The 142505-nt window shown below is 35.8% G+C and overlaps 8 protein-coding genes across 8 annotated transcripts; 4 read left to right on the top strand and 4 right to left on the bottom strand.

The window, feature by feature from the left end:
* Positions 1 to 14946: 14946 nt before the first annotated feature.
* On the top strand, positions 14947 to 26051 carry LOC112044619 (uncharacterized). Its single transcript, XM_024080506.2, has 3 exons — positions 14947 to 15089; positions 23719 to 23911; positions 25195 to 26051. The coding sequence occupies exons 1-3, from the start codon at positions 15087 to 15089 to the stop codon at positions 25389 to 25391; spliced, it is 393 nt and encodes a 130-aa protein (XP_023936274.2). The 5' UTR covers positions 14947 to 15086; the 3' UTR covers positions 25392 to 26051.
* A 7250-nt stretch (positions 26052 to 33301) lies between these two features.
* Positions 33302 to 42043, bottom strand: LOC112044616 (uncharacterized). The gene is made up of 11 exons (XM_024080504.2): positions 41553 to 42043; positions 40383 to 41479; positions 39434 to 39614; positions 36687 to 37297; positions 36213 to 36372; positions 36000 to 36141; positions 35497 to 35605; positions 35107 to 35186; positions 34905 to 35024; positions 34454 to 34571; positions 33302 to 34320 (listed from the first exon to the last, which is right to left on the bottom strand). Exons 2-11 carry the CDS (start codon positions 41363 to 41365, stop codon positions 34128 to 34130), a joined length of 2697 nt encoding a protein of 898 aa, XP_023936272.2. The 5' UTR covers positions 41366 to 41479; positions 41553 to 42043; the 3' UTR covers positions 33302 to 34127.
* A 112-nt stretch (positions 42044 to 42155) lies between these two features.
* LOC112044618 (5-methylcytosine rRNA methyltransferase nsun-4) lies at positions 42156 to 52016 on the top strand. Its single transcript, XM_024080505.2, has 10 exons — positions 42156 to 42341; positions 42431 to 42617; positions 43789 to 44035; positions 44987 to 45165; positions 46191 to 46319; positions 47283 to 47466; positions 48264 to 48384; positions 49347 to 49471; positions 50276 to 50413; positions 51778 to 52016. The coding sequence occupies exons 1-10, from the start codon at positions 42255 to 42257 to the stop codon at positions 51923 to 51925; spliced, it is 1545 nt and encodes a 514-aa protein (XP_023936273.2). The 5' UTR covers positions 42156 to 42254; the 3' UTR covers positions 51926 to 52016.
* A 3244-nt stretch (positions 52017 to 55260) lies between these two features.
* Positions 55261 to 76321, bottom strand: LOC112044615 (sialin). Its single transcript, XM_052887603.1, has 12 exons — positions 76314 to 76321; positions 75269 to 75324; positions 66890 to 67101; positions 61188 to 61278; positions 60699 to 60847; positions 59873 to 60020; positions 58928 to 59094; positions 58053 to 58202; positions 57140 to 57272; positions 56479 to 56634; positions 56238 to 56323; positions 55261 to 55413 (listed from the first exon to the last, which is right to left on the bottom strand). The coding sequence occupies exons 1-12, from the start codon at positions 76319 to 76321 to the stop codon at positions 55261 to 55263; spliced, it is 1509 nt and encodes a 502-aa protein (XP_052743563.1).
* A 294-nt stretch (positions 76322 to 76615) lies between these two features.
* Positions 76616 to 95202, top strand: LOC112044609 (solute carrier family 25 member 16). Its single transcript, XM_024080493.2, has 6 exons — positions 76616 to 77137; positions 79215 to 79441; positions 87703 to 87891; positions 89033 to 89189; positions 89822 to 89963; positions 91358 to 95202. The coding sequence occupies exons 1-6, from the start codon at positions 77074 to 77076 to the stop codon at positions 91533 to 91535; spliced, it is 957 nt and encodes a 318-aa protein (XP_023936261.1). The 5' UTR covers positions 76616 to 77073; the 3' UTR covers positions 91536 to 95202.
* A 4041-nt stretch (positions 95203 to 99243) lies between these two features.
* On the bottom strand, positions 99244 to 132553 carry LOC112044614 (serine/threonine-protein phosphatase 2A catalytic subunit beta isoform). The gene is made up of 7 exons (XM_024080499.2): positions 132400 to 132553; positions 114896 to 115105; positions 107882 to 108186; positions 105935 to 106120; positions 105030 to 105083; positions 104657 to 104736; positions 99244 to 103884 (listed from the first exon to the last, which is right to left on the bottom strand). Exons 1-6 carry the CDS (start codon positions 132499 to 132501, stop codon positions 104664 to 104666), a joined length of 930 nt encoding a protein of 309 aa, XP_023936267.1. The 5' UTR covers positions 132502 to 132553; the 3' UTR covers positions 99244 to 103884; positions 104657 to 104663.
* A 1876-nt stretch (positions 132554 to 134429) lies between these two features.
* LOC112044613 (guanine nucleotide-binding protein subunit beta-like protein) lies at positions 134430 to 137308 on the top strand. Its single transcript, XM_024080498.2, has 5 exons — positions 134430 to 134632; positions 134907 to 135115; positions 135799 to 136005; positions 136274 to 136525; positions 137039 to 137308. The coding sequence occupies exons 1-5, from the start codon at positions 134524 to 134526 to the stop codon at positions 137222 to 137224; spliced, it is 963 nt and encodes a 320-aa protein (XP_023936266.1). The 5' UTR covers positions 134430 to 134523; the 3' UTR covers positions 137225 to 137308.
* On the bottom strand, positions 137293 to 139748 carry LOC112044612 (diphosphomevalonate decarboxylase). The gene has a single exon (XM_024080497.2). It carries the CDS (start codon positions 139606 to 139608, stop codon positions 138451 to 138453), a length of 1158 nt encoding a protein of 385 aa, XP_023936265.2. The 5' UTR covers positions 139609 to 139748; the 3' UTR covers positions 137293 to 138450.
* Between the last annotated feature and the right edge of the window lie 2757 nt (positions 139749 to 142505).

Raw genomic sequence — 142505 nt, 5'->3', positions numbered from 1 at the left:
CGGAACGAGGAAATCCGTAGGAGAACGAAAATAATTGATGTAGTCCAAAGGATTAGCAAACTGAAGTGGCAGTGGGCGGGCCATATCTGTCGTAGAACAGATGGCCGCTGGGGCAGACGTGTTCTGGAGTGGAGACCGCGTACCAGCAAGCGCAGTGTAGGACGCCCTCCAGCTAGATGGTCCGACGACATCAAGAAGGTAGTGGGAAGTGGCTGGATGAGGAAGGCGGAGGATCGTGTGTGGTGGCGCGCTCTCGGAAAGGCCTATGTCCAGCAGTGGACGAATACAGGCTGTTGATGAAGTTATAATATAATCAAAAAGTGTCACCTAAGGGTCTAGTGGCATTTTTATACTGTGACGATCGCGTTAACGTAAACGCGAATTTCTGAGTAATTGAAACAGCGCCATCTAATGGCACTACTGCACAACTGTTTCATATCATTCCATATAAATATGCGTTTACGTTAACGTTAAGAGTATGAAAATATTGAAAATTCAAACTAGGCACACTGAGCAAAAAGTATCAATTAAAACATATTTTTTTATAATTAGATTTGAAAAATTCATTTTGTAAACATAACCTCTTTTCCTGTCAACAAGGTGACAGTACCTCATAACAGTGAGATTTCAATATTAAGACTTAAACAATTCTGTCTTTTTTCATCATGTAGATATTAGTTTAGTCAGCTAGTGTATTTTTAGCTTCACATCGGATTTAGTATGCTAGTATATTTCTAGCTTCTTTGAAGGGATCGGATAGCTTGCAGTGGTCTCAGTTGGAAAGTACCGGTGCACGTATTATTACGTGCGAGCACTGTGACGGATCGGGCTCTCGTGAGGTTACGACATACTCTCACCGTTTCCGTCGATACCACCTGCGCAAAGCTGACCGCCCACGGTATGTGATCAGAGACGAGGCGTGGTGTCAAGAGACATCGCTCAAGACCTCGTCAGACGGCTCCCCAAATAACTTGTTGAAGAATTTTTTTTTTATACAACACTCAGTTGCTTTAATGCATGACATAAGTGATATCGTTAGATTTGAATTGATAGCCCAAGTGTTTTTAGATAGGTTAAGTTAAAAAAAACAACAAGACGAGTGTGATACGCTCTATAGTCGCGGTGAAAAAAAAATATTTTTCGAATATTGCGATATGAGTATCAAATTCAAGGGCTCAAGAGGATTTCAAAATGGTATAGGTATCATGGCCATATTTAAAAAACCTACTATTAGAAAAACGTTATTTATAAATAGCTATTCAAAATACGCACGCGAGGTGGATGACTACGAGTAGGTGCGAGCAGGTAAGGCAGTCGGGTTTTTTATTTTTTTAATTATAGACTTGTTCTCCATCTTCTTTCCCCACCCCTGAACGCCCAACTTGTCAAAATACGTTTTCAATTCAATTCTTATATTTTCATCGTGGACTTAAAATTCGTGAAGACCGACAGAACTCGAAATAAGACATTATGAAGAATAAAAATCACGTGTGTTTTTAATTAAATTTGGCGTTGATCTTGGTGGATTGATATTTTTATATTTAGACTTGGACAAGCTTGATTTAAAAGCTGATGTTATCCTCGTGAATCCATTGCGAAATACACCTCGTATTATTCTGTATTGCATTAAATTTTTGTTTTGAATTACCACTAACTAGCACTATGTTTGTGTAGATTATCGGGACATTTCGAAAACGCTTTTCAAACTCTCACCGTGTCTTCGCTATTTCAAATAGCCAGTTTGGAACTGTTCTGCGATCGTTCGCAATATTATTTACTGTGGAAAGCCACCTTGGAAATTATACCCATGGTGTTACAGCCGGCATCACGTTTATATAGAAATTTGAACAGTAATGATGATGTTTAGGGTTTTTAACGAACTTCAAATATGGTCCTACCTTTAATAGTAAGTACGGTAACCGATTATGGAGTTTGGACTGTGAAAGCTTTGAAAATAGCAGGTTTCAAGGGTCCGGAGCCTCATCAGTCTAAGTATTGAGCGTATTCCTTTTAAATTTTCTTTGGCTTAAGCAATGTGAGAAATCTTGTCTCCATTCACCGGTCTTAGCTTCGCGGCAACCTTTCGGAAAATACCGATAACGATTTTTTATAGAGGGCTTTTTAGAGTTATTAAAGCTAAGAGACTGGCGACGGAAGGAATGATTCCTCATGATATCCCGGAGAAAATATAAAAAGAAAATACGTTTTATAGTTGGACAAGAGAGGATCTGGACTATTCTGGGCCCTTGAATCGTACTACCTTCCAAAGCTACAGTTAAAACTCCATAATCAGCTGCCTTACTTACATATGGTAGGACCATAGACTGACAAACTTGTAGCCTCCCTAAAATGAGGTACATATGTCTGGCAATCCCAGGATCTCGGTTCATAACATAAACACGTAGATAGGTACATTTTAAAATGTATAAAACCGACCACAGGACTGCTAGGCATCGTAGAGATCTGCGCTGCTACGTCTAAGCCATTTAGTTCCTCTTTCCTGCTTCCACTGCAAAGACGTGCTCATGCAGCATCCGTTTTCCAACCACCTACAATATAAGCATCTTCAAGTTAAGGGTGAATACTGAATAGGCATCTTCTAGGCTCGTTCTACCATAGGCTGCATCATCGCCACGTGATTGCAATTTGCAGCTAAGCATTTGCTTAGGTATTTAATAAAAATATGTGTACTTATAGTGATTATTTGGCAAACATCGCGTAAAACGCACTGAAAAATTGTGTTCAGTTATGGAAACTGGTTAAAAAGAAAATGTGCAGTGCAGATTTTGTAAGGCGCGGTATAATTTAATCCTCCCCTTGACCAATTTGAATTGAATGCGATTCTCAGACGATATCTTGGTCAATGGTGTTACAAAAATGCATTGTCTTAATGCGGAGCGCTTTACGCGGCTCTAAGCATTGCCTAATCTTGATAATGGTTATTTCACAACGTGATTACGGAATTTCAAGTTAAGATCTAGCCATCAAAACAAATTAGGGAGGTAGATACGTACATTTAGTCTTTCCATAGTTCTATTTAAGTTGTCTATATGACCAGCTATGCCTCCGATTTCGGTGGGTATGGGTTCGAATCCGGGGCATGCACCTCCAACTTTTCAGTTGTGTGCATTTTAAGATAATTAAATATCACGTCTCTCAAACGGTCAAGGAATAACATCGTGAGAAAATCTGCATACCAGAGATTTTCTTAGTGTGAAGTTTCGTCGTCGTCGTCGTCGTCATCAACCCATATTCGGCTCACTGCTGAGCACGAGTCTCTTCTCAGAATGAGAGGGGTAAGGCCAATAGTCCACCACGCTGGCCCAATGCGGATTGGCAGACTTCACACACGCAGAGAATTAAGAAAATTCTCTGGTATGCAGGTTTCCTCACGATGTTTTCCTTCACCGATTGAGACACGTGATATTTAATTTCTTAAAATTAGTAGATTTCACAGAATTGAGAAAATTGTGTTATGCAGGTTTCTTTCTATCACGGCTTCTTACTTGATGATGTAGCAATTGACAAATTACCGAGGTAAGTATAGTTAAGTACTATAGTTTGTTTCTTGTATGACCACTTTTTTGTTGCCAACGCAATTCCTGGTAGGTACCTACTTACCTGTGCTAAACTTGTTGACTGACATTTATGATAACACTCGTAATAAAACCCAAACCCGGAAAAAGACAATTCTTGACATTCAACTCGGAAAGCTAATTGAAACAAGTAATTTATTACAAACATATGTGCCTCGCAGTTTTACCCGTGTAGTGTTGTCAGGTGTCCGGATAAAGCCGGACATAGATTTCTTTTCCGTGTCCGGCCAAAATAAACGGTGTCCGGCTTTTCCGGCTTTTGTTAGGCTCTAAATTTAACGAACAAGCTAACGAGTGTAAAAAATACGGTAATAATCATGAACGCTTGATTTTACATAAAATGAAAGTTTTTGTACCTAAACCTATTAATACTGATGTACACAAAATCAAAACAGGTATACGGTGACCTCAGACCAATTATTGTATAAGACATGCCTCGCTAGACGTTACTTTTCTGTCAAAGTATAATATGATCAACGATCTAACGCGATTATAAAAACTGTCTCTATAGAATCGATATTTTATAGTTGTAATCCTGTCGATTAAAGTATAAATATATTGTTTTGTAGTTGCATGGTGTAAAACACGGGCAAAAACTTCTAGTTTAGTGTAAGATATATACCAAATCTAAGCTTGTTTTCCTCAGCAAATGAGAACTTTGTTCGTGAATTTGGGTGCGATACTGGTCCTTCTAAATTGGTCTGAGAGGGAGGAACTAACTTCGCTGCGTTCGGTCAAAGATGCTGTCTCTGTTATAGCTGGCTACATTATTTTTATAACTGCCTCGTAGGTCCAGTTTAGCTCTTTGTGGTTTCGGATCATAAAAAAAAAAATTAAATTAAAAAAAAATAAAATTCAGTAGCCGAAATTATGTTTATGCTTATTACCTATAGTTTTTTTTGTATTAGCAATTGTCATTTAACTAAAAAAATAAAATAACTTAATCAGGTATTTTTTCTTTAAAAATCAAGCAAGGTCTTTAGTATTTTTTTTGTATAAACCAGTTATAGTCTGGAGCTGTAAGTTGTGTCACGTAAAAAGAGCGTTCACTCGACCTCTATTTCGTCAGTAAAAGAATCAAAATGTTCAATTACCATTTAAAATTAAACACTACTATTAAATTTCAATTTTTTTATTAAAACTGCACAAATTATTAATATTAGATATATTAAGATTTGTTTTCCCGGTGACATTGAAGAATCTATGTACGTATAAAGAACTTTAATATCAATGCGCTGAAATGATCTATGATCTATGAGGGTACTCTACAGCTACTTACAGTCTAAATTATAAATAGTATTAACTCGTTCCTCTTTGGGTTTAATGTGAAATCCGCTTAATAAAACAATAAACTTTTTCCTATGTGCCAACTCATGCACATTCCAATTTGGTGCATTGTCCAATACGAGAATCGACAGTGGCGCTCTTTTTAGGTGGCACCAAATATATTTAAAGAGAAATCTACTTATGTCAATGTCGTCCGTCAAGTGTTTAATTGAAATTTAAAATTAATTATTTATTTTTCATCAAAGTTAGGTATGGCCTCTTATTTATTGATCTTTCAAAGACATTATCCGTTGGTGATAAGGGGTTAGACCACAGAAACATGTTTGTAAAATACTGTATCAGCAAATAAATTATTTATTTCGATTGATTGATATAAGCTCCCTATTATCATCATCAGATGATATGCCTTTGCCCTTCATTGTCGCTGGGAAATACATTTTACCGTCGGAGACTGCTCAGACTTTACTATAACAACTAAGTACTCGTAGGTCACGGTTACACCCTCCCGTATGGGCTAGTAAGTCGAGGTCCGAGTCTCATATGAGACGCCATTAGAGAGTCGTTCCGTCCTCTATCTTTATTTCAGCGTTCAAGTCTCATCAGGCGATGCTTCTGCGCTCTCCCAAACCTTCCGGTGATGCCGTAGTGGTCCCACATGGAGCCATCGGCACTTACTAAACACGAAAAAAAAAGTACTCGTATATTCCAGGTATGTGAGACCTGCCCGAGTAGCAGCCGGAACTAATATTATAAAGAGGAAAACTTTGTTTGTATGTTTGTTTGTTTGTAACGAATAGGCTCAAAAACTACTGGACCGATTTAAAAATTCTTTCACCATTCGAAAGCTACATTATCCACAAGTAACATAGGCTAAATTTTATTTAGGAAAAAAATTGGGTTCCGTAGGATATTTGGATTTTTTGGACACAAGGTGTAAAAAATCAACCAGAAAAGTTACTTATTTTGCGTACGCTGCCTAAACTATAAAAGATAGAACCATAAAATGTTCTAATTAATTGTAGGTCTTATAAACATCTACAAAAAAGTCCACGACACACTATACCTATCTATGTCGAGTGAGGCACAACAACCATTTTTTTATTTAAAAATTTTGATTAGTTGGGGTAGGGTAGGGTAGGGGTAGGGTAGGAGTAGGGTAGGGGTAGGATAGGGGTAATTGAAAGTTTACATCGAGTTTCACGCGGACGAAGTCGCGGGTGTCCGCTAGTATCCAATAATTCGGGTAGACACCAGTGGCATTTCATAATTGCAATGCACTGCCTACCTATTTGGGTACTCATTAAAAATCTGTATTGGAGAAGGACTTTTCTTTCCATCGCCCTACAACTAGTCGGAAAATACTGAGTCAGGATGTGGTTAGGAGTAGTAAGCAAAAGTCCAGCAGTTGCAGAATTTAAAAGCCGGACATTCCAGCCACTTTGACCTGACATTTGGGTAAGGCCGGACAGTCTACATTATTGAGGATTTTGTGTACACCAGTACGACAATGTTTATTATGTTATATCAAGCATTACTCGTTCGCTCACTTGCAAAGTGTAAAGCCTAACAAATGCCGGACAAGCCGGACACCATTTATTTTGGCTGGACACGGTCAAGCCTAACTGTGTCCGGCTTTATCCGGACACCTGGAGCCTATAAGCGGGTGCGTATCGAACCTTTCGGTGATGAGTCCGGCTCCTTGAGCGTTAAGCTATTGACACTGATTTTTCTGTACTTTCCTCTGGTGCGGTACGAGGTTTTTTGACCTCATACTAAAACTTTGTGTAGTGTTACGAGGTCCATCGACCTCGTTACTCTCGAAGTAACTAGATTTACGAGGTCAATTGACCTCGTACCGCAGCGAACGTGTTAAGGCTTTTCATTGGTGGGTGATGATGAAATAAGTTGTAGGAGTAATGAGATATACAAACACACACTTCACACACTTGTAAGATTTTCAACCGCCGCCTACGTCGGGCAATCTGTCACGAGGTTTTGTGTGGGAGCAGTGAACGGACTTTGTGACGGATAACTTAATTATATTTTTATATAAATGTCATTCTCACGCAATGTAATTATGATTGAGTATAGGGTTGCCAGGCCATAAAATGTAAAGGCCGGACTTCGCACTATATAAGGCCGGACATTTTGCCCTAAAAGCCGGACATGTTTTTTTATTGCCAAACTTATTGTTTTTACAGCTGGGCTGTGGAAAAAAGTATTTATACATGATGAAAAGATGTTTATTGAAAGATGGACATCATATTTATAATAAAAAAACTCGTTTACGAATTTGAAATGTTTATTAAGTTAGTTAGAATCGCCACTCTGACAAAAAGCCTGACAAAAGCCGGACAGGCCGGACATGTACATATTTGGCCGGACGCGACCGCAAAAAGCCAAACATGTCCGGCTAAAGCCGGACACCTGGCAAGCCTAATTGGGTATGATAATATGACGTCATAGTACATTATAATATAAATGCGGTAAGTTGAAAATTACAGCCAAGACGATATTGTAAGCTCAAGCCTTGGCGAGAGCTATAGTAAGGAAGCAGATTGGATAATGTTCACTATTTTTAGTGTTAGCTTTCTGTATTCTCCGTTGAAAACAAAAAAAAACTCGTGAAAGAACTATTTCGATACGTTAATAATTCCCGAGATATAGAATTTTAAAGTGAGCGCGCGTGATCAGCTCGCGTTTAACACCGTGACGTCATCTAACAACATTTGGTCGCCCGCTAGAGGCAATTTCGTACTTCTGCCTTACCTACTGACGAAGTAATGGTTAGAATTGAAAAAATCTTTTTGTGTTGAAAAGCTCGCTTAACGAGGAAGGCTATAAGCTACATAAATCACGCTACGACCAATAAGAGCAAAGCACTGATCAAAAATGTAGCCAAAACGGGGAAAATAATGTTCGGTCGTCGGCTAGTCTTCTTCTATACTAATATTATAAAGGGGAAAACTTTGTTTGTATGTTTGTTTGTTTGTAATGAATAGGCTCAAAAACTACTGGACCAATTTTAAAAATTCTTTCACCATTCGAAAGCTATATTATCCACAAGTAACATAGGCTAAATTTTATTTTGGAAAAAAATGGGGTTCCGTAAGATATTTGGGTTTTTCGGACACAAGGTGTAAAAAATCAACCAGAAAAGTAGGTTAGGGGTAGAGTAGGGGTATGGTAGGGGTAGGGTAGGGGTAGGATAGGGGTAGTTGAAAGTTTACATCGAGTTTCATGCGGACGAAGTCGCGGGCGTCGGCTAGTAATATACCTATAAATGCGAAAGGTCATTCTCACGAAATCTCGAAAACCTCTCGATGTACAAAGATGAAATTTGGCAGGGAGGTAGTCCGTAGCTAGTAAGTATCTGCTAATAATGAATTTTGCGATAGGGCCGGATTAAAGAGGTCTAGAGGCTCAGTCTCACAAGTTTGTATGAAAGTCCTTGATTTTTTATACTATAGTTCGCACGCCGAATGATGATCCGTAAGATGTTTCAACTGACGGTTGTATTATTGATGCGAAACTATTTCATAACAGTCACAACATATTATATGCCATCCTTTTCCTTTTTACTACACGTAATATAAGTAAGAGCAAGATAGAGACGTCTCTACAAAGAAAAAAAGACTAAAATAAATAACAATTTCGGAAGTCGACTCCAGGAGTCGAGCCCACAGATGCGCGACATTTGCAACTCGACTCCAGTCGAGCCCACAGATGAGTGGTTGAAGTGATATGTCATAAGACGTTTTATAACACATTTGCTAAGAAACACACTTTGAACACTTTCTCAAAATAAATTTGAATCTTTGCCTGTTTTCCTCATGGACTTACTTTAATTTTCCTTATATTTTGATGCCCTTGTCATTTTTGCACAGATACCAAAGTGCGCTCACCAGCGTTTGTTTTTTTTTTAGACAAATGCACCAAAAACAGCCAGTATTACCAATAAAGTCTTAGATATATAAATTAGGTGTCAAAGAATAAAGTATTAATATTTTTCTGATTCTGTTAATTATAAATGATTTTCAAATTCATTTATTGTCAAAATTATTAAAATGAAAGAATTAAATGTTTATTTATTATATTTTTTTCTCACAAAGTTAATATTATTCATAAAATGTTGAGCACTTTTCTGACATAAAAACTTTTTGCTAAGGTTTAAAAAGTACCGGATTTAGACGGACAATAAAGGTTTTATATTACATTACGGCACATGTGCATTTTACTTTACATTACGGCACATTACGATATTGAAATTGGTGAAATAAGCGATAGGTACTTTACGAGCAAATGTGTTATAAAAGATAATTATTTATACTGATAAATGGTGTCTGTATTTCTGTTTTTACCCGATAAACAGATGTTGATACATTTTAGTAGGTAGGTACGTACGTACAAAAGTGGAAAAGTTACTTTCGTACTATTTTATTTCAAGAAAATTTTAGTAAAATTAAGTCAACCCTTAAGAGCGCGCAACGCGTCGGTAAAATTCGAAGCGCGAACGAGACGCCGAATTATGACTTTCACGTGAGTGAAAAGCACGGAGCGATTGATAACCACCAAATTACTGTATATTGCACACTCTTAATTGGGAAGTTCATGGTACGGGACACAATCGTGCATCGGACAGAAGGTATGTTAAGCCGTGTCGGTCAACGTTTGTTACGAGTGTTATCGCCGCGTTGCAACGACTTGCGGTACGGACGGCTTCAGTGTGCTCGTGGCGTTCGAGCTGTCCACATCTCTTGTTGTGTAATTCTTTATGGGTTACTTGGGATAGGCGGGGAGAGTGACTTGAGTGGAAAAGGGGAGTGTTAGATATCTGTCGCCTTTAGCCCTATACACATCGTTCAAAAGTGCGTGACTTCACTCAAGGTCATTCTCTGCCATTCTAGGGTCTTATTTTGGTTATAGTTTGATTTGTTTATTAAGTTGTCCTGACAAATGTTGTGAATCATCACCTTTGTTCGACATTAGTTTCCTTATTTTTGTAATAACTTCTGAGTCTGCTAAAACGAGTAACATCTGATAGTGTTCGTTGAAGAATTTCATATTGTCAACCTTTTAAAGGAGCCCTGATAGCCCAGTGGATATGACCTCTGGCTCCGATTCCGGATGGCGTAGGTTCGAATTCGGTCTGGGACATGCATCGCCAACTTTTCGATTAGGTATGTGCATTTTAAGAAATTAAATATCACGTGTCTCAAACGGTGAAGGAAAAAGTTCGTGAAGAAACCTATACCAGACAATTTTCTTAATTTTCTACGTGTTTGAAGTCTGTCAATTTGCATTGGGCCTGCGTGGTGGACTATTGGCCTAACCCCTCTCATTCTGAGAGGAGACTCGTGCTCAGCAGTGAGCCCAAAATGGGTTGCTAATGATGATGACGATGATGATGGTAGATTTGATGTCTTGCTTTCATCCATTCATTAGTAATGATGACGAAAAACATTTTCAGAGTTAATACGGAGCAAATAAACATACGTCACACAAATATAGACATCTTAATACCACACCGTAATTGGTAAAAAAGCCTTACCATATCAACAAAAAATGCTAATAAAAAAGATATAAGAACTTGAACAAAAAGTTCGAAATGTCAATTGTCGGTAATAAATGACGCCCAATATGGCATGGTTTATTGAATACGAGGAAGTTGTGGGACATTTATCCAGTAACAGTTCTTATTTCTCAGTCAGTCAAGGTTAATCTGAGAGTAAATAAAAAAAATATAAGGAATTTAAGGCCGAGTGACATATAAAACCTTTTTAAGCAATACGCTAACATATTTTATGAAGTTATAAATACTGTAAGGACTATAAGGTTAAGTTAAATGCAATCCTACTATCCTACTAATATTATAAACGCGAATGTTTGTATGGATGTTTGGAAGTTTGTTACTCTTTAACGCCGCTACTACTGAAGCGATTTGGCTGAAATTTGGAATGGAAATAGATTTTACTCTGGATTAACACATAGCCCGAAAAAATCCATGGTTTCCGGAGATTTGCGAAAACTGATGATTTTGATGATATGAATGTTTGTTACTCTTTCACGCCTCGACTACTGAACTGAATTAGCTGAAATTTGGTATTAAGATATATTATAGCCTGGATTAACACATAGACTACTTTTTATCCCGGAAAAATCCATGGATCCCGAGGGATTTCTGAAAAACTAAAGACGAAGTCGCGGGTGTCCCCTAGTGTTTTGTATAATTAGGATATTTAATCGAGGTAGTTAATACTTTCCTTTTCTTCTAAATTTCTAAACGGCCTTTTTTCTTCTTTCTTGACGGCCTACGTGGCGCAATAGGTATTCAAGACGGAGGTCCTGGATGCCCGGTTGGCCGATTGAGGTTTTCTTAATTGGTCTATGTCTGGCTGGTGGGAGACTTCGGTCGTGGCTAGTTACCACCCTACCGGATAAGACGTACCGCCAAGCGATTTAGTTCCGACACGATGTCATGTAGAAACCGAAAGGTTTGTGGATTTTCATCCTCCTCCACAAGCCGCTCCATCTTAGATTGCATCATTACTTACCATCAGGTGAGATTGTAGTCAAGGGCTAACTTGTACAGAATAAAAAACATCCGAAGGATTGGATTAAATTCTCGTCAGAGTATTGTCATTACAGCGTTTACAATGTAATTGGAAGGGAAAGGGATACCTATCGATCATCTTCAAAACATGGTTAAGTTGGTTGATGTACTTTTTAACCTCCTACGTAAAAAAGGGGGTAATTTCTGTATTCACATGTCATTTTGTGTGCATTTTAAGAAATTAAATATCACGTGTCTCAAACGGTGAAGGAAAAACATCGTGATGAAACATGCAAAGCATAGGTACCTGAGAATTTTCTTAATTATCTGCGTGTGTGAAGTCTGCCAATCCGCATTGGGCCAGTGTGGTGGATTATTGGCCTAACCCCTCGAATTATGAGAGGAGACTTCAGCTCAGCAGTGAGTCAAATATGGGTTGATAATGATGACTTTGTTTTATAATATTTACGTATTATATGAGATACAATAATCTTTCACGTATAATCTCACCAAAAACTCTCTAAGGGAAGGGAAGGTTAATGCAAGTCGCAAAAAAAGTTGACTTTAAAGTGAAATGAAGTGAAAACATTAGATAACAATCGCTAAGTTGCTACTTAATGCAATATTATTTTACGTAATTACTTCAAATTGATTAAATCTTTTGAAATTAAAGTTTCGTTACGTTCACTGTAAATAATTGTTGGCGTGAAATCTTTTTTTTAATTCGCAGCTGATTAGGTTAATGTTGACTTACATAAGGTTTTATAGCGTTTTTAAGTTTTTAAGTGTCTATCCCACCTACTTACTAAGTTTTAATGAAAGTTGATATCTGTTTAAACCACTTTCATGGTTTTTTGTTTCAGTTTTATTTCATCTAAGTAGTAGCGACCCTTCGCGGCTTTACTGGTCCGAGTCCTAGTGGGCGTTTTCAATGTTTTCATACTGTGACGATCGCGTAAACGTAAACGCGAATGTATTTGGAATTGAAACAGTTGTACGTGTACCACCAGATTGCGCTGTTTCAATTCCTTAGAATTTCGCGTTTACGTTACGCGACCGTCACAGAATGAAAATTGCCACTAGGCACTCTGAGAAGCAGACTAGCAGAGTAAGTAATATAGGGCTATACTTTTGTGTAAACTATTTCGTAGGTCTTGGCCACACATATAGACATAATGTACACAATAAAATAATGTTACACCAACTTTTTCGATCTCTACTTTCGTATCGAATTTACCTAAAACACACAGGCCCTCTGAGGGTCCAGTGGCAGTTTGATTCTGTGACGATCACGTTAACATAAACGCGAATTTCTAAGGAATTGAAACAGCGCCATCTAGTGCCACTACGGCACAACTGTTTCAATTCCATCTATATTCGCGATTACGTTAACGCGATAGTAACAGTATGAAAACATTGAAAATTCCCACCTAGGCACACAGTTATGTAGGTACAATTTCGAGAAAGAAGTGAACCGGCGAATCCAACTCGGCTGGGCAGCGTTTGGGAATCTCCGCGACATCTTTACGTCTAAAATTCCTCAGTGACTAAAGACGAAAGTCTTCGAACTGTGCGTAATGCCAGTGACTTACGGATCCGAGATTTGATCGCTAACTATGGACCTTATTAAAAGGCTTAAAATCATTTAGTGGGCGATGGAGCGAGTGATTGGAGTTTATCTGCGTGATCGAATCAGGAATGAGGAGATCCGCAGACGAACCAAAGTCACTGATATAGTTCAGTGAGCCGCGAAGCTGAAGTGGCAATGCCCAGGAAGAACCGATGTTCGGGGTCCTCAGGTGCTAGAAGGGCGATCCCGCACCGGAAATCGCAGTGTTGGTCGACCCCCCACTAGGAGGACCGAGGACATCAAGCGGGTTGCAGGGAGCCGCTGGATGCTGGCGGCTCGAGACCGTTGTGTTTGGAAGACAGTGCAAGAGGCCTATGTCCAGCAGTGGACTGGGAGCAGTCCATCGGCTGATAATGATGATGATGAAGACTATGTACTATAGAGCCCCATGGACTTGTTATAATCCCAGTTGTTATTTATCCCTTTAGGGCCATGCAAGGTACCTAGCTCATAATAGATTTTTATTTTGCCTAGCCACCGTTCCGGGGACATTATTATCGAAAACCTTGAACGTAAATGACCTCGTATCTGTTAATTATATCTACACCGGTCATGTACACAGTTACCTACCTACCTACATAATTAACTTTGGAATTGCTTGCTTTATCATTTATTCTTACATGATAATAGGTTCAGATACAAATACGTATAATTATCTATTGCATGCAAACACAAGTAGCTTCCATACCGCTTCCATACCATTCTTACTGCAGCTACTACTGTACTAAGCAGCTGAAACAATTTTGATTGAATGTTGTGGCTTCAGTTCACGAGGTTTTGGGTCCGGGGTCGAAATATGACAAGTGAAACTTTTCTACTTTCTAGGCTTGGCTTGATCCAGTAGTGTGCCATTATAGGCTGATATCTATACTAACATTATAAACCTGAAGAGTTTGTTTGTCTGGTTGAACGCGCTAATCTCAGGAACTACTAATCCGATTTGAAAATTTTTTTCAGTGTTAGATAGCCCATTTATCGAGGAAGGCTATAGGCTATATATTATCCCCGTATTCCTACAGGAACGGAAACCACACGGTTAAAACCGCGCGGCGTCAGTTAGTTAATAATAAAATTCCCCGCACCAGAAACCGCAGTCGAACCCCTACTTAAATGGACTGACGACAGACAGGGTTATAGGAGCTTCTGGACGCTGGCGCTTCGTAACGGTGGTGTTTGAAAATCTATACAACAAGCATGGGTATGATATGCATGATGACGTCCATCGGATGATGGCGACAATAAGGCTTTAGACAGATCAACTGGGCCAGGTTTGTCATTAAAATCTAAAAATCTTCACACTAATATTATAAAGACGAAAGTTTGTGTGCAAGTGTGTATGTTTGTTCCTCCTTTACGCTGCAGCTACAAAGTGATTTAGTTAAAATTTGGAGTGGAAATGGATCTTACTCTGGATTAACACATGGGCACTTTACATCCTGGAAAAACCAAGGTTTCCGCGGGATTTTTAAAAAACTGAATCTACGCGGACAAAGCGATTAATGCGAATATGTAATGAAATAGTATCAAAATACTTAGATCTTGCTCACGAGATTACCGCCATGTGGAATGTTGAGTCAACTATATTAGTTGTATATTGTTGTGGTTGTTTCAGTAAATCTTATAGCGAAAAGCTTCGACCAACACCTTAAGAAACTTTCGCTCAACTGTCCCTCAGCAGAAGGGTTTATTTTTTTTATAATTTTTAATAGTGTTTTGTGTTCTATTTTATTTAAATAAATAGGTAATGACATATGCATGTGTGCGAACTCCCATACAGTTAAACATCAGGATTATTGAACACGATCGGTGCTTAACAAAACCTTTCTAGTAATGTAACCCCCCTCTACCCGGACTGTAGCGCCAGGGGTTGCCTTTGTGTACCTTTAAAGGCGTAAAAAAGTAGATCACGTTCGACCGGGCCGGTAGAAAGTGAAACTTTGGAAGGTTGCTATAAAAATTGTTGCGCCCGCGCACCACAGATCAGTGCGACCGCGGCAGTGGTGGTGGTGCCACGGATATCATGGTCAGTTTTTTTTTTATAGTTCTGTGATTATTTTTTTAAAACTATCGTGAGTGTTCAGTAACACTGAAATAGAAAAACGGCTATCACGTGATAGTATGTATTATGTTCCGAATTTATACGGAGTCCTTAATCATGAGTTTGTTCACGCAAAAGTTGAAAATTAAAGTTTAGCCTTTTTCTATTTCATACAGTAATAATTGGATTATTAATTAAGATTTCGTAAGTTACATTGTATGGATCATGTTTTAATATTCTGATTAAGACCACAATGACAATGTTACTTACTAATATTATATAGGAAAGTGAGTTTGCTTGTTTGTTGTTTCCGGCTTTGAACCAATTTTGATGAAATTTCGCTTGAATAGACAGATTGCGTCCACGAATAAAATCACATACAATGATTATACAGTGTAAGAGTATAATTTAATTTATTTATTGTAACTTAGTTAAATCAAACAGCACATCAACGTAGACACTTGAAGGAGAATTCCCACCTAAATCGGCTTAATAGATTTTGAAAAAAAAATCTCAAATAAAAACATGGTAGGTATGTTAAACGCGATAGTTGTGATTTCGCTATTATAAACTCGTCAATGTAATATTCGCCTACTATTTTAAAACAATGAAGTTGCCATGGAAATGAGCGATGTCACATCGATGTAACTTTACAGAATGCAGGGGCTGGTCTTAAGTCAACTGTTACTTTAAAAAGAACATATATACGAGACGAATATAAAACCTATTTAGTAAGTAAAAAAAAAAGAAAACGAAAGTAACTTAAAAACTGTTTCAAGCATGAAATTATACTCAGTATGTGCATCTGTTCAAAGTTTTCGCACATAGGTACCTAGTATTCGCAAAATAATTGAAAAAAAAACGAAAGTACTCATAAAAAGCAATTTTGCATGTGTAAATAATAATTAAAACTAAACGTTTGCATAAATTTGAATATATTTTAACGCATGAAAAGCGAGCGTCTAAGTTCAATTAGGTGTTGCCATCTAAATTAACGGATATACAGAGCGTGAACGAATTAATTCACAAGGGCAATGTGTTTTCTTTCACAACAGAAATTAAGTGTAGTAATGTAAATAATATGTGCAAAAAGGAACATTGAACCAATTTGCTAATAATGGCGTACTTACGCAAAGTTACGTTACAAACTTATCAGGCTTAACATTAAGTAGGTTTTAAATAAACGTATTTTAATTTTCAGCAGTATTATAACATACAATCATCAAATTGTAACAAGATTTTACGGTTTTAACTGACTTCAAAAAAGGATGTTCTCTTTTCAGATGTATATGTTTTGTATTACCCTTAATTAAGACAATTTAGTTTTATTTACATATGATTTTGTTGGTGGTCCAAATAAATAAATAAATGTAGTGTGATTGCATGATTTTTTTAGATAGCGTTACATAAAAAAAATAGATTGTTGTGTTATTTGTAATTATTGATTAAGCGCTTGAAATTCGTTCATTCATCAATTTTACTTTGTAGAGAAATGTACATTTTTGTATAGATACTTATCTACCTACCTGATTTTGTTACTATGTAACTTAGTTTTAATGGAATTTTTAACATAGATTCTACTACTAAAGAAACTATTTCCAATAAAAAACCTATTTGAGATGTCAAATCTCACATTCCACTATGCATGCATTTTTTGTTTATGATATTTTTATATCCAATATATAGTATATAAATATACTATTTTTGTTGCACAATCCCGCATTTTATTACATTAATTCCTTTATCCAAAGGTAGTCTGGTAGATGTTGCTATAAGCAATAAGACCGCCTTTGCACATACTTGTTTTCTATGTTATTGTTTTTGTTTTGTGCAATAAAGTATAAATAAAAAAAAAATCAACTGACAACCTCTATTTTACAAAACATAGTCTGAGAGCTTACGTAATTTTACCAAAATTAATTTAATTTTGGTAAAATTAAAATTAAATTTACACAGATAATTACTGATCCTATAAATCTGACGAAAACCAGATCTCCCTTGCAATTGAGCCTTTCCCAAATAGCCTTGGAACATAATGGCACAGAATAAACAAGATAATGGTCAATGAGAAATTCCATAATGCAAAGTAAATTGCCTTCAAACCAAACTATAGTTCTCAGTAAGTGGGCGGGTATGATCGATTTTCTACGACAATGACATTTCAATTGTGAAACCATAGCTTACAATTTCCGCTAGAGTTGGCTTTGTTCGCGAATTTATAGGTATTTTGTTCAGTAATTTTGGTTCTATAAAGTGAAAGCTTGTATTGAATCTTTGCTGCTATTACGCCGATAAGTTTATTTCTCCGAATGAAATAGTTGTTGGAAAACAAAAAATTAATTAATTAAATAATTAGTGTGGAGGATACTGTAGATCAGTACCTGAGGATAGGACTAAGTAGATAATTCAGTAGGTTCAGTCCCAAATGAAAAAGACAATAAATGTAATAGCTTGAGGGTAATATTTTTATATAAACAAGCAAAACAAATAACAACAGTTAGAGTTAGGCTACTGAAAGTAGAGACAAAAATCGCCATAAAACACATTACTTTTTATATAAAAAAATTAAATTGTTAGTATCAAACTAAGTTCGTTAAACCTCTGACTTTTTTTTTAAATTGCCGACTAATCCTATATCCACCCTCGTTGACTATAAAAGAATCACTTACTTATTCATATGTAAGTACCTATACGTCTCAATTGGCGTGCGCTTCATAGATGCAAAAATGCACTGCCTACCCTAAGGATTTAATACAACCCTATGTTGGACCACAGAGTATATGTATAGTTGGAAAAGGAATACTTATAGTGCATACCCTAGTTAAAATTATGCATGCCACTGGTCTTAATCATTATCATACGGAAGTTCGTGTAATGTGTAAGTGTGTATGTTTGTTGTTGTTTACTATGTCAGGCTGAACCGATTTCGATGGAATTTAGAACGAAGATAGTTTATACTGTGGATATACATATACATATGGCTACTTTTTAAAATATCCATAGTTCTCGAGGGATTTGTTCATACTAATATTATAATGAAGAGTTTGTTTGTTTGATTGAACGCGTTAATCTCAGGAACTACTGGTCCGATTTGAAAAATTCTTTCAGTGTTAGATAGCCCATTTACCGAGGAAGGCTATAGGGTATAATTTGTCCCCGTATTCCAACGTAAATAAGTAATTACTATGCTGAGCAGAACTTTAATAAAAACCGAAGAAACTGTCACTTTTAAAAACCCTTTATTTAAACAAACAATACAACAACTGGACACGTAACAAGTACAAATGTAAAACAACATTTAGTAGTGTAGTCACGTTTTATACGGTACATTAACTAAATGTAGCAAGTGAGAGTGATTTTGTAAGAGACCTTGATTTTGTTACTGACTTTTAAACGTTTCATTGTACGAGTACTTACTACCATGAATGTTATGAGGGGTCCACACTGCCATACCAGTCATCATTATCGACCAATACGAACGGCGCAATAAAGGGCCAATCATGAAGCTTCCTTTTTTAAAAAAATAATTGCAGCTTTTCTAATGCAGGTTGGCAGGCTTCGATTGACCGCGTTCGGTGTCCCATCCCTACTCTAGATAGCTTCCTAACTCCAAGCTTTTATTGAGAATTTTTTAGATCAATGAAAAGCTCAACAATAAATAGTCCAAGAACTCGAACCGAAGATTTCATGATCCGAAAACACATATTCTATAGCCCTACTGGATGTGTACTGTTTACCAACAAACAAATTAAAAATGAGGGTATTAATCGCTAGTCATTTCACACCTAATATTAATTATTGTGACTAACTTCTTAAATTAATAAAAATAAATTTGATTAATAAAGCTTTGAACATTTAGAAATAGTTTGAATAACTTTTTATACACAAATACATAATTTAAAATAAATAAGTTATGAAATGACATGCGTTTTCTACCTTCACTTCAATATGTTGGTTGGTAAACAGTACACATTTAGTTATTGCTTTAGTATAGTCTAAGTGGACACACAAAAGTCGTGACCCACATTGTGTGTGACCACCCTTATTCCCAGTTGGGCACCCACTACCGTCAAAGCCTTTCACTTACGCGGAACCTTTTGAAGGTTAACCGGATTGGGCGGCCCGAGGCGGTTCATGCTTGATAAATCTTTGGAATACAAAATGGTAATTGCACTCGATACAATAATGTCAGCTACCACGTCAGAACTACGTACTTTTGCTTTCTTTGTTTATGAATTGGACGAAACTTAAACGAATACTGTAAGCAGTGACTCCGTAAATCATTACGAACATGTATTGCATACATGAAGAAGGACTGTTTCATTATAAAAGTACGTTTAATGCCTATCCTAGTTAAAAACTTATGCACGTCACTGATATGTATTGAAGCAAATATTACTCAGCAGCAGGAATTGTAGAAAAAATATTTCCAGGTTTTTTTTATTTACTTATTATTTTTATATATTATTTTTAAATACGTCCATTATTCTTTTCGATCGAACAGATCTTGATCACGTGACCTGTTGTTGGCAAATGTCATTCCCATACATTTTTCTAGTTTTCAAAGCGTTTGCGATCGTAGAAAGAAAATCGATGTGGCTACTACTAGGGGCAACTAGCCCCTAGTTCGCCATAACGTCCGCTAAATCATTCTAATCCTTCAAGAAGCCCATAGCTAGCGACCAAATCTCGGATCTGTAGGTTAGCAGCGAAGTCTCTGAAATTTCTTGACATTCCTTGCCCACGCCTTCCATTTAATTACCTAACAGTAAGTAGGTACAGCAGTAAGCACTTTAATAAGTGACACGAGATTAAAACTGTATCGGGTTTGCCGTTTCGAGTTACGTTCAATGCATTTTACTTTCTAAAGCAATGAGCTCAAGTAACGCAACGTCCGATCCGATTTCAAAAACAGCTGTTTGTTTTAGGGCTGTCAAGCTGGGAGTTGGGACAACTTTCTACTACAGCTATGTAAATTATTTTTGTGCAGCACATTATTGAGAAATTTACATTCTGTGCTTATGCTGTGGTATGTAGAGTCCAAGAAGGAAAATGTGACATTCACTGAAAAAAGGCGTGAAATTATATCTTCTGTTTTTCATAGACATTACAAATACTTATTTACTCATGGGTAAAAAATAAACGATACAATTAATTGCGTAGCTTGCTGGAATATCTTCTAAATAGTTTAATAAGCGAGTAGCATTCTAAATCTTACAGACAGACAACAGCAACGAGGTATAACATGCGTTTAAATAAATACACCTGTTTAATATTTGAAACCTTGCCTTCTATATAAATTTTTATTAAACAAGTACTAGATGTGCTCCCAATGTAGTAGGTATATAGTGCCTGCCTATCCCTTGAATACACACACACATACACACATATTACACATATTATAAATAGGAATATTGCAGCAAAAGGGCTAATTTTCCAGACTATTATCTAAGTGTGTACCAAGTTATATCGAGAGCTGTTGAGCCTTTGTATAATAACTAGTTGGTACATTGAATTTGAATTTGGTGAATTTTGATTCAACGACATTTGACAGCCCTAACTTGCGAACAAAACGTTGGAGCCAAACGTGGGATAGGAATAATTACGTAACAAGTTTCGCTTTTTCGTGTCTACCCGATAATTCGGGTATAGAATAATGACAATGCTATGTCGTAATGCGTTTAGCATACAATGGTTTGTTTACTTAGCTTTTTTTCGAAGTCCTTATGTGATTTCCCACCTGTACAACTGTGGTCTTATAAACAACACATTTCAAGGCTCATTAGTTTGTTATGTGAACAAATTACGAGTCGCACATAATAGTAGTTATATTTCTATTTCTAATTATTTTTGAGATATATTTGAATACTAACTGACGCCGCGCGGTTTCACCCGCGTGGTTCCCGTTCCCGGAATACGGGGATAATATATAGCCTATAGCCTTCCTCGATAAATGGGCTATATAACACTGAAAGAATTTTTGAAATCGGACCAGGATCCTGAGATTAGCGCGTTCAATCAAACAAACAAACAAACTTTTCAGCTTTATAATATTAGTATAGATACAAATTCGAAAAGGGTACATGTCTGAAAATTTAAAATGTCCAGGAATTAAAAAAACTTATTATTTTCCAAACCAGTGAATAATTTCTAAAAGTAACCATGTTAATTAGTCTTTTAAATTTTAAAATTCATCTAAATATGTTATTAGATATTTTATATTTGTGAGATGTATGTATAGAATATCCGACATGTGCCCTTTTCAAAATTGCATATTCAATTAAAATTACGTATTACTTGTATCGAATTAGTAGAACTTATTAAAAAATTCGGTAATTATAAAGTAATAAAAAATAATTTCTTAAAGCGATAACGCTCTTTTTTTTAATAATATAGTCTAATCGGAAATCCCGTGTCAGAAATGGAATTGAAAATAGTAAATAAATAGGTAAAGCCGTTAGAAAGCTAAACCCCTAACCGTAAAACTAATAGGAGATTTTTTGCGAAAACATTGTAAAGCTATCCTCTCTTTTAAAAGCAATTCAGAGTTACTCTTTTGCATTAATTGTAGATAGATATAATTTCCATAATCAATAGTATCAATTGAGAATATTTTCTTCTATATTTTATCAACTTTCACCTCCAATGTTGTGCTATAGAACTTGTAAGTACACCTACGAGTAATAATTCGACATGCTTGCCCTGAATAAACAGTGTTATGCAAGCATGATTTAGGCATTTATCTCTTTTAATCACTTTGACCCGTACACCATAACTTGTGCTTATGAGTGCCAAACATTGGGTAATAGTATCTCATAGTTATTTATTCTATAATAAAGACGTGCCGTTTTTTTAGATCGACTTGGTGGGGGCACTGCCGTGCTCCCGGATTTTATGATAAGGTACATTATATCTCGCGGTTTTGTATGTAAATTATTTTTTTGCTAAACCTTAACACATTTACAGTCCAGCTTGTATTTATTTAATCAAAAAAAAAATTCAAAATTGATTTATTTCTAGTAGTCTCAGTTTACAAACACTTTTGATACGTCAGTTGACTATTTGAAAAGATTCTACCACCGGTTCAGAAGGCATGTTTTCCTGAGAAGAAACCGGCAAGAAAATCAACAGTTGCTTTTTAAAAAAATAATAATAACTAACAGACGCCTTGAGGTATCACTCGCGTGGCTATCGTTCCCTTAGGAATACGGGAATAAAATAAAGCCTATAACACTCACAAATAACGAGGCTTTCGAGCAGGGGCGTAGCTACCGCCGTAACAATGGTACGGGGCCCCCGGACTATGTTCCGGGGCCCCTAACGAGCAAAAGCAAAAAATTGAAAAATGTAACACACAATCTCACTTAATTCGTTGCTTAAGCGTGCGCCCAAAAGTTGGAAACATCCTTAATAAGATGAATTATTGTCATAATTTTCTTCTAAATCTTTACCCTTCATTAATTGGACCCCCCAACTAATTTTGATACGGGGCCTCAAGGCACGCCACGCCATTGCTTTCTAGTAGTAATCCTCTTTATAACATTACTAGCAGACGCCGCGCGGTTTCGCCCGCGAAGGTTCCCGTCCCCGTAGGAATAGGACGCCGCGCGCTTTGAGGTTTCACCCGCGTGGTTCTAATTCCTATAGGAATACGGGGGTAGGTAAAATATATCGGTTTAATAGTCGCAGAGCCTATTCAGTGCAAACAAACAATCAAATCTTTCCTCTATTTAATATTAAGTATAGATTATTACACTCGTAGTAATGTTTCACCAACAAGCCGTAACAGCAACGGGCCGTGACCAGTCTTACGAGTAGGCGCTTACCTTACCACATCTCTGTACTGTAATAAATACTGTACCACTGACACACTACGATCAATCTAAGCTCCGTGCCTCGTACGTGATCGTTCAGTCACGCGGTAGCGATTACGAATTACAATATATTGAATAAAAGCCTGAATAGCCCAGTAGATATGATCTCTGCCACCGATTCCGGAGGGTGTGGGTTGGAATGCACCTCCAACTTTCCAATTGTGTGAATTTTAAGAAATTACATATCACGCGTCTCAAACGGTGAAGGAAAAACATCGTGAGGATACCTGCATACCAGAGAATTTTCTTAATTCTCTGCGTGTGTGATGTCTGCCAATCCGCAATGGGCTAGTGTGGTGGACTATTGGCCTAACCCCTCTCATTCTGAGAGGAGACTTGAGTTCATCATCATTATCAACCCATGTTGATAATTATGATGAATGATGAAAGGGTCCGGACTCATCACGGTGGTGGTATAAACTCTATCCCTAATGTTGTACCCACTGCTAACACTCAGCACTCTTTTCTCGACGAATTGGAGGGAAAAGGTAATATTGGTCATATTCAAAAGGTAGAAATAACGTGGATTTCCAGTAATAAAAAATCAATTCAGCAGGTCCAAGGATTACCCCCTACAATACCACAAACTTTACCTTTTGTATATTAGTATTGATATACCTTTGCCATCCAAAGGGGTAACAGCACCAGCGTATTGGGTACCTTGCTTAAATATGAATGAATGACAAATTCCCATAATTTTAGAATTTAATCCCATAATTACCCATTCGTTTTCTTTACAGCACACCATACTCTTCGCGGCATCAATCGCGATGGTTTACGCCATGCCATCCTACATAGCGGTGCCGGCGGACCAAATAGCCTTCGTTGACCTCACAGAAGTTAGAGCTAGAAGAGTCCCCAGACAGAGCCTACCGGAAGGCCTATACCAGGATAACTACCATCCGATAGCGTTGCAGAATTATAAACAAGGCAGTAAGTACACAAAAGCAATTAAAAATATATCGCCACCATTTTCTTGGAAAAGCCCATAATTATTCGTATTTTATTACTTTTATGCCTTTAAAATCAGCCCGATGTCCGTTTAACATAGAAGTAACTGATTATCTACAAATATATTGATTTTAATTACGATCATGGGGGCGTCAAATCTCAGTTTAGACTTCAAACAAAAATAATTCTAAACTCTCTTTACGTCGAGGTTCGAAGCTCATCCAAGGTGGATGAGCTTGAGTTGAGTTCTTCTTATTCTTGAGATCAACTCTGTACAGGTACAGGTTTTTAATTCAAAGAACCTGTTGCCTGCTGTTGTCTTCAAAGAACCTAATAAATATATATAGAAAAAAGTGACACATGAAATAATATAAAATTGAATTCATGTCCAAAGAGCATGGGCGTTTAAATGTCAACGAAAGCGCAACGAACGTCGAGGGCTATCAATCATTATACACTTTCACCAAAGGATTAGCTTTCTAAAATAGAGTAACTTGTTTCATATTCACAATAGACACCGTAAGCACGAATATATACATTTGCAATTCTTACTTTCGTCTATTGTTCCATCTTTGATATTAGAACGATTACATGATCAAATACGTAAATCATTCCCCCTTGAATTTTAACTAGGGTTATGCAAAACGGGTCTCTTCGATGCAATGTTTCTAAGATGGTAAATCACTTTCAGTTTCTTGGATACACGTAATAATTATAGATTGCACCTTGCTGCAACCTGATCGTCTTCCGCAAGTCCTCGAGTAAATTATGCACGAACGTTTAAACTATCTAAATTATATGGTAGAATTAGATTTTAATCTTGTAGCGTTGTAACAATTCTTAAACCAGTTTTAAGATCTTATTAATGGTCAATCAATTTATAAGGATAATTACATAACTACTGTAATCGTTAATTAAAATACGTGATTTGGGAATAGCTTTTCAGTTATACTTTGTAAAAGTAACATTTGTGTTATGAAAATGGATTGAACTTCTCCTTTTCCTTATTTTATGGAACTAAAAGCTTCATAGTAATTTAGAAGATATCTAAAAACAAAACCGAATTTTAGATACATTTTTTAACTAGCAAGAGCTTGCTGAAGATCAGTCTGAAAAAAATAATACTAATATATATTTTCAACAGTCATGATAGAAAATAACCGGTTCTATTACTTTTATTACAACTGTACTTACCCTGTTTAACCAACAGCTCTGAGTTCCATGTCAAATTGCTTTAATTTTAATTAGCGGCTCTTTTGTTTCAGCTGTAGCCCTCTTGCCACCTCCCGCGCCAAAAGCTAGATTGCAAGCTAAACCACAAGATGATGAGACGAGTCCAGCAGCTGCAGTAGCTCAAATTGCGGAAAGACCACCAGACTTTGGAGAATATGTAGATTTCGGAGCACATACAGGAGATAACGGTGCTTTTGGGTGGTATGCAGATTACCCTGTTAGAAAATAGAGATCGTAGAATAGATAGAGATAGTAAAGTATTAAAAAGATAGTGTCTTCAAAGTATTATTTGTTATGAACACGGACACTTTGTAGAAATTTTAGAAAAAATGCTATATTTTAGATTTTTTAAATATTATTCTTGCCGATTTATTTTCATTCGGCATATTAGAACTCGTTTTACCAAAGACAGCTGATATAGAAATAATATTTAAAGCCGAATTGCCGCACATTTGTTTTAGACGGTCAATTCCGCTTTACGAGTTTATTGTTGTAATACTTATTATATTAATGAAGTTCCTTATTAAGTTAACAAAGAACACTGTGATATACGACACCAAGGTAGTTCAAACACCAAAAACATGTCTTCCGATTTTACTTAGATACTTTTGTCTTAATAATATGTTTTACCTTCTGGATTTATATACTTATTTATGTAACTACTTTTTAAAATTAGTCTGTGCTCACTAGCATCTATGTCTCTTACAATGCATTTCTTTCTATACCTATTTATAACTGCTTACTGTCTATCGCTTTGGCTTAATACTACCTTTTTACTATTCTTCTTTTTTCTCTTCTTGCCCTTTTGTGTCTATCCTTAACAATTACTTGAAAAATTTCATAAAATCAAAGTGTCTCTATAAAATAACTTCTGCTAAATTTCTAGTTAAATACTTACGTAATTATTCAAAAACTGCTGCCTATCTTTCTATATTTCACTTATTTTATTGGAAATAAAATCTTATATACTTAATCAACTTACAAAAACGATTTTTTTATCTTTCATTCTAAATATTTTTATTAATTTCATTGATATCTAAGTGTTTTAACAACTTCTATGCCAACACTTTCATTTTCTAAAACCTAAGCTTTTAATGTTATTAATATTTATTTAATGTATCTTTACATAAATGATTATAAAATTAAGATATTAATTCATGTTGCCTATTTTTCTTTCTTATTCTTGACTATAACTTTATTTCTCTATCTTATATTTATACTGTCAGTAACAGTTCTTTCTTCTTCAGTACCTTCATTTATCTTTGTTTTAAGTCATCTGAATCTCTTTTTCTACATTCATTACTTACGTTACTTTTTTAATATTACATATTTTGAATACTTAGTGTCTACTTTTTGATCATTAATTCCTGTTAATGTAATAACCTTCGTTTTCCTCCTCTACTCAGTCTTTTCCTTAAATCTTTTGCTTAAAAATTCTTTTCTTTTTTATTTTTTCTCTAAAAGTACCATTTTCATTTTTTTTATTTTTTTCTTTGCAACACTCACTAATTTTCCATTCGCTACTCTACACTCTTTTCACTATTTCCACTTTATTTTCTGTTCTTTAATATACTTTTCATGTATAACTTTTTCTTAGCTCCTTTAGCATCTTACTATAATAATTAGAAAACCGTACATATTTCACCAATATTCGTATTTCTTATTATCAAATAAAAATACAGACTATTTCTTTCCTTCGGCTATATTTTATCTATAAATTATAATCTACATTTTTTCATCATACTTATATAATCTTTTCTCTACTTAGTTAACATTTTCAGGCCACTTTATCTTCACCGCTATTCTCATTTTCAATGACTTCTCATCAACAAATTTAATACATCAATTTTTTCTTAGTACAAACTATACTATACTATAGACTATTTAATTTTGTTTTTCATTATTAAACTCTTCATTCACCTTCACTTTTTCATACTCACACACATTATACACTTTTCATATTATATTGTTTTCTACATGTACAAAATTTGTATTTCATTACCTACTCTTATTTCACACCTAATGTATTTTATTACCTTATACTACTCTCACTTTCTCTCTGCATATTGATATTCAATCAATATCCCTTATCCTCATGATAATTTTTCATACACTTTTTCTTTATCGTCATCTACATAAACATCTTCTAAAGCATCTTTTTACCTATTCTTATTTCATATAATATGTATTTCATCGTTGTCATCGCTTTCATTAGTTTTCTTCTACGTTGTATTTTTTAATTGCTCACAATTCTTTCACCTTGCACACTAACTTTCTTAAAAAAATTTCTTTGCATTTAACTATACACAGGTTCAATCTTTTCATGAGCTTCTACTACTATACACCAATTCTTTATCATTCACTATATTTCACTATTTATACTTTCAAACTTTTCATGAGATACTCTTCTTCATACATAATAAATATCCCTTATCCTTGTGATTATTTTTCATACTCTTTCATACTCTTCTTGTATATCGTAATCTACATCAACAAATGCTTTTCTTTGCCTGCTCTTATTTCAAATCTCATGTAATTTATCGTGACTTCTTTCTTTAGTTTTCATCTAAATCTATATAATAAGAGCAATTTAAGAAAATATTTCTTAGATTGCACTAATTTAACAAAAATACAATTTTTCCATTTACACTAATTATCTTGCAAAATATCTTTCTACAAATATCTCGCATTTCTCTATATAAAGTTTCAAATTCTTCATAAACTGCTCTTGTGATCATTTTTCATACTCTTCTTCTATATCGTAATCTACAAATGCATTTCTTTACCTACTCTTATTTCAAATCTTATGTATTTCATAGTCGTCACAGCTTCCCTTAATTTTCATATATATATATCTTCGTCTACGTTATAATTCTTCAATTTCTCTAATTTAATAAAAGAAAAATTCTTCCACTTACACTTATCATCTTACAAAATATCTTTACATTAATATCTTGCATTTCACTATACAAAGTTTCAAACTTTTCATGAGCTTTTATTACACATACACCAATTCTTAATCAGTATCTTTTATCCTTGTGAACATTTTTCATACTCTTCTTCTATATCGTAATCAAATGCATTTCTTTACCTACTATTAGTACAAATTATTAGTTTAAATCAATATCTATGTTGTATTCTTCAATTGCTCTAATTTATTAAAACTAAAATTCTTCCACTTACACTATTACCTTATTTTAATGAATGAACTAAGCGCAAAATATATTTCCATAAATATGTTTGCATTAAGATCTTGCAGTACACTATATAAAATTTCAAACATTTCATGAGATATACACTACACTCCTTCCATTCCTTATACACTAATACATAATCAATATCCCTTATCCTTGTGATAATTTTTCATACTCTTTCATACTCTTCTTGTATATCGTAATCTACATCAACATATGCTTTTCTTTATCTGCTCTTATTTCAAATCTCATGTAATTCATCGTGACTTCTTTCATTACTTTTCATCTATATCTACGTTGTATACTCAAACTGCTCTAATTTAACAAAAGAACAATTTTTCCATTTACACTAATTATCTTGCAAAATACCTTTCTACAAATATCTTACATTTCGCTATATAAAGTTTCAAATTCATTATAAACTACTACTACTACGTACACCAGTACTTAATCAATATATTTTTTCCTTGCGATCATTTTTCATACTCTTTTATGCTATTATTCTATATTGTTATCCACATCTACCAATTCATTTCTTTACTTAAACTCAATTCAGTCAGTAAATTTCATTTTCTTCGCTTTTATTCTTATATATTATTCTTATTTCTACAATTATATACTTCATTTTCATATACCTACTGAATACACCTCTTAACCTACACTTCTCGTTTTCACTCTTTTTGTACTATCACCAACACTTTTCTTTTTTCTTCATCTTTATATTTGCAGTCTCTTTAATTTCGATACTATATATTTTACAATTTTTGCTTTCTTCTTATTTCCATTTCCATCTATTTTTTTTCTTCTTATTAAAGTTTATTGTTTTTCTTAAATAACTATTTTTTAATCTTGAGATTTTTCTGTCTGTGTATAGATGTCATAAGCTGATGTATGTTATGTATGTATATTAAATATACATACATAACATACATCAGCTTATGACTTTCTCTTACATAATATTTAAACTGAAATAATGTTATATCACAATATCTTCATTGTTCACCATGTATTTTATCGAGTAGATGGAAAAATGATGTGCAGTAAGCACATCATTTTTCCATCTACTCTACACTTCTCTAATTTTTATTTCGCAAACTTTTCTTTCTAAACTATTTTCTTTTTATCTTTTTTAATCGGTATAGGCTACATAGTAAATTTTCTTATTTGTTTCTTATTTGTCAACTTTGACTTCCTAACTTTGGCCTGATGATTTAATATTTATTTTCAAACAAATATTTAATATTCATATTTTTAAAAGTCAAATTTAAAAGTCAGTCTTTTACAATCTTTTTAATTTATTATCTACGAGAATGTATAAGCTCTTCACTTTTTGAACATTTCACCCTATCTTATTAGCTATCACTTTATTACACGTGCTTTAATTAATTTTCCTATTCTTTCTGCTTCATGCAACATATATTTCCTTCTTCTTTATTATTATATATTTTTTCTTAAGCTATCTATCGATTATACTACTTTATTTGCTTTTTCTTTTCATATTCTTCTAATCTATCACCTGCTTTTCCTTTACCTTTTTTATTTACAATTTCGTATCTTTATCATTATTTTTAAATGAACTACCTGGTGATCTTTAGAACAAGTTAGGACAACGCACAAATGTTGTTAATGTTATTAAATAAATGTTGTTTTCTTAATTTCGTGATTTTATTACTTACCTTACTAAAACCTCGGTTACACTGACGCTGGATGATAATGATGTTCTACAATCAACACATCGATAATACTATAGCTCTATGCAATACTACACATCACTTGTTTATACAAACTGGAGCTGAGTTCAATGATGTTGTACGAGTCGATGATTATTATGTGGTGTTTAGAGATTTAACTGATGTGACAACGTAGAATAACATTTTGAGCTAAATTATTAGCTTACTCCGCCCTCAGTACTCAGATAATAACTGGCCGTTTCACAGAATACATACAAGTAACCGTATACATACAAGTATGTACAAGTAAACGTGTCAAGAAAAGGTAGCAGAATTTTGCTATATGTGAGATTGAGGTGAGATTAATTCAGGTGAGATTGTAGTCAAGGGCTAACTTGTAAAGAATAATATAATAAAAAAATGTAGTATTCGTGAACTACCCACATTGCATATAGAGCACATCAAGCACGCAAGTGAGGACTCAGTCGTGTGGCATACACAGACGTAGACGGACGTTTACTTAGCGCCAGTGTAACAGGATAACATAGGTATCTGACATACGAACTAAATACACTTATTAAGTTTTACTGTTTATTATCATACAGTTAACATATATTCTTACGAGTATATAATTATATTTAAAATAGATTTCTTTTTACTTTTCATAACAGATTTCACGATTGCGTAGTGAAGTATGATCTATAGAATGTAATATATAAGTGTTTATGTTTATTTATACGCAATGCAAGAAATTATACATAATGTAGGTAATTTTAATGGATACTTTTTATACAATATCAATTTACAGAGTTAAAGAAGAAATACAGTTAGCCAATTATTTGGCACCTTAATTTGAACACAGAACTATTTTTAATACTTGTCAACCATCGACGCCTATTTTCACATTCTTTTTTTAAAATTTTGTATTAACAGATTTTTTTTTACCTAAATACTTATAATTAACATTTATTATTTAAACATATTTCTTTGTAATACACCATTTTTTTTAAATTTCCTACGCATTTTAATTATTACAGATAAATAAAAAATGGCTGACAAAATCTGTTTTTAAGTACCTAGTTATTGACTTAATTTTGTCGTAAATATTTTTTGACTAGTTTTGGGGTTTATGCGAATGACTTTGTTTTAAAAACAAATAGCACTAGAAATTAAATAACAATTATTCACAATAAAATAACAATTGAAATCTGCGTCAGAACAAATTATATATTAAAAATATATTGAAGTTTTTAAATTGATACCTTATGCACATTATGCAAAATGTTCTCACTCATTAAATAAAGTCACAACATTTTTATGATATATTCGAGTAATGGATTTAAAAATATTTAGATTTTTAGATTGATTAATCAATCTAAAAATTTTACAAAACCATAAATGTCACAGTAAGACAAGATTAAGACATTAGGCATCTAAGCTTGACTTATTTATAAAAAAATATTATTGAATGGAAATGAAATTATTGTATGGACACTTAGCGAATAAAAAAGATGGTCAAGATAGTGAATGTTTAGATTACATTTCGAATTAATATAATCGTGAAGTAAACAGTACAGATTTAATTTATAAACCCACTAAAAAATAAATTTTATTCACAGTTCTCGATTACTCGTATCAGACATATTTTTCAAAATTTACTTATTATTTATATTGAAACCATTGGTATTATATACGCTTTTGATAAAACCATATTACAAACATGCGATATTAATCTACTATAAGACACATATCTATCGATTTACTAATATATATGCAATGCCCACAATTCCCTAGTTCATTTTCGTATTTTCAATTCCATGAATCCATTTCCTAAGGTATTTGTTTCATTATTACACTTATTTCTTAATAGTAATTTTTCATAACTTGATTATCGGAATTCAAAAAAGTCATGATTTCACTATTATTTATTCACATTGTAATTAGGATATATTTTTTCCATCGGTGATTTTCTAAATATGCAAAATATTGTAGCAAAACAATGCACGTACACGGTGTAGGTATGGGTGTAACTAATTTCTATCCGTATTTTAAAATGTACAATACATCATCAGAAAATACACTTTGCTAAACAGCTAATTCATGTGTAGTGCTAAATGATATGAAAATTTGAAAGTTACTTATTCAAAAGCTACAGATAAAAAGTGTTTCTAAAAAGATTCATAATCTCCAAAGATATAAAACGGTAAAAATATCATATTACGTTCACAATTGAATGTAAACTCACATAACATGTTACTGTTTATTAATAATTTTTTTATTTATAGGAAACAGAAATAATGATGAAGATTTCCATTATAAATAGGTATGAGGAACTTCGTAAGTTTTCAAAGGTTTCGTAGATTAAAAAAAATATAAACTACGCCTCTCGATAGATAATGAAAAGCTATTAAAGATTGATCAGAATGTCCACAGTTTATAAATTTAAACCAAAAGAGCACCACAATCATTTAGAAAGCTAAGAGGTGTAAATCTATTAACACGTCTATGATAACATTTATACAAATACATAATAACATACATATTTACAAACAAGACCTCAATATCTGGACTAGACAAAAATGTCAATACCTAGACCATCAGCTAGACTTGACAAAACTACACAATTATTAGATACTTATTTCCCTTTAAGCCCTTTATATTTTAAATTAATATGAAGGAAAAGGGGAACAAATAAAATGAAGGAAGATTTGAAAAAATCAGAATTTGAATAAATATTCAATAAAATTCAAACATAATAAGCCAAATGGCCCTGTTTAACTAAATTCTGTTTAAACACTGTTCATAAGTGTTGAAAAATTCCTCTTCTATTAATTTATTCGGAGAACAGTATTGAAAGTATATATTATGTATTTCAAAATAGCTTCGAAAATTGTATTTAAATCCTGATAGTGTGTTATAAATCTCTTAAAATAAAATTAAACTCTTAAAATATTTTAAATTCAAATCTACCCTCATTATACAATAATAAATTTTCAGGCGTAAGTTTTACACGCATGCCATGCGCATAACTAGCCTACACAAGTATGTTTGTAACATTAAACTTGCAAAAGTAACATTATCAAAACATTTCTCTCTACTAAAACTAAAAAAAGAGACGTGCTAAGCGCGTCTAGCCAAATTCCAAACAACGATTCGTATTACAAAACATGTAGTATAAGCATTCTTTATGAAAATCACATTTTACTTAAATCATGAAATATATGTGTTATTATAGTCCTAGATTATTTATCGGCTTTCTATCTGCCTAAACACAAAAACTTATATTATTCAAAGTTATAAAAATCCTACAAGAAGAACAGTTTTTTTTGTTCACTTATCAAGAAGATCGGTAAAAAAGGTTTTGTCATTCATAGCGCGAATTCTACTTGACACGCTCACAAAAATACATGCTATAACAGCTTGATTGTTTTATCAAAAATAAACTGTAACTCCAATTTAGGAGAATTTCTTATGGAAAATCTACTTCCATATAAGATTTATTTCCCTTACAAAAAAAAATAGTATAAAGACCCTATTTACATCATCCGATTCAATATCTTAACGATGTTGTATATTATAATCAAATCATTTTCAATATACTATCTCTGTAATAAATAACAATAGAAGAAACTTTAAATAAATCAGTTAGTACGAATATAGAAGTTATAATTACTATTTTTTATCCAAATGTTTACAATTTTAAATTCATATTCCTACTCGCATATAATGCTTGATGTACGCTTTTTTTACATATTTCAATATCGGATCGGATACTGTAAAACAGTTTAAAATTTAATAAATCTTACAAGGGATTACAGTTCTTCATCAATTCCATCGTTTCCGGAAATATTTTTTTCAAAAACGTCAATATTCGTATTCCTACGCGCAGTCACCATACACTTCAATTGGTTCATATTAGGCCACTAATTATAAAACATCCTTTTATATATATTTTTACTAGAAACACTGATATTAATCATTATTAACGTATTCACATACGTCAATTACGCAAAAAACATTGAATACACAAGATTGTCACACAAGTGTTTGTCATTAAAAAAAGGTCCTTCGAGCCGGATTAATGGCAAAATCATTTTATTGTTAATTTGCCCACGCCATCACAACTTTAGAAAACGGCACGAATAATGCAGTATGTTGCTGTGGTGTAAGGAAGTACCTCCTTCCTTGATAAGTGCCGTCATTTCGAGGGATACCCGGGTATTGGGATATAGAAAATTCCGCTCCAATCACAACGCCGCTTTTAGCAGCAGTACCACCAGCGAGGCCAACGTATCTGAAAATAACATTTGGTATGGAAATACTTAAGGTATCTTAAAAGTAAAGTCTTCTGCATAAAGTCTAGACAGTCCTTAATATAGTAAAATATTAGCATTAACTGTTTTAGACTTAGTAGATTATGTACCAACCTGACTCTACCAACAGCAAGTCGTCCTTGTGGTGTGATAATTTTGACCGCATGCCCCAGTCGTAGTTGTCTAGCTTCAGCGGGAATATAAGGATGTCCAGTTCTATCGCTACTGCCTTCTGTAAAAAATATAGCACGTACATTAAAAATCAATTCATCGAAGCCATTCGATCGAATTCATAGTATCGAAAGTATAATTACAATATTTTGGTTTTTATACATCGGAGCTTGTATGGACCTCTTATGTGTATGTGTAAAATTAGATAATCCCACAGTCAGTTTAAATGATTTTAATATATCCAAATATTTTTAATTATATATTCACATTCATATTGAATTTTTTAAACATGGACTTATAGCAACAGCATATTCATTTATTGATGTATGACGTTTAGGTATTCATATATTATTTCATATTTCAGGTGAAGATGTCACAATACCCATTAACGTACCCTGAAATTCAGATGTCTGTAGATTGTCAATCGACCGTCGCAGGAACGCTTCGGTCTCTTGCAGTAACTCATCTGTATCGTCTCTTCGTACATCTGGCAAGGATCCCCGCCATGGCATTCCTGAAAAGAATATACCCATGACAATTATGACGAAATTTTATACCATTTTATTTATTAAAGTGAACAAACTATGAATGTTTACCTTTACGGGAAGGTGCATTTGTTTGTTGCATCCAATCATTACTCCGGTCTACGCTTAAACACGGCGAACGATATCGATACCTAGAGAACGTTGAAATAATATATTAATTTACAAAGAAATACTGAAATAAGAAAGTAATCTGCGAGCTTGGTAATGAATTATTTCTAAGAGTTTAGCTAAAATTATAATGATACAACTGGTAAAACACATAAATGGTCGATGACATGCAAACGCTATACGAATCAATCTTGCGATGAGCTTAATGGCCCCCACGCTGCGAAATATCAAAGCATTATGGAATCACTACGGATTTAAGAGCTTGTAGTAAGTGTGTGATGATGATGATGGTGATGATTATGATAATGATGATATTAAGTATTGCAAACTAACCGCGACAATGGTGATCGTGGTGTTTCGGGCAGTGGTGCGGGAGTAGTGCGACGTATCGTCCACAGCGGTTCGGCTGAACGGGACAGTTCCGGCACCATCGATGTGAAACCTGTGAATCATTGTCCCATTGACCATATTCTTGATATTCTTTTTACAATAATATTACTTAATAGAATAATGTGTTTTAAAGTGTTATGTGTACTGTGTAGCCCAGATGTTGACGCATATGTATGTAGGTGCGGGTGGCAAACGTTAAGGATTTAAACCCAGCAGAATATCGCTAAGATGAATACTTTGAGGGTCAACTGTTCCACACTGGAAATGCTGCAATTCCCTGTAATCTTACTAAGAATCGCTAAGTAGGTTCAATTGAGGATCAAACTGTTATAAGCTGTGGATCCTTATTGATGCGTTAAGGAAATCTTGACAGGTATACATTCATTATATTGATTTGTCTGATGACATGCTCATACTAGCAGTTCCAGAGCTTTATATTATCATACCGATATCACTGAGAAGAACCCTTCGAGCCTCATCAGTCCGTCGTTGCAAAGGCGCTGGTCGTGCGTCGGGCACCGTCAGACGTCGTGTAACTGCTGTGCGTTGAGGTAATGTTGGCACTACTGAAGGCGTTGTTGATGCCACCTAAACAAATAACCTGATTACTGAAGAATAGGCACCGAAAAGCTGCGAAATTTTACGTGAATCTCCATTACCTTATATGCGAGATATCCATCCGATGTCCATCGAGGAGGCAAGGCAGATACGTCAGTTTGAGCGGCACTTTCCCTACGCGGCCCGTAGCCTTGGTAAATTACAGGCCTTGGCCGACAAGTAGACTTGCTAGTTGTACGAGGGACTCCACGGGATAGAGGCCTGAAACGATAACAATAGCTATAACCACTGTTAATCTGGCAAGCATGGAACCAAAATATTTCGGATGTTTAGAAAAAGTTGATCTAAAAGTTGCAAGTTGTCAATAAAAAAATATAAAACAATTTAATTTTAGAAAATGAGAATGCCAATCTAATTTGCACATAGATGAAATACATTAAAAGATATTCTAAAAACAAGAATAGTAAGGCAAATTATTCACAACTTCACTATGTAGCTTAATTATGCTAAGTCATAGCATACTGTAAGTTGATGAACCTCCAAATTACTTTTGATTTTGGATATACTCCACTTACCTGTATGCAAAAGGATTTGGACACGTATTTCGTCTAACATTCAAGTTACTAGCAAGATCGTCCTCAGAGATCCCACATTTCGATATATCAGTCTCAGCAAATACAGAAAATCTGTGTCCCATCCTCGTTTTGTGAAAACTGTCTACACTTTCCTCTCTGTGCAATACATCTAAACTGGAGCCAAGCTCGAAACTGGAGGACTTGGTATTGTCGAAACTAAGTCCTCTATAATTGTATTCTCCAGTAAGACTATCAACACTGTCTAATCGTCTTGTACTAGTGTTAGGGCTTCTTCGGTATAGCATATTATCAGATCTATTATCACAACTCTTAAGGATGCCCCGACTAGGTAAATCAAGACTTCCCTTTTCAGTAAATCCAACGTGCCTAATATCTTTATCATTCGGTAGCGAAACTCTTTTTATTTTGAGCGACGATTCAGATATTTTAGGAGTATTCTCTTGGTCCTCTTTTTTGGATTCAACGAATTGCCCTCCCGACTGGAAATCGGGGTCCAAGGTGTGAAATTTTATCAAAACGGGAGTCGAATGAGTAGTGGATGCGGAGGCTGGTGCCCATTGATCTGTTTCTCGTATAGAAACCAGATCTTCCTGTAAAATAAAATTCATAAAACAACAGTAACCTTTATCCAAACTTATTGGTATATTGAAATCGGTTACCGAGATATTTATAGACATACGTATTATAATGTTTAGTTACTCGTCATATTCAAATATCTGAAAATATGAATGTACGCAAGCAAATCACAATATTCGCAACAGGATTAAATTACCAGCATATTGTTATAATATACTGTGATAACAATAGAACTAGCCACGGCCGAAGCCTCCCACCAGCCAAAAGCGTAAGTGTTTGCAGTTGTCATTATAATCTCACTCATATAATTATGTATTAAACGCTTGCTTCCATTTAATCCATGTCTGAGTTAGAACAAATTATATAAAGTCGACATTGCGTTTAGATTTTAGTATTATCATAATTGAAACAATTCATGAATATAATAATTTATAAATTAATTTATAAAATATAATAATTTATTTATTTTGCTATTATCTGCGAAAAGCCAACGAACCCACGCGACAACGTCACCCAGGTCCGACAAAATACTCTACCTTCGTTTCACCCCGAAACCGAAGCATCCACAGGAGATGTTGACTCTACAACGTGCAATTGCTAAGTCTATCCAATATTGAAACAATTCAGACATTCTAACTTGCTAATTTACGACTTCAATAAATGAGGGTAGATGTATAGGTAATCGCATACAGAACTGATGCGCCGTTGGCACGCTATCAACTTGAAAGGAATCTATTACCCACATTACATTACATCGTGTTTGTGAATTGCCATTTCCTACTATAATTTGTCTACGTACCCTCAACTTCGTGAAATCCATTTCCGTAAACAATCCTGGTTGTTAAGACACTTCGTTTATTTAAATCGAAGAAATCTTTGAACTCTTGTTTTTTTAGCATGGTTATAGGATATTTTTTGTAAAAAAGAAATAGTTTTATTCATCAAAGATTAATGTGTTTTATTATATTCTGTCGTCGTACAACTTTCTACAAAAACAAAGTTAAATCATCTTTGGCAATGCCAAGAGGTTAACTAAATAAAATCCTTCGGCGATAGGATGGAGCCGACCTTTGGGCACATTAAGTTTCGGGAACCGTGTGATTTGTGAAGTTTTGCAAATTGGATATTTACTTCGTCGCCTTATGATTGCCCCCGGGATGTGATACGAACAATATGAATATGATTTACGGATAGCGTAAATCTATATTTTTATGAATGTTCTCATATTTTTGTTTTTTAGCAAAAACATGTACATCAATGACATGGGAGCATTTTAACTCAATCTACATAATAATATATAGACAAATATAGAGGCTAATGAAAACGACTAAAGTCTTCATATTATATCCCTTTTAACACTGGAATTCAGAGAATCGTGATTTGAACGAGAAATTATAAGTTTGTCACTTATCTTAAAACGGAAGAGTAAAGTGTTACCTTAAGGAAAACACGAACAGCAAATGGAAAACTACAATAAAACAGTGCAAAAAACTTCTTCTTTATTCATTCTCCTGTAGTTCTGGACTGTTTTTAGCTTACCTTACTATGAAGTTGTATGCTATTTTTATTTCTTTTTTTTTTTTTTTATGTAGTATAGGCTTACGCTTGACCACAATCAAGCCTGATGGAAAGCAATGATGAGGTCTAAGATGAAGCGCGCTTGCCTACAAGACTTCTTTATTTTTTAAAGTTCTTGACAAAGTTAGAGCAGAATAATATTTAACATTATTACAAGTGTTGAAGGCCACCTTTCCTAACATAAATATATAACATTATTTCTTACATTTACATTACTATAAAAATTCATTTACTGAATATAAGCATATGTCTAACAACCACGAGAATAGATTTTTTTTTAAATTAATTTACAAGTTGTTGACGTAAGGTTGCAACTTGTTATATATTTTTATACACATAGCATAGCTATTTTTGTGGAAATGCCGTATTGGGCTTGTAGTTTAATATTAATCTATCCTTATTTCTTTCTTGGTCTTTGATTTACCTCACCTGCTTTGAAGAAGAGCTTGCTTACGAAAGCAATCCAAAAAAGCTGATTAGAGTTGGGGAAACACGAGTTTCCCCAACTCTAATAAGCTTTTTGGGATTGTAAAGGAAATTGGGAGATGTAGCTTTTATTTACAACAACCTACCTGCAGATTGCTCATATCCTTGGACTCATCCGTTGTGAATATGAGTTCTATATCGTCGACTTCCTCCGACTCATTGCCGCTCGCATTTTCCTGTTCATGTTTCTCATCAGAGGCCGCGTTATGTTCTAATGGAGTTGTTCCGCCTTCGGAAAATACTGAGTTGTCACCGTCGGAAAGTGACCTAAAATTTTCAATTTAGCTGTAGCCATGGATATATAAATTACAGCATCGATATGATTGAAATAGGAATTGGCAGTCGCATTTCGCTCCCTCATCAAATTTAGAAGAGAAGTAGGATGATGCCATACAATTGCGATGTACTTGCAAACAATTTTGGATAAAAGATGATCGCAAGTTTTGGGGAAACACTTTTTTCTTTAATTTTTTAAGGGATGTATGCCAACTTGTTGGTTTTTAAGCAAATGCTGACGTGAAAAATCATAAATTATAGTCCCAAATATGTACATGGACGAAAATTCTAAAAGTGATTTTTTCACAGACAAAAAGTAGTAATTGCTATAGATAGTGGCGTAGCTACCCAGGGGCTAGGCGGATTGAGTGCCCCGGGACTCTCAAGTACAGGAGGCCCTCGAATCCTTACCAGAAAATCTGAATCGAACTGAACTTTCGAAAATTTCTCTTAAGTATTTTCAAAATAAATATGACAGGATGCTTTAATCATGGCAACTCAGTTGAGAGAAATTCGAAAGTTATACGATAAGACAATTTAAAGAGAACACGAATGAAAAAAATTACATTTTTCTTCAGAAAATAAAAAACAAAATACTAGGTTGTCTACCTTAAAACCGCGAAAGCTATTAGTTAGGCAGGCAATTGCGGTAAAAGCTCTTGGAAGAATTGAAATTGTGGCCTGTCTATCACAGAATGGTTGTAGGTAAGAAACAATTAAAAAACAAACTTAAAATGAAATTTATTATCTCCAACTTACCGAAGGCTTAAATTGTCTACGTCCAAATTAATTGTATCTTTTCGATGTGTTCCCTCAGAAGTTTCTTTCACCACCAGATTCTCTTCCGATGTTATACGCACTTGCACGTCGAATTTATCCGCTTTGGATTTTACCTCGGCTTCATTGGGTACCGCCATTTTGATATTATCACTAGATGCCGTTTTTATATTAATAGTATCTCCTTTAGAATTTTTTATATTTTCAAAATGTTCTCTGTGTTCTTCAAACTGAAAACTAGCTTTCGATTCGCCAGATTTCTCAAGAAATATATCTTTCTTTTCTTCTAGAGTTGTGTCGCTCTCAGAAGTCGTACTTGATATTATACTTCCTTCCTTTAGAGTCCTAACTTTTATTTTTACATCAAATTTCGAAAGTAATTCTAATTTAGTTTTAAAATTGTGAATATTTACATCGGGATCTTTAGGAATGGAAAGTTCACTAATTGGTTCCGGTTCGTCAAACTCTTGAACGGGACTACTTGTTGCATTCGGGAAATTCAAATTTTCCGATACAATTGATTCTGACTTGGATTCTTCGAGGATTTCTTCTAATCTCTCAGCTGTTTTACTGGGTTCCTCTAGATGGGATGGTACATCATCAGACGCAGTCTCCTTTTCGGTAGAAGCAGTTTTAATTACAACTTCACTATCACAATACTCATCTGTATAAATTGTTTTAGGTGTGTAAGAAACCTCGAAGTTTATATCCTGATGAGGGTAGCGATCAACGCCTGAATCTATTATTTTACGACGCAATATGTGATTCTCTAGGGAAAGTTTTTCTATAATATCAGTGTACTCTATGCAGCGTGAATGTTCCTGATACTTTTCCTTTAGTTCCTTCAGTTCGTTCTTGGAAATTTCCAGAGCAGTTCTCAGAGAAACTACTGTTTGGTGCAGTGTCCTCACTGTGTCCAAGTGCACAGTCCCAGGCGGGACCGTCTCCAGCTTACCGTTATCCATTCCACATTGTTTCCTTCATTCCATCCAACATTCAACATCCCATACATGACTGTTGCTATTTCAGGCACACTCTAAATCACAATCACATTCTTCGTTGAAGGAAAAAAAGCAATCCTATAAATGAGAATTCTAAATTCAAATATCTATTGACACAAAGAGAAAAAAATATTTAGAATATATCATTTACCGATGGGTGGATCCATTGTAGCCGCGGGCACTCCTATTCGATTCACCGTGCATTTTCAGATCACTATCGAATTACGAGCGAGACGACGTACAGTCACGGCGCGGGAGGGATGTGATCGATACAGCGGCGGCCCGGAGGTACCTGATTAAGCTTTTAAGGCCCTCAAAACTTTGCCGGGTCGAAGCTAAACTAGCACGATTAACACTGATAAACACGTCGGCACGTAAAGAAGTAATTAAGGCGGAATATTATCGCGATCGTTTTTGCAAGGCTGCGGGAGCTACAAATTTTATCGTGACCTCCGTGTACCTGAGAACCTCCGAATTTGCCGGGGCTCCTTGTCCTTACAAACAAATCAATACCCGAGGGTTTGGTGTTCGCGGGGGTGCTGAAGAGTAGATACGGACGATATAGCTATCCTTGTCATGGCTGTCCAACTGCTCCCTAAACTAATAAATTTTTATTTGTATCTATAGTACATTTTGAGTAAAGATTTTCATATTTAAAGCTACAATTCATCTTTATACTTATGAAACTTAAAGCTTACTTAATTACATAATTAGCATACAATTCAGTTACTGAACCAAAAGTAAAATGTCAACTGTCAATATAGACAGACGTCAGTCGTCAAATACGAAAAGTCAAAACTCAAAATAACCTAAAAATTTAAATAAATTTTTAAATTCAACATAAATAATAACAATGATAACAATTTCGAATATCTGGAGAGGTACGCCAATAAATGCTTATTTAGTTTTACAAACAAGATTTAAATCCAAAACGCATTGGGTAAGTTGAAAATTGAATACTTACAATTGTGTTTACTTCTACCTATTAATATTATAATATAACTTTTTAACATGGATTATCATCTCTAGGCGAAATTAAAAAAGAAGTCTGGCCCAAAGTACAAAGCGTTAAGCCATTTCGATGAGTTCTACGGCTCCGTTTTCGGTAAACAATGGGAGCCGTTGCGAGAGGCTCTATTGCGTAGGTCCAAGTACGTAGCAGTGGTTAACAACTACGGCGACACGGAACAGACCATGGATTATCTTTCTAACAGAGGTAATATATAATTATTATTACATTCACTCACAAAAAGACTCTTGTGTTGAGAATATCTTAGCAATCTATGGATCCACGGTGCGGGTGCCGGTTCCAACGCGTGGCAGAGAGAAAAAAAAACTCCGAGCGAAATCCAGGACTTGTGACTAATGGATGTAGGGTTAAGGCATTCCTTGACAATTGATTAACACTCCCCTTCCCCGCTTGTGTTGTTCTTCCTGCCTAGCCAAATTTGGTAAGATCCTAATAGAGCAGCATGGGATACCTGTTCTAGTATATAGTATATAGAATATAGTATATTGCTGCAGTTCTAGAGGCCAAGGTTTTTAAGCAAGTTATAGATATATTTTGCTGGCAGAAATGTTTGTCTGCAATATTTGTAATAAAAAAAATTGTATGAGACACCCTTACCGTTAGATTCACGCAACATTGCCCTGCACGTTTTTTTTAAAGTATATGTCTTAACGAATAAATAATAGCATATGCATTGTTCATAGAACAATTCACACTATGTTAATAGTGCTAAAAAATTTACACAGTAATTATGTTTAGATGTATATTTAATAAAACTTGCAGGACAGTGCTGTGTGAACCTAGCCTGACTTTTAAAGAACAGATTTCTATACAAAGATTCCCTACCCTGCTTTGTCTCCTACAACTTAAAAGTAGACTTATGTCAGTTTTTATTTATGAGGTGAGGTTAACCATGAGAGAATGACCATTTTAAGGTGAGTTGTTGAGCAAACTTTTTATTAAAATGAAAATTCTATGGGTAATGGATATTCATACAGACCAAGTCTGAGGTGACTGCTTTATTATAATTACAAGGCAGACAGCGGGGACTGGGAAAGAAAGGAAGAGCTAAGATTGTTATTATTTTATTTATTGATTTTGCTGTAAATAGGAACTAACAATAAAACAACAATTTTTTTGTATTTCACAATATCTCTTGATCTTGACCATATCCTACTTTCTACTTATCCTACTAATATTATAAATGCAAAAGTTTGTATGGATGTTTGTATAGAAGTTTTTTCCTCTTCACACTGCAACTAATGACCAAATACTGGCTGTAATTTAAAACAATTCCTGGATTAACACATGAAATTTTTAACCCAAAAAAAACCATGGTTTTTGGGAGATTTGTGAATTCATTTCATTGTTATTTCAGGGGCTCACTGTCTCAAAAATCTAATGTCAATACAGAAAGAGTTTCACGATAAATATAACCCACAACCAAATGAAACACCACCAGAACAAAGTACAGAGATAAACAATTTTGATAGTTACATAGCCAAATTGCAAAGTGAGGAAATTTCCAATATTTACCGACAAGGAGAAAATGTACCTGAGAAGTTAGAGTTAAGTGATGATAGAGTTTTAGGAAGTACTCCAAAAAATGAAGACAAACAAGACCGGTAAGTAAACAAAATTTTCATTCAGATTATTGTTTTTATCATATTTTTACTTAATTCTTTGATTATGAGTATAAGACAGATCTAAAAGGAGGTTCTTAAATCCACAAGGGACCACTAAAGAAATGAAAAATGTAGGTACTCATTGCAGGATTAGTCTGATAGCTCAGTTACACTCGTGCCTCGTTCATTGTCTCATACCTCGACGTGTTGAACGCTAGTGGCGAGACAATCTATGAGCGCGCTGTTTACACAGCCTCATACTTTGGTGCTCGGGCAAGAGTTTTGTCACTTATATTATGTCCAATGACAAAAATAAAACTTGTGAGTACCTAAGTCACTTTTCTGTCCCATAATGTGTTAACAAATAAAATAATATAAATGTGGAAAAAAAAATAAAAATAAATATTATAATCCCTTCTCCACAACCATACTGAAGGTTGAAGGTTGCCTTTTTTATAGTCACATTATTTATTATGATAATGAATTATGCAAATGGCCCATCAATAGGCCTAGGATTTTAAAAGACATTGTCAACCAATATTGGCAGAGGTGAAAATACTGCTCTCTTTTTCATCTCAACATTGAATTAATCTTTCTTTCAAGATACAGTTTTACAAGCTCTTGCATCATATTAAAAGTGTTTATTTGATTTATTTGTTCATCATCCTTATCAACCTATTTTTGGCTCACTGTTGAGCATGTGTCTCCTCTCAGAATGAGAGGGGTTAAGCCAATAGACCAACACGCTGGCCCAATGCGGATTGGCAGACTTCACACACATAGAGAATTAAAAAAAGTTCTCTGGTATGCAGGTTTCCTCACAATGTTCTTCCTTCGCCATTTGAGGTACGTCATGTTACGAAATTACGCCCTCCAAATCAAAGGCAGAGGCGAATCCACTGGGATTTGGTTTATTGATGTTTTAAAAAATAATTTTAAACATATTCACAGCAAATCAGCTCCCACTCTTAATCAAGCATTAGAAGAAGCTGAGTTGGATCATTCTAGAATAATTGAACCATCAATGGGCTTATCCACTGAGGCTCTGTATCAATATGTGCCTGCAACTAAATTGAAGGGATTAGATGAATGGGTGCCAGAATCACTGCACTACTCCTTTATGACTAACAGTATGTATCTTATTATATATTATGGCACATAATTAATTATATAAGGATAGAAAGGGTAGAGTAAGCTATCCTTAAAAGATAGATATATCATCCATGTAGAGCATAAAGTCACCAAGTCCCAAAAATGTCATTTTGAGTTATTATTTTTTTCTCTAAACATCTGTCTAACCATTGTTTTTGTAGCTGCCATAGTTTTTGTTTTATGAAATGTGCAAAGTAACTATGTCTATCCTTTGGAACCCAGTGCGTAATCGGAGAATTAACTAAAGTTAGTTAATTATTATACACTTAACGAAAATTTAGATAACTCAATGCAACAGACGAAAGTGAAAAATATTATTTAATAGGTCATACAGTTAAAACCTGCAAATTTCGTAAATATATCAGTCAGTTCAAAACTACCTAAACCAGTGGCTGTTTACTTTAAAAAGAGTGAAAATCACTCATTTTGGTCAACAATTAAATCAGTGATTTTATAGAGAAAAATCATTAGTAAATATATTTTTTCTTTTCTTTGTTATTAAACGATTTTCGTTTTATATTGCTAGTAAAAACGAACTCTGATAAAGTATCTTTAAATTAAGGTTATGTACACAAAGATATTTAAAAAAAAGTTATGAATATTTATATTTACAAAAACTTTAAATGTTAAACAGTGTTTTTCGAGTTATTGACTTTTTGGTCTATGGAGCTTTGGTTGTTATGCCATTGCAGACTTTTTTCACCAAGCAGGTTATTGTTCTAGAAACGATTAAACAGTGTCTTTGATGAGTGCTTATAAGTGGGTTGATTAATTTTATTTATAATACTTACATACTACTACAACCATATATACTGTTATATTACAACCAATTTACATAAAACATTGACAAGTTTTAAGTACCCTTCTTCCTTACTATCTATTAGTGAAAATTGCATGAAAATTGGTCCAGTAGTATTCAAGTTTATCATGAATAGACAGACTGATAAAAACTATGTTTTATTATATTATAGATAATAACAGTTATTATTATTTACTTTTATAGGAGACAAAGACTTTCCATTAGTGATAGAGCCAGAGACACAGTTCACTTACCCGGAGCATCTGAAGGTGATGACGTATGAGATGAACAGTGAATATGACAGGTTTCCTGAGCCCAAGAGATGTAGCACAGGTGAAGTTACTTGCCCTGATCCGTCCTGTTAATATCATCATAGAAAACTTTCGTCTGTATAATATTAGTGTAATAGGGAGGATGTTTCATAATTTATTATTTAAGGACAAGTTAACCTTTAAGTATGGACGTCAATTTTTCTTCACTACTGTGGACATGCATAAATGAAGACACTTTTTTTTTGAGAAAATTGATTTATGATCGCTTTAAGGCTTTAACTGATTGAATATTAAAGTTATGTATATCCCATAACTATATAATGAAATAACGTGCTAATAAAATCTTTTACTTCAAAAATTATAGAAATTTTTAAAATCAATAATGATGATACTTTTCAGTCTAAATCTAATTTTTTAAGTATTGAAAACCTATCGGACGTAGGACGTAGGACGGAGGTCCTGGATTCGATACCCGATTGGGCCGATTGAGGTTTTCCTTATTAATCCAGGTCTGGCTGGTGGGAGGCTTCGGCCGTAGCTTGTTACGATATTGTGTAATCTGAAAGGAGTGTCATTTTTATTCTACCCTAACAAGTTAGCCCGCTTCCAACCAAGATTCCATCATCAGGTGAAACTGTGGTCAAGGGCTTAACTTGTAAAGAAATAAAAGCACGATGTTATTTTTCACTTTTTCGTTTTGTGATTTTGAAGTCGGTTTAATTTTTTTGTTAAAATACTTTTATTTCTGTTTTTAGTCCTAGCATAGTAAACGATAGCGCTACAGTACGGGAAATTTCGTTATTTTCGTTTTAACACAAAATTACTAAACCAATTTTCATGAAAATTAAATAGGACTAATTTGGATGTAAACTCTTTTAAACAAAAAAAGAATTTTCAAAATCGGTTAAGAAATGAACGCAATTATGAGGTAACAAACATTAAAAAAACATACGCGTCGAAGAACCTCCTCCTTTTTTTTGAAGTCGGTTAATGAAAACTTATTCATCAACCTATTGTATTATAGGAGTGTTCGACTACTACCCGATGGACTGCGGCAGTGTAGTATCGGTGCTGGCGCTATGCCTGGCGCCCGGCGACCGCGTGCTGGACCTGTGCGCGGCGCCGGGGGGCAAAGCCCTAGTCGCGCTGCAGACGCTGCTGCCCGACGTGCTCGTCTGCAACGACGCCTCCATCTCCAGATCCAACAGGTGACTCTACCAGCATGGAGCATACGGCCTTCGCGGGCCAGCAGTGGCGTGCACTTCATACAAGCATAAAAGCACTGCATACCCTAACAAATATTTTGTTTATACTTATCCAATGCATATTTTCCCGGTCTGGTTAAATTGTCTTGCTAGTGCATACCCTGATAAATAAACTTATGCACGCCGCTGCGGGCCAGTGGTATTGACCCGTGACGCGGTGGATTTATATGACGGAGGTTCTGGGTTCGATCCCCGTTTGGGCTGTTTTCTTTAAAAAATATTTGCCGTATCTTTTATAATATGACCACTATTCCCATTCAATTCCAACTAGTCGGGAAAGACTGCTAGGAGTGGTCTCTTATAATATGACCAATATTCCCATTCCCCTTCAACTAGTTAATGCTGTAATAAAGAATTTTTCTTTCTTTCTTTCTTTCTAGTTGGGAAAGACTGTGCTAGGAATGGGTACGACAATAGACCAACGGGGCGGGGATCGAACCACCACCCCTCGGTGATGAGTCCAACCGCTCTTACCGTTGAGCTATTGAGGCTAATTGGTTCTGATCTGGCTGGTGGGAGGCTACGGCCGTGGCTAGCTACCGCCGTACCGGGAAAGACGCACCACCAAGCGATTTAGTGTTCCGGTACAATGTCGTGTAGAAACCGAAAGGGTTATGGATTTTCATCCTGCTCCTAACAAGTTAGCACGCTTCCATCATAGATTGCATCATCACTTACCATCAGATGAGTAGTCAAAGGCTAACTTGAAAATAATAAAAAAAAATGTTTATTCGCATTAGGATAGAAAGGATATTCCGCGACTACTTGATGGACTACGAGACAGGCAACAAGTGGCAAGAGCGAGTGATGATCACGCGGCGTGATGGCAGGGTCTTCACCGACGACCACGGGTTTGATAAGGTACCGTCTACTAGCTAAATCATTGGTTTCCAAAGTGGTCCAAGTGGAATCCCAAGGGTCCATGGGAGACTCAAAAGGGGTCTACGTAGGCGTGACTAAAAATGGAGGTCACGGTTCGAAACTTTATCTAGTTTCAGATTTACTGGGGCTTTTTCTAAATAAAACAAGTAATAATGATGTTAAATTATTAAAAGTTAAGTAAAAAAGATAATTCTGTTGTTTGTACCTAAGGCACAATGGAGGTTTCCATAGTTAGATATTTATAATTTTTTTCGAATTTTGGGAAATGGTAATGTAACACAACCAGCTAGTTGCCAGTAGCCATCCTACTCGATGTATAATGTTTACCAACAAACAAATTAAAAATAATGGTATAAATCGCTAGTTGTTTCACACCTTATAATAATTATCTATAATATAAAAATGAATCGCAAAATGCGTTGGTAAGCACTTAATATTGGTGGATATGTTTAGGGCAACCAAAAACTAACTTCAGTAATATTCAACCAGCACGTCAGATTTAGATTAAGGTTGGTAAACTTACATACCTTAATCTAAATATATCTAGATAGCTAAAAAATGTTTATTTCGAAAATCTGACGATTTGAGCGTAACATAATGGAATGGGAGGCTTCCAAAGTTACAAAATAACCCCAATAACCAAAGTTATAAATAAACCTTTATATTTCTGTAAATTTTTTACTTATTTTGAGTGAAATAATATTAGAATAATCGCTCATGTTTTCTGACAATTTTAGTAAGCCAAAGTAATAATAATTGTCTTTAAAGTTTGTTTTTGTTTCCCACCTCTGTAAGCGAATAAAGTATATAACCATTTATTATTTCTATCATTTATTCTACCAAATCTAATTAATTCCCATCACGCTTTAGTAACTGCAAATTTAGCATCCCGATTAAGGCTCCCCTACTACAGGGATGATAATGAGACGTTAATGTTTCAGGTGTTGGTAGACGTTCCATGCACGACAGACAGACATTCAGTGATGGAAGACGAGAACAACATCTTCCGAGCTGACCGGGTCAAGGAAAGGTTGAGGATACCTGAACTACAGTCACAGTTACTGCTGTGAGTACAGTCTCAGACTAATTACATAAGGACTAGTATCACTCCCGAATTCACAAACAAAATTATGTGTAATTTTTCGAGGAAAACGAGCTTAGATATCTTCTATACTAAGTTAGAAGTTTTTGACCGTTTTTTACAGCATTTAACTACCCAAAAAGGTATTTTTACTATGCTCTTTAACCGATTACAACTATGAAACTATTCACTATTGTATCATACTTTGACAAGAAAGTAACGTCTAGCGAGGCAGATCCTTATGTAATTAGTCTGAGAAGTATAGTGTTGATGATCCTCTGTTTATTTGTTGTAGAAATGATAAAAAGTAGAAAATCTTTCTGTTTAAATTTGTTTGTTCTTTAGGCGTAATTACATTTAATTACTTTTAATTGGTTGATATGATGATAATGATTGACGATGATGATTTTTTTTTTATTTTTTACAAGATAGCCCTTGACTACAATCTCACCTGATGGTAAGTGATGATGTAGTCTAAGATGGAAGCGGGCTAACTTGTTAGGAGGAGGATGAAAATCCACACTCCTTTCGGTTTCTACACGGCATCGTACCGGAACGCTAAATCACTTGGCGGTACGTCATTTTTACCGGTAGGGTGGTAACTAGCCACGGCCAAAGCCTCCCACCAGCCAGACCTGGACCAATTAAGAAAATCTCAATCGGCCCAGCCGGGGATCGTACCCAGGACCTCCGTCTTGTAAATCCACCGCGTATACCACTGCGCCACGGAGGCCGTTGATGATGCTGATGATGATGATGATGATGATGATGATGATGATTGTTTTGTAGAAACGCCCTCCGAGTGGTGAGAGTCGGCGGGGCCGTAGTGTACTCCACGTGTTCGCTGAGCCCCGCACAGAACGACGGCGCAGTACACGCCGCGCTAAGGGCGGCCTTCCAGAGTCACGGGATAGTGGCTGTTGTCAGGTGCCGTCAACCTTTCATATTCACAATAATAAATGTGCACGTGTCGCTAGCCTCGCGCAGGGCGGCCTTCCAGTACCATGGGGTAGTGGCTGCCGTCAGGTGCTGCCAACCTTTCATCATCACACTAATAATATTAGCTATGCACGTGTAACTAGCCCCGCGCAGAGCGGCCTTTCAGAGTCACGGGCTGCTGTCAGGTGCGGCCAACCTTTTATCATCACAGATATGCACGTGTCGCTAACTTCGCGTAGGGCGACCTTCCAGTACCACGGGATAGTGGTCGCCGACAGGTGCCGCCAACCTTTCATATTCACACTTATAACGAATGAGCTTTTACAAACATCCTCGCATACTTCAACCATCTATACTATGACTTTTCTCAATACTTTCATTGCTTCGCATCACATGCCTGTACTAAGATAACAACTTCATCAACTCATCAACTTTTCAGTCATTGACACCACTTTCAGACTTCATACACCTTTTTACCATCCATAAAATACAACAGCTGTCTTGTTAAAGGGATGGTTAATTTATTTATATATAAAAAAATCTTGGTAATTCTAATTTAATAATGAAATCATTACTTTATCAGAAAAAGTTTTCTACAACGTTTTACGACATTTTTTATTTATGTTCAAATAAAAGATATTATTTTATTTTTAATACAATAAATAATGTATGTTGATTTTTTGAGACACGTGATAGCCTAGTGGATATGACCTCTGCCTCCGATTCCGTAGGTTCGAATCCGGTCCGGGACATGCACCTCCAACTTTTTAGTTGTGTGCATTCTAAGAAATTAAATATCACGTGTCTCAAACGGTGAAGGAAAAACATCGTGAGGAAACCTGCATACCTGAAATTATACCTTATATTACCTTTATTTAATTCTCTGCGTGTGTGAAGTCTGGGCCAGCGTAGTGGACTATTGGCCTAACCCCTCACATTCTAAGATACTTTGACGGCCCCCGTGGCGCAGTGGTATGCGCGGTGGATTTACAAAACGGAGGTCCTGGGTTCGATCCTCGGCTGGGCAGATTGAGATTTTCTTAATTTGTCCAGGTCTGGCTGGTGGGAGGCTTCGGCCATGGCTAGTTACCACCCTACCGGCAAAGACGTACCGCCAAGCGATTTAGCGTTCCGGTACGATGCCGTGTAGAAAACGAAAGGGGTGTGGATTTTCATCCTCCTCCTAACAAGTTAGCCCGCTTCCATCTTAGACTGCATCATCACTTACCATCAGGTGAGATTGTGGTCAAGGGCTAACTTGTAAAGAATAAAAAAAAAAGACTCGTGCTCAGCAGTGAGCCGAATATGGCCTAGTTTTACAGTATAAATTAAAATAAAATATCTTGTTCCAGGGATATGTCAGGGCCGTTCCACGCACTAAGCAGCACACTGAAGTTAGGAGCAGGGCTCGTCAAACCGAAGTACGGGCAGCTGATATTGCCTGACATAGCTGCCAATTATGGGCCCGCCTACGTCGCCAGACTTGTTAGAATTAAGTGAATTCTAATTAACATTAAAATAAGGTAATTCTTTAAAAATAAGAATGTGTAAATAATAATTAAGTTGTGTAAAATAAACATTTTTTTTCAAATTCAAGTTAGCTTTATTGAATACCTTAAAATTCATTTTTAAAATCATCATTATCAACCTATATTCGGCTCATTGCTCAAGTCTCCTCTCCGTTTTTTAAAGTATAGAATTTGAATTGTTCATAAATATTTTTATAAATTGTAGTAAATAAAAATAATATAAAATGTCCAATCGACGAAAGAGCGAGCGATACTTTCGTTTTCGCAGCTATTGGTCAACAATGTATTTTTCTTTTTATTAAAGTCGGATTTACATTTGTCTGACGTGTCGTGTTGTGACGCATCAGAACAGAATCGGCTTATACATTTTGTACGCGACACATTAGAAGCCATCACGACATGTCACAACACATAAGTGTCAACGTTACCATACAAAATGTATGATATATATATATATAAATAAAAAAATAATTATAGAAATCTGTTTTTTTTTTAATAATCTTTTTCTTACTTCGGATTTCAATAAAACAACCATCCATCACTTAAAGCCATTTATTTATAAAATGAAAAAAATCATACGTAAATACATTTACATATTTTATTTTGTATTATAATTACTTTGAGTATTGAAAAAATACAAATATAATTACAACACCCAAAAAACTTTTTATACAAAAATAGTAAATGCATAATAAATATTCGCAAATAAAGCAGCTATAAAATGCTTATTTAAAATTTGCATTATGAAATGTAAATATTAAAATAGGATATACATAGCCCATGTTCTGTCAGGCATTGACGATCAAGTAAACTCACATGCCTGCAGCGCTAAGGCTTGACGTCCGATACAACTGATCGTGTGTTGGTCGCGATCGACATGGTGTCACGCAGCACGCTTAGCGCTGCAGGCATATGAGTTTATTTGATCGTCAGTGGCTATCATTAGAGATTCTGGCTCATAAAGCTTTATTAGTAAAAAAATACTTAATTTAATATTTATTCGTCTATATCTAAATTATTTTATACATTGAGTGTCTATCAATTAACGGATAATGCCATTTTTGTCTTTTTTATAAACGAACTAGCTGACGTCACGCGGTTTCACCCGCGTGGTTCCCGTTCCCGTAGGAATACAGGGATAATATATAGCCTATAGCCTTCTTCGATAAATGGGCTATCTAACACTAAAAAAAATTTTCAAATCGGACCAGTAGTTCCAGAGATTAGCGCGTTCAATCAAACAAACAAACAAACAAACAAACTCTTCAGCTTTATTATATTAGTATAGATATTTGCTATATCTTATTTTTAAATTGACTTTGACGGCCTCCGTGGCGCAGTGGTATGCGCGGTGGATTAATAAGACGGAGGTCTTGGATTCGATTGAGCCCGGCTGAACCGATTGAGGTTTTCTTAATTAGTCCAGGCCTGTTGGTGGAAGGCTTCGGCCGTGGCTAGTTACCACTCTACCGACAAAGACGTATCGCCAAGCAATTTAGCGTTCCGGTGCGATGTCGTATAGAAACCGAAAGGGGTGTGGATGTTCATCCTCCTCCTAACAAGTTTGCCCGTTTCCATCTTAGATTGCATCATCACTTACCATCAGGTGACATTGTAGTCAAGGGCCTAACTTGTAAAGAATAAAAAGAAAGATTCTTATTCCCGTCCAACTAGTCGAAAAAGACTTATGTTATCTGTCAAAAATGCAATCTCTAAGCGGCCGGACTTTACCAATGCTCCTTCAGTTTTATATGCGCACCTGTCAAACGCTTGTCTGTAGACTTTATTACATCGAAAGTCAAACTGTCTTCCGAAAGTAGAAATACTATTGGAGAATATTTCATTGTGACGTCACGACTTCCGCTTGGACACACTACACACAAGCTAGATACTAGTACTATAATGACTTTGTGTCTTATGTAACATTGCCTAAAATCTGGCCGCTCAGAGATTGCGTTTCTCACAGGTGGTGCGAATGGGACAAGCATATTCAATTACAATTGGGTCGGTTTTTTGCCTCTCTCTCACTCTCATGTTGCATCGCCAATTCGATCACGACCTGTCAGAAACGCAATCTCTGAGCGACCGGACTTTACATAATATATTACCTTAATAACGAAATACATATTATATAAAATATATACGTAATATAAAAAAATATGTATAATCATGTACATATATACTCATGTATATACATTTCAAAAATATTATTTTAATGTATATCTAGGTACACATAATATAAAAGCCGGATTAAGTACATGAATAAAAGGTAATTATTAATAATTATAAGTTATTACTACAATAAGTAACTATTATAAGTACTTCGAATAATATTTGTTTTATTTTTTTCGTTTTATATTATTTTGTAAACTTAAAAATATTGTATATATTTTAGTTTTATTTTCAACAGTAAAATATATTGATAAGATAAACAGTTTAAAAGCCATTTTTTTGAAAACTCATTTGCTGGTTCTTAATATGATCTGACTTCCAAACAGATGGCAGAATCTACAGACAGACTTATTTTTCAAAATGCTTATAAAATAAATAAAAGAATTCGATTTTGCAACTATACTATTAGGAAAAAATATCACTTACGATAAGTGGTGTCACAAAACATAATTCCATGGCAATATATTTAGACAACGACTAATAGCAAAGATTTTATACTAGAAACATGTTATTAGCGCGTCTGAAACTGAGGCCGACAAAAGTGGCTAATTGTCTTAATTTTATTTAGTCGCATTGTAAAGAACGAAAGTTATTTTTAAACAAGTGATACCTTAATATTGTCTAAAGTAAAAACTATATACACATGAATATATAAGTAAACACAAAATTATGCATGTGTGCACTCATGGTGAAACTAAATTCGGATCATTTTTGCAGTGATTTTATTTATTTATTTATTTACATGAAATATGGCAAGAGAAACATTACAGTTTCCCAATTCGTTTCCCGAGCAATCATAAATAGTATCTAACTACAACAATAGATATTATATTACAAAATTACTATTAAACAGACAAAATAAATTAAAAATAATCAATTAAAATTAAAACAATTCAAATAAATTGAAATTAAAAAATTAAAATTAACCAATTCAATAGCAATTAAATTAAAATTAAAACAATTCAAATAAATTGAAATTAAAAATTCAAATAAATTAAAATTTAGAAAAAATAAAATAAATTAAAAATTAAACAATTCACATAAGTTATTAATAATAATTAAACAATTACAATAAACAAAAAAAAAAAAAAATTGTAGGCACTAAACATAACTAATTGTAGAACTAATAGATAGTTATAGTTTTTCCTCGGGCTGGTCTTCCTTTGTCTGCTGGACCTGGTTCCAGGGTTGTTGCTCCCCGGAGCCGAACAACGTGTACACCACTATCTCGATTAGATACAACCCTATCGTGACGAAGAATATCACCCGCCACGCTGAAATTGTTTGCTGAAATTGCAAAATGAAGGAATTATTAGTTTCTATATAAAGTTAAAAGTTTTGTGTTTTTGTATGTAACGGATAAACTCAAACTATTGGACCGATTTGAAAAATTCGTTCACTAGTAGAAAGCTACATTATCAGGGAGTAACATAGACTATATTTTATCTCAGTTTTCTTACGGAAGTAGGAGCCAATTCAGTTTTACTAGTATTACAAGAAAAGTCTCCTTCCAGTTGCTATTTTCTTTACCACGGGTCCATGCACCTTCTACAGCCCTACTCGATGTGTACTGTTTACCAACAATCAAATTAAAAATAAGGATATAAATCGCTAGTCATTTCACACCTAATAATAATTTTATTTAACTTGTTCTTATATTAATGAAAATAAATAATATTTTTTACCGATTAATAAGCTTCTAAGTAATAAATATAGTTGTTATTTTGAATAACATTTTATAAACAAACGAAAAATATTTTAAAATAAATCAGTAATGAAATGACATGCGTTTTCTACCTTTATTTGTATGTTGGTAAACAGTGCACATCAAGTAGGGCTGTATAAGTAGGCTGTATACGTTCAACGATAGACTGCATTGACACTTACCATAAGGCGCTTCTTGCAAGCCTTTATACCTAACAATGTCCGGCTCGAAGGACCAAATTATTATTATCATATTTTCACTGAATTTGTACGTTTTCAATAAAGCAAAGTATCTATGCTAACTAGTTACTTGGAAATATATTATGGGGAAGCAGAAACGGTTTTATGACGTGATAGTTAAAGATTATAAGTAGTCCATATTAAGTTGTTGTTACTTTAGTACTTACGTTGCCATGGGTCAAAACGCCTACGAAAATTGGTACTACGATGCCTGGTATCGTGGCCACCGTGTTAGTCATCGCCATAAGGGTACCTGTTGAGAATAACATTATTTTTAAAAACGAAGAAAGATTCGAAGGAAATGTTAAAACATAAAGAAAAGCCGCCATCTCTCAATGACAGAGACAGACTGCTCGCTTTCTCCCACTACCGGTGTATATACAAACACTACAGTATAGAATAACATACCTGCGAAGTTGGGTGCGATGTCGATATGGTTGGACAGGAAGCCGCAGAACATGCCGCCGATGGCAGTGACGCCGATGGCGGTGAAGGCCACCGCCGCGCCGCGGTTACAGCCCACGTAGCAAAGCACCAACAGACACGTCGCCGGCACCACTGACGCTGAACAATGTAAAGCCTCTATTACACTACTTGCTTCGAAGTCCCGAAGTTAGCTGGGAAGTGTAACGAGGCGTTTCGTGTTTAACGTCTGATGTGAGTGGTGGTGGGAGAGAGGCGTAAATTAATTGATTATGAAACACGGCTAAAACTCACGTGATATTAGGTCGGAGTATGCCCGACTAGTTTCGAACCCATACGGGGCCCTTAGTCATGAGCTGGTTCTTGCATAGCGGCACGATCCAAACTCACGATAGTTTAAATTCTAAAAGAGGCGTAAATGTTGCAGTCCGCTGCCCTCTTAGTTTACTCGTAAGATGAAAAAGAATTAACATTAGCCTGTTCTATGTTTGCCTTATCAGCCGTTAGACGTCCACTGCTGGACATAGGCCTCTTGCATAGACCTCCATGCACAACAGTCTCGAGCCGCCAGCATCCAGCGTCTATACCTATACACTATTGTTTGATAAGATGAACACAAGTGCTTGAATGAATGTCTCATACTTACCAAACAGAGTGCCGATTTTTCTGGCTGTAGTTGTGGTTATGTAAGACTTCCCGCGAAGCCAATCCAAAGTTTTGCTGAGACCTAGACTGAAGAACCACAGCGAGAGGAACGGAAGCGCCGTTGCCACTGCATTCTGATTATAAACAACAACAAATGTATAATAATCAGACTGCGAAATATAGAGGATTTTAGGTAATACAAAGAGAAGAATTAATTATGAACAACACTCCATACTTCATAATTTATTCTTCTCTTTTGTTGGTATGATAGAAAACTTTTAATTATAAACAAAAGGCAAACAAATAGTAATCAGACTTCTAGAAAAGGATTGTGGACTTAGGCAATACAAAGAAGAGATGTAAATGGAATATGATAGCTAAATGGTGGATGATATTTGCTACGATTTAAGTCAATTTATTACATAAACAAACATTAGTTAGTACCTACAGCAAAAGCTCGATATTCGCAGGCGATACGTTCTGCTGTGCCGCGAATACTTAAATCGTGAATATGGAATGAAATTTTCTATGGGACAAAATTAAAAAGAATAGTTGAAGTTCTTGATTAAATACTGTCTTCAGACAATGGTTTGAACAATTTTGTGATTTACGTAATTTTCGGCAATCAGATCAGGTAGAAGTCTTTAGCCGCGAACATAGGAATTGGGTCACAATTTTTTAATCCGCGAATAGTGAAAACGCAAATAAATGAAGCGCAAATAATTAGCTTTTACTGTAGTACCAGACGATGACTGAGAATCCTCACCGAACCGACTACCGAAGACCACCACTCTCAGAATTCTGAGAGTGGTGGTGAAAAGTTTTAAGTTGTGATTGTGGACCGAGCAAAATGACCTCTTGAAAGTTTCTAATGAAATTCTCTCTATTCTCGTGACCTGATGAAAGTTTCTTACCTCGGCCATGTTGAACTTCAGCACTTGCTTCATGTAGAAGGGCAGCTCGATGAGCAGCATGTACCAGCCCCAGTTGGAACATGCGTGCGCTACCAGGATGGCCAGGAAAGGACCAGACGTCAGCACTGACTTCCACGGTACAGGTAATTTCTGTAAGGACAAGCAACTAGAATGAATAAAGTATAGAAGCCAGTAAAAGTGCCATTTCTAGCAAGCTTCTGTTTTTTGGGGTTGAAAATCAATATGTGTTTATACATACCTAATAATGCACCTAATAGCTCATATCTAAGAATTTTCATAATTCTCTACGAGTGTGAAGTCTGCCAATCCGCATTGGGCCAGCGTGGTGGACTAGCCTAAGCCCTCTCATTCTGGGAGGAGACTCGTGGCCAGTAGTGAGCCGTGGCCGAATATGGGTTGTTAATGATCAGATATAGATTGAAATAAATTGTAAATCCTGTAGGCTCAGTAAAAAGTTTACATACGAGTACTAATGTACCTACCTACTTGTAGGTAATACTTAATGTGTTTTGTGATTTGTAGTGGATGTCCCGATAATTTGGTAATGATGATGGTATGACATCTAATTTAAAGATAAGATTAGCCTCTTTTCCCTAAATTCGAGCAGGGGCTTGACCAATTCCGTAGCGATTCCATAATGTTTCAAAATTTCGTACCCTGATGGCCATTAAGCATATCGCAGGATTGTTTCGTATACCGATTTTGGACGTCATTGACTATTTCAATTACTCAAGTCGTACCACTCACTGAAGCAACATTACTAACGCCCTTAAATAAGATGTAAAGATATCAAGATGGTTTTGCAAAAGGTTGTGGTAAGCCCCAGAAGACAGTTTAGTTAAATATGCTGGTACCTTATGATCATGATCATCGGCTTTCCCTCCTAGTGAGGTGACGATCAGGTCGCGTTCCTCCTTGCTAATGAGTGCCTGCTGCTGTGGCGAGTCCTGCACCAGCAGCACCCACAGCACGCACCATATGCACGACAGACCGCCCATCACGTAGAACACGCTCTCCCAACCTGAAAATGTTACGCCCTTATTTCTGGTCGCTGGGAAATGCATTTACGCCTCCATTTACGCTTCCAGTAGAACTTGGGTACACAACATGGCGTATCTCGAGACGAGAGAAACGCAAATCAACCTAGAAGCAGCCAGGATAACCACCTAAATCAGTGATTTATGGTATCTTGGCTTGAACTATCTGCGTTCTATAGTTGGGACGTTAAAAGGGCAGCGCTGGAGTAGTAGGGCGGTAGGTAGCATTTGCTACAGGCCCACACTTAAGGGGGACTCCGCGCCCGATAAAAAAACAGTGCGTGAATAGGGTTCCAAAAGAAGTTAAACTAATATGTTGTTTGGAATCAGAAATCAGTTTGTAGTTTTAAAGTTGTTACGTAAATAAATACAAAAATAGTACCTTATACGATCAGACCTGCTCACCTGTTTAATCAGGCACTACAAGAGATCGCAGAAGCTTGCATTCTGATAAAAACTATTGAGTCATAGAATTTGTTTTTAAAATGCGACCACCACCTTAAGCAGTTTAAGTTCTCAGGAATATATGAAACCCTGATGGAGTCACCGACATCACATCACTAACTTTCTGTAATTCAGGGCTTTTTCATATAACAAAGCCAAACTTGATAGTTCATAGACCGATAAAAGACAAGACACAATCCGACGCTGTAAAGTCTTGCCACTACACAAACAAGACATTTAAATAATATTCCCAGAAGTTTGGAATCTTAATGCCCATCAGTTCCTTTGAGCTCTTGTCTTTAGGTTCATGGCACTTACCAAGGTTAGCAGTAAGCACTCCAGCCATAAGCATCGAGATGACTGTGCCCAGGGAAGTCCCGGCGTAAACTAGCGCCGCCATCACACTCCGCTCGGCTGGTGGCGCCCATTTGGACAGCAGCACGTGCATTGCAGGGAACGTTACGCCCTAGAGTAAAATTCAAAGTCAGACGGGATGTTGCTCTTTACCAGATAGAAAACCTTAGGTTTGCGAGTGGCAGAAAGGGGCTTGGTAGTTTCGGAAATTTTTCCAACTTTCCTTGCAACCTGGGGTAGGTACTGTCCGCCCCAAGTCGCAAGATAAGTCTGCTAAAAGTGCCAGTCATGATGCTTGTTCGTGCTCAACGAGCATCGATCGGCATTGATACGTTCTTGGGAGATTCTGGAGCCTTCCAAATATGTGCTGTGCTTAGTACGGAGACTGTTTTAGTGGGTAGATGGCAAATCATCATTATCAGCCATCCTAGTCAGGGTCAGGCCCTCTTCTAATAGCAGAAGGTATAAGCTCTCAGCTCCCAAGGCGATTTTTTTTGAGGGAAGTAGGGCAGGTTTGAAACGTGGACGATTATTATCAAATGTTAATAGTAATGAATACCTAAGTAGGACCGTAGGCTTAACGCGCTTCCCGGCCTGTCACCATCTTCCCAACACCAGACTGAGAGTTTTATTTAAAACTCTAAAAATAGAAAAGCACAAAAGTCCGATACAGGACTTGCACCCAGGACTTAGTCATCGAAAGCCTTTTGCGGCGAGGAGGCCGACCATGACCATGGAACATAACTCTGAAAAATCCTCTAGAAAAAATAGGTGTTCAGTTGATACTCACCCCTCCAATTCCCTCTCCGATCCTCATGACCACCACAGCCGCGTGGTGCGCCTGCGCCATCACCGGCGTCAACAGCGTGCACACCACGTTGATGGACACACTGAAGAACATCACCCATTTGGCTGAGAACAACTCGGCTATACGCGCACCTAGAACATTTAATTATTTTTATTATTTTATTATAATTATTTTTTGGAATTAAAGACATAGTCACGCTAAACTCTACAGTTATATATCTTCTTGAAAATAATTATTAATCAAGTCTTAAACTCTTCCAGTGCGCTTTCATTTGAGACCCACTCGAGTATATTTGCAGACATTCGGTTATTCTTCCCCACTTTCACAACTTTTAAACGGCTCTACCGATTTTCTTCTAATATATTTATAAGAACACTCACCCACAGTCCTGCACCTTTCACCTGCACCTTTCATACAAAAAAGCTTGGGAGCTAACATTGTTGGTTGGATTTAACATTGATATTATCTTACCGGGAATCTGCGAGACGAAATATCCCCAAAAATAACAGCTGAGTATAATTCCCTGGATTTCGGTGGACCACGTAAATGGTCCATCTGCTTCCTGCAACAGACATTCATGATTCAATGTTATTACTTTAAGATATACCTACTCGTGCTATTTATCTAATTGGAAAAAAAACATTATTTTCGGTAATGTCCAATTTAAAAACAATCATAACAATTTATGAGTTAAAGATACGGTAATACGGTACGGTAAGAAATAGTAAGACCTTTTTCCAATCCAAATATCCTAAATGTAATGAAGAAATATAATTCAGTGCAAAAATGCCTTTTTCATTGTTCATTTGTTTAAACAATAATGTCAAAAGATATCAAGTGTACGAGTGTCATTCATAGCCTCCATATGTAAGCCTAACATACGATCGAACCACGTACTTACCTAGTGTAGAGAAATAGACTTACTCAGCATTTAACTACCTACTATCGTAAATAGGGATTGTGTTGATGAAACAGAAATGGGTGATCTATAAATAAACAAATCAACAAATCGGGTTATCCACGCCACGTGGATAACCCGAACAGAAAGTGACTACAGACTTGTTATTCTCAAATTTATATTTCTGTTCGTCGTTGGGTTCACCGTTGAAACATGGTGTGGCATGGATTCAATAAACATTCATGTGTGAACAATTTATTTCTATTTATGACTTTGCCTAATAGGTAAAGACACAAATAGAAATATTGTTACGATCTACAAAACAATATGTACCTATGTATGTCCTTTTTTAACGTTATGGGAAACTTTATTTGATGCACGATTAAGTAATTTTACACATTGATTTAAATGTATTTAGGTAACTTTATAACTATCGTATAGGTTTCGAAAGTTTGTTCAAGAAAGTTGCGGTTTTCACTTGAAAGTCATAAAGGTGAGTTTTAGGTTCTCAAACAACCAACCATATTGAAACTTCCCTCGCTGTATGAGCTCTCCATGAAAGTCTCAGGAGAGGCGTTTATGAAATTGTCATCTCTTCACTGTCAAGCCTTCAGACTCTCTTTCTCTCTTCAGTGACAGTGACAGTCCTTTATGACTGAGGATCGTGACCACCTCGGCGAGTCATTTTTCTCTAGACTATGCTCCCCCATCAAGTACGGTTTCTGGGCATTTGGATTGGCACTATAAAAGGTACGAGCACCTGTTTGCTTGAGAAGATCCGATCGGTCGCGAGTCCATACGGCGAACGGAGCAGTCGCTCCAGGCGCCAAATCCTAGAGAGCGCCGAAATGATAATCCTACTCAATCCGTAGACGGTACTGCGACTGATTTTCAATTGGTCACCCCAGAGTATGGTCGAGATCTTCGCGTTCCATTCTTACTTTACACTCATAATTTGGTATAGATATCTACATAATATAAGGAACAAACAGGAGAGGCGCCACAATTGGATCTCGCTCCGTTTTGAAATTTACTTCGGGCCGGCGCTGGGTTGGAGATCTACATCGTGGCCGTTTTGGCACAATTTCGACTTGGGGCTCTCTTTTGGCACAATTTCTGCGCTCGCCCAAACATCCTAACGGAAGTGTCCCTTAAATAAGATGCCTTACAGCGAATACATAAAAGCTGTATCAGCGTTGAAATTAGCAGTATCAACGAGTATGTATGGATTTTGACTTATAGAATAACACTTAGACCAACGCCACCAATGTTGTAATTGAAAATGGTTACAAAGGAATCAAACATCATCAATGAACATAACTTTCAAATTCATTGGCCAGCATGGGTCAAATTAAGGTTAACGTCACGCCATTATTCATATTTAGGTTATCCTAAATTCCACGACAATTTTCTTTACGTCTACGAACTAGGTAGCGACCTATAGCTTAGCAACTTCGTACGTAACACTCCCGATGGTCCGCGCGGGGGGCGTGTAGCGATGAATGAAAACCCCACGACCTCACTTCCCCGCACGCATTTCTCACTCGCGCAGTCTTTCCCCCTGTCGCCCGCATGTCATGCGAGTGTCATCAACTAACTTACCTGACTATAATACGATACGATAAGCTATTTTTTTTTTCAAATTGTGTAATTGCCGAAGACTCCAGGGTGGCCATTATCAGCCAATAAGAACGCATTTTAACGGCCAACATTCCTTGTTCGAGAGGCAATATGGAGTTTAGACCCACCATCCTATTCCTATGAACGAATCTACAGGCCTATGGTTTTAACTGATTAATTCTTGTAATAAAGAAAATCTTAATATTTCATAGCCCGAACCCAAAACATTGTGATCTGAAGCCAAAGCAGTTATTGACTATTGGAAAATTTTAATTATTTATTATCTGGGATTACTCAAAGTACTGGTAGATTATTATTAAAAGTATCATAATACGGTATCTTTTACGAGTATCATAATATTATCATCTATACTTCTAAACTAATATTATAAAGCTGAAGAGTTTGTTTGTTTGAACTGAACGCGCTAATTGAACGCGCTAATCTCAGGAACTACTGGTCCGATTACAAAAAATCTTTCAATGTTAGATAGCCCATTTATCGAGGAAGGCTATAGGCTATATATTATTCCCGTATTCCTACGGGAACGAGAACCACGCGAGTGAAACCGCGCGGCGCCAGCTAGTAATTTATAGATTCAAGCATAGAATTATCAACAAAACAAAACACAATACAAATTGAGATTTGGAATCGATCCAAAATTCCATCAAAATCTTTACATAAACAGCACTAAACACATCAGAAGTTTATTTCAGAGACAACTGTAAAATTGTAGTGGGATTGGGAAAGCTCGTAGTAGTTAGGAATGTAGGTACGTAGGTAAGTACTACAAATAGGTCAGTAATCAGTATTAACCACAAAACATAAATCACTTAGCCCTCATACGCACGAGAGTTTATTTAACCGACGTTAAAAAACGTCCTTAATTTTTAGAGTTACAGTTTTTAAAATTTGTTTATCTATAGGTATATAAAAATGAATTGCTGTTCGTTAGTCTCGCTAAAACTCGAGAACGGCTTAACGGATTTATCTTATCTTGGTCTTGAAATGTTCGTGGAGGTATAGGAAAGGTTTAAAAGGTGAGAAAAAATCAAATAATTTCCGGGAAAACCCTAAAAACTGCCCTTTTCTATTTCCCATACAAACGTTTAAGAGTCATGCGGTAGGGGTAGGGTAGGGGTACGGTAGGTGTAGGGTAGGGGTACGGTAGGGGTAGGGTAGGGGTAAGGTAGGGGTAGGGTAGGGGTAGGGTAGAGTAGGGGTAGGGTAGGGGTAGGGTAGGGTGGGGTAGTGTAGGGGTACAGGTATAGAAGGATAGAGTAGGGATAGAGAATAAATGCACTTATGTCAAAACGAAGCTTGACCGGGTTCGCTAGAAAATCATAAAAAACAATACAATTTCAAAGTGGTGAAATAGGGCTTGAAAGTTTACATTGAATGCCACGCGGACGGAGTCGCGGGTGTCCGCTAGTCTTAATATATAAATGCAAAAGGTCAAAAACGAATATCTCGAAAACATCACGATATCTGGAAAACGGCTTGACGTACAAAGATGAAATTGGGCAGGGAGGTAGTTCGTAGATAGTAGACGTCCACTAAAGAAAGGAAATTGCGAGAGGGTTGGTTTAAGGAGGTCTAAGGGCGGACGAAATCGCAGGCGTGCGCTACTAATGGTAAAACGTACATGCTCGATTTTATTTGAACCATCGAGTTAGGTCTAACTGGATGGTTAGATAATTTTTATGAATAGTAGGTACCAGCACAATTAATAAAATAGCTACTAGGTAACTAGATAAACAAAAAATAATATATTTCCCCACAAGGTCTATAAACCTTGGGTTATTTGGGCTCCGTAGTCAACAAGGAACCCTTAGGTTAATGGTTGATAGCTACTCCATCAACCTATTTCAACGGAATACTACAATGGCAGGCCTCACTGTGGGTTGGCGTGATAAGGATTTATCAAAACATTTTCCCAAAAGAGGCAATTATGTAGATAAACTGATTTGTTTGCATTGTTTAAGCGCGCAACTAAATCCACGTATCTCAAATCTTTATATAGCGAATTGGGACGATCGTTATTCGTTGAAATATACGTTTATTTGTATTACTAAAAGCGGGAGACAAATGGGGTTTACGATTATTTATTAAAAGCACATTCGCATTCCTGCTATAAATACATACTTGCCTATATTTTTAGCCGAAGATGGGAGCTTTTATTTTAGTATGTAGGTACATTATTCAGTCCTTTCTTGTTAGAGTACAATGTATATAGCCTACCCCAGAAATATTCCTACTTTATACAAAATAAGAGTCAAAGTCACTCAGCGGGCGATGGAGCTATACTTGGAGTTTCTCTGCATGATTGAATTAGATGGACTGATGAGTTTCTCTGCATGATTGAATCAGATGGAATGAGGAGATCCGCGGACAAACCAAAGTCACTGACATAGCTCAGCGAGTTGCGAAGCTGAAGTGGCAATGGGCAGGCCACATAGTTCGAAGAGCCGATGGACGTTGGGGTCCCAAGGTGCTGGAATGGCGATCCGAAACCCGCACCGGAACGCGCAGTGTTAGTCGACCACCCCCCTAGGTGGATATCAAGCGGGTTGCAGGGAGCTGCTGGATGCTGGCGGCTCGAGATCGATGTGCTTGGAGGTCCATGCAAGAGGCCTATGTCCAGCAGTGGTCGTCCATCGGCTGATAAGGTAAGGTAAGGTATAGAAATAAGGGTTCCCAACTGTCTCGAGTATACAGTAAGAGCCTATGTGGCGTCAGATCATAGGATGGGCTAAGAAATATTGCATATTTCTTTCTTCCTAAAAATTCTTGGTAAAATACACGGTTTTTTTTAAAGTTAAGTATAAATAAATATTTGGACAATACACACATCCTCACTATCTAGCCCTAAAGCAAGCATTGACTGTGTTATGGGAACCAATTTCATTATAAACATTTTTATACTACACATAAATAGTCAATGGCGAAGGTTGGAATTTGACGAAGGAAAGCCGTCCCTAAGAAAAGGAACTATATCGCATATCGCATGATAAAAACTGCGGTTCCTCATACATCCATACATATTTAATACAATAATGAATATGTAACATACATGGATTTTTCAAAGGTAACCCGACGGGAATCGGCCTCTATAGACTCTTCGCCGCTAATAAATAGGCACTTCTATACTGAAACACACCCATTTATACGTGATACGTATTCACACCCATATACTGGAAAATGTCCGTTTATCGCACAAATATTTTCAAGTCGTGAGAAATGAACCTACGGCCTTTAAGACAGAATGCAAGATTACTACCCACTGTGCCACGCGGCGCCGTGCCTCGGAAAGCACACTAAGCTGTCGCGTCGGTTCCTGTCATAATTAATACTCGTAACATCTGTAATCGTTACAGAATCAAATCCTTTCACCCTAAGCTGCCAACCCGCATTGAAGAAGCATGGTGGGTCTAAGCTACTTAAACATAGGTAACAGTGGCGAAGGGTGGAATTTTGACGAAACTAAGTCGTCCCGAACAAAAAGGAAATTTATGCCGCTTGATACAAAAACCGGTTTCTCATACATCCATACTTAACGATACATTTCAACAATGAATGGATTTTTATAAGGTATCCCGGTGGGAATCGGCTTTTATGGACTCACCGCTGATAGGTAATACTGACGATCATGGCATACCTTAGCATGCGCGGAGCTTGTAACGGGCTCGCAGTCGACTTCAGCAAGCGTATTGTTATGGCTGCCATGGTCTGGTTTCCCCTCGTTCATCTTGATGGCGGTATGGTTCAGCATGCCCACCATGGCGACGGAGAGATTCACCTTCAACCCATACACTATCGCCATGCCGATGGAACCCAGCACCGCGAGAATGTAACGGGCGGATATGAACCCTGAAAAAAAATCATCATTGAGACCTCGTGTATCATGAACTTTAGGTAGGTATACCTTTGTACAGGTTTACTTTGACCTCGTAATTCGTACTTATTAATCCAATTTAAATTTAGCGCAGCTTTTGTACAAAAGTTCTTTTAACTTTCCATACAAACTTACAAAGACTGTTTAACTTTCAACGCCTGTTTCACCCCCTTTGGATTTATATTTTGCAATAAAAAACATCCTATAGCCTTCTTCTTGGTATTAAATCGTGCCAAGTTTCATTTGACTTTATTCAGTAGTTTCAGCGTGATGCCCGGTCAACATAAAATACCTCGTCGTCGTCGTCATCAACCCATATTCGGCTCACTGCTGAGCTCGAGTCTCCTCTCAGAATGAGAGGGGTTAGGCCAATAGTCTACCACGCTGGCCCAATGCGGATTGGCAGACTTCACACACGCAGAGAATTAAGATAATTCTCTGGTATGCAGGTTTCCTCACGATGTTTTCCTTCACCGATTGAGACACGTGATATTTAATTTCTTAAAATGCACACAACTGAAAAGTTGGAGGTGCATGCCCCGGACCGGATTCGAACCCACACCCTCCGGAATCGGAGGCAGAGGTCATATCCACTAGGCTATCACAGCTCTATAAAATACCTACGGACAGACAAACTTCAGACAGATGTCTAAAAATGTAATGTAATGTAAAAATGTATGTATCGATTATTAATGCCCTCCAACTAAAATTTTAGAAATATCTTCAATGTATGTACAATTTGACCTGTTGCAGTTTCATTATATTAAGTTTAAATAGATTTCTCAGCCTGAGAATATTTCCCAGAACTCGAACCAAGGACTTCGTGATTTAAAGCCACATATCCTAACCACTGGAGCAACGAGGTAAATAGGTACTTACTTACGTATCATTTATCCTGGTGGCTTTATACAACGTGTCCCAAAATTCAACGATAAGCGGGCGCCAAAAGATTGACCTGCTCATGAGCACTTAAGGAAAAATAATAAAAAAAATATACCTAAATTTTTTTTTTAGTTACAAAATAAATTTTAAAATTCTTTGAAAATTTACACCTTGTATGATATTTTGAACTACCGCAGCTACAATTTCTTAAATATGCTTAAGATTTTTTTTGTATCGGAACCTAAGTAGTACTACTATTCACCACAACTCTTAAAAACACCACAATGCCCGCAGTTTTTACACAAAAAAATATCAAAATATTTTTTTTCCCTCAAATTTTTAAAGATTTTTACTTTCAGTCTACTTTGACTCATGGTCTTGCAAAAAAAAGTATGAACACCGCTATGGCAAGTTATTTTCAAAGTTGACGCAACTAATCAAGATTTCAAAATAGTATAATACCCTAGGATAACTAGTCGCAAAAAAAAAATATGCGTACCATTTGTAAACAAGAACTAAATTTCTAAAATGTTTTTGCTCCTAGAAATCACTTTTACTTTATGCACAAAATGATGTGAGTCATACGTTGCAATTTCCTAGAATTTTAATGGAACGAACGATAACATTTAAAAATAAGAGAGAGAGAGAGAGAGAAAGATAGCGATAAGTATACGTTAGAGAGGGATAGACAGATGTTCTTTGTTGAATGACAATGATGCAGGTAAAGAAAATCCTGTTCCCAGCAAGTCAGTACGCTCTGCTCCTTTGTTTACTGCGCAACTTTCCGTATTCAATTGACGTGGCTCTCGTACTAACGACTTTTGGCTTTGCATTTTGGACTGGACTTAAGTGATCTGCAAACTGAACTGACCTGGCATTATTTTGGACTGTGCCTGTGTTTTGTGAATTGGACTTTTGGTGTATTTTGGACTGTTTAGCGTTATCATGCCGCAACCATACACGCCGATGGAATACGCTAACATGCATCTCATTTATGGAGAATGTCGGTGCAATGCTAACGCTGCTAGCAGATTGTATCGAGAAAGGTACCCAAACGCTCAAAGATATCCAGATTATCGGGTATTTATGAATGTGCATCAAGCGTTTTCGGAGGGTCGTTTGCCGTCAGCTAGAAGAAACGCTGGAAGACCTAGATCGGAATGCGATGAAGAAGTTCTCAATGAAATAAACATTGATTCAACTACCTCAGTGCGTGCCATAGAAGCAGCTACGGGAATCCCAAAAAGTTCAGCACATCGAATACTAAAACGTCATCGGCTACACCCATATCATTACAGACGTGTACAAACGTTACTATCACGGGACTATCCACTGCGGATCGCATTTTGCCGAGTGATGCTTCAAAAGCATCGGGAAGATCCTCAGTTCTTGGATAAAGTACTATGGTCGGATGAAACAACCTGCAAGAAAGATGGCTATTTAAATCTTCACAACCTACACAGCTGGAGCAATGAGAATCCGCACCTGATGAGAGAAGACAAATCCCAATATCAATTTAAGGTCAACTTATGGACGGGCATTTTAAATGGAAAAGTGATTGGGCCTTTTGAATTACAAGGAAACTTAGATGGGGACAGTTATTTGAACTTTTTACAAAATGATTTGCAAGAATTACTAGAAGACGTCCCCCTAAGCGACCTTCAAAATATGTGGTATCAAAATGATGGTTGCCCAGCTCACTACGCTCGTCCTGTGAGACAATACCTAGACCACGAGTATCCGGGGCGTTGGATCGGGCGACTTGGTCCTATCCTATGGCCACCCCGATCACCCGACCTAAACCCCCTGGATTTCTTTTATTGGGGTTGTCTCAAAGACAGGATCTACGCAAAACCGATTACGACATTGGACGAGCTTCGGCAAAAAATCACTCAGGCTGCGGCACATATCAATGCTAGAAGATATGCGCGAAAAATAAAACGGTCGTTTTTAAGGCGATGTCGTGCCTGTATTAATGCCGGTGGAAAACAATTCGAACATTTACTTTAATGTTGTGTAATTAAAATAACAAACACATTTTTGGAACATAGTAAAATTTATTACTAACAACAAGAACAATTAAGAAATTTGGTTCTTGTTTACAAATGGTACGCATATTTTTTTTTGTGACTAGTTATCCTAGGGTATTATACTATTTTGAAATCTTGATTAGTTGCGTCAACTTTGAAAATAACTTGCCATAGCGGTGTTCATACTTTTTTTTGCAAGACCATGAGTCAAAGTAGACTGAAAGTAAAAATCTTTAAAAATTTGAGGGAAAAAAAATATTTTGATTTTTTTTTGTGTAAAAACTGCGGGCATTGTGGTGTTTTTAAGAGTTGTGGTGAATTGTAGTACTACTTAGGTTCCGATACAAAAAAAATCTTAAGCATATTTAAGAAATTGTAGCTGCGGTAGTTCAAAATATCATACAAGGTGTAAATTTTCAAAGAATTTTAAAATTTATTTTGTAACTAAAAAAAAAATTTAGGTATATTTTTTTTATTATTTTTCCTTAAGTGCTCATGAGCAGGTCAATCTTTTGGCGCCCGCTTATCGTTGAATTTTGGGACACGTTGTATATAGGTATTGCACATGTGTTTCAAATAACATCATGTGTATTTCATAAGGAATAATAAAAATTTTAATAAAAAAAATACAACCGACTTCAAAACCTAAAAACGTACCCACTAAACTAAAAAGTGAAAAATAACATATGTTCTACCTGCTGATCAGTATGAAGGCGGTGCTTAGCCGGTGATGTATTAATTCAAGCCATGTGAGAATATCTTATAGATTTAGATTTTGCAGACAGTGTTGTTTCATGTGGTCATGTCAGAAATGGCTTAAATTAAGACAACACCGGCTAAGCACCGCCTTCATACTGATCAGCAGGTAGAACATATGTTATTTTTCACTTTTTAGTTTAGTGGGTACGTTTTTAGGTTTTGAAGTCGGTTGTATTTTTTTTATTAAAATTTTTATTATTTTTCTATTTTTAGTGTAAAATTTCATCTCAAACGAATACATCAGACCCCTAATGACAGTCAAAACCCATCTTGGTACAAAATTCTCAGCAATACAAATTAATCAAGCCCAAGCACAAGGTAGCTACCGCAAACCGTTAAGGGGTTCCCTTAATTGACCTTGGTCTTCATCATCAGACCCCTAATAACAGACACAACTCATCTACGTAGAAAGTTCTCAGCAATACGAATTAATCAAGGCCAAACACAAGGTAGTTACTGTAAACTGTTAAGGAGTTCCCTTAATTGTCCTTGGTCTTCATCACCAAACCCCTAAATGACAGTCACAACCTATCTATGTGGAAAGCTCTCATTAATACAAATTAATCAAGCCCAAACACAAGGTAACTGCTGTAAATCGCTGAGGAGTTCCCTCGTCTGTTTTATGGCTTCATCATCAGATCAATTTTTAACCTTCATGAAATTGTAGTGCTTAAAAGTACTAAATGGAAAAGTATACGAACACACTAGGCACTCATATAATTTTCGAAAGTTCCCCTCAATTTCTCCAGGATCCCATCATCAGATCTTGACATGATGGCAATGGGACCAATTGGGGACTATACCGTTTCAAACAAAAAAAGAATTTTTAAAATCGGTCCAGGCGTCTTTGAGTAATCGGTGTACATACATAAAAAAAAAAAAAAAAAAAAAAAAAAATACAGACCGAATTGAGAACCTCCTCCTTTTTGAAGTCGGTTAAAAAGCGTTGTAAACGATTCAGAAACTGGATATACTCTACACCTAGGTATAGTATTGGTATATCTAAGCCTATATTTAAGGTAATAGTAGACATGGCATAGTCTTATACCTCATAGCATCTGAGATGATCAATAAACAACCAATCTAAAATTGCTATTGCTATCAATCATCATCATCATATCAGTCGATGGACGTCCACTGCAGGACATAGGCCTTTTGTAGGGACTTCCAAACATCACGATACTGAGCCACCTGCATCCAGCGAATCCCTGCGACTTGCTTGATGTCGTCAGTCCATCTGGTGGGGGGTCGGCCAACACTGCGCTTACTAGTGCGGGGTCGCCATTCCAGCACTTTGGGACCCCAACGTCCATCGATTCTTCGAACTATGTGCCCCGCCCATTGCCACTTCAGCTTCGCAACTCGTTGAGCTATGTCTGTGACTTTGGTTCTTCTGCGGATCTCCTCATTTCTGATTCGATCACGCAGAGATACTCCTAACATAGCTCGATCCATCGCCCGCTGTGTGACTCTGAGCCTTCTTATGAGGCATTATATCAAAGAATAAAACAACAGAATTTTTAACAGCTGAAAATTCAATTTTTACTCTTATTCTACCTTCTTGTTTACTGTAATTAAATACTGTTTAAACATCTATAGCTTTTCTTGATTTTTTAAAAAATATATTCCTTAAAGAATATAGAATATCAAAAAGAAGAAAGTTCTGTTTTCAGCTGTGTCTATATCTTTTTTTTAATCCTTCAAAATATAATCATAAAAACCGTGTTACGAGCAGTTACTAAAAGTCCAACAGACGGGTATCGATCCCACGACCTCTCGTTGTAAGTCCGGCCCCTTAATCAGGGATCTATTAAAGCTTTTATATTACTGGTTTTATTTGCTTACTTCGTCGTTATCAAACCATATTCGGCTCACTGCTGAGCTCGGGTCTCCTCTCAGAATGAGAGGGGTTAGGCCAATAGTCCACCACGCTGGCCCAATGCGGATTGGCGGACTTCACACACGCAGAGAATTAAGAAAATTCTCTAGTGTGCAGGTTTCCTCACGATGTTTTCTTTCACCGTTTGAGACACGTGATATATAATTTCTTAAAATGCACACAACTGAAAAGTTGGAGGTGCATGCCCCGGACCGGATTCGAACCCACACCCTCCGGAGGCAGAGGTTATATCCACTGGGCTATCACTGATCTTATTTGCTTACTTGGCAGTAAATAATTACTTGGACAGTAAAGGTCGTTCCATCAATAACAATTGACCGACGAAACGCAAACAGCGGCTCGGTGCAAACAAAGTAAACAAATATTAATTGTAGGTGTACTTACTTTGTTTGTTCCATTGTTTTGACTGCATAGCAATAGCATTCTATGTTATCTTTTTTTTTTTTTTAAGAATATTTGCCATATCTTTTAAATATGTAAGTAGTAAGTATTGCTAGTATTAGTATATTAGCAATACTTACTACTTCATCCACGTAAAATTTAGTTTTTTACAAACCTCGAAAACCGTGGAATTTTTCGGGATGAAAAGCCCATGTGTTAATCCAGAGTAAAATCTATTTCCATTCCAAATTTCAGCCCGTTGCGACGTTAAAGAGTAACAAACATACATACAAACTTAAGCGTTTATAATATTAGTAGGATTCCCATTTCCCTCCAACTAGTCGGGGAAAAACTGTATTAGGGGGGGCACGACAATAGTCCAGCGGGACGGGGGTCGAACTACCACCCCTCGATGATGAGTCCGACCGCTTTACCGATGAGCTATTGGGGCTCTTTAATATCTAAACTAATATTACAATTTACAAAGATGTAAACTTTGTGATGTTGTAGGCCTGTAGGCGATTTTAATATAATCGTCAATTGACCCGAACTTGGCATCGAACCCAGGACCTCTCTATTGAAAACCACACTATTACCAACAGCACTAGAGAGGTCAAATTATCAATACACATAAATAAAATTTAAGTGTCTTGTCTATCTGTCTGTTTGTCCGGGCTAATCTATGGAACGGCTTGACCGATTTTAACAGGTCTTTTACTGGATTATAGAAGGATATTAAGCAACATAATAGAATAGACTTTTATCCCGGAAAAATACTGAAAAACTGAATTTTACCTACTATTAGTACCTGCTATAGCTTGGCAAGTTCGTTGATGACACTCCCATGACATGCGGGCGACGGGGGGGGAAGGACTGCGCGGGTGTGAGGTCGAGCGCGCGGGGCAGGGGGAAGGACTGCGCGGGTATGAAATCGTGCACGCGGGGCATCGCTACCCCCCTCTCGGCCCGCGCGGCCCATTGGGAGTGTTACGAACGAATTTGCCAAGCTATAGCTGTGCTACTAGTATACAATAATTACTTTTTTTTTATATTCTTTACAAGTTAGTCCTTGACTACAATCTCACCTGATGGTAAGTGATGATGCAGTCTAAGATAGAAACGGGCTTACTTGTTAGGAGAAGGATGAAAATCCACACTCCTTTCGGGACATCATACCGGAACGCTTGGTGGTAAGACTTTGCCGGTAGGGTGGTAACTAGCCCCGGCGGAAGCCTTCCACCAGCCAGACCTAGACCAATTAAGAAAATCTCAATCGGCCCAGCCGGGGATCGAACCCAGGACCTCCTTCTTATAAATCCACCGCGCATACCACTGCGCCACGGAGGCCGTCACTTAATTAATGTCTTGTTTTGCCACTGCACCCTGTCCCATAGCGTTCCATAATGACCTACGGGATATAGACGTGTGTGCTCTATGATATGGAATGTATGGACAAATAGATAGCAGACCGGTTTACGATGTCATTCAACTCTTGTACGTCACTAATTCTTGGAATCACACAATTAACATTGTATGACACATCTATATCTATATTACATATTTTTTGAAAATATAATATAGCCTATAGCACTCGGGAATAGTGTAGCTTCCCAAAAGTGAAAGAATTTTTCAAATCGGGCCAGTAGTTTCAATGCAAACAAACAAACAATCAAATCTTTCCTCTTAGTATTAGTAGGTATAGACTTGCAATTAGTCTGGCTTTACTTAGCTAGCAAGCCGTGAACTTTATAGATGCAAAAATGCTCTACCTACCTGAGAATCTGTTACGAAGGTTTTGTTCGCATATGTGCTTACCATAGTTACAAACGTTGTGCAAGCCACTTGCCTCAATGTCACTGTATCAAATTATAATATTGTTCAAAAATACTTAAGTACTGAAAATCTATTTATTTAACCGTTCGGAGCTACGATAATCAAAATCAAATACTTAATAACATACAAAAAAAAATATTTTAATACATATTATTATTATATTATTACCATTAGAGTTACTAGAAAGGAAAATGTTAAGCGTGTTTAATAAAATATTACAAATATGATCACAAGAACACCTGAAGATATGAATATTACATAAATTAAAATTGTAAACGTTCTTCACGTTAACACAAAGACAATAGGCGGTATTTTTTATTGATATCCTGACACGAATAAGAAAAAAAAGACACTTACGCCCTAAAATATTTCCTTTCGCCGGCACATCCATTTTCACTAACAACAGTACAAAACTGTAATAAACCAATTACTTGTTACATTTATTTTACCGTATTAGTTCAAAAGTTCGCGTCTAATCCTGAACGTAAATTTTTATATTCGAAATTCAAACTTTTGGTGAACGGCGACGGACACTGGTAAAGAGTTCTTCCAGACAAGACGCACGCAATATTATGAAATCATTTTACCGCCTGCATGCAACGTGCTTCCAAGCATGCACCCGAAAATATGTGTACGAACGAACTCGTCGCCCGTTTGAGCTTTCGCGCTCTTTCAAGGTGACCTTCAGGACTTATCAGGATCAATGAAATTGGGCGGTGGAAACACCTGTTTCTACAGTCATGAAAATTCAAAAAAATACAGGTTGATTTCGATGTAGATTTGTTTATAAATTCTACACGGCAAACGTATATATCGTAAACAAATTATAGGTATTTATTATAATAATAACCCTGTGACCTTTCCCTATTTCTTTCAGTTTTTATAGTATAGGAAAATTTGGCGCGTACGTGTAGTTTAGTGTTGTCAGAATCCTGAAAATATTTATTCAATCCTACCACCAAAGGCTACCCAAAGATGGCGCTACATGTACACATTCATTGTAAACATTATTTTTATGTTTAAACTATTTTCATCAATTTTATTTTTAAATAAATCATTAATTAATTAAATTACTTTAAGTTTTATTGTATAAATTTTTAATATTCTATCCGACTTTGATTTTAACCTGTAATTAAAATTTGTTGTCATTTGTCAATTATTGTCTATGTCAGTCATTGAAGTTTGTCAAATGTCAATTGTCATTGTCAATTTGTCAGTTTCAGAACTGTCAGCAGGGTTCCCAACTTAGGGGTTTTCCCCCCAGATTTAGGGGGCAAAAAGGTGAAATGGGATTTTTTTAGGGGTCTGAAATTTTTAGGGGTATTTTCAGGGATTTTTTGACTCTTTAATATTTTTAAATTGATGATAATTTTAATATTTCTTTCTTGGCCTAGCGACTTACAATGACATATAGTACGTTATTCTACAACCACTGAGGTAATTGGAGGCAATTTTCATCGAATAAAAAAAATTGGTAAATTTATTCATGATCATGTATGATTTCAAAAAATCTGAATCTTCAGATAAAGACGTAGTATTTTGTCTGTATTAAATATAGACTTTTGAAACATATGACAGAATATTATTTCTAAATTATTAATTTATATTTTTTAGGGGGACAACTCAATAAATATGGCGATTTTAGGGGTTTTTGACACCAACTTTAGGGATAAATATTTTGGAGAGTTGGTAACACTGACTGTCAGGTGTCAGATGAATATCAGCCTTTCGTGTGGACGGTAGACGCAGGAATGTTGATTTATTCATAAAATAATTTATTTTAAACGAAAGTGTTTTACAATTTACTGTTACGAATATCTGTTTGAATATTGTAAGCAGTGTTTTTTGTTAAAAATAACAGAACAGTTGGTGTTAGAACGTAGTGACGTCATTTAAAGTTTGATACAAGTTTACTATGAGATGAGCGTTCGAAGAAAGTTTTGTTTGCAATAAACAGAGGTGAAAGTTTCTTTAAAATGTTGCGTGCCAAATCGTGAAGAAATGTCCCCGACGCTCGACCAATCGACCGTAATTAACGTGAATTAAGTAGTATCAGATAGCCATATACAAATTCCTCAAAGTTGTAAGATAGATTCCTAACTGTAAAGCACAAATTTGTATGTTTTGTAATATTTATCTTACGTTACAAGTCGAATAACATAATGGCTTTAAAAATGGAATCGAAGAATGACCTGGATTTTATACTAAGGAATCTATTAGCCGGTGGTGAGTACCATTCTATACAATAAATATTTCATGAGTTTTAAATTTTAATTCAGTAAGTAATAAAGTATTCCTTGTATGACCTGTTTTAATTATTTAAGTACTTCGTGAATATTGCTAATTTTTGGAAATTTTATTTAAAATTATATGTATGCATATCTATTTTACTACATTAACAATGTAACAAATTGGTGATTAATTAATTAAATCCTCTAATCTCATAAATTCAAATACAATCATGTAATATTCAGAAATCATGTCTATTATACTTAACAGAAAAAACTCCAGTATCTTCTGATATCTAATCTTCATAATATAAACTAAGAACCATTTATTTAGAAATAGCAGATGCCACGTGGTTTCATCTGTGTAGTTTCTGTGCCCATGAGAATATGGGGATAAAAATATAGTCTATGACACTCACAACTAACACGACTTTATAGTTGTAAAAGAATTTTCAAAATTGGTTCTGTAGATCCAAAGATTACCCCCTACAAAACCACAAACTTAAAGTTGGTATAGAATACAATGCAACATATAGATACAAATCCTCATAAAGGCTGTTATTATTCATAAACCCTTCTCTTTTACATAGAAGTATAAAAAAATATACAAAGGCAGCAAATAAATATTACTTGTATATTTATAATTTATCGAAATTTGTTGTATTTATTACACAGTTTATTCTCTAATTTATATTGGTATACAAATACAACCCTCAAATTGACTTTTAATTATTATTATAGTTGACATACATTAGAAGAAGGTATTGCTTACCTTAGGGTAGGTTAGTTAGGGTTATGGTTTCACCTGTTGTTAAGTAATAAACCAGCCTTGGTGAGTTACTTTGATAATTTCTTAATAACATTACAGATATTCATATAAAATGGTTAATTTTCTGTTATCTAACAATTAAGTAACATCACTGACACAGACAGATTGCTTTGCTATTTGAAATTAAAAATTTGTATATAAAACATAATTTGTCTTGGTATCACAGCTATAAACCCAGACCAGACTAGACCTGAACAATATAAAATACTCATTTGCGTTTGTCCACATTATCGGGCCCATCTCTTTGGTACCAGAGTGTTTTTTTTTAAATAAAAGTGTATTTGCCATATTTTTTTTTAAAGTCACAGACATTATGTACCTAGATAATATACGAGTACATGACAAAGTACAGTGAAAACACAGTGTTGGTCGACCCCCCCACTAGGTAGACTGAGGACATTAAGCAGATTGAAGGGAGCTACTGGATGATGGTGGCTTGAGACCATTTAGTTTGGAAGTCCATACAAGAGCCCTATTTCCAGCAGTGAACGTCCATTGGCTGTCAATGATGACGATGATGATACATGACAACTTCCATCTGTGATACATTTTTTTTTTTTGTATTTAGTCTCTCATTATTCCTGCAATCTCCAGGCCATTTGGGTTCCATAAAACTATTTTGAGCAGCTCGAATTTTGACATATGACTGTCATTAAATTGGTGAGGAGATTTGTCACGGTGCATAATTGATTCATAATTTGATTGAACATATTTATTAGATTCTTCATATCATTTTGATTATCGGAAGATTCTTGGATGTTAGAATAATTTTTTGGTTGAGATTTGTTTTTGAGGATATCTGCATAGATCGTTTCAGGTATTTGCCATTGTTGTCTCAGCGTTATAGGATTGATTGGTATTTTAGGCTGTCCTGATTTTGTAGCAGGTATTTTAGGGCGAAGCGGAGGATATTATATCTGTGATACATGGGATAGGCATATTATAAGTTCTTCTTTTAATGGTCATACATATGTAACAACAAAATACTCTCTAACGTAAACGTCTTTGCAATTGCACGAGTCAACATCTCCTGAGGATGCTCGGGTTTTGGGTTGAAACATACGTAGAGAGTATTTCGTTGGACCTGGGTGACGTTGTCGCTTGGGATCGTCGACTTTTCGCGGATAATAGCAAAATAAATAAATTATTATATATTCTTGATGAACTTCCGCAAAGTAACGCCTGCTTCTATCCAATATTTTGGTCATACATATATTTGTAAAGATAATCCTCATTTAACCTACAGGCGTGGCTGGTATGTGTGCAAAGACGACAGTTGCACCACTCGACCGCATCAAGATCCTCCTCCAAGCACAGTCCTCCCACTACAAACACCATGGTGTCTTCGGTGGTCTCGTGGCGATAGTGAAACAGGAGTCCCTATTGGCATTGTACAAAGGCAACGGTGCTCAGATGGTCAGAATATTCCCGTATGCGGCGACACAGTTCACAAGCTTCGAGATTTACAAAAGGGTATGTTTTCTTTTTTAATTTTGTTTTGGCGGTAAGTGAACACATACAGCTAAACAAAAATTCTTTTTTTTAAATGCTTAAATACGGCTTTAGAGTTTAAGTTAGTAAGTGTTGAATGAAATAATTTTATAGATAAAGAGTTAAGCTAATCTTATCTTATTACATAATATTAAATTATCTGCAATATTCTGTCTCTGTATAAACATTTGTTGAGACTAGGTCTAATGAGAATAAATTTTAAACTATTCTTTTGTGTATTTTGACTGAACAAACTCTGGAGCCTGAATGTTTCATCTTAATAATAATAATTATTTTTGAATAAGTTTTGCTTAGGTTAGGTAACTTTTGCTTATTTTAGGTAACTTTTGCTTAGGTTTAAAGTAATTAATTGAATTTTAAAAACGATTTTTTTTGCTTTTGCTGATGCAGAATAATGAAACCGGACACTGAGCTCTTGCATTACTGCAATTTATTGTTCTACATGAGCATAGATATATCCTTGTAATTAGTCAATGGTGTTTTTGAGACAGCCCTACATGAGGTAGAAGTATGTGTCATTGACCACAAGAAATGATATATTAAATAATAATGTGTGCTTATGTGCTATAAATATATGTTTATCACATATTCCTTATATTTAGAGAATCTATATATGTTATAAAACAAAGTCTCCACTGCGTTAGTCTGTCGGTCTATTTGCGATCGGCAAAGATGTACTACCGCCAAGCTATTTAGCGTTCCGGTACGATATCGTTTAGAAAACGACCTAAAGTGTGGATTTTCATCCTTCTAACAAATTAGTCCGCTTAAATCTTAGATTGCATGATCACTTAACATCAGGTGAGATTGTAGTCAATGGCCAAATTGTAAAGAATAAAAAAAAAACTTCAAGCTATTTTCTCACTGATTAGGTCTAGAGCTACCGGCAACCAAACACTTCTCACTACTAATACAGCAACGCTGCTTGGCAGCAGAAATACTTGGCTTGAGCTAATTACCACTACATATAGCAGATAATACAGAATAAAATTTTCGTAAAATTATCTTTTTTTGTAAAAATGTAAGTGTAATTAAAGCTTTCAACAAAAAATATGCAATGGTTAAGTAATCTAATCTTTCTCTTAATTAACATATTTAATTCATAATCTGCTTCTGACGATTTTGATTAACATAATTTATTTAACCCTCCTAAGGCTTAACATTATTATATTACAAAATTATTTTTTAATACTTTACCTATGCCTACTTTTGCAATCTTTAGTGTGCTTGACTATATTCTCATCGATATTTAAAAAAAAATTCTGCTCATCACTACTGTCACTTGTCATAATGGTCTTCTTATCATTTAGGTACAGAAAATAAGATTATACTTGCGTTATAAATAGGTTTTTGGGTTTTCGCCACGTAATTATTTATTGCTTTATTGTCATAACTTATGTATGAATTGGGAATACTTACGCCAGCCACACACGATCAAGTTTACCGTAAACCCTAATATCAGTTTATACCTGTATATGCACGACATACCTGCTCTACAGGATAATAGCTGACATCAAGCCCTACTGAAATATTGAAATATATGTTAGCTGAAAGGAGATCATTCATTTTGGGCAATTTTGAAAGTCCCGAAAACAAAAAAAATGGCACGAATCATTACAACTATTAAATTAATAACCATTTCGAGCAATAGCTAATATGGCACAAAAGTTGTCGGATGAGATTCGTCATTTCCATACATTTTGTCAATTTTCAAAAGTACCCGCCTATATAAAGAAGTGGTACGTATCGTTAGAACTGTCCATTTGAGTTCTAACGATACATACGATTTCTTTTTCTTAGTGGGCCCTTTCAAAGAGCCCAAAAATGTATGGAGCGTTGAATTTCTACACGAAAATTATTTTTAAACTTTCGCCTTTATAATATTAATGTGATATGTAGTTGTTAAAACTCGGTTTTAGCTAAGTAATTAAACTGAATTTGCTTTTTCTACAAAGTAAGTTTACTTATAAATAAATAAGTATTGGGGCGTAAAGAAAAATTGCAATATATTATGTAAATACGAGTATCTTATCACTGAATTAGAAAAAGTTACTGGATAATTATAATTACTCGGTGAAGGTTAATCTCTGTGCTAATCTTATTATAGTATTTCGTCAATTTAGCATTGAATACACAATTATGCTTACCTAACCATATAAATTCCAAGATACCATGATAAGTCCTTGCGCCAAGATCTTTGTCGTAAACTCCTGACAAATATTTTCGCGTAGAAAGATGAATGCACAATCATCATCTTATTAAACATGTCCATGTTTAAAAAGACACGTTTCATTTATCTGTAAATAAATAAATGATCTATAAGAAAACATGCATGTGATTCATTATAAACAATAGTTGTGGGTTTTTCTCAGTTTCGGGAACGTTTCAAATACTCATATTTTATTTTAAGTTTGTAACTTTACATTCACTATTGTTCTATAATAATAAATTTTCTTGTCACTGTGTTTGTGGTCGCACTCGTAAGGAGGTACTTCTCCACTACGGCTTGATTTGAATATTTAGAAAAAATGAGAATGGGATTTTTGTATTATTATATGCGTGCAAGGGTTAGCTAGTTTTTAATAATATAAAAAAATTACAAATGTATTGGTGATTCAAAATGAATAATCGTAACTTTTATTAAAAACATTAACTGATCGTGTGTCGCGATATGCATGACATCATGCATATCGCGAATAAAGAATCGAATTGAATGCAACTTAAGACGATCCTACACCGTGACTGCAAAGTCAATGGTCACGACTCGGCACCCTCGCCGTTACCTAAACAGTTACCTTACTCTACTGGCATTTCATATCATCCGATCTTCTACCTGTACTAGCTGACGTCGCGCGGTTTCACCCGCGTGGTTCCCGTTCCTGTAGAAATATGGATATAATATATAGTATATAGCCTTCCTCGATAAATGGGCTATCTAACACTGAAAAAATTTTCCAATCGGACCAGTAGTTCCTGAGGTTAGCGCGTTCAATTAAACAAACACTTCAGCTTTATAATATTAGTATATATGTGGAAACTGGAAACCAGGGATGTTTTTTATTTCATTTATTTATTTATTTGCGGGCATAACTTTGCTTTGCTTGCTGATGGGCATAACTTTTTTTTCTGATTGAGTAAGTGCCGCATAACTTGGGCGGGTCCGGTTGACCCGGTGACACTGTTTAGTGGACCCGGTGTCTTCACACCACATCCGTAGCTGGCGGCATATTTCCATATGTGGAAACTGCAAACCAGATGTTTAAATGCAGCAATGTCTGACATACCAAAAACAATCCTCTTTGCTATGTCGAATAGCTACAAGAAATAAAAGTTTTGTAAGATAAAATACCAATGGGCTATCCATTGGATAATTATGACCTTATTTAGTCACATTTATTCACTTATTTAGATTTTACAAATACCCTGTATTTTTTAAATTTTAATTATACGGGGTACAAGAGTGGACCTGAAATGGACCATCTCCTTTTTGTCTACTTTCTTATTTTTTTTGTGATTCGAATAAAAGCTTGTAAAAAAGCTAACCTGCCCAACAAACTTAACTTCTGTGGTTAACGGTGTAGGTTGACGATTTAGTTTTAATGTCAGTAATTTATTTTTTTGAATTGTTATCTTATGGTTTACTGTTTGTTGACCCAAAGAAATAAATAAATAAAAAAAAAAACTTCAACAAAGTTTGCCTACTCCGCTAGTAAATGCTCTAAACTTACATTGTTTCTTACCAGTCGCATTAATTATACTTTTTTTATATCTGACAAATGAACAAGTTTTTAATTTGCGGTCGTGAACCCTTGCGTCTTACGGTTACAAACCACAATCATTATAGTTGGAACCTTCGTACATTATACCTACTTACAATTAGTGCTATTAGAGAACATAATCATTATTTTCCCTAATTAAGTTACGTAAGGCCACAGATTAAAGAAGATAGGTAGATAGAGCACAGGGAACACGACAATGATGCAGCCATTCCAAGTACAAACACAAAAACTAATACATTCTCGAGTCAGTACGACACAAAGCGTCGCATGAGGAATTTTCAATAGTATTCAAGAAAAATGGCGTTTTTTAATATATTTTTTAAAAATGATCACAACAACTAAAAATATTTTTTTATAGGTGGTATTAATTATTATTAGTCTAATTAGTCTAGACATTAATTTACGTAACTGTTGTAAGTAAAATACAAATTACAAAAAAAGCTTGTATACAAATTACAAAAATAGCAACATTATGCGGATGTTTTTAATAATATTAGTATAGATTTATTTTTCAAGTAAAAATCAAATTGCGTACAAATTAAACGAGTGCTAAAACTTTCTCTGAATATGTATGTAAATATTGAAATACATATCTAAAAAGATTGTTTAGCTTTCTGTATCGACTTCTAACCTAGTTGTTTAGAGTTTCTTAATTCACAAAACCATTAGACATTCATTAAAAGATTGAATCCGATTCGTTAGTACTTATACGGTTTTTGTAATCTAATATCAATGTTTATCTATACTTCTATACTAATATTATAAAGAGGAATCTTTGTTTGTTAGTTTGTATGTTTGTTTGTTTGTAATGAATAGGCTCAAATAGTGCTGGACTGATTTTTAAAAAATATTTCACCATTCGAAAGCTACATTATCCACAAGTAACATAGGCTAAATTTTATTTTGGAAAAAAATAGGGTTCCGTAAGATATTTGGGTTTTTCGGACACAAGGTGTAAAAAATCAACCAGAAAATTTACTTATTTTGCGTACGCTGCCTAAACTATAAAAGATAGAACCATAAAATGTTATAATTAATTGTAGATCTTATAAATATCTACAAAAAAGTCCGCGGCACACTATAGCTATCTATGTCGAGTGAGGCAGAACAACCATTTTATTATTTAAAAATTTTGAATTTTTATTGGACTACATTTAAACGCATTTATTTTACTCATACTTTAAATCCTTATCAAAATACATTATTTCATCACATCACATAGTTTATGTAAATAATATTTGGTCTGTAATTTGGTACTGTAAAAGTCCCAATCTTTAACAGTAAATTATAAATCATGTATCGTGACTACAGCTATTACAACAACAACAACAACTCATGTGGGATATATTAAATAAACGATCAAGTAATGAAATGATCGGATGGCATTTGCAAGTGAAAATACCCATAAATAACGATCAATCACGCCTGGTTGTAGTAAATTGCTCTAAATCACGGACCACTTCAGAATTTGCGCCGGCCGATGTCCTTCACAACAAGTACAATAGTAGGTACTTACTTTGTTGTTGACATGCGAACATTCGTGTTAACTGCATCATTGTTCCCGTGGTTAGCTGGTTCAGCTACGGACTATGAGGTCCAGGGTACGAATCCTTGGTCAGGCCAATTAAAAAAATACGTTAATGGGATTTTTCTTGCAAGTAAAATCTGAACTCTCCAATACAAATTAATCAAGCCCAAACACAAGGTATCTACTGTACACCATTGAGGAGTTCTCTTCATAACTGGCACTTGTCTCCAACACCAGACCCTAATGACAGTCACAACCCTCCTTGATGTAAAGTTCTCATCGATACAAATTAATTAAGTCCAAACACAAGGTAACTATTGGTAATCGATGAGAAGTTCCCCGTCTGTCCTTCGGCTCCATCATTAGAATGATACCAGACCTTCATTGGAGTTTAATAATTTTTGCTTTTACACGTAAGGGGCCTTGTAGTCCGGGGGCCCCGTATCTATACTATTATTATAAAGCTGAAGAGTTTGTTTGTTTGAACGCGGTTAACTCAGGAACTACTGATCCGATTTGAGAAATTCTTTCAGTGTTAGATAGTCCATTTATCGAGGAAGGCTATACGCTATCCCCGTATTCCTACGGGAACGGGAACCACGCGGCTGAAACCGCGCGGCGTCAGCTATATAGTCATTAATATGACTGATACGGGGCGGTAGCATCTGTTATAATACCTAATGAATGATGCCGCGCCTTATATAGGTAAGTGTAAAGTTATTAAACGTACAGATAAAATATCAGTTCCTATTGATGTACATTTTGTATTCCATGTTTTGTAAGTCATTGAATAATACGCTATTCTGTCCCAAGTTGAATACAGATAAATATCAGTCTTCATTGGTATACATGGTGTGTCGTAACTCGTATAGTTCAGACCGTCATACGTCATTGCATCTTAAACGTGTTATTTTAATTTCAAATGGAATACAAAAGAATTACTAATAAATCACGTCTCGGATCTTGGTATCTTGGAATTGTAATATTCTGTTTCTTTTTTGTACTTCAAGTTATTCATCAACGCTCAGCGGATTTCGGATTCAGAGTAGGCCTGACATGCGACTAAACGACATATTATCTCGTGAAGAGAAATAGACAAATGTCAACCAATGGCGGCGCAACTGGAAATATCTCTTGAATTATTATATAATACTAGCGGACGCCCGCGACTTCGTCCGCGCGAAATTCAGTTTTTCACAAATCCCGCGGGAACCATGGATTTTTCCGGGATGTAAAGTAGCCTATGTGTAATTCAGAGCAAAATCTATTTCCATTCCAAATTTCAGCGAAATCGCTTTAGTAGCTGCAGCGTAAAAGAGGAACAAACATACTTACACATTTACACACAAACTTTCGCCTGTATAATATTAGTGTGGTAGTGTGATTGTGATGGGACTGGGACTACTCCGCCGCCATTGGTTGACATTTTGTCTATTTCTCGCATTCTAGGCCTACTGGTGATAATAATCTTGCACACTATACTCGTAGCTAATGCATTCGTCGACGACACAGGTCTCTTATAATTTCGATTAGAATTAGATAAAAATAAATTTGATTTGTTTAAATATAAACATTTCATAATTAATTAATTTTCTTTTTACTTCCAATCTTCTCTTATCTTCTTTTATCTTCCAACTAGTCGAAAAAGACTGTGTTAAGAGTTAGGCGACTATAGTCCATCGGGCGGGGATCGAAGCACCACCTCTCGATGATTAGTCTTACCTCTTCACCGTTGAGCTATTGAGGCTTCATTTGATATTTATTTTTCTCGTCAAGTCAAACAGATCGAGCCGGATTTCGCACATTTATTAATAGTACTTACTTAAACGTGATTTGACAGCTATAGTTTCATAGTGTGTTACTAGAAGACGCTGAGTAGGTATATGTATTTGAACCATATATGAGCATGAAACCTCATGTCACATGCTTGTTATCACTAGGCAACGACCCACGGCTTCACCTACGTAGTTCCCGTTCCCGTGAGATTCTCTGACACTCACAAATAACGTGGCTTTCTAGTGATAAAAGTCGGTTCAGTTCATTCAGTGATTACCCTTTACAACACCACAAACTTTACTTCTATATAATACCTTTTAGTATACATTAGAATTGGACTAAAAGCGTCGGATGGCAGACCTTGGTATTTTCATAAAAGCTAAAACTTTATCAGCCCATGCTGGTGGCTTTGGCTGGTGGGAGGCTTCGGCCGTGGCTAGTTACCAACCTACCGACAAAGACGTACCGCCAAGCGATTTAGCGTTCCGGTACGTCGTGTAGAAACCGAAAGGGGTGTGGATTTCATCCTCCTCCTAACAAGTTAACCCGATTCCATCTTAGATTGCATCATCACTTACCATCAGGTGAGATTGTAGTCAAGGGCTAACTTGTAAAGAATAAAAAAAAAGAAATGCTTCTAATATAGGCACAGATTACCTACATAAAAGTAAACAAAGGGTCAATCCCTACAAAAGGCTATGATGCCTATGATAAATATTCCTATTCTCATGAGCGTTTGCTCCACTGTTCATTGTTATTTATTTTTTTATTCTTTACAATTTATCCCTTGACTACAATCTTATGTGATGGTAAGTGATGATGCAGTCTAAGATGGAAGCGGGCTAACTTGTTAGGATGAGGATGAAAATCCACACCCCTTTTCGGTTACTACACGACATCGTACCGGAACGTTATATCGCTTGGCGGTACGTCTTTGACGGTAGGGTGGTAACTAGCCACGGCCATAGCCTCCCACCAGCTAGACCTGGACCAATTAAGAAAACCTCAATCATTCCAACCGGGGATCGAACCCAGGACCTCCATTTTGTAAATCCACCGCGCATACCACTGCGCCACGGAGTTATATTACATATAATAAGTTTTTTCACGATATTCACGGATGTCACGTCATGTTCCAGTACCTGGGCAGGCTGAGCATCCCGCTGGTGCAGCACGGAGACAAATTCCTGGCGGGCGCGGCGGCCGGCGTGACGGCTGTCACGCTGACCTACCCGCTCGATACCATCCGAGCGCGTCTCGCCTTCCAAGTGACGGGCGAGCATCGCTACACCGGCATCGCCCATGCTGCCACCACCATATTCAAGACTGTGAGTGTACATCACTATCAGCACTAGTTGATAACAATGAAAATTAACAAACGTTGAATTTTTTTTATTTTTTTATTCTTTACAAGTTAGCCCTTGACTACAATCTCACCTGATGGTAAGTGATGATGCAGTCTAAGATGGAAGCGGGCTAACTTGTTAGGAGGAGGATGAAAATCCACACCCCTTTCGGTTTCTACACGGCATCGACCTGGACAAATTAAGAAAATCTCAATCTGCCCAGCCGGGGATCGAACCCAGGACCTCCGTCTTGTAAATCCACCGCGCATACCACTGCGCCACGGAGGCCGTCAAATATAATATAATAGAAGCAGGCGTTACTTTGTGGAAGTTCATCATGATTATATGTATAATGATTTATTTCTTTTGCTATCATCCGCGAAAAGTCGACGAACCCATGCGACATGCAATTGCACGTTGTAGAGTCAACATCTCCTGAGGATGCTCCGGTTTCGGGGTGAAACGTACGTAGAGTATTTTGTCGAACCTGGGTAACGTTGTCGCATGGGTTCGTCGACTTTTCGCGGATGATAGCCAAATAAATAAATCATTATATAATTAACAAACGTACTAGTCGTCTCTACGATTTTCGAAAGTTCCCCTCGATTTGTCCAGGATGCAATCGTCAGATCCTGACATGAAAAAAATGGCAGCATCCTGGAAGTATACCCTTTCAAACAAAAATTTTCGAAATCGGTCCACAAATGATGGAAATGTCGCTGAACATAAACAAAATATACACAGCCAAACGTAGAATCTCCCTCCTTTTTGGAAGTCGGGGTTAAAAATAAGACTGAAGTAATACTTCAGACAACTTCGAGGAAGATGTACGAGAGACACAAAACTATCTTTCAATCTTCACTAACCTAGATATAACTCCCTCTAAACGTCCGTTTAGCTTGCCCGATCACAGTTTTTAAAACAGTCACTATCTCCCTAAGGCAAGCATGCGTAAAAACGCTCGCTCGACGTTACCATGCACGCCACGATTTCCATTGCTTGTTTAATTGTCAAGACCCCCTCATTCTCTGCGTAAGATTGAGTGAGAATCAACTCAAGCCCCACAGAATACCTCACGTAAGTAATGATCCCCTAGTCTTATTTATAACTTTGTGTTTTTCAGGAGGGCGGCATCCGCGCGCTGTACCGCGGCTTCGTGCCGACCATGGTGGGCATGGTGCCGTACGCGGGCTTCAGCTTCTACTGCTTCGAGTCGCTCAAATTCTTCTGCATGAAGTATCTGCCCACTGCGCTGTGTCGTAAATGCGACAGGAACACTGGTAACTTGATCTTAGTCTTGGAGTGCCTTCTTTAAGAAGGTTGGGATCCATTTCTATCTTGTGTAAGTGTCGTAGGCTCCAATGGGGCCTTTCATTGACATCACAGGGGGTTTTGGGCGAACGCAGGACACTTGACAGGACCCGAAGGTAGAGGCAGAGGAGATAGGAGATCGCATAAGCTTTTGTTCCTCTGAGTTCTTCGTCATAGTCACAGGTGTCACGTCGTGTTCCAATACCTGGGCAGGCTGAGCATCTCTAAGGGACACCTCTGAGACTGACATTGGGAGCCATTACGGCTATCCTAACTCAGAAGCGGCATATTACAAGACTTTCTTTGTCACTCAGATGTGAATACTAAACCCGGCCCCGTATTCTCAGGACTGATCTCACTCAGCCTGCAAATTCCGATATCTATCCAAACATCTCTAAGGTTAAATATCTTACAGGGACCACACTCCTTTTCCATTGCTCGATTCCCCAAATTATTTAAGCCGTCAGGCTCGCTCTGGCAAAACTTCCGCGATCGCCCGCGGCTGTGGTTCCAATAAATGCAAATAGACAATCAGAAAAGAATACAAGAAAAGTAAATATTGTAGAATACCTATAGATAAACTATAAGGCGTAATTTCCAGGTGGTCTAGTACTGACGGTGCCCGGCAAGCTGGTCTGCGGCGGGCTGGCGGGCGCGGTGGCGCAGTCGGTGTCGTACCCGCTCGACGTGACGCGGCGCCGCATGCAGCTGGCCTGCATGAACCCGGAGACTGCCAAGTTTGGGTGAGCGAGCACGCACACAGACACGCACTCTATACATGCACGCACTTTGCGTACACCCGCACGCACTCTGCGTACACGCGCACGCACTCTGCGTACACGCGCACGCACTCTGCGTACACACGCACGCACATTGCGTACACATGCACGCACACTGCGTATACATACACGCACCTAGCATGCTCCTTGCGTACACAGTGGATAATGTCGAGAGCGCCCAGTAGGCCTAAAATGCGACCTTCGACTTTATATCATAAAGACAAATCGACCAATAGCAGCGAACAGGAAATATAGCGCTCTCTGTAATTGTTTGTTTTATATTTTTTTCATAATTAACATAAATACTTATGTTGTTATGTATTTATTTTTTAATTAAAAGGTATGAATTTAATTGGAATACTTGAATAGAATAATAGTTAATACATAAATATTTTAACTATTTTTAGTTTTATTTATAAAAAAATAACATAATAGTTTATTTGGAATATGTATTTAATTATATCCTAGAAGGTTTCACATTTATTTCTATAATGACTAACACATTCTTTCTACAATACTAATAATTCCATTTATTATATCTATTTGTATGTATATTAACATAATATAACTCTGTTTCTATTACATATTTCTTGCACTGGTGTTGGCAACACTAACAGAAGGTTGGTATTGTTTATGTTTATTTTTTTTTTCATATATTGTTATTATTTTATTTTTAGAAATACACCAACGAACTGTGATAACATATGAAAGGTTGTTTATTGTTCTCTATTTCAAGTGTATATAAAATATTTTATTTCATAATATTCAACTGATAGCATCTATAAACAAATAATCGAACTATTGAAATTTTATTATTAACTTTAAAATCAAATTTAGTTTTTGAATTTGGGATTTGGGAATTAAAAACGCTAATTTCATGATTCATAAATTAAATGATTCATATCAATAAAATTTAAGCTGTGATTGCAAATTAACAGTCTTTTATAGAGAGCTTATAGTTATTTATACAATATTATATACACAATCAAGCTTTTATTAAATATTTTTGACTGTCTGTCTATTTGTCCTGGCTACTCTCTGGAACTGCTGAACCTAAGGACTTTCACTAAAAGATAGAGTAGGCTATTAAGCAACATGTACTTTATTCACGCGAAATGCGTGCTTCTTTTCTTTTTCACGTCCTTCTCGCGGAATTTTTGTGTTTTTTTTTTAATTTTAATATAATTATAATAGCACGATTCTAAACAGATTGTTCAACTATAGCTCGTGCGGAATAACTTGAACCTGGCTCGAACGTTGTTATACTGTGTTTGGTGGCCAGGTGTCAAGTTAATGCGCACGAGTTGAATATATCTTAGCATAATTTAATTGTAACAAAGTTCTATGTTGGTCACCAGAACGGGCATGGTGAAGACCCTCACCCTCATATACCGCGAGAACGGCGTAGTGCGCGGCCTGTACCGCGGCATGACTGTCAACTACATCCGCGCCATCCCCATGGTGGCCACCTCCTTCTCCACCTACGAGCTGATGAAGCAGCTGCTCAACCTCGACACCGGCATGAAGATCTCGTAAGCGACTAACGTTCGAAGATGACGTCATCAGCCATCTTGACTTTTTTCACAAGCACTACACAGACAGAAAAGTAAATAGACAAATGGAAATGTATACAGGGTGGTCGGGAGTATTTCCCATAACTTCAAGGTGTTGACGAGTCTACTTATGTGAGCCGAACAGCATAGGTAACTTTTTTTTTTATTGAAAAAAAAAAGTTTTTATTTTTTCATACAAAGTAATTCAAATAATTCCGACTATCCATGTAACACACGCCTTTATCTATCCTTGAATTTAAAAATACGTAATCGTAGTGGTAAGACTTGATATCGATGAGATATTGCAACTGGCACTCCGCACATAACTAGCAAGCTACTTCATGATATTTATCAATGAATAATTTTGGCTAGATCACAATATGTCATAATATAAGGATGCGATGTAAGGGACACAATTTAAGATCTATTTATAAAAGAAATATTTTTTACTCCGAAAATATTCATTTTAGAACACATGTTCCTTAGACATTTTTAATTAATTTTTCTTAAAGAATATAACGATAGTGTTATGGTAAATACTCCCGAGCACCCTGTTTATATTGACAGAAAAGTAAATAGACAAATAGAAAGCATCCATTACATTTTTTCATGAAGCGGCTGCTCAACCTCGGCACCAGCATGATATCTCGTAATCGATAAAGGTACCAAGACATCTTTACGTTTACACTCTCTCTCAAACTAGCTATTATAGCTAGTCTATTTACTTCTCACAATGTATACATAGACAAAGAAGTTAATAGACATGATCAGAAAGCATCCCATCTAATTATCTCAAAATAACGTAAGCTTTTCGTTCTCAAAGTAACGTAAATATTTATTTTTGTGAAACCATGGCTCCTTGTTAGGATATCAAAATCAAACAATAATCAAAATTTTTTATAACTTTTTACTTATGACGGTACGCCGATCAGTTGTCTACTTACTTTTTGTCTACGCTGCTACAATTGACACTCAAATTGTTAGGCATAATTTTAATACCTAGCACTTTTTCCACAAGTGATAAATATAGTATTTTCAGTACAACAGAGGCCGTGCCACAAGCTCTGAAATCCGGTATTCCATCATGTTTCGACGAATGATACTTCTACTTACGCCCATAAATAATATGGACAGATATCATGTATATAACTACATATTATGTTATTATAATTTTTAAAGCTCGTTCCTTCTGGTTGGTGGGAGGCTTTGGCCGTGGCTAGTTACCACCCTACCAGCAAAGACATACTGCCAAGCGTTCCGGTAGGTACGATGTCGAGTAGAAACCGAAAGGGTATGGATTTTCATCCGACTCTTAACATGTTAGCCCGCTTCCATCTTTGCATCATCACTTACCATCAGGTGAGATTGTAGTCAAGGGCTAACTTGGAAAAAAAATCTGTAGAGTCATATTTATGTATTAGACAGAGATTCATAGATGATGAATATATTATATTAGACAGAGATACAATTACACAAACGTCCTTACAGAAACAGAACTCAAGTGTACCGCACGTATTATCCAAGTGTTATGCTATTTTCATACCTAAGATCGAGCTATATATAAATATAGCATATAAAAATTGATGATATTGAAATGTTAACATGGTATGTATACGAATGAAATGTTTTAAAATGAATTAAGTAATTTAATGCTTCAAATTAAATTGATGTTTTACTCTGCCACACAATGGACCCGCAGAGTGAATCCATGGAATGCTGAGTTTTTCGTCCCTTCTTTCTTCTCTTTTTTTTTGAGGAGGAGGAGAAAAAAGAGGAGTTTTATAACTTTGACTTGTCTATGGCATCCTCAGACCAATTATAGAAGGACCTGTATCGCACTCATAGTCACGAACAAAATTGTCTGTCATTTTCTGAAGAAAACGAGCTTAGATTTGGTATATATTTTATACTAAACTAGAAGTTTTGCCCGTTTTTTAAACAATTCAATTACACGAAAAGGTATTTTTACGGAGCTCTTTAACCGACGAACACGATTACAACTATTTAACATTGATTCTATAGAGACAGTTTTTATAATCGCATTAGATCGTTGATCATATACTTTGACAGAAAAGTAACGTCTAGCGAGGCAGGTCTTATACAATAATTGGTCTGAGATGGCATCATAGCTTTTAAATTAATGGACCAATCACGTTGAGGTTTTTTTGTTTGAAAGCCCAATAAGCCCAAAGATTACAGCTTTTTTCTAATAAGGCGATAAGAATTCAATTAAATATACAGTTTAATAAATATTATTTTATAATATTAACTAAGTAATAACAAATGTAACTTTAATACAGAAAAATCAGTATTTCTAATTGTATCCTGACCAATGATAAACAAAATCCATTTGTAATAAAATTCTAATTGATAAATAAAGTGCTAAGGGTATCAAATCAGCAATGCAACCTTTTCAGTATTATGAAATTATAAGACGACATTATACGAGTATATTTTGAACGATATGAAAGAATATTCTTTTGTATTATTTATTTTTTTATTTAAGGATGAGCCGCTTTATTTGTACGTTAATCGCACCCACGGTTGTTAAATGATCTTAATATGACATTTTTCTGAGAAGTGAATATGAGAATTTTAAATTTAAAATGTTTTTTTGACAATACGAGCCAAAATGCCTGTCGGCCATGATGTTTCAACTTTTTCATGACGTCACTATATCAATTCCTTTATAAACGGATTTGACAAAGATAATAGATAATAAATTAGTTTGACGTTTCGTCAAGTAACATTGCGACGTCACAAAATAGACGACAGCGTTTTTGACATTTGGAATTTTTTTTTAATTAAAAAGTTAAATTATTACAAAATTAATATTGTTTAAATTAAATTTGATATGAGTCAACTATTGGTCAAAAAATAACGAATTTTTTGACAAATGTTGGCGGAATACCGATTATTACCATTATGATTTATCGACTCCTTCAACCATTGTATCAAAATCAATTGGCCAGTATCTAAAATATGCTTAATGAATTATTTTTGATATTATTTCTAGTCTTTAAGCTCGAGTGGCGCATTCCATTTTTAGACATCACAAATTATTTTTATTAATCTACTATACATGCAAAACTTATGAATTGTTCTTGCTCTCTAATAAAATTATTGTTTTTTCATAAATAAAAAAATATCTAGATAAATTTAATGAATATGATATTATTTGTGTCGGTGGGTATTAGGTAAACGAAACGGTTATATAACGAAATTCTGAAAATTATATTCATTAATAATATTTATTTTTCTAAATTATTGGACAAGCTTTTTAGGCGGCATATTTGTTGTATATGACACTAAAATGACAGCTCTAAACAGAGACCAGTCGCAAACTTGAGACCTGTCAATTTATGTGTAAATCTAAAAGGTTTTACTACCAATGAATTATCGCCACTGTTACAGTTAAATTATTATTGAATGTTAGTAAACTTTGTGGTGTAAGATTTTCTTATAAAGAAAGTAAAATATTTATATTTTATTATATTAATGTTAATTACTTAGATAAGAATAAAATGAACAGCACACAATAAACTTGTATAATTTAACTATAGTTAGAAAATACTACAAATAATTATAATTTATTATTGGTGAAGAGTTGTATTTATTTTACTATGTAATAAAGTGTTCTTTATTTTTAATTGGTTTGTTTAATTTCATTTTATGAACAACCTTGATAATGATATACCCACATTTTTATAGAATATGGTTATTTGCAGACTCACGCTTGCCTTACTTGCATCTAGACAAGCCATTACAAATTCAAAAGCGTGGGTAATGTTTGACTATTGGCAAGTTATTTGATGACTCCCATGATATGCGGGCGACGGCGGGAACAGACTGCGCGGGTGTGAAGTCGAGCGCGCGGGGGGCAAATGCAAGGACTGATCGGGTATGAAGTCGTGCGAGCGGGGTATCGCGGACCATCGGGAGTTTTACGAACGAATTTGCCAAGCTAGGTTAGGTTTGTTAGAGTAAAGTGTATATTAGTAGGTTTGCAAGCCCTTGTAGCCAACGTCGCTCTTCTTGTGGTGATATATGAGTGACTGATATCAGAGATGCTAACATATCACCAAGTGAAAAGAAATAGACAAAATATCGTCCAATGGCGGCGGAGTTCCCACAGCTCTTATCACTATTCCCAAAATCTAGTTTGTAGAGGTTTGGAATTTGTACGGTGTTGCATAAGTAGGTATGATTCTAGAATTAAAATAATTTACTATGAAAAAGAAGAATTCTTTATTGCACGCAAAAATACAAATGAAAATTTGAAATTACCATATTTTTCCAATACGATTCGACGCTGTAAACAACTTTTATGTAAGTATGTCATTTAGTTTTAATTTTTAAAATAATGTGTTTTATGTTATTTTTTTGTTTAGGAATTCAGTGGTTAATGAAAGATTTTTTTTATAATTAATTTTATTTATTATCTATTTCCTATCAATCGGCATAGTACAGAGTTGAAAGAATAAAATGTTATCTGATTTTTATTCACATATAAATCGCACAGAGAAGAAATATATTTCCCATTCAAATTAAAATTGAATGGATAAAAATGAAAGAAAACCAAGTGGAAAACATTGATATTATTAAGTATACTTTTGTAGTATAAAATTAAAAAAGTTGTCAAGATAGGCTCAATATTTTTTATTGTATTGCTGCTTCTAATAACATTTTTTTAAGATTTATTTTTCAGATTTTCTTTAAATTATTTTTTATTTCTACGTTATTTTCTTCCATTTTCACATTTTTAATTTACATCCTCTTAGAAATCATAAATTAGCATCAGGAGATTAGAATTTTCTCTCATTATAATATTGCATACAAGTTCAACTTTGGATATATAATAGTATAACTTATCATATAATTATGTATATCAATAATATATGTAGCAATATATAATGGCACGAGACCACACGCAACATACCACAGTCAACATGTCAATTATTGAATTCTACGCAAAAGTAGGAAAATTTTAAAATTGTAACTAAAGTGAGTGAAAAGGAGAGACTTTTGACTCACTTTAGTAAAAACAGTGGAAAAGAAAAATCAGACACTAACTTTCTTTTTTACAGTGACTATTGTACCCTATATTTTTTAGCTTTAAAATATAAATACGAATCTATGTTTTTTGATAATGCTTGCCTCAAAATCAGCTGGCCTATTCACAATTTTGGTATTTTTATCTATCTACTGTTATAAATATCAAATCAATCGAGAAATGTCATCTACTGTATGATACCCAAGTAGGTACCGGATGACATTTGTTACATAATAATCTCAATTTCGTTAATGTTTGCAAATATTTGACCATCACATGGACTGTGGCAGTTTGACGCAATATTCCCGTATATAACACACCGTTCGCACATTTCTTCAATATAAAAGTTCTTCATTCGCCAAAGTTTACTCTCCTCATACCTCCGCATTACATCTATGCGAATTGCCAGGAAAGCCTTAATTATAAACGAGCTTCGATTGCGTGAAATGACAACCCTAAATAATTGGACTATTCGTGTCCAATTGTTACTCAAACTAACTTACTGTACTAGATTCAATTTCATTAAATTATAATCCTCTATTCCATTTCGAGGATTTTCTTAGCCTACGCAAATCATGGTGAGAAGCATAACACTGTTACTGTCAGAAGTTTAAAATAAAAAAAGACTTGATTGCAATATTTTAATTAAGAATGGTCTGAATTTTAAAAATCTAATCCATTAGCGGGGTAAACAGGTAAGTAATATGAATTAGTATTATCTGCTCATTTTTAAACAATTATAAATATTCATATACCACTTTCTGGCAACCCTAACAAATTGTATGGATGGAAGTTGTATTCATTTATTACTTGTAAAGCGGACTGACAGTTCACATCATTGCTTGTGAAGCGACATGTATAGTGATGATTTGTGTAACTGAAAACTCAATACATATTCAAATAATTTCATTTCACTCAAAAGAAGCTCAAAAACGTTCATATATTTTTTTTGCATTTTTTTAATTTTATTTTTTATCTACAACTTACATAGGTACATAGTTATAATACTTAACGAAACGTGTGGATTCCGATGTTGGTGGGTAAGTCTTTGTATCTAAGTTCAACACGCTTTTCAATAAAACCTTAGTGCAGATTCAGAAATGCAACTCCTACAGCCTTCAGTCACCGCCCGTCTAACTATAGAAATTAATTAAAATGGAATTACTTTTTAGACTGGAACTATTTTCAGTAATATATTATCTAAAAATGAAGTTACAAACAAGATAAAATGTGTGTGCTAACTCGATTGTAGGTACAAAAATATAACACTAAACTTGACAGCACTAAAATATTCACATCCTTTTCACATTGTACTTACCCCATACGAAAAATAGTGATACTGATAGGAGTTGTCAAATGTGGAGGTGGCACTTTTTCCAGCGGCACTGTCAAAATTCATCCAAATTATATTTTCATTTGTATGAACTCGTCAGGGCTGTCACTTACGATGTTATCAAAAAACTGAAAAATTCGACTCGACTCCTACAGCTTTCTCAACCATTCGCCGCATTTTTTCGACTACGTCTGGATATAGTCGACAAAATGCAATTCAATTCGACAACCTATTAAGGACGCTAGGATTATATTGATATTTGGTGCCTAGTTCTATATCTCTGCCATTCCATGCATCACACAAAGGTAAAATGCACACTAGGTATGTCACACGATTAAAATTAACTCGTTTTTATAAATATGAAAGTTATCTAATAAATGTTGTAGGTATATTTCAATTATCTACAATACATGATTACCATTACGTAAACGAGTCTTGCATATCAATTAAATATAATAAAAAAATCAAGAATCATACATCGTCTTGTTGTATTTACACAGAATATAAAAAAATATGCTATAGATAGATGAAAAACTTTTCGTTAAAAAGTTCGTTTTATAATAATAAAGGCAAACTTAATAGTCCTCGGGCCCAGGAATAAAATATTTATTCAAACCACATTAATGAACAATTTTAGTAGAACGGTCATGAATTTTGTTCCTGTTCAACAAATTTCACAATTTCAGTCACCAAAACCTTCATCAACATATTTTTTTGTTGTTTATTATTTATTTCTCGTACCTACGTAGAGCGAGCAACGTACGTTAGTACCCGAGTAGGTACTAACGTACGTGTTGGTTTTTTGTTCTCACAAAAATCCTTCTAAAGTCTTTTCTACTTTCTGAAGACGGCTTGTGGCTCAAGATGTAATAGTAAGGAGTAAAAAGGAGGGTCAGCATTGAAAAACACATTATTAAATTATTATCTGCCTGTGACTACTAATCAACCGTTTTTTTTATAAACTGGTTTCGATGATATACGTCTCACTTTAAATAATTTAACTCTTTTTTCAGCTGTGTTGACGTTACACACTCAAAGACGTTAATGATGTCACCTTCCTACTACATCCAAAGGTAAACTGTCTTCCAGGAATAGAAGAACTACGCATGAAAAATTGGTTTTACATTTACAAAGTGTAAAGTGATTGATATATTAACGGTTATTCATATACAAGCACGTATGTGTTGATGTGCTTGTAAAAAAGAATTTAAATAATATAGCCTGATCAGAAATATAAAAATCAAGAAATTTAAACAGTCTGTGCTTAGTTTGTTAATAGAATTAGAACTCAGAGCCGTTTATTAAAAAAAAAACTGTTCCTTTATTTCCGCATCATGTCGAGATTTTATATTTTTGTTCACGCTATTTATATGCAAATATTCATATAGGTATATAAATATGGATCTTTACAGATTTTGATCTGAAGAAATAATTATACGGCTTGTTCATTAAGCTAAATGTTTTTTTTCCAAGTCACCATAGATTATTATGATGGTATGTCCATAGCGTACGTTCAACCGTACGGTACCGCCAATCGATGGTGACTTTTTTTGACGGAAATAAAACTACTTTTGGTATTTTTTAGCAAATGTACGCTGTTTAATGAGGTCTAAGTTCTTTGATACATTAAGTTATACATACATACAACAGTGAACCGATTAATTATATTATTATCATTTAGTAGCGTCGTCCGCGCAAATGGACATACCAGCATAATGAAACAGCGCGGCCGATCATCGTCAGACGACATGCGAAACACAGATATTAAAAAAAAAAACTAAAAAAAATATATATATACAAACGATAAATTTTGACAGGTTAGATAGACACATAAATTGACACATTTCACACTACAATACATTAAATAACAAGCAATTTCTTGTATTCAATGCAATTTCTTACTAAAAAGTGGAAATATTTTTTGGGAATTCATTTAAATGGGACTTAACATGCAATCATCACAACAAATTTTAACATTCCAAAACATATTTTAACATTTCATACAAAATTATCAAGTTTACATGAAAACTTTGTATGAATTCCGTCTCACAATGAAATGTAAAACATGTTAAAATATTGAATTATAACATTTCACTGAATTTTCGTTAAATAACATCGTATAAATAAAATTATAAGTTTTTTGCATACTTATAAAATCCATTATCAATCTCTAACCAAGTTAATTTTGTCATTCAAACAAACAATAACCTACTTTTTAAAGTCGGTTAAAAATATATAAAATCGTTGAACCGCATGCACGTCTGACGACGGTTGGGGGCAAGAACCTAAAAATTTGCGGTGACTTATGTTTATATTAACGACGTTCGCCCGCCCCAAGATGACATACACACAAACGCACCTTAGGGTTCATTTACACGAGCGGCAACTGTACCGACGACTGGCAGTCGACTGCAGTCAGCAACGTCTCGACGGCAGCTAACGGCAGTCGACTGCAATCGGCGACGTCTCGGCGGCAGCCAACGGCAGTCGACGGCAGAGTTGCCGCTAGTGTAAATGAACACTTACACTCTATAGTAGCGATTCACACAATGCCAGCACTCGGCTCATGTAAAACAATAGGGTAGTTGACTCATATCAAATTTAATATAAATTAACAATATTAATTTCGTGTAGTACATGGAATAAGGGGCCGAAATATATCGATATTAATTAATAAAAGTTATGGATTAAAAAACTCAATTTAAATATCACGTATTTTTTAAATTTTTCCAAACGTCAAAAACGCTGTCGTCCATTTTGTGACGTCACTAACACACTTGATGTACTAAACGTCGAACTAATTGATAACTAATATTTTTATCAAACGTTCCATTTGTATCGGATTTATTACAGTGACGTCATGACACAGTTGAAATATAGACTGTCATGGCCGACAGGCGTTTTAGCTCGTATTGTCAAAAACATATTTAAAAACTATTAAATTTTCATGTAATCACGTCTCAAAAAATATGAAAATAAAAATTCAGTCTATTTGAACTATAATGAACCATTAAAAAAAGGGTCAACTAGTCTATTGCTGACGTTATGTAAATGCTACAAAATATAAATTGGCGTAATACTAAACCAGCTCTGACGCGCCAGCGTTGGCCTGTTCATTTATCGGGTGAGGTCACAAGTGCCAATTGATCGAGTGTCAAATTTGACGTCACATAATCCGTCACGTCAGGGCGATGACTCGAAATCACTTAAGACGTCATCACGGACCAGCAACGACTCGTCAGCAACTGACGCAATGTAAACCCGCCCTAATGCACACACACACAGCCCACATTCGTTTTAGTACATTTTTGCGTACAATATATTATGACATTATGAAAGTACAAGGAATAAATGGTTATTTTTTGCGATTTTTCGGAAAGAACAGCAAATTAAAACAACTATATAACGTTCATTGTCATACGCCAAAAGTAACACTTACTTTCTATAATGCCGGCTCTGCACGACGTCCAACGGCAAGGCCAACGTTTGGAGCCGCCATATAATAAAATAAATTGCCTGAACTCCAATACACCGTAAACACGGACCTCTAAACAACCAGTGGCGTGCATAAGGTTGTCGATCAGTGTAAGCACTAGTAAGAAAAATTAACCAAACTGGGAAAATCTGCATTTAATAAGTATCTAGAGAAAAATCTCTTAGGGTATGCAAAGCTTTAATGCATGTATGAAGTGCACGCCACTGTAAACAACAAACACAGTATTTCAATGTGAATGATTGATTAACATGAAAGTCAAAATTTCTTCATTCAGTAAAAACATGTGTTCATTTTGAATGATGACTCGATCAAAATACAAATAAACACAAAATTAACACAGAAAATGCACATAGTACATTGATAATTTATTCGCAGCGTTAAAAAAATGGTTTTGATTTAAGTCTAACAAACACTCAATGTAATTTTATTATATATATATATTTTTCTTTTAAGATATTTCTAGTACTTAATACGATGGATATTTTTTTTTTCTTAAGTTTAACACCGAAGTAAAACTTTTAGATATTATTTTTATGTACGTAAAGTATTTCATTGAACAAACTGTTGTTTCCAATATTTTTACTAAATAAAAATAATAGTGATGTTCCAAATAATACCCCAAAATTAATATTCTGTATCCATTGACACATCACTAATTTTTGAAACTTAAAATACCTTACATTGCATATAAAATACAAGTAACATATTCCAAATCCAATATTATTCAATTCTCAATACTCTTAGTATTAAAATATATATATATGTACTTCAAAAGGAATATAAACAATTATATTAAAAGAATTCTGTATACTTTTTTAACATTTAACATATCTTTTATTCAGTATATGTGCAAATAAAATGTTTCATTAAAGTCTAAAATAAAATTAAATATCAAGACATCAAAGAAACGTCTTACATGACGCCTAAATTTCATGCAAAAAAAAAAATCACATACATACACACAATAGATGACAAAAATGACATATACAACCATTTTGTTGATTATTATTATTATTATCAATAGGTTATTTTAAGAAACAATCAACATCGAAGCATCACCGAGTTACTGTGATCTTGCCTTTACACACGACAAGTAAACATGTGAAGATAATAGCGCCTACGTCTGTATCGCATCCAGTGGCGTGCACAGGTGTTTGAACATGGTAAGCATGAAGGAGATATCCTAATGTTTGTCAAGGTTTATCGATTAGACAGATACCAGATATATCCATACTAATATTATAAATACGAAAATCTGTCTATTTTTTTCCTTATTCACAGCTTTTGCAGCAAAAGCAAAGCTTTTTCAGCACTCGCTGTGCCAATTTTGATGAATTTTAGTAAAGGGACAAGTTGAACAATGTAACAGAACATTGGTTACTTTTAAATCGTAAATATCCATGGTGCCAGCGGATTTGTGATAAAGAGAATTTCACACAATATATTTGAATTACTTGCCAATTTGAATCTTCACCAATTGAAACTTTATGATTTGAATGATGAAGTCAAACTTTAAACTTTTATAACCATCTTTTTTAAATTCAACCACAGAATAAAGAATAAATCCAGAATGAGTGTTTACAAGCAGCGTGCTGAAGCCGGCGATACTCATGAAAAAAAACGTTACGCGTCTTCTTGACATCCGCATATATACAAACTTTTTTCATGATTTGTATATCAAAATTTAACACTAACTATTACGTAAACAAATATAATAAAAAATAATTGCATTAATGATATACACGCGTAACTAGCAAATAGTAGGTGACTAAGAACAAAAAAGAACAACGATTTCGTCTTCAGTGTTACGTAAAACTGATCCGCATTGCATTAAACCTCAGACTAATCAGATATGGACCTGCCTCGCTGGACCTTTCTGTCAAAGTATATAATCAACGATCTTGTGCGATTACAAAATTTCTATAGAATCGATGTTTCCTAGTTGTAATCGTGTTCGCCGGTTAAAGAGATCCGTAAAAATACCTTTGTAGTTGAATGGCGTTTAAGACTTCTAGTTTAGTATTCTAGATGTATACCAAATCAAACTATGCACGTTTTCCTCAGAAAAGGACAATTTTGTTCCTGAATTTGGGTGCGATACTGGTACTTATGTAATTAGTCTAAACATCAAACGGATAGCAGTAGAATTTAGTATTCTTTGAATATAAAGTATTACAAGTGCGTCCACTGACCCGCATCGTACGGATCGCATCTATGTATATCCGTTCGATGCGATGCGTCGGATGCGTACGGTGCGGATGTGTGGACGCCTACCATAAGAATGTGGCCGTGTGTATGCGAACAGTAGTAAAGCGTGCGTCACACGGCAGCGATACACAGCGCCTTGTATGACACGGCGCGAGCGAGCGCCCGGCCTGCGGCGGAGGGGGAGCGGGGGCGGGCGGGCAGTGCGCGGGGACGACGCATCGACTGTTGGTGCGCCAACGCTGCTGTAAACAAACATACAATCAAATTATATAAATGGAAGATCCGTCAATTAAAGTCCTACTGTGGCCAAATGTATCCCGACCTATAGAATAAAGACCCATTGGGGCATGAAAGGCTGTCTTGGTACAGTAACAAAGTGCAAAAAACTACGATATCAATCAAAATAGGGTAGTCGACTCGTATGAAATTTAATATAAATATTAATTTTGTGTAGTACATGGAATAAGGATTCAAAATATATCAATATTAATTAATAAAAGTTAAGGAATTCTTATAAAACTTAATTTTTAAATTATATATTTTTTCAAATTTTTCAAATGTCACGAACGCTGTCACCATTTTGTGACGTCACAATGTTACTAGATTGTTTTTTGGAATAACGTGTCTTAATTTTACTATTTACTTTACCAGCTAGCAGTCGAATCATAACCCTCCGAGTCCCCAACATAGGGGCTGTTCAAGTATTACGTAAGCAGATTATTTACAATTATTTATGCCCCATCCCCTAGTCAGCAAAAATAAGCAAAGTAAAGACTCCCCTGCTCCCCTATTGAAAATCTTAAATAAATAAATTCTTTAATCTTTACTAATATTATGAAGAGGTAGTTTGTGGTGATGTAGGGGTAATATCTGAATCTACTGAACCGATTTTAAAAATTCATTTACCTCTAGAAAGCGTGTCACAGGCTATATTTTATCTGCGTATTCTCACTACGCGAGTGAAACCGCGGGGCCTTGGCTAGTTTATTATAGAATAAAAATTTCAATACTCACGTACAGTCTACATGAAGTAATCTGGCGTCCGCCGCGTGACGTGCGGCTCGCCGCGCCGCGGTGCCGGGTCGAACTGCAGGCTGGAAGGACACACCGCCGTTATAACAGCGTACCGGTACGCACTCACACCAACAGGTGACAACAATAATCATATATCCTTTACATCCACAGACAGAGACTCTTGGTCTCTGGATTATGATTTATTTTGATATAAATAAATCATTGTCATCACTTTGCGCTAATAATCATGTTTCGTGCATACATTATTATAATTATTATGATCTATACAACTTTTATGTTGCTCTGTAGATGAGTTAGTCTAACAAAATTCTCCTAACTTTAAAAATTTTTATACAAATTTAGTGATACTTACAATGAGTACTTAAGCGCATCATCCAATTCCATTATGGCAGCTTGGTTACCGCATCTGAAACAATACAAGCTCATTCATAAACTATTACAGCTATACAAATTCATCCAAGCTGGCTCAGTTTACCTGCATTGGGCCAGCGTGTTGGACTAGTGCTCGACAGTGAGCCGAATATGCTGGCCTATTTCCTATTTTGGTTTTTATTATCAACCTAACAAAATCATAACATCATCAACAACCTAACAAAGTCATCCACATACTATGATACTAATTACAAATGTCATCCGGTACTTACAGTGTGTATCATTTATGTAGATGACACTTTGTTGTCCACACACTTCAATAAGTTGATAATAAAGACCAAATTAGTGAATTAGGCCAATGGTTTGTCAACAATGATGACTATATAAATGTATTGCAAAGGTTTACAAATAATGAAGAGTGAAGTAGTATAGTGCGTGTTGCCAGTGATGACCTATGGATCCGAGACTTGGTCGCTAACTATGGGCCTCATAAGAAGGCTCAGAGTCACACAGCGGGCGATGGAACGAGCTATGTTAGGAGTATCTCTGCGTGATCGAATCAGAAATGAGGAGATCCGCAGAAGAACCAAAATCACCGACATAGCTCAACGAGTTGCGAAGCTGAGTGGCAATGGGCGGGGCACATAGTTCGAATAGCCGATGGACGTTGGGGTCCCAAAGTGCTGGAATGGCGACCCCGCACTAGTAAGTGCAGTGTTGGTCCCACCAGGTGAACTGTAGACATCAAGCGAGTCGCAGGGATTCGCTGGATGCAGGCGGCTCTGTATCGTGATGTTTGGAAGTCCCTACAAAAGGCCTATGTCCTGCAGTGGATGTCCATCGGCTGATATGATGGAGATGACGATGATGATGATAAAGTGGTACCTGTAGCAGTAGTTGGGCGCGGAGAAGATGGTGACGACGTTGCGGTCGTGGCACCAGTTGTAGCCCTCCATGACGAGCTGGTGCGCGCGCGACACGAGCGTCAGCCCGTTGCTGTGGTTGAACGTCTCCGAGATGTCCTGCCCGAACGTGTAGCCGGCGCCGCGCGGCGATATACCCCATCCGCCTCTGTACACACGCAAACACATCGGTGACACAGAGAAATTACACACAACCAAACAGTAATACATAGGTAAATAAATATACCCCATCCGCCTCTGCAGATCACACGCGCAAACACATCAGTGACAAAAAAAATAACAGACGACAAGGTAGTAAAAGAAAGGTAAAGAAATATACCCCATCTGCTTCTATCACATACGCATTAGTGAGAAAGAGAAACAAATATTTACCCCACAAGTAACATATTTAGCATCTTTGATATCGGTCGTCACCCAGACGTGGGCTTTTTAACTCACGATCTCGGGGGCGCCCGGACTGATACACTCAGGCCACAACACCCTTCCCGAAATGCCCTCTAAGCCGAGGTACAAGTCTCAGAAGAGACTTTAGAGAGTCGTTCCGCCTACTCTGCTTCTGCCTTCGGGCCCTATCAGGCGATGCTTCTGCGCTCGCCCAAACCCACTTACACAATCAGAAAAGAATAATTGAGTCCTCGCCTTCATTATCAAGCTCTCAGGCTTTCTGGTCAAGCTTCTGCTCAATCGAACCCCCCGTCGACTATGTTGCGGTCACAAAGCATCAAATACACTACTCGTTTCGACGCTTTATCGAAGTCCTAAAGTGAGCCGAGTATTGTAGCGATGCGCTTCGTGTTCGAACCTCGGAACGCTTGGAATCCTATGACTCAAGACAAAAAACTACAACAATCGGAAGTTGTGCGAGGCGAGGCGAGATTACATGAAGTGAAGTGTATTGGGGGTGCAAAGAGCCTACAGCAAATATACCATGAGATAACTCCAGATCAAACAGTTGCCGAGCATACTCTCCAACATAATATACATATACTAATACTATAAAGAGGAAATATTTGTTTGTTTGTTAGTTTGCATTGAATAGGCTATAAAACTAATGAAATGAAACGATTTGAAAAATTCTTTCACTATTGGGAAGCTATATTCCCGAGTGTTATAGGCTATATGTTATCCCCGTATTCCTACGGGAACGGAAACCACGCGGGTGAAATCACGCGACGTTGCTAGTCTAGAATAATACCATCAGACAGGACATCTGCGATGCACCAAACTTTGTACACCATTTCTAGAAATGTTACCACATTTTTCTTCCCAAGTTGTTTAAGTTAATTATACACGAGCCACGAGGTTGCCATTAACGCGTGCCCTTGTCGTAACATTAGAAGCGAATGACTAACGCGGTTAAGATAAAGCTATCTATAGACTCAACAATACTATATTTACCAGATTAAAATATAAACTTGGTCGGTTTTATTTGCGGATATCGATCTTTACACCGACAAAGGGTGACCCAGAAATAGTAAACGGAACACGTAAATGCTGTTCGGTTCAAACAAAGTAAAAAACAAAAGTTATGGCGTGCATTGGTTTATATTCCTGTACCTCATCCAATGTACAATAGATCAATACTAATATTAAAATGCAAAACTAAGTCTGCCTATCTGTTACCTTTCCACAATTAACCCACATGTGTATGTGACGTTGAAGACCATTATGTCTATCCTCAAAATATGACCCAAAAGGGAGGGAAACAGTATTTGTCGCAGGCATCCGCCAAGGGATGACATCTGACCGTCCACCAGCACACAACAATAAGTGCTGCTAAGGCGTGACAAGAAAGACCACAACATCCGAATATCGTACATAGGCCCATGGGCCGAGAGCGACAGGGAGTCGTACAAATCACACACATTATTGACACGCGGCCAGATCGTGAAGAGAAACCCACACTCACCTATCATCAGGGTCGCTCCACAACAGATCGCACATGGGCCCCTCGTGAGGCACCTCCTGCACGCGGTCGAGCGCGCGGATGTGGTCCAACGTGTCGATGGAGGGGCTCAGCCCACCGTGGAGGCAAAAGATCTGGCCGTCCACCAGCGCGGTCAGCGGCAAGTAGTCGAACAGGTCGGTGAAGTGCTTCCACACGGACGCGTTGCCGTATTTGCGCAGGCACTCGTCGTAGAAGCCGTACACTTGCGTGATCTGACGCGATTCGTGGTTGCCGCGGAGGATTGTTATTCTCTCACGGTATCTGACCTGTAACGTAACAATGTACAATAGATTAGTTTGTAAAATAACAGATAATAATAGTTGGGTTTAGTGAAAAAAAAACTGAAGGTGTTGCGCAAATTGTTTAAGCTAATTATTTGAATTTCATAAGACCAGAAAGATAATTAACTCTATCTGACAATCAAAAATTGAAAAAGGCTATCGAAAGGCATCATAATGGTGACACAATTGATCTATCATAAACAGGGTTACTAAAAATGTAAAGCGATCTCTTTAAGGGACTAGCAGTGATCATTAGCTATCTCATTACCTTACTTAGGATATAAGGGACAAAATGTACCGATTAAGAAATGTCTGTTACTCTTCAAAGTGGATTTAAAAAAAGTCACGTATTTAGCGGGTGTCTTTTTAGATTGGTAACAACCTATTACGTAATAATTATACAAAAAACAAACATCAACTATACATATAGGTAGGTATATTCCATTTAATACCATTTCAAACATTCCTTCGATATGTTAAAAATGAAATTTACTATTCTAACGACTTTTTTGTAACGAATTATCAACCATAAAATATAGTTCTCTCCTTCTGTAAATAAGCAAAAGGACCACTTTATTTCTATTCTAGCTGCTCGTCTACTAATTCATCTAAAAGGTTGGAAATTCAATTCTGTGTAGATAGAGCGTCATTTCAAGTCCATTCCTAATGTAATTTTTAAGCAATCTTCGCTTCTAGGAATGAATCAAAAGAAAGATGACACTAAAGTAAAGTAAGTAATGTTGGAAATATACAACATTAGCATAAATTTTTTTTTAAAATAAATTACCGAAGACATAGATTGTACATATACAAGGTGTATACCCACCTAGAAAATATTATAGTGTCTTTGTGCATATTAACACTTATTTTTTTATTGTAGTTTATATATATTTTTATGTGCAATAAATAAAAAAAAATATCTATCTATGTATCTATGTATGTTATTTTTCATTTTTTTAATTTCGTTACGTTTATTTTTTGAAGTAGTTTTTTGTTTTTTTTTTTTTATTTATCATATAAGTACCTATAACATAATCTTACATGTATGTATGTGCAATATACCTACATACTTTTTTGTAAAAAAAAATCACAAACATAGTCGCGGGCGTTTGCTAGTGTTGTTTAAAATAACTTTTGTTAACATACATCGTTATCGGATGGTATATCTTTGATAAACTCGGGTCACTGTTTGTATATTACTGTTGTAATCGAGATTATTATCAACCAGTTTACTTTCACAAATGAGCAGTTTTATCATAGCAGACTAGACCGTTTCAGAATTACCGCTTCTAACATAAATACGTACTAAACGGACCGCTTTGTTAATAATTACAACTGTAATTAGCGTAACACGACGTGCAATTACCTCTGTAATTTAGACATTGAAATGGACAGTGTTCTGAAGGGTAGCCGAATGTTTTAAAATGCTTAATGTGGAATAATGTGAAGTTTACATCATCTTCTATTTATAAGTATCTTCCATACCTACCAAAATTCTATAAAGGTAAAGTTGTTTTTCCATTCTTTACAAGTTAGCCCTTGATTGCAATCTCACCTGAGGGTAAGTGATGATGCAATCAAAGATGGAAGTCGAGTAACTTGTTAGGCGTAGGATAAAAATCCACACCTATTTCGATATACACGACACGGAATGTTAAATCTCTTGGCGGTTCGTCTTTTCCGGTAGGGTGCTAACTATCACGGCCGAAGCCACTCACCAGCCAGACTGGACCAATAAGAAAACTTCAATCGGTCCAGCCGAGGTTCGAACTCAGGACCTCCGTCTTGAAATTCCACCGCGCTTACCACTGCGCCACGTAAGGTAGGTATGCGCCAGTTTGTAGCATTGTAGGTGTAAACTTTGGATTTACTAATCCACGTTAAAAACGTTACATAACCACGTTACTTGTGAGTGTCATAGACGATATTTTATTCCTGTATTTTTACGGGAACGGGAACTACGTGAATAAAACCGCGACTGTTGGTGATATTACAAAACAACCATTTTTAAGTACTAGTTATTTTCACGACGATAAACAAAACAAGCTCGAACTTTTTTTTCAATTTCTTTCTTGTCTGTTTGTCAGGACTAATTGGACTGGGACGGCTGAACCAATTTTATTGGGACTCACTAGAAGATAGAGCAACATATAGTTTACTTTTTGTTTCGGAAAAGCCATGGTGCCTGCGGGATTTTTGGATAACTGAATTTCACGCAGACGTAGTCGCGGGCGTCCGCTAGTTCATACTTCGATTACGTAACTGATGCTCGAAACAATAGGTTTACGCGAACTTATCTTTTTCATATCTGGGCCTCTTTAATTGGAGATGAAAGTTGGAAATACATTCTGAAGAGCGACGTGACGAATTTTGATAAACACGTTTTGTTCAGATGGTGGAAAATCTATCACCAATTTGATTTTTTTGTTTTTTCATAAAATGTCGTTGGTTAATATCGCTAAAAGTTGTGAGCGATTTGAATATTCTATTTGTTTTGTTTGTTCTAAAAACATTAGTAGATACATATATTTTTTAGATGATAAGAAACCAGGTCAGAATAATTGCATTTTATACTAACAGTGAGTATATATTTTTAATTTTTAGGCACATTGGACTGTAATCTGTAAACTTAGGAAAATATGTACATATTATTAAAAATTACGTAATTCTATGAAATAAACGTATTTGTTTTAAGTTATTCTGTAGTTACGTGTTGTACTAACATTGTTTCTATTCTAATCTAACCAACGAAGTGCTAATATTGTTAATTAATTTTAACGTTTTTTATTTATTTTTGTTATTTCTTCTTTCACTTCTCCTTGACTATTGCGCTTTAAGCCTTTTATTTTTATCCCCAGAAATCGAAACTAAGACTCATGATAGACAACCGAACATGTTAACCAAAAACCAGCCAGTTAAGTAACAAAAAAACTCATGAAGCGCTTTCAATCAATTTTTTTTTAATGCCCCAAAACGTTAGATCGCTTCTGGGTGGCCGATATTATTTTTGAATGAGTTTACGTGATCAAGGTCGGATGCGTGTTCAAAATGGTGCTAATTCTTCGCGTTGGCACGTGAGTCACACTGCCAGTCGCTTTTACGACTTGTGCCGGTTGTAAAAACACGATAACAATGAATTTGTAACTTTTTACTGTCTCAAACTTGGTACACAGAGGTGTCTAAGAAAAAGATGTGTTACACGTAGGGTTGCCAACCTTACTATGATGTATCTTCATCATCATCATTAACAACCCATATTCGGCTCACTGCTGAGCTTAAGTCTCATATCATATCATATCAGAAAGAGAGGGGTTAGGCCAATAGTCCACCACGCTGGCCCAATGCGGATTGACAGACTTCAAACACGCAGAGAATTAAGAAAATTCTCTGGTATGCAGTTTTCCTTCACCGTTTGAGACACGTGATATTTAATTTCTTAAAATGCACACAACTGAAAAGTTGGAGGTGCATGCCCCGGACCGGATTCGAACCCACACCCTCCGGAATCGGAGGCAGAGGTCATATCCACGGGGCCATCACGGCTCTCAATATAATGTATAGTATTGTACTATATTTCAGGTCTGCGTACTACATACTGTTAAAGAAATACGCAATTATACTATATTTTCAACAATGCTATCTAATAAACAAAATTTTCATTTTAAATCTTTATGAACATTAGTTTTCAACAGATTCGATAGCGTCTAGCATATCTGAACTAGTCTATCTTACTGAGTTCCAAACATTAAGCAAACAAAATAAAAAAAAATATTTTCAAAAATTAAAAATCAGATGTGACAGTATGACACTCTCTTATTTCAGAATCTTGAAAAATGCGACAAGAGTAATTAAATATTGCTTTTTTTTAATGTTGATTTTTTGCTTATTCCATAAAATACTATATTATATTTAAGCGTACTATATTTTTAAAGCTACTAGTCAATTTAAAAAATACTATATTTTTCTGAAAAAATGTTGGCAACCCTAGTTACACGCGATCTAAAATTGGCAACCAGTAAACAGCTCAAATAAACTTGTACCACTTCCAAGTAAGCCTGTTACCTGGTACTGTCTTAGATATAAAAATATTATATCCTATTATCCTTCACTCAGGAAGTAAAAGAAAATCGTAAATGAATATAATACGCTGACGTTAAGTAGACGTACACTAATGGTAGGCGTCCACAGATCCGCATAGTACGTGTCGGACGCATCGCATCAAACGACGACGCCTCCGTGGCGCAGTGGACTTACAAGTCGGAGGTCCTGGGTTCGATCCCCGGCTGGGCTGATTGAGGTTTTCTTAATTGGTCCAGGTCTGGCTGGTGGGAGGCTTCGGCCGTGGCTAGTTACCACCCTACCGACAAAAAAGTACCGCCAAGCGATTTAGCGTTCCGGTACGATGTCGTGTAGAATCCGAAAGGAGTGTGGATTGTCATCCTACTCCTAACAAGTTAGCCCGCTTCCATCTTAGATTGCATCATCACTTACCATCAGGTGAGATTGTAGTCAACTCATCTGTTATTTTGGGATAAGAAATAAAGGATAGAGAATATTTACATTGACATATTGTACATAGTTAAATTGCGGCCGATTGTGTTAAATGATGATTATTTTTTTTAATTTATTTGATCTCCTTCCCTCATTGTTAATTTAAAAAATCATACACTAGTTAATAGAATATACCCAATATAATTGAAAAAAAAAGTAAAGGTTGCCTGCTTTTACACTGTAACTTTGAGGTTGAGAGTTACACAGTTAAAGTATTTTTCAGATAGCATGGGTACGGTGACAGTTGCCTTATGACGTTCATAATACGTACTATTATCGTGAATCGCGACAAACTTTCAATAGTTAAACGAACTGTCACCGTGCCCATGCTATCTGTAAAAAACTATAAGTAATGTTATTTATATACCCTCATCAGTTCATCGCCTAATATGTCTAATATGTATGTAAATGAAGCTTAAGAAATGCTTAATTTAAATGTATTAGGTCGCCTTTCATGTAGTTCATGGTTTCCTAGATTTTATATGAAAAATGTGTCTGGCCGTAATTTAATTAGGCAACCTATATGCAATGTGTCACTTTGAATATGATCTATTATTTATTTCTCATCACTATTAAATAACAGATGAGGGTATGCATTTCTAATGTCGTATCTTAGACTATTATAAAAATGAAATTTGGAGATTAGACCCACCATACAGCTCCACTACAGGTTGATGCGATTATTGTATACGTGACGAATTATTTTATATTGTATACGTGGTAGGTACGAAGTTACAAGCTAATAAATTCTACGTCATGGGTACCTATTTCTACTATTTCCTGTTTTCCTCCGTCCTCTTGACGTATATATTTACCATGATAATAATATAATTTACCTAATAAGCATGCCCGCTTGCTATTTTTAAACCTTGGATGATCAGTCATAAGCATTCGTCGAGAATGACGTCAGAGATATTTCTTATACAGATCTATTAACATATTAAGGAGTTTTTTTTTTTTTTGGTTAATTGGAGTGCGACCAAAAATGTAATCGGCGGATATAAACCGTATGTATTATATATCTGTATGCCATGACGATCTAACAAGAAATAAATGTACATAAAAAAAGAAACATTCACCTTTGCGTAGAATTCGATGTTTCGGATAAAAGTTAAAGGAAGAAGCGACAATGTGCAATGTGACAGTCGCCCATGACCAGCAGACACAGCTTGCGTCAACAATAACAAATCGAAATATCAGAGAGCAATATTTTCGATTTCGCCGCTATCGCTCGATAGAATGTCTTTCTCACGTCTCGAGATATGTTTATCACGCTAGTACAGGTATCTGGTGTCCATGGGCGACTACTTCCATGTAACTGTTACCCATTAATAAGTACCTACGCCTAACGTTAGTGACAGTACGCCAGTATAGATGTACTGGACGGCCGACGTTATCGCCCATGATCTCGTAGAGAGGCCACGTATGTATGTACCTCCAGTACAAATAGCAATGTAACAGTCGGCATACTGTGGTAACCACGGTTGACTAATCTGGTACCTAGTGCAACTAGCAATGTGATAGTTTCCACACTGTAGTATCCGCGGTCGACGTAGTCGCCCATGAACAGGTAGTTGGTGTCGGGCGAGCGTCTGCCATGTACGTACTTTTTGGTGCAACTAACAATGTGACAGTCTTCACACTGTGGTAGCCGCGGTTAGTCGCCCATGAATAGGTAGTTAGTGCTGGGCGAGCGGCCGCCGATGTACGTACCTTTAGTGCAACTAGAAATGTGACAGTTTCCACACTGTAGTAGCCGCGGTTAGTCGCCCATGAATAGGTAGTTGGTGTCGGGCGAGCGGCCGCCGATGTACGTACCTTTAGTGCAACTAGCAATGTGACAGTCTCCACACTGTAGTAGCCGCGGTCGACGTAGTCGCCCATGAACAGGTAGTTGGTGTCGGGCGAGCGGCCGCCGATGTACGTACCTTTAGTGCAACTAGCAATGTGACAGTCTCCACACTGTGGTAGCCGCGGTTAGTCGCCCATGAATAGGTAGTTAGTGCTGGGCGAGCGGCCGCCGATGTGCGTACCTTTAGTGCAACTAGAAATGTGACAGTCTCCACACGGTAGTAGCCGCGGTCGACTTAGTCGCCCATGAACAGGTAGTTAGTGTCGGGCGAGCGGCCGCCGATGTACGTACCTTTAGTGCAACTAGCAATGTGACAGTCTCCACACTGTAGTAGCCGCGGTCGACGTAGTCGCCCATGAACAGGTAGTTGGTGTCGGGCGAGCGGCCGCCGATGCGGAACAGCTCCATCAGGTCGTGGAACTGGCCGTGGACGTCGCCGCATACCGTCACTGGGCATTTTACCTCTTGCACGTTTGACTCTTTAGTCAGTATCTCCTTTGCCTGCAAACAATAAATTCATTTCAGCCTTTATTCGACGCTAATGACATACCATAAGAATATAAGCGACGGAAAACGTGTTATGGTATAGCAGACTGACGTCTAATAGCCAATGTAAGTTGTTCTTGTCTGTTTGTGAAGTTGTGCACCATTTAGTAGGTACAACAGCATTGTTGCGTAGTGACAATCATAAACTTTATGACTTCCAAAACTATTCATGCGATTGTGAAGAAACTTGGAATCGTTATTCACATAGATAGCAACATTGCTAAATTAATACCTATTTACAACCATATTTATTTATGTTCTTAGCATTGCAGTGCAATGCAGTCAGAAACATCTAGTCATTACTATTAAAACGAATTTACGAAAAATACCAATACGAAAAGTTGTTAATTTCGAAAATACGTTTAAAAACACAATAGTAATGAGATACGAGTGTACTATCTTTTAGGATGTAATTATAAATGCTACCTATGATAACAGATAATGATCGGAACCAACAGTTTATTTATAACCGCTATCAAATGGTAAAGGCCAATCCAGACATCAAAACTAGGTCATCTATCCAGTTACCTATTTGGGTCACCCAGATAGTACCTCCACGTCTATGCACATTTTATGCAAAATCGTACTACACTAATATATGAATGATAAAAGTTTATTTTTTTATGTTAGTACTGCTTCAAGGTCTGGAATGATTTTTCGGAATGGACATATTACATATTTTGAATTAGAATTATTTAGAAAACATTGGTTGTACAATAAGGCGTTTTTTGAAGCTCTATTGAACTAATCAAAACAAATAACTCAACTATTTTACAAACATTAATAAGTATATCTTCAACATTGCTTAAGCAGTTGTTAAGTTATAATTTTACGAGTATGAGTTTAATGATTTATTTTTGTTTACATTGGAATATCAAAATTCTAAAATTAGAAAAAAGAAAGAACTATTTATACCAGTCAATCATACGCTTTGCCTTTCTTCAAGGTAAAAAAAAAAAACTTTTATTGTAAGGTTTCCGATTTAAATATCTAGGGCGAAGCAACTCATTAATTGCGACGATAACAAATTAATTAAAGTAATTGTGTACTAAAGGAATCTTAATTAATTAGATATTTGTATTATGTATTTATTTTATATTAAAATCAAGGACAAGCTATTTATATAATTATACTTATATATTTTTCCTTATATAATTAATATATTTACTTATTTATGATATTATATACCTAAGTATGTACGAAACTTCTAATACATATTATAAATAGTAATAATCTAGAATCGAGTCACGCAGTAGCAGTTTTTTCCGAGTTCTGAAATTGTGTGTAAATTTTGAATTTGAATTTTGAATTCTGAAATCCAGTTTACAAATTAGGTACTTACGTATAAAATATTTATAAAACAGGGAAAAGGATTTCGCCACGTATTCCCGAGATAAAGGTTCAGACAAATATACAACCTGACAACAAAGTGTTCTATTTTTTCCTACTCGTATAGAATTAAAGTTTAGAATGTTACTACCTATATGTTACAAGCAAGCCGTGTTTGACTGCAATCACGCCTGACGATAACGTTGATGTAGCCTATGGTGAAATGCGCTAGCCTGATAGGATGTTGCCCGATAAGATGTCTATTCACTCTTTGACTTAAAAATAGTAGGTAGTCAGAAAAACGGAAGCTGAAAGGGCATGCCATATTATATTTATAAGGAATGTGGAACCAATACTTTTGGCAATAATCGCCATTTGATATTTGCTCCATCCTACAAACATTATTATCACCATAAACGCATCAAACCCACACTGAAGAATCATGGTGGGCCTCCGTTCCAATAAGATGGAAGTCTGTAGCAAGCCATTCAAATACGCTGACAATGATATTAACAACAAATATGACTACCAATACGTCATACGAATTGCATAATAATGTCTAACCACAACAGTCTCGAGTTATTAGTAGGATGCTAATCATACAATAACATCATCATAATCGTGCATAATATTTTCGTAAGCTAAAAGAACTCAACTGTTTTGCACTACTACTAACTAAAAAATTTTTAGGACAATATACATTTGTCGTGATAGCCCAGTGGATATGACCCCTGCCTCCGATTCCGGAGGGTGTTGATCCGAATCCGGTCCGAGGATTGCACTTCCAACTTTTCAGTTATTGCATTTTAAGAAATATCACATGTCTCAAATGGTGAAGGAAAAACATCGTGAGGAAATCTGCATACCAATAAATTTTTCTTAATTCTCTGTGTGAAGTCTGCCAATCCGCATTGGGCCAGCGTGGTGGACTATTGGCCTTACCCCTCTCTGAGAGGAGACTCGAGCTTAGCAGTAAGCCGAATAATTTCACATTTCACAAACCCCGCAGGAACCATGAATAGTTAGATCCAACGTTCCATTTATTATTTATTATTAATCTACAAATCGATTTAACATAGCTGTAAAAAGTTACCGGCAGACGGACTTTCGCATTTATAATATGTATGCAATTTAGGCTCTAGAGTCGCTCAGTGAGCGATGGAGCGAGTTGTGCTTAGAGTGTCTGTACGTGATCGAATCAAACATGAGAACCTCAGAAGAACCGCAAAGTCACTGACATAGCTCAGCGAGTCGTGAAACTGAAGTGACTATGGCCACATAGTTCGAAGAGCCGATGGGCGTTGGGGTCCCAAGGTCCCGGAATGGGATAATAAACCCCGTGCCGGAAAGCGCATTGTTAGTCGATCCCCCACGAGGATGGCGGCTCGAGACCGCCATTGGAAATCCATACAAGAGGCATATGTCCAGCAGTAAACGTCCATCGGCTGCTAATGATGATGATGATGATGATTTTAGTATGGAAGTGTGTAGGCATATATGCTGCAGCAACATCCAAGGGATTTGGGAGAAAGCATAAGGGATAGATGACCACATGTATTAATGACCACAGGGGGAATAAGTGTCTGCTTATTCCTCTTGTGGTCATCTCTCGAGATCGTTGTTGCTCAAGATCGTTGTGCTTGGAGGTCCATGCAAGAGGCCTATGTCCAGCAATGGACGTCTATCGGCTGATAAGGTAAGGTAAGGTCATCTATCCATGTGGTCATCTATCCTGAGTTTCATAGAAGACACTATGAAACTCGGGCCTTGGTTTAGAAGAACGGAGGGGGGTTTGAAGGGATAGACAAGTCCTGACGCCCTATGCTACTCTTGGAGTTATCATGACAATTGTCTAACGAGCGGGAATCGAAATCTGGACTTTTCGATTGAATCCGGTTTTCTTAGCGCGAAGCTATCGAGGTTTGTTTACATATATCACTGTTACCACTAGATATTGACTATTACTTGGTTACCATACAACCTTGTACATTTAAACACGCAATCGATGCTTGACCTTTGCTTGTAAATCTATACGTATGTATGTTACTTAGTTGGTTTTATGTTCTTAACGTGTCATTGTAAAAAGTGGCTTTACATAATTTATGCGATTATAGCGAGGAAGAGTTTGTATACCTACTGTATGTTTATTTAGTACGCTAATCTACCAGTAAATAGTTACAAAAAATCATCACGAACCTTTATTGAAGAAAAAAATTCAATTCAAAACGTTTATCAATCGAGAAATTAGAAATGAATGTAGAAAACTTTCTCATTGTCATTGCATACCTAATTTATTTTAAGTTAAATACCTATTGTTTGTATATAAGATGTTATTCAAAAGATATTAACTATATTTAATCCAATTTTTTTTCATCAAGGAACAAATTAATTAACCAGCCAGACCTGGGCCAATTAAGAAAACCTCAATTGGCCCAGCCGGGGATCGAACCCAGGATCTCCGTCTTGTATATTCACCGCGCATGCCACTGCGCCACGGAGGCCGTCTGTGTTAGCAATGGGTACAATAGTCTAGCGGGTAGGGCCGAACCTCGACCTCTCGGTGATGAGTTCAGTCCGGTGAAAGAAGAAAGAGGAAAGAAAATAACTTCATTCATTTTTAGTGTCACAAACAGTAAGTTCAAATCACGCTGAATGAATTATTCCTTTTCTTTGGGACGGTTTACCTTCGTCTAATTTCATCCTTCGCCACTGGTAAGTACATCTTATTTCAGATATTATATGTCTGTCTGTGACACCAGACAGAAAGGGTGACAGACAGTGGTTAATAGCCACGACTGATGTCTACCAGCAAACAGAAAGAAATATATTAAAAAAAAAATAAGTTTTTAATTACACAAAACGGACGGAAAGCAAACACAACGCGAGAAATTTTATTCAATCCGGTAGCCAGATGTTGGGAATAGGAAATTGTTTATTATTTCATCGTAAACGGCCACGATTAGGGGCGCCTCTCACATCGCCACACCGAAATAATCCAGCAATGTCGTCCAATTCACTATGGGCTTTATTTAAATAACGAAATAATCTGTTTTAAATAAATTAATATTTAAAAAAAAGCATTTAAAGAAAAAGACTCGAGCTGAAACTTGAATGGTTTATCGTATTCAGTTCAGGAGTTGTTAACCGTCCGACTCCAACTTTTCTCTATGATTGTACCTCGCAGATGACTGCAATTTGTTTTTATAAGAATATTTGCCATATCTTTTAAATATGACCATTCCCATTCCCCTTCAACTAGTTGTGAAAGACTGTATTAGGAGTAGGTACGACCATAGTCTAGCGGGGCGGGGATCGAATCACCTGAATATGATTGACAACGGGGATCGGACCAAGCGATGAGTCCGGCCGTTCTAACCGTTGAACTATTGAGGCTCATTATTTTGGTTCAACTTACTCGCCAGAACCGCACCCCCCTCGCCCCGCCCTACCATGATGTGACCACCAACACACACTAACAGGACAAATTAAATGAAACCCAACGTTTTGAAATAAAATCTAACTCTTTCAAATCATCTTAAACTGGCGACCCGCTCCGACCTTTATGCATTTAAACCCAGTAATCATTTTTGCTTGTTTATTACCTGACTGCAAGAAGGGTTATTTACACTTTATTTTCTTGTCTAAAATAATTCTACAACCCTAAGTAGCAACATCCAATGCATAACAATGTTCTATCACGAATCGTGATATCATCAACAGAAGCACTACAAATGAAGTGAAACAGACGGAATGAGTCTGTTTCCAACATACTGAAATAGTTGAATATGTATATGCCAAGCGTGTATGATAAATGAAATAAAATCTTTTTAACATTAAAATTTAATCGACTTCAAAATCACAAAAATAAACTAAAAAGCGAAAAATAACATCGTATGTGTGTTGGCACGGCACCGCCTTCAAAGCGATCTTCAGAAGGTATCACATACGATGTTATTTTTCGCTTTTTAGTTCATTTGGTGATTTTGAAATCGGTTCAATTTTTTTGTTGAAAATATTTTATTTTTCTGTTTTTAGTGTGTCCTTGCATTTATATAGATGCATAGATTTATAACTCATAGATAGTGTGTAGTCGCAGGATATTTAAGCCGTTTTATGTGTCCCGAAATGGGAGCCCTTTACACATCGTTACGCTACGATAAGTACGCTTGTGTACGTATCAGCGAGGGTAATTAACTTAGCTCTCACGCTCCCATAGTCACAGAAGTGGCTTACGTTTGGAGTGAAAAATTGTTAGGTGTTGCGGGTCTATAGGTTATTAGTCTAAGTTTAACGCATTTAGATACAGTACAGGCTATTCTAAGAAAATAAATAGGTATTCGTAAGAGGAATTCCCCTGTACGGGATTCGTTACTAAGTTCGATCCCCAGATAAGGTATTATATCTTTGACGCGTGGACAACTTTTTCCAATTTCTAAGAAACTGTCGCTTCGATCATTCGCAATTAGCTATAAAAGATGACTTGCTTTAGATAAGGTAAATGGCAGAGATAGAAACGTTTCTAATTAGTAAAACAAAATAGAATGTCTAATTAATAAACTAATTGTTTATTCTTTTTTAATTAATGGACCGATTTCATACATTAGCCAGACTTCCCTTTTTATACGAAGAGGGGTTACCACCATGCTGCTTCAAGGAGGGTATTCAGGTTTAGGGCGTTCATGTTTTAATCCGTAAATCTCAACTATCACTATCTGATGATATTGAGAATGACCGGACCGGCTGTTGGGCATATTTTTTATAATAATTAGGATAAGTTTCCTATTGTATTTATTTAAAAAAAAAATTTCATACCTCAGAACTCTGTGATTCGGATTGTGGACCATTAACTCTCTGTCGTTATATAACTTATTAAAAATAAGTAAATTGCATGTGAATCAGACTGCAACTAATAAATATAGGGGAGTTAGCGCTATAATTTTATAGGTAGCATTTTTGCAATGAGGGTACACAATAGAACAATGGATCTGCAGACTATTAACATGTGGGATTCTGCTTAGACGGACGGTTACATGGAATGAGCTGATATACTCGGAAGCATGGATTTACAATTAGCTAGATACCGCACGGATTTAAAGCGTGCTCGATAATTTCATTTTAAATATTAGTCTGAACCAGAAGACTATTATTATGACCTCGTATTAAGCGAGTTAATTTTGCATAAACACAATATAAACAAAATCTACAATTTACGAAATTGTGAAGTACCGACAGACGGTAAACCTTACGGAGATACTCCAAATGTTGTTTAGAGTTTGTGAACATTACCTCATAATATTATGTCATACCCCTTTCCTCTTCAACTCTTTATTGCTCGGGAAGGGTTTTAGCCTTCCCTTGCATAAGGTTTTCGCTCAGTTCAGGTACCACAATATTCCAATCGACAGGCATCGAGCCTCAGATCTCAAGAACCCCGCTTGACTCCCGACTCTTTAGCCAATGGAGCTATTCAATGCACAAACGACGTCTTCCAGACGTAAGACTACAGTCGTCAACGTTTTGTAGAATACCGATAGACAAGCAATCTTACGTCGGTGTCCCAAAGTGTAGTAAAAAATATACGAGTATTCTAGTCATGTATTAACTAACTAGCAGGTGTCCCGCGGTTTCACCCACGAAGTTTACGTTTTTGTGAGAAAACGGGGATAAAATATAGCCTACAGCACTCACAAATAACGTGGGTTTCTAGTGATAAAAGAATTTTCAAAATCTGTTTAGTAGATCCAGAGATCACCTAAAATACAACAAACTTTACCTCCTTATAATATTAGTATAGATAGATATAAATAACTAATATTCATTCCCCTTTACTCTCCAACTGAGCGACAAGCTTGAAGCTAGGAACGAGGGTGACAAAGTCCAACGGACGAAAATCGAGCCCTACCTCGTCATTTGACCTGAGCTATTGAATGAACTGACGGCGTCTAATAAATGTAAGTCTTTGGGAGGTCTTTAGTGTCGATGACAATGTTGGTTGAATAGCCGTGATATCTATTCTCACCTAGTCGTACTGTACCATCGGAAGTGAAGTTATCTTTGATTCACATACAATGTGACGATTACACATTCAACCTTGTTGATAACTTTGATTCATTCATTAATTCATTCCTATTGAATGATACGTCATATAGGTACAACTATATACTCATTACTCATCATTGCTTTTCATCAGGCATTATTGTAGTCAAGCACACGCCTATACAAAAATTATATTGCGTTTCTTTTAATTCCTTAAGTGACCGCCTACTATTTTTCCGCTTTTTTGCCTTTTTAAGATTCCGTGCCAAAGGAAGGGAAGGACCCTATTACTAGGACTCCGCTGTGCGTCCATTCGTCCGTCTGTCACCAGGCGTCTTATAAACTGTGATACAGTTAAAATTTTCAAAGATGGTGTATTTCTGTTGCTCTTATAACAGATACTAAACACTACAATAAAATACATATTTAACTCACACTCACACGGGCTCACATATAACAAACGTGATTTTTTGCCATTTTTATGGGTAACTAGCAATTTTTGAGTTTACTCGTTACATACAAAAATACATCATAATATATAGATGGTAAAGGAACCCTACGTGCACACTTAGCATTATTTATCAATTTTATCAACCAAATTAAAAAAGGAGGAGATTCTCATTTCGACGCGTATGGTACTTTTTTATGTTTGTTACCTTATAACTTCGTAAAATATTAACCTATTTTGAAAAATATTTCTTTTTGTTTGAAAGAATATATTTCCAAATTGGTCCCATTTCATTTTCATGAAATTCGGTTTAGTGATTTTGTGTTAAAAGTCAAAATAACTAAAATACGTCTTTGAAGCCGGTTCCATTTTTAATCGACTTCAAAAAAAGGAGGAAGTTCTCAATTCGAGTCTGTGTTTTTTGTTTTGTTTTTTTTTTGTGTATGTTACTCAATTATTATATTAAAAAGATTACGATTACTATTGTTTATTCATAGTTGACGGACATAGCCGGGCAATAATACAAATAAACCTAACACGAAGTCGACTGTCGATTCGATTAATTAAGAATTGACTAGAGAAACATTATACGAAGCAAATTTATTGTTTTGTAACAACAGTCAAGGCTAGAACTGTTCGGAGGACCTATCACTAAATAGACTAGAGACTACTTCCGTCGCTATTTTTAATACTTCGACATTTTATATTTTTTCACATATTTGCTTGTGTGACAGGTGGGTTGATTTATTATTGTGAAAAGGCCAAAGATAACGTAAATAACAGATTCGTGTAACATCACAAACGCTCACATATTTTTATGCACAAAAACAAAATTGAGAAGCCTTAGGGTGACCATACACGGGGAATATTATCTACTTAGCTATTGACAACTAGCGGACCCGCCAACTTCAGACGCGTGAATTTCAAATCCCGTGGGAATCATGATTTTTCTGGATCAATAATATACACGTTGGTCAATAACCTTCTTTATCCCAAGTCCCAATAAAAGCCCGGACAAATAGACAGACTAAGTTAAAAAAAAGCTGTGCTTTAACTATAAATACTTGAGAAAACAATTATTTTGTAATCACAGATAGATAGTGGCTGCAACAAATCGTCAGAACAAGATTAAACATAAGTATGTGCTTATATTTAAAGCTGCATAAAAATTTTATAAAACCTTTAAAACATTAAGAAATTATATAACAAAATCGTCCGCAGCGTCTGTCTGTCTGTTCGCAATAATGCAACTACTAAACGGATTTTCATGCGGCTATCACCAATTGGTTTTGTAATAAGATTTGGTGTATGTACATTAAATAAAATATGACATTAGAAGTGTCGGAAAAGTCAAGCCTCCTAGGAGATTATACTCGCGGATGAAGTCGCGGGCGTCCGATAGTAAGAGATATTATACAGCCTCCTACTCCTATTACTGATGATTTTTATAAAAACAATAACTGAAATACATCGTAGGTGTATATATCAGACGTAGTACGTGTGAATGTGTAACATCCTCTGTGATAAAAATAATTTCAATTAAATAAATGAGGACAATGTACTAACAATGTAACTGGTGATATTAACTAACGTTTAGCTAAGTTAGTGAGTTGAGTTTGAGTTTAGTATCCTACTAATATTTAAAAGTATTTACTTTAAAATCTGTCTGTTATTCATTTCGTGAATATGTAAACAATAGGGGTTAAAAGTTATCTAATTTTCAAGTTATTTTAATTAATTTCAAAAATTCATGACTGTCAAACTGTTAAATAATTAATTTATTGTTAAATAAATGTAAAATTTATTGCCTAAAGTATTTTTTTTCAAATCACGTTTAAGTAGCGGACGCCCGCGACTTCGTCCGCGTGGAATTCAGTTTTTTGCGAATCCCGCGAGAACCATGGATTTTTCCGGGATGAAAAGTACCCTTATGTGTTAATCCAGAGTAAAATATATTTCCATTCCAAATTTCAGCCAAATCACTTCAGTAGCCGCAGCGTAAAACAGGAACAAACATACTTACACACACACAAACTTTCGCCTTTATAATATTAGTGTGATAGTGATGATTCAATGAATACCTACTATCGGTTTAATATAACAATATTGGCTAAGTTTTTTGAAAATTCAAACCTCTATGGAATGGTACGAAAAACTACCGATTTCAAAATGCACTATAAATTCAAGAGTTCAGTCAAAAAAAAATAAGATTACCCCAGAATCACATAATCGGACCTCAGGGTATAACACTGGTTTAACAAACAAATGCCATTTTTTAAACGTCTGTCTGTACCGTACAATTACAAACACATCCAAAACGTCTTCCAAAAGAGGTCATCCTACTTTTTTTTAAATTTCAGTTCATAATTTAGTACAATATCGAAAATATTCTTAAGGAAACGAAATCAACACTATCTTACTCTTATATTAAACTACCTCCTTTTGCTTTCCTTAGCAGCCTTCGAATAATATTTTATTAAAATGTAATTTAAATATTCGCAAATTCTTAGTTTCACGATGCCCTTTCAAAATTGATTTGGATTGTTGAAAACCTATTGCTAAAGAAAATCATAGATAACTAAATAATATGACTGCGATAATGTTTTCTCTCCAAATGAAATATCTAAAACATTAATTATCACCTTGTTATTTTTTAATTAACACGAAAGTTTCAGACTAATTAAAACGTAACACAATCAAACCAAAAGTTGAATATCCCAAATAGTTATTTATGAAGTATATTTTTTTTTTATTTATTTTTTCTGAATAATATTTTCCGTTTCTTTTAAATCCTACTAATATTATAAAAGTTGTATCGATATTTGTTTGGATGTTTGTTATTCTTTAACTCCACAACTACTGAACCGATTGGGCTGAAACTTTAAACGAAGATAAGTAATACCCTGGATTAACACATAGGCTACTTTCATCCCGAAAAAATCCATGGTTACCGAGGGATTTGTGAAAAACTGAATTCCACGTGGACGAGTCGCGGGCGTCCGCTAGTATGACATAATATGACCAATATTGCCGTTCCCTCCAACTAGTCGGAGAAGACTGTGTTAGGAGTGGGTACTACAATAGTCCGGCGGGAGGGGATCGAACCACCACCTCTCGGTGATGAGTCCGGTTCTTTTACCACTGAGCTACTGAGGCTTTTTAAATCATCTTGCTTTCTAAAAATGTGTGTTTCCCTTCTTTCAGGTACATAATTTTCATTTGCTTTAAACAAAAAATATATTACGTAGCTATGTAGTCTGCACTAAGCGGGACAAGGTGTGGGCGACTTAAGGCATCTATCACGACCTACGGCCTAGGTCGCGGCCCTAAAGACGTTTTGAAGTGATTTTTTAATAATAAGGTTTCTTTCTTTCAATCCCCGCAATTAATATTGTTTTCGTGTCATTTATTTTTTTCGTGGGCCTGGCTAAATATGATTTTCCTTTCCCTTTTGAAATGAAAGGCACGTTATCAGTGAGTAACATGGGCTACATGCTAACCCTCGTATTCGTACGGCAACGTCAACTACGCAGGTGAAACCGCGGAGCGTCTGCTATTCTAGGCAATTAGGCATACACCACAAACGTGGCTCATGGGCATGCAGCTTTACCCACTGTTATGAAAACAAAAGCAAGAGAAACAGTGCATTCAAAAGCTGGCAAAAAAATGACCTGGTTCTTGTATTTCAGTCTAATCCTTAACCCGAGGAGTGCACTCAACAGGGTCGAACACTGAACCGGCGGTGGAGGGAGTCGGGGGTGAGAATGGCTTGGAGTGGGGGTGAAAGGGGGATGGTTATTGAATAGTGCGGAGGTTTTAAGGGAACATAATGTGTTTACGTTGCATCGTTGCAAAGTCACTGATTGGAAATATCGCCTGGATAAATTAATGTCTTGTAGCATAAAGTGATAGTTTTTTTTATTGTGTGCCAAGTTAGGCCTGTTATCACATATGATGTTAAGTGACTATTCAGAGATACAAGTGTTAAGAGTCCTTATGAGGTTTTTAAGTCCTTGAGAGGCTTTTATGCGGAATCGTACTAGAACGCTCAATCGCTTAGCGGTCAACACACGAACTAAAGATCATCTAAATGTATAAAAGCGAAATGTCACTTATCACAAAATCTCAAAAACCACTTGACTTAAAAAGATGAAATTTGGCAGGAAGTTAGTAGACTGGGAAGAACGGATTTTGCGACAGATAAGGGTAGACAAAGTCGCGGGCGTCCTCTAGTCATATTATTATAAAGGCGAAAGTGTGAGCGTGTGTAATAGTGTGGACGACATTACGTATGTATGTTTGTTTTCCTTCACATCACAACTACTAATCTGATTTTGGCTGTGGAATGGTTTTATACCTTGTTTTAACAGTTAAAACTTCTTTTAATGCCAGAAAATTTAACCCGCGAAATTCGTGAAAATCTGATTTTTATTCAAACGCTCCGGAGTCGCTAACATCCGCTAATTTATATAAATTAAAATATGTATTATTTAATTTTAGGTGGTAAAGAATAAAAAAAAAAAAAAAAAAATCAAGTCCAGTAATTATATGTAGATATTGTTGATAATGTTCCTTATTATTAAACCTCAATAGCTCAACCGTAAAACCGACGCTAGACTATTGTCATACCCACACCTAACACAGTCTTGTCCGACTAGTAGACAAGGAAATGGAAATATTGGTCATATTTAAAAGATATGGCAAATATTCTTCAAAAAAAAACCTCCAATGAGAAGCAAATATACAGAGTGCTGATAAACAGAGGCGTTATAAATTAGCTCCATTGTGCGCCTTCATCTATTTTACACAGAGTAAAATTAGCATCACACTCCACTGTTTACAAACCCTCAATCTGAGTGAGGAATAAGAAAAGGCATAAACACGCGTTTGGCCGTGAGCTGCTGAGTATTTGCTGAGCATTAGGAAAACTGTATTTTATTCATAAACTAGCGGACTTTTGTAATCTACTAGCAGACGCGGAGCGGTCTCAACCGCGTGGTTCCCGTTCCCTTAGGAATAGGGGAATAATATATAGCCTATAACATTCCTTGATAAATGGGCTATCTAACACTGAAAGAATTTTTCATATCGGACCAGTAGTTCCTGAGATTAGCGCGTTCTACCAAACAAACAAACAAACTCTTCAGCTTTATAATATTAGTATAGATACTACAGGCCTACTCAATGTGTACTGTTTACCAACAAACAAATTAAAAATTAAGGTATTTATTTAAAGTTATTACACACCTCATGATAATTGTAATTAATTTGTTATTAAATTAATGAAAATAAATTCCATCAATAGGCTTAGAACAATTAGATATAGTAAGTATATTATTTTGAATAACATTTTGTAACCAAACAATACTTAAAATAAAACTACTTCAATAATTTAAAATAAATCTATACTAATATTATAAAGCTGAAGAGTTTGTTGTTTGTTTGTTTGCTTGAATGCGCTAATCTAAGGAACTACTGGTGCGATTTGAAATATTCTTTCAGTGTTTGATAGCCCATTTGTTGAGGAAGGCTATCCCCATATTACTGGAACTGTTACTGGAATATATTGCTACTGGAACGGTAACCACACAAGTGAAATCGCGCGGCGTCAGCTAGTGTATAAATAAATTAACTTGGTTAATCTAATAATTTTTTAAACTTTATTACATGCTAACTGAGGTCATTCTCCGGTTTACCACGAGTAGCATATTATGTACATACCTAATTATGCATAGCTAGTAATTTATATCTGACTAGCTGACGCCGCGCGGTTTCACCCTCGTGGTTCTTGTTGTCGTAGGAGTACGGGGATAATATATAGCCTATAGCCTTCCTCGATAAATGGGCTATCTAACACTGAAAGAATTTTTCAAATCGGACCAGTAGTTCTTGAGATTAGCGTGTTCAATTAAACAAACAAACTCTTCAGCTTTATATATTAGTATGAAGTATGATCTAATATGCCTAACTGTGTAACAATTACAATAATATTACACTTATATATACTAAATTACTAAAAAAATAAAATGTATAAATCATCAAGATTTAAAGTTATTAACTTAGCAAGGATTTTCCATCCAAGGTCTTAATGTATTAATATTTGACCTTCTTATTTGTAAAAAAGAACTATACTTTTAACAAGGTAATGAGGCTGAGTGGCCAATCATGAATTTGTAGTTTTATTTATACATATTATATTGAATAGACTCTATACCATATGTAATGATAACTGTTGCAGTATTGTTTTACCTACCAAGTATATTAGTTATGTAATATGTTATAAAGTAATTCCTCTTTATAACATAGGTATTACATACACATTTCCCTCTTTCATAAAAAAAAATATATGAAATATATTATATAATTTCCCTCATTATTTTTCATATTATTTTGCTATTATTTTTAATTATTTAGTGTTATAGAGTCCAAGACAAATCCCAGAAATCTGTCCAGCCATTTAAAGTTATAAATGGTATAAATACAAATAACTGAGCTTTGTTTTAAATATATAATATAAAAACTAATATACATTACGATATATAATATTAAAATATACAATATATACAATATTACAATATATAATATAAAAATATACATTAGAAAACCTGAATTTTTTGAACAATAAACCAGAATAGCAATGATTGCAATAATGTGGTGTAAACCCATTATTTAAAATAATAATAAGACAAGTCAATTTGTCTTGTATTCAGTGCAATACAGATTTCATTTAACAAAAAATGATCCCATTTTTTCAGTTCTATTCAACTACAATGACAGCTAATCGTCGTCATCAACCCATATTCGGCTCACTGCTGAGCTCAAGTCTCCTCTCAGAATGAGAGGGATTAGGCCAATAGTCCACCACACTGGCCCAATGCGGATTGGCAGACTTCACACACGCAGAGAATGAAGATAATTCTCTGGTATGCAGGTTTCCTCACGATGTTTTCCTTCACCGATTGAGACACGTGATATTTAATTTCTTAAAATGTACACAACTGAAAAGTTGGAGGTGCATGCCCCGGACCGGATTCGAACCCACACCCTCCGGAATCGGAGGCAGAGGTCATATCCACTGGGCTATCACGGCCTTTCAGCTAATACTTGTAAAGGATTTAAAAAAATGTAATCACTCTTTGTGTTACAATCCTAATGGATACCACCAGCAGAGACACACAGGTTATATGAGAATGTCATAGACCGCAGCAGATTCACCCCAGGCATTATATGCCAAATACCTGTTAGAGGCATATCAAGCAAACTTAAAGACCCTAAAGACGATAGTCATGTAAATGCCAATCCGCATTGGGCCAGCATGGTGGAATATTGGCCTAACCCCTCTCATTCTCTCTCATTCTGAGAGGAGACAACAACAAAACTTAGTAAAGGTTTTCATAAATCTTGAAAAAACCTGAAGTTCTACACTGACAATATCTACTTTAGAAATTAAGCTTGTTAGAAGAATACAACAGTCAAAGCATAAACTTTTTTTGAAACTATTATAATGAAAAATAATTTAATATTTACTAATGTTATAAATAGAGAGTTAAGCCATTTTTCTGTACCATGTTCATGTGAAGCACTTTAAGTATAATGAAAACTGTGAAGAAATTATCAGAATTAAAAACTAATGGATGACTCATTTTATAATATAAGATAAAGAATTCCTGTAAGCAATCTCTCAATGACGCTGAGATAACTCTATTACTTTACAAAACTATAATGCTAAAAAAATACAAGTCAAATTGAGAACCTCCTCCTTTTTTTTAGTTGGTTAAAAAAAACCTTAGCTTAACACCCAACAACAAATTATACCTTATTGTTTTTACAAAAAGTTCAATTAGATCTATTATCTATACCAATATTATGAAGAGGAAAGATTTGATTTTTTGTTTGTTTGCATTGAATAGGCTCTGAAACTACTGAACCAATTTGAAAAATACTTTCACTGTTAGGAAGTTACACTATCCCCAAGTGCTTCCTGAGTGGAGTATAGGCTACGTTTACAATGGATAAATAACCAGATTTCAAAAATTATAATAATTTCTATTTTCATCACATTCTGTTTTTTTAAACTCGAAACCGTTTGAATGTGTTATATTATAAATGGAAATATCCCCAAAACTTTAAAAATATTACAAAATCAGTTGCTTTTAATAAAAGCAAAAAAAAATTGTGTACTAAGTAGGTACATGACGGGTGCTGAGCAGCTGGTACCTACTTTGGTATAGGGCGGCGAAGACTACAAATCTATCACTGACTGATGGGGTGTAAAACTGAAGGACCATTCTTTAACAAAACAAACCTTCAGTTTAAACATGCAAACACCCTTGAATTGTCATATTACCATTATATTGGATAGAAGCAGGCGTTACTTTGCGGAAGTTCATCATGATTATATAATGATTTATTTATTTTGCTATCATCCGTTGACTCTACAACGTGCAATTGCTTCATAATCCTCAGGAGATGTTGACTCTACAACGTTGCTGCTCCGGTTTCGGGGTGAAACGTACGTAGAGAGTATTTTGTCGGACCTGGGTGATGTTGTCGCATGGGTTCGCCGAATTTTCGCGGATGATAGCAAAATAAATAAATCATTATATAATATTACCATTATATTCAAAGATACAGACTTCCTAGAACAGATTGACTATACCTAACTCTCTGTTACTGTATGCATCATAGAAAAAAATAGTGCCTCATAAATCTAATATTTGTAGTAAGTACTATTGTTATCACAGCAAGATGATAGGCGCAGTGATATTATAATGATAAGAGAATTCCTATACACAAGTATGTTTATGCGGAGTTTTAGCATCAAAACAATTGAAATTTAATATAATTATTATTTGACAAATAAAATTTTAATTTGATCTATAAAATTGTCACTGTATGTCAAATATAGATAGAAAATCCAATTTGAATTTTTTTTGCTACTACCTGCCTATAACTTCTAAATGCTTTTTTCATTTAAAATAACTAATTTATTATTAATATTCATATTAATAAGACAAAACAGTTTGTTACTATTTTTATATCAAATATACGGAAAATTATCAAGCTAAACTCTTGTATTATGAACTCTATGGCAATGCTGATTGTTAACATTTAATGTAGCAAATCTATTAATATCTCATCCAGTACATCAATGTTAAACTTAACCATGTATCTTGTACCTGGGTGTGGTACAAATCAATTATCGGAGGTACTGTAACCCAGGTTACACCATCAGAACTTGCTCGTAAAGTTAGCAGTTACCATTTGCTAGACAAGCCGAAGTACATTAACGCCAGCCAATGCATCGGATGAAGACATGAATCATTGAAAGCAACAAAATCACGTTAAACCAACCTAAACTGTGGTTTGATTTGGTAAACAAAACCTAAGCTAGATGAGTTCTTACAAATGATAGGTGAATATAAAACATGATTACCTTATCGCATAACGTTTTCACTTGGTTTTCTGTCAATTGCTTGCATTCATTTAGTTGTTCTATCCATTGATCCAGTTCCTTTAGTGACGCCTTGTCCTCCATACTTTGAGACTGTGAAATTAACGCCTTAGACGTTAACTTGCTTTTAAGATATCTTTATCTATTAAATGTACACAAAACCATGCGAATTTTGTATTTTACACTTTGCCCAGAAATACTGATTAGGGCAGAAACTTACAAAATGGCGTAGGTACCACTTGCGTGACGTCACTTTGATTCAAAAGAACGACCGATAGCCACCAAGCGGAATACAATGGCACTACGAATGATGCCAAGTATTGATGCATTCAATTTATACAAATATATTTTTTCTTATAAATTATATTTAAATTCAAATACATATTTTAAACAAGAATATGAAATTTTCTCTAATTTGATTATAATTAAAGAACAATTATCAAAATATTACTGTTGATTTAGTAGAGCAAAAGTAAAGATGATTTAAGACAACACTTTAATACAAGATACGATACGCGCGTTAACATAACCCTTCTTTTCTTACAGTAGGATAAAAAAAACCAGGGGGGTGAGGCGCCAAAAATTTGAAAAATAAATATTTTTATCTTAAACATTAGGATTTTATTTTCCTGGGTCATTTCCTTCTTTGTTATAGGCACGTCTAGGAATCATAATATACTGTTTTCGGTATGTACAAACAACTACAATAATGTTTTTAGCAACTTGCTACTTACTTTTATAGTAGAAGAGACTATTTTTGTTTTTGCCATTGGGGTCTCAACGATAAAATCCATTGAACAAATCGTTAAATATAAAACAAGCGCAATTTCCAAATCATTGAAGTTTCAAATAATTGTATATAGCAAATTTGACGAATACAGTGGGTAATTTTTATTTTATGAAGCATTAAAAAAGATTGAATGAAGAAGTTTTTATAATAGTTTTGCAGTAATCAGATCAGGGTAGAATATTAGGAGCAGGAGCTTTGACACCTATTTTTTGCAGGAGCTTTGACACCTCTAACTTCTCTGTCGAACGAATTTACGCCGCGATTCGCACCAGTGAAGTATGTTTCTCCAATAGTTCGACCATTAATAATCATCCCACCCTTAGACCATTATTAACGGTCTAAGCATCCCACCACATCTGCAGCCTCCAATATTTAATTTAGTTTTCTCGCTCTCAACGAATATTTACGAAACAGCTTTTAAAATTCGTACGACTTTTCCCCGAAGGCATTTCGTTTCGGGCGAACACAATATTAGCTTTATAGTCGTAGTTAGATTCTACATATCTTGGACCTATCTACATACCTCAGACCAATTCAAAAGAACCTGACTCACTAGACGTTACCCCTCTGCATTAACGTAGCAAGGGTTTGTATCTATAAATTTACTGAGTATTGAGTACAAAACAGTTTTTACGGCCGACACCGAAACCAAAATTAAACTACAGCCACAGTTTCGGTTTCGGCTGTAGCTGGCGGCTCGGCCGGTTTTTAGCCGAAACCGATATTAAATTGAAACCGGATTCGCCGAACCATGACCGGAACCGAAACTGAAACCGTCAGTGGGACACGTTTATTACACCTATGATAATAATAACAAATTTGTAATTAAAACAATAATAAAATAATAAAAAGAATCGATTCATCATCCGGAACAGCAAAATATCGATCAAGTAATCGAACATTCTGTGTATATGTTCTGTGGATAGTCCAAGTGATGCGTTCTTAGAAAAATAGAATCCTGTAACTAAGAATGCTATGTAATTTGTACTGTGTTAAAATTACACGTGTGTATAATACGAATCAAAATCACTTAATGGGTGGCATCTCCATATCTAGTTCCTCTATGTATACAGTCGCGATTCACAGCTTTTGCCGCCATTCGCGCCGCGAATATTGGGCGATTTCACTCTGAGTTTTAGATTGGCAACATTGGATTTGAAGGTTGCCTATAGATTATAGAAATTAGAAATATTTGAGTTTATCTGTGAATATTTTACGGAGTTGTGACAGAAAATCAATCATCTTTTTCTTTCTTTTTGCCTTGAGCCGGAGAGTGCTTGGTCAGGTGGCGCACGCTGCTGTAATAAATTGCAAAAATGACTGAAACTCTTAAGCCAAGAGGTATCCTTTGTGGACACAATGGGTGGGTTACCCAAATCGCAACCAACCCTAAATATCCTGACATGATTTTATCATCGTCTCGAGGTGAGTCAAAAATGTAGTCCTGTTAAATCTCCAATCATCTCAGATAGTGTGCTACAATTTTGAGATTAAAAGCTGCTGAAAGCTATTTTGTATCATATATTTTAGTAAAACTCATATATTTCAACGATCTAATGAATGTTAAATATTTCATGATGAACATATTTTTGCCACGCGATACCTGAGCGGCAAGCGGATATGGGGCTGATAATAATCTTTCTTTATTGTAAAATCTTATTTTTATTGTATATATTCTAATCAAAAATTGTAATTTCAGACAAAACCTTGATTGTATGGAAGTTGATCAGGGACGAAACCAACTACGGCGTACCTTTGAAGCGTCTTTACGGTCACTCCCACTTTATTTCGGACGTAGTTTTGTCTAGCGACGGGAACTACGCACTGTCCGGTTCCTGGGACAAGACTCTCCGACTTTGGGATCTCCAAGCCGGAAAAACCACAAGGCGTTTCGAAGACCATACTAAGGTGTGATAGAACATTTAATTTGTTAGTGTTTAGAGCCGATGCGCGGCAGAAGAATTTAGTTTTAAGCGCCTTTGCGAGGCAGAAGATGTTAGTTTTAAGCGCCTATGCGAGGCAGAAGATATTCCTGTGTCGCGGCGTGTAGAAAACATACATACTGAACTCATGGGGGACGAGGTTTCAGAAGACTGCGACTTGAACGGTACGAGTATCTATCTGTAAGTAGTCTGAAATTTGTTAATTTAAGACTATTCTTATAATTGACATAAACAAGACATCGTAAATTCTTACACTTATTAAAATGTTATTTATATTAAATAGTTAAAGTTCTAGCAAACTTATCTGTAAAATACCATGAAACCTGTTGGAGTGTAATGGAGTTTAAAGTTATTTTGCTGACAAAAGAAATTAGTATTATGTAAAGTCATTTATGCAATAATTACTAATTATAATCCTTGGTTGGATAAATCTTTAACTTGACCTTAATATCTTTACATTTAAGTAGAATGTGTTAAGATTATGTACAACCTTCACATAGTATTCAATGAAAATAAGATACATTAATTTCTCTTCTAACTTTGCTTATACCTGTTGCATATTTTTTCTGTACTAGATAAATTTTGTTTAGATGATTGTCTTGATATTGCCAAGTTTATAATTGTAATAACTTTTTGTGTATTACACAGGATGTACTATCTGTGGCGTTCTCTGTGGACAACCGCCAGATTGTGTCTGGCTCAAGGGACAAGACAATCAAGTTGTGGAACACCCTTGCTGAGTGCAAGTACACCATCCAAGATGACGGCCACAGTGACTGGGTGTCATGCGTCAGGTTCTCACCCAACCATGCTAACCCGATCATTGTATCTGCCGGATGGGACAGGACTGTTAAGGTTTGTAGCTTGTTTGGTGCTTAACTAAATTGTTTTTCAGATAGCATGGGTATGGTGACAGTCACCAGTATGGCGTTCATACTAGGTACAGTTATCATAAATCGTGGCAAACTTTCAAGAGTGGAATGTATTGTAATTTGACTTTCAAACTGTATAGTTAGTGTAAAAATAATATTTTCTATTGTACTTAATCAAAAATCGATTATATTATGTAATTAAATAGTTACCAAACTTGCTTAATGATAATGTTTGTTCACTTTGACAACAGGTCTGGCACTTGACCAACTGCAAGCTGAAGATCAACCACCTTGGTCACTCTGGATACCTGAACACAGTGACAGTGTCTCCCGATGGCTCCCTGTGTGCGTCTGGTGGCAAGGACATGAAGGCTATGCTGTGGGACCTGAATGATGGCAAGCATCTTCACACCCTGGATCACAATGACATCATCACAGCATTGTGCTTCTCACCAAACAGATACTGGCTCTGTGCTGCCTTTGGGCCCTCAATCAAGATCTGGGTAAGATTTCATATTGTTTATCAATTTCCTGTAAGTCTCTAAGATGCGCCAAAACATGATGAGATAATTTTTCCCCACATATTTTGCTGTCTCGTTCATTAAAATTGAACTAATGAGAATGCTGGATTATCATATCTCACAAGTTAGGCCTATTGAGCTGAATATGTTTTAGATTTTTTTTATTGAGAAAGAATACAAAAAGGTACTTGAACTAACTTATATTAATAACTATCTAAATCATGCCCATGTGGAATTGTGGCAAGAATACTGGCTGCATTTCCGAGCTGAAGAGCCCGGCTGATCCTTTGTGTAATGAGATAGATAAAAAGATTAAGATTATTTGATAGGAAAACTATATTATTATTTTAATTGGTGACCTGAACTCACTTAAAATGTGATTAAGCATGCAGCAAAATGATAATTTATTTACAACCCATTAAAAACCTTTCTGGCAATTAATTTGATGTTTCAGTTTTTCCTAATTCCCAGCTAATAAATAACATTTGTTACCAGGATCTGGAAAGCAAGGAAATGGTTGAAGAGCTGAAGCCTGATGTCATCAACCAGCAGACGACGCCAACAAAGACTGACCCACCTCAGTGTCTCTCACTTGCCTGGTCTACCGACGGTCAAACACTCTTTGCTGGTTACTCCGACAACATTATCCGAGTCTGGCAGGTTTCAGTCTCAGCCCGATAATTTTGTGATAAGGACAAGAATTTCATTTATTTTTGTCCTCGAGTAATAAGTACAAGTATAAAAATAAATGGAATTGGCTGAATATGTTCAGTGTTTTATTGTGATCTCCAGTGTTAAGATAACAATTAGATTTGCAAAGCAGATTATTCTGCCTTTACATTTATTGTAAATATTGTTTTTTTTTATTATTATGTAAATAAACTTTGTTGTAAGTGATTCTTGATAAAAATCTTTATTTCTTACTCCCATTGTAAATAGAACGGATAGGTACAAAATATACATAATAATAGATAGACAAATATAGAACCTATTCTTATTCAAATTCAGAGAGCTCCCATTAAAAATAAATATTGATCCTTGAGCAATTCCAGTAAGCCACAGTACTTATGTAAAACTTCATGAACTGTGGCTCTATTGTAAGCCTTATTTTATTGTCTAGTAGTTACTTAAAATTCTTACACCTTCATTTGAGTGAAAGATGAGATTCCCATGATACACCCTGCACCTTTATTCACAATTAAATAAATATACAAAAAATCAAATAGTCCACAAATACTGTTCAGGTAGACTTTAAATTTTTTTTTATTAGAAGCATAAATGGTATTTGCCAAACTTCTAGTCTGCTCTGAACAAAGTCATTTTGCTGCAGTGTATAAATACATAATGAGGGTATGACACCTACTGGTACACAGTATAACTTGTAGATTTGATTAGAAATTTGGTGCATACTATACTACAGTGACGTTACTATACAAAAAAAACCTATACTATACGTCAGAAAATACAAAAAACTATATTGAAAAAAAAAACAAGTGTAATAGCGTCATGTCCGTCTAGTACATAGTGATCTGCACTTATGCAAAATTAATAATTTTATTGTGTTACCACACACAGGCTATATTTTTTGTGCAAATTAATGCCAAATTACTAAATCATCAATGTTTTAGCAAGAGCATTTAGAAGATAAGATCTAGAATCTTAGATTTGGAAGACTTGCTATTATAAAATTACAGAAAAATAGTCAGTTTTTTAAAATATAAACATAAATACTTGTGATGTCAGTACTGATTATATTACTTAATCTATACATAAGGTGAGATTCTTGGAACCCAACCTTGAGTCTTAATTAGTGTTACCTAACCCTTGTATAGCACTATAATTATATTACACAAGAAATAAATTTAATACCCAGTAGTTTATATGTGTTTTAACTCTAATTATTTTATCTAACCTACTGGCTGTCCATTAATATCCAATAGATGACTTCCATCGGTGATTTCCTGTAGCCCATCACCAACTTTAGTGTATATCAAATACTTTAGTAAATCCTTCTCAAAAGGCTTTATTGGGAACTGGTTCAAGAAATCTCTATCCTGGCTTTCTTGAGTGCTAAGACCTTTAATGAATTCAGGATTTGAAGTAGGAAATACTTGTTTGATTAGGGAAATAATTTCAGGCACATCTTTCTCTAATAAATACAGACACGCATTTGGTCCAGCGTCGAATGTGTATGCCACTTTAACTTCCCCACATATCTCATTGTATCTGTGTATCACTTCAACAATACTGTGTGATATATCTCTCATGTAAACACAGGGTGGATAGGTATCTAAGCACACAGCATGGAATTGGTTACTGTCCTTCATAGTTATCTCTGCAAATTTTGCAAAGTCTCTTTTCTGTATGGCTGTACAGATGTCATCTACTCGTTTAGGTACAGAGTGCAGGACTCTATACTGTAGTAACTCAGATGTGGCTACAGAACACTGCATACCTTTAGAAGAACTGGTATGTTTCTTAGTGTCGGCAACAACGAGGATGATTACCCGCATGTCTGGCCAGTGTAGAGAGTTCGCTATTTGGGAAGCAATGGAGTCGCTCCCATCTGGTTTGACCCCAGCGTGCCATCTTACAAAACCACCGTAAACACTTCGGCAGGCGCTTCCTGAACCTAACCGAGCCAACGTGCTAATATCAGTTTTAATTTTATACAGTATCGCCAAAGCTGTTACCAAACATGCATATCCTGCAGCTGAAGACGCCAACCCAGCAGCCGTCGGGAAATTATTCTCCGAATAAATACGCACGTTCCACGACAAAAATTCTTCATCAACACTTTTTTGCACTCTCGCTATCCTTTTTATTTCATTGAGGCAATTCTGCAGGCGTTTGTTATTGAAAGATTCTTTAATTTTATTCAACCATATTTCATTTTCATTAATATCCGGCCGGGCGCATACAGAAGTTTTAGCGCACATAACATTAGTATCCAAAGTGGCACTAACGGAATCGTTTAACGGTAAAATTAATTCCTCGTCGCGTTTTCCCCAATATTTTATCACTGCTATATTAACTGGAGCTGTTATTGTTATAATATCACTCATTTTATTTTATTGTAATAATTGGCCTATAAACTTTTAAAAATATTTCCGCGCCCTTCCTGCTTGACAACACCAGATAATTAACGTCCCACAGCAGACAAATAAATAATTTTAAAATGAGAAATGAGAGTCAAGAGTGAGCTGTACGACTGAACAAAATTGATTGACATTATGACAACTGAATTGAAAATGACATCCTTGGTTAGGTTCGGTCATGTATCGGTTCTGAATGAATCATTGACAATAAGAATCCAGGGATCCGGAGGAATGAACTTTATCATTCGTCCCTCCTCCATTTGTCTATGGTTAATAAGTAAAACGCGCTGTCTATTCTCGCCTTTGAGGACTTTGAGGATTTGAATGTAAAAAGTAGCTAGTAGTTTTCCATTGGTTCTCATCGAGAAAGAGGAATGCCCATCTCCGGCCCAGGTCTACCATAGAGTAGACCCTGCTAGACCTGTGTAATTCGATCATTTCGTAAAACCCGGGTCGATCGCGACCCATTCTCATGGTAATCGGGTCTTAAAGATTCGATCATTTCGATCATTCGGGTCACGGGTTGTTCGGGTTTTGTGTATCGTTGCGAAGCGGCTTGAAGTAGGTAGGTATTTGAACTGAACACCCGTAAGACCCGAACCGGGACCCGATCGTTTGATCGACTGGCGGATTCAAAACAAAGATATGCCTACTATGAGTTAAATAAATATTATGGTTTGTAATTGTATCGCTTTTGCGTGGTGATACAATTATTAATGTTGTCATCTTCTAAATTTATATCCAAATAGTGGGAAATTTTATTTTATGTTTTTATGAACATAGATAAAATTATGTAAAAAAATTAAAGTTAAACATAACACAACATCTCAATTATAGTAATTGAGATGTAGTGTTATGTTTAACTTTAATTATTTTATATAATTTTATCTATGCTAAACTATACTAATTATATATAAACTATTGCTAAAAGTAATATATATTTTAACGAGAATAAAAAATCATAAAAACAGATTATGTAATAAATAATAATTATAAAATTAAGAGGGCGTTCTTTTTTTTTAACTTTATTACAGAATCTGATTTTATGATACAGGCAATTTAAACGAAATTGAAGTAAACGTAAATAATTATTTACCTATATAGTAATTATGAAATATTTCATTATAAGTATTTAGACGGAGCGTTTAAATTATTAAAAACGCTCCGTCTAAAACTCCGTCCGCTTTAGCCGCAAAGTTACTTTTACAAAATGGCTCTGCTATTATTAAATATGTACTATATATTATACAATAGTCAAACACCCTATTTTACTTATGCGCTAACACTTAATCGTATAACTGTAAAGTCTGTTGGTATTCACTATTTATTATTTTTCAGATACATTTATACCTATTTAAATGACTATCACTGTATTGTACATAAAATACGTATCATTATTATCTATATATTAAAGTCCTTATTGTTATGCACTTAAAGTTCATATTATTCCGGACAAACGATGTTTTTAAGAGTGAGCGCTCCTTCACACAATTAGTTTTTGTTTCTAAACTTGTTCTAAATTGTGATTTAAAAATAAAATTTGAGAAGCTTTATTTGGTTTTAAGGAACTTCTTTTATTGCTTATTGTCATGCCAGCCTTGGAAAATATTCTCTCGCATGGCACAGATGTTGCGGGCACGCATAGTCGTCTTTTCATCAGTGTATATAAGTGGGGATATAAATTTTTGCGATCATTCCACCACTTTAATGGATCATCGGACCTGAAAAGTAATGGAATTATACAATTGTTATTGTGCAACATACTAACAAAAACAGAATATGATGAATAAAAACGATGAACCGATACGGACCTATTTATTAATGGCTCATTTAAATATTTGTCGAGTTCTACAATACTTGCGGCTGTAGGATTTTTTATGATATCATTTTCAACTTCTTTGTCAAAATCAGCCCACATGCTACTCGTAGAAGATGACGCCTGCGCCTCATTCATAGTCGGAGCAATTTCGAGCAATGGTATTGAATCTTGTGCGGCTAAAGAGCGAAGTTTTCTTTTTATACCTTTTAGACAGGTATCGTATTTTTCCATGGTAGTAAATGCATGCTTTTTAAATCTTGGATCTAAAAAAGATGCCTCCGTGACTAATATGTTATTTTCAAGGTCACGGAACCGACTATTTAATTGTTCTTGTAGATCATTTAAAAGTTGAAGATATTGATCTGAACCATTTTCAATCAGATTTTTTGTCACGTGATTTTTCATTATTTTTACCAAAAGCATAACTTTTGATATTGTAACTGATTTTTCAGCGCTTATTTCTTCCGTCACTTCGTAAAATATTTTCAAGATATTAATGCACTGCTCTATCAGCAGCCAATCTTCAGGTGATAAGGTGTTGAGGCGCGGTTGTTCGATAGCAAGAGTACTTACTACAGCATCTTTAATTTTTAATATACGTGTCAACATGTCATAAGTGGAGTTCCATCTGGTAACAACGCTCTGTTTTAACTTTAAGGGTGGTAATTCCATCTGTGTCTGCATAGCTTGTAGCCGACTGTTTGCAGAAGAGCTGTGCTTAAAATACTCCACTATCATTTTTACTTTATCTAGCTGTGGTTTCATAGCGTTCAAACTATGTTGGACGACAAGGTTTACTGTGTGGGCAAAACATGGAAAGTGTCGCCAGGTTGTTAAATGAACAGCCGCTAGAATATTTGCCGCGTTATCTGTTATAATCCCTGCTATTTTGTTTGTGATTCCCCAATTCGACGTTTCATTTTTTAAGAAGTTTGACAAATTTTGTGCTGTATGACGTTCGTCTAATTGGGAACAGCCTAACAATACTGATTTAAGCAGGGAGTTTTTGTTGATAAAATGAGCTGTAAGGGCTATAAATGCTGTG

Source organism: Bicyclus anynana, chromosome 19 (genome assembly GCF_947172395.1).
Source record: "Bicyclus anynana chromosome 19, ilBicAnyn1.1, whole genome shotgun sequence".
NCBI classification, from domain to species: Eukaryota; Metazoa; Arthropoda; class Insecta; order Lepidoptera; family Nymphalidae; genus Bicyclus; species Bicyclus anynana.
This window is presented reverse-complemented; position numbering and strand designations above follow the sequence as displayed.

Excerpts from the sequence above, each read along its gene's own strand:
- LOC112044619 (XM_024080506.2), top strand. Across the intron at positions 23,912-25,194 it reads GCAGAATTATAAACAAGGCA|CTGTAGCCCTCTTGCCACCT; the intron begins GTAAGTACACAA and ends CTTTTGTTTCAG.
- LOC112044616 (XM_024080504.2), bottom strand. The coding sequence starts at position 41,365 with ATGGATAACGGTAAGCTGGAGACGGTCCCGCCTGGGACTGTGCACTTG. Across the intron at positions 36,373-36,686 it reads CCAAATCCTTTTGCATACAG|GCCTCTATCCCGTGGAGTCC; the intron begins GTAAGTGGAGTA and ends TTATCGTTTCAG. Across the intron at positions 35,025-35,106 it reads AAATGCACCTTCCCGTAAAG|GAATGCCATGGCGGGGATCC; the intron begins GTAAACATTCAT and ends TATTCTTTTCAG.
- LOC112044612 (XM_024080497.2), bottom strand. The coding sequence starts at position 139,608 with ATGAGTGATATTATAACAATAACAGCTCCAGTTAATATAGCAGTGATA.
- LOC112044609 (XM_024080493.2), top strand. The coding sequence starts at position 77,074 with ATGGCTTTAAAAATGGAATCGAAGAATGACCTGGATTTTATACTAAGG. Across the intron at positions 79,442-87,702 it reads GCTTCGAGATTTACAAAAGG|TACCTGGGCAGGCTGAGCAT; the intron begins GTATGTTTTCTT and ends GTCATGTTCCAG. Across the intron at positions 87,892-89,032 it reads CCACCACCATATTCAAGACT|GAGGGCGGCATCCGCGCGCT; the intron begins GTGAGTGTACAT and ends TGTGTTTTTCAG.
- LOC112044614 (XM_024080499.2), bottom strand. The coding sequence starts at position 132,501 with ATGGAGGACAAGGCGTCACTAAAGGAACTGGATCAATGGATAGAACAA. Across the intron at positions 115,106-132,399 it reads TGAAAACGTTATGCGATAAG|GCAAAGGAGATACTGACTAA; the intron begins GTAATCATGTTT and ends TATTGTTTGCAG. Across the intron at positions 106,121-107,881 it reads TGGAGCGACCCTGATGATAG|AGGCGGATGGGGTATATCGC; the intron begins GTGAGTGTGGGT and ends GCGTGTGTACAG.
- LOC112044618 (XM_024080505.2), top strand. The coding sequence starts at position 42,255 with ATGATAACAATTTCGAATATCTGGAGAGGTACGCCAATAAATGCTTAT. Across the intron at positions 44,036-44,986 it reads AATGAAGACAAACAAGACCG|CAAATCAGCTCCCACTCTTA; the intron begins GTAAGTAAACAA and ends ACATATTCACAG. Across the intron at positions 47,467-48,263 it reads TCCATCTCCAGATCCAACAG|GATAGAAAGGATATTCCGCG; the intron begins GTGACTCTACCA and ends TATTCGCATTAG.
- LOC112044615 (XM_052887603.1), bottom strand. Across the intron at positions 60,848-61,187 it reads TTTCGTCTCGCAGATTCCCG|GTGCGCGTATAGCCGAGTTG; the intron begins GTAAGATAATAT and ends TAAATGTTCTAG. Across the intron at positions 58,203-58,927 it reads CCGATGATCATGATCATAAG|AAATTACCTGTACCGTGGAA; the intron begins GTACCAGCATAT and ends TTGTCCTTACAG.
- LOC112044613 (XM_024080498.2), top strand. The coding sequence starts at position 134,524 with ATGACTGAAACTCTTAAGCCAAGAGGTATCCTTTGTGGACACAATGGG. Across the intron at positions 136,006-136,273 it reads GATGGGACAGGACTGTTAAG|GTCTGGCACTTGACCAACTG; the intron begins GTTTGTAGCTTG and ends CTTTGACAACAG. Across the intron at positions 136,526-137,038 it reads GGCCCTCAATCAAGATCTGG|GATCTGGAAAGCAAGGAAAT; the intron begins GTAAGATTTCAT and ends ATTTGTTACCAG.